At 37.6% G+C, this 135,479-nt stretch overlaps 2 protein-coding genes and 1 long non-coding RNA gene across 8 annotated transcripts; 2 read left to right on the plus strand and 1 right to left on the minus strand.

Annotated features, from left to right (window-relative positions):
- Window positions 1–12,544: 12,544 nt before the first annotated feature.
- LOC135407346 (uncharacterized) lies at window positions 12,545–60,617 on the minus strand. Of its 3 annotated transcripts, XR_010426831.1 has the most exons (6): window positions 60,525–60,617; window positions 52,132–52,286; window positions 51,252–51,431; window positions 42,072–42,294; window positions 20,479–20,563; window positions 12,545–12,664 (listed from the first exon to the last, which is right to left on the minus strand). It is a non-coding gene; the product is annotated as an uncharacterized LOC135407346 (long non-coding RNA). The 3 variants fall into 3 exon arrangements; XR_010426829.1 differs by lacking the exons at window positions 12,545–12,664; window positions 20,479–20,563 and having other exon boundaries at window positions 32,891–42,294; XR_010426830.1 differs by lacking the exons at window positions 12,545–12,664; window positions 20,479–20,563 and having other exon boundaries at window positions 32,891–42,294; window positions 51,252–51,434.
- On the plus strand, window positions 60,592–72,730 carry NUDT12 (nudix hydrolase 12). Of its 4 annotated transcripts, none has more exons than XM_064642310.1 (7): window positions 60,592–60,722; window positions 61,308–61,521; window positions 64,949–65,538; window positions 66,436–66,603; window positions 68,460–68,573; window positions 70,047–70,246; window positions 71,529–72,730. In XM_064642310.1, exons 2-7 carry the CDS (start codon window positions 61,316–61,318, stop codon window positions 71,637–71,639), a joined length of 1,389 nt encoding a protein of 462 aa, XP_064498380.1. In that variant the 5' UTR covers window positions 60,592–60,722; window positions 61,308–61,315; the 3' UTR covers window positions 71,640–72,730. The 4 variants fall into 4 exon arrangements, with proteins under 4 accessions (XP_064498380.1, XP_064498377.1, XP_064498378.1 ...); XM_064642307.1 differs by lacking the exon at window positions 60,592–60,722 and adding an exon at window positions 60,771–60,854; XM_064642308.1 differs by lacking the exon at window positions 60,592–60,722 and adding an exon at window positions 60,917–61,000.
- A 142-nt stretch (window positions 72,731–72,872) lies between these two features.
- LOC135407342 (uncharacterized) lies at window positions 72,873–113,896 on the plus strand. The gene is made up of 12 exons (XM_064642306.1): window positions 72,873–80,458; window positions 81,487–84,015; window positions 86,500–86,682; window positions 89,500–89,667; window positions 90,464–90,565; window positions 93,254–93,364; window positions 94,908–95,086; window positions 105,198–105,355; window positions 106,573–106,615; window positions 110,892–111,078; window positions 112,754–112,889; window positions 113,636–113,896. The coding sequence occupies exons 1-12, from the start codon at window positions 80,401–80,403 to the stop codon at window positions 113,733–113,735; spliced, it is 3,954 nt and encodes a 1,317-aa protein (XP_064498376.1). The 5' UTR covers window positions 72,873–80,400; the 3' UTR covers window positions 113,736–113,896.
- Window positions 113,897–135,479: the final 21,583 nt, after the last annotated feature.

Consider the following 135,479-nt stretch of genomic DNA (forward strand, 5'->3'; position numbering starts at 1 on the left):
AGAGACACCACCCCCTCGGGGGTTACCATTTTTTTAACTCCAGGGGAAAAAACACTTTTTTCCCCACCACAACTCTCCACGCCCTCGCTCATGCGAAATTAAACACACCACAACAATTTGAAAACTCTAATCAACATGCAATTTTCAATAAACTAAAATATAACTCTACTCTGAGTACTTACATCACTATATCTTTGCTTTCTCTACAATGGTACAGCCTGTGTTTTGTCTGGAAACTTCTCTGTTATCATAAGCATCATGGCTCTTCTCTCTTCTGGTGGCTGAAGACGACAGGTCCCTCTCGAAGATTGTTTTTGCTTGTATAGGCCAAAGCCTGCCTACTCCGACCTGCCATTATCTCCAGTCTCTCCAGGAGGCGTGGGGGAAGTTGGCTCCTGCCTTGCATAGCTCTGCTGTCCCGCTCAGGGAAGTATTTAATTCGTTTTTATATTTATTCACTAGCACTCTATTAACAGGTATATTTAGGAGATATTTGGTTTTAGGTTTCTTTTTATCCCTGTTTCCCCCCCCCCTTTTCCCTTTTTCTCCTTCGGGAGCTCCCTGTTGTGGATAATATATTCAAATTGTATATATATAATTGTAAATATATATATTTTTGATAGAATCCCATTTCGTTCAAACTTCTTTCAGTTTTTTTTCCTGTGGTTCATTTTTTTCCTCCCATCTGTGGGAAGCAAGGCTCTGTTGTCTAGTTTTGGAGACCTGGTGGGAAGCCAGCTCCAAACTTGCACAATTATCAAGCCCATGTGTCCATTTTTTAGCATGCCTCTTATTCTACACAGGTACTAAAAAAAATTAAAGACACTTTTGGAAATGTGTATGACAAACATACAAGCTTCCCAGGTAAAATAAATGCATTGTAGCAACCCTGCACAGGACTGTAACAGATCTGTCAAGCACAGAAAAGTAAACTTCATAGCGTATGATATGCAGTAAAGTTTTCTTAAAATCCTTAGGAAAGAGCATTACTAGTTGTACTCAAATTGGAGGGATTGGCCTGTTCTTTCAGGCTTATTTCTCTAGATTTGTGAAATCACTGCCTACAAGAACAGTCTCAGCGTCAGACTGAAGGCCAAAACTCAATATCACACATCTTGCCCAGAGTCTGCCCAAGGGCAGACCTGGGCTGAACTAGCCATGTATCAGAAGGGTGTTTCTCTGTGCCACAGAACTGCTCTGTGGACTATTTCCAGCATAATTCACTGAATAAATACTGTGTGTTTCCACTTACAGGCAGACTTTTTTAAGTGAGACACTTATCCGTGTTCTGTAAGATATGCGTGCTCACAACACAGTTACATCAGATATGTTCAGCCATACTGTTGATCTTACTTTGATTCAATACATTGATAGGTCAAAAAGATTTTGAATGCGCATTCTCTCAGTCTCTCAGGTACACACCCCACAACACAAAAAAAAGCAATTACAAAGCTGTTTTGATTCCACTTCAGGAACAGAAAGGAAAGCTACACTTGATACTTCTTCAAAAGTGACTTTAGAAAGGCATAATCTAATTACTGCAATTGGAGTCCAGCCAAGGACCATCAAATGAATAAACCTATTCTTGCAAAATGTGCATGAAATATTCAGTGGCAAAAAATTATCATGAACACAGTTTTATTACGCAGCTAAATGGCAGAAAGCACCCTGCAATTCTAAACAAGAGTACTTGACTAAGTATTAACTAACTGAGAAGTATATCATCCTTTGCATCACAAAACAACCAAGCTTTGCACCTTTTCTTTCATTGAGGGCCTCCCATACAGTACTAACATTTGAAATTTAAAAGTAGGAACCCAAAATGTTTAAAATGGCCTCAACTATTTTTAGAATTTCACTATAAAAGGGTAAGAGAAAGATACACCCTAAAACTATAAGACTATATGAGCGCAGACCACACTTCCATTTTTAACTTTCTCATAGTTTCCAAAAAGCACTCAAATTTGTAAGTTTACATACAAATTTGTATGTTTAAATACAAATATTCCGGAAAAAATAAATGTTAAATCTATAGAGTTACAAGACTGTTATTCTCTTTAGTTTCTGGTACACAGAAAAAGCAATTTTTTTAACAAATATTTTTAAATTTCAGGTTTTTAATTGTTAATTAGCCATATTAGAAAATTATAACTTCCATCTTTTATCAGGGTCATCATATAGAGGCAACAAAATCATAAACTCGTAAATTGTTTCACTCCTCAATACTGAAGATAGGTTATTATATATTTAAATAAATACACAGAGTAAAATGTACAGATATAGAAAATAATTTGACCAAGTAACAACATGTGCTCCACGGCTTTTAAAGACTGATAGCACCATTGTCATTAAACTGGAAGCCATATATTGTCCCTATTAGCTGTTTAATACTGTTTAAATTTTTCATAAGCCATGGTTGCAGAATGTGGTCAATAGAACCATTTATCATCAATATCAGACCACAAGACATTTCAGAAGAGATCGTTCCTTATATTAGTGAGTTACAGTTAATGTAGCATTTTACTGGAAATTCCAGCCTCTAAAAACAATTACAAAGAAGTTTTAAAAAACAATTACAAAGAAGTTCTCAATCAAAATATTCATTCTGTTGGGTGAAGCATTTCCTTACCAAGGCAGTATGTAACCTTGAAGCAATGAAATAAGAACCAAAATGACCAAGCATGTTCTGTTTGCTAGCTAGGCCTCCGCTGCTCAGTCCCTCTATACTGTACCACATGTATTTATGTGATCTGACTGCATCCAGTCCAGGACACACAAAAGTAATTAGCTTTACCTTGTCTTCAAATGCTGTAGAGAAGGAATCTGTCAAGAGACACTGGTCAGCTGGCCTTCATGCCAGAGGATCCTTAAGAAGAAGCACCAAGAATGCCACAATTATATGGTAAGAAATTTCTGCACTGCACAAGGAGCCATGGAAAAACTAGTATGTATTTATTTCCCCTTTATAATGTCAGACACAGTGTAGGGGCATGTGTCCTTATATAATAAGGAAAATACATGCTCCTCGTGAGGTGATGAAACAAAGAGATTTATTTCAAATTTGGTGCTGGTTTTATCCCTTAAAACCATGTGACTTCTTTGACCAATAAGGTTGTCTATGTCGGCGCATGCTCCCTCAGGCCCTCTTGCCCTGGTACATCCCCTGTACCTTAAACATGCCCCCTACATCACTCCCCTCTTAATTATCTAAGGAAGTCACGAAAACAGTGCAAAAACAACAGTGCAAACAATCAGAACAGTACATTGTAAACTACCAAAGCTTGCAATGACCCAGCACATCACTTGCTTTGGCCCCTTGTACTTCTACTGTAAACCTTTTAAAACTTTCTTATATTCCTATAGGGTAGTGCAACTTGGAGAAATAACTTTATTAACTTAGGGGCCTTAGCCCAACTGTGTATAAACTTATAACCTTTATTAATCTGAGGGGTTTTAAATAACTGGGGAGTTCAACTTTATTTAAAAAACAGGCTAAGCTTAGCAAAGCTAAATTCTCTTAAAGTGACCTCGTGGTGGAGGTAATGTTATTTTGTGAGGTGTTTTGTGTTTTAATATTTGTCCAGTCAAACAACTCTTTTATTCATTCACTCTTCTCATTCACTGACGGCCGTCATTCACTCACATTCACACACACACAGATACTTTGCAGACTGCTTGTTACCACATTGGTCGTTCCTTAATAAAAACCTGAAACATAAACATAACTCTTTTAAAACTTTTGCGTTACTCTGGTTCCTGCTGCTGTGATTGCGTACCTAAATAGGATTTTACACACCTGGAAGGAATCCACTTAAATTCTTTTCCTGTAGCCACACAGGCGTAACCTCTCCCCCAAGTCATAAGATCTAGGAGGTCTTGTCCATTTTCCCGAAATCAAATGCTTTACCATGACTAGTGGCTTGGGAGAGGCAAACGCCTGAGATTTGTGCTGCTTTTCGTACCTGCTTCTTTCAGCACTGTCACAATTTAAAAAATTGATAACATATGTGGCTTTCCACAGACGTTCTTGTGGACTATACAGATTCTCCCCCCTTTTTTGTTTAGCTAACATTTCTTTCAGTGTGTGGTGTGCCCTTTCTACAATTGCCTGTCCAGTAGGTGAGTGTGGGATTCCTGTGACGTGAAATTCCCCACTCTGATAGGAAATTTCTTACCTTTTCTGAGATGTATGCCGGTCCGTTATCGTTTTTTATTTGTTTTGGGGTACCAAGGGTAGCAAAACAACTGAGCCAGTGTCTCATTACATCCTTGGCTTTCTCACCTGTGCTGTAGCAGTTATGTATTGTGAATGTGTGTCTACAGTTACATGTACATATTTTCATGTGCCAAATTTGGAGATGTGTGTGATATCTGTTTGCCAGATCTCATTTGCCATTAACCCTCTGGGGTTAACACCTTCCTGAGGTGGCATGGGTGTGATTTTCTGACAACCTGGACATGTCATGATAATGTTTCGAGCCTGATTAGGACAATCTCTTTGAAAGTGGTCGGGGGCACCACAGATGTAACAACCACTTCTGGGTTTGGCTCCCTCCTGTGCTCTTAATTGGGCACTCAGAGCTACTGCTAATAAATCAGTCTGATGTGCCATTGAGCCAACCCCTTGACAGGCACGAACCAGTTCTACAATGCTACAGCTCTCCCTTTTAGGAAGGGTCTTTAGAACTCTTTTACAGTCAGGGTTCGCATTCTCAAAAGCCAGCTGCCTGCTAAGTATTTCTCTGGCTTCCTCATTTTCAATCTGCCTATCTAGGGCAGATTGCAGCCGATCTAAGAATTGGGTGTATGGTTCTGTTGGGCCCTGCATTATTTCTGTAAATGATAAATTGGTATCTCTGTCTGATGTAGGTAATGTCCTCATAGCTTGCATTGCATGTTTAGCTATTACCTCATATACTTCCCTATTGTACCCAGTTTGAGAGTCTATTGAATGGTAATTACCCTCCCCAGTGAGTTGATGTGCTGTTACACCTGCCTGTGGGTCATTGGCATAAGCAGAGCAATTCTCCCTAAAATCAGTCAGCCACACGTTGTACTGGCTGTTAGTAAGACTTATTTTTAATAGGGTCCTCCAATCATGTGGCATAAAAATGTAGGTGGAACTCAGTGTGTCTAAAAATGCAAGGGTATTAGGTGAGGACACGCCAGTTTCCCTTATTAGTTGTCTCAGTTCTTTTGTTAGTTCGTGTGGTAAAGGTTGGAATCAACGGTTCTGACGTGGGCCAATAACGACAGGGCATGCATTTATTACTTGCAAGTCCCCCACTCGTAATGCCTCCTCTCTACACAAACCCCATCTATCAACCAATCCTTCCCCGTTTGCTACCTCGCTCCCTCCCAACAGAACCATCCCAAATTCCTCCTCCTCAACCCCCCATTCCTCCCCCCCGTGGCCTCAGTAAACCCGGTTCCCTGTGGGGGGGTGGTGGTGGGTGATGGAGGCAGCGAGGGGGCCAGGTTACCCCCCCCCTTTGTGCCTATGGGTGGGGTGGGGCAGCGCTGGGGCTGGAAGAGACGGGTCAGTTTCTGGTCCATGTGGTGGCCAAGATGGTGGCACCCATCCCTGGGCACGTGGTCGGCGATCATCCACGGTGCGGGGTGGCAAATATGCTGGGTTACCCCCCCATCACTATTACGGAGCCCTCTGCACTGGTCCCATGGGCTGGGATCTCGCATCACAGGCCCCGTCCCCTCCCGCCAACCTGCGTCCCCTTGGCTCCCAGTTCCTGACCCGAAACTTAAGTCATGAACAGCTCCTCTCCCTCCCCCCGCCGGACTTTGTGCGTTTGAATTCCTACGCCTAAAAGTCGGGTCGTTGCCAGCAGTGTGATTGGGGGGGTGTGTGTTGGTGTTGGATGCATGTGTTGTCCATTCGTGTGCTTTGCTTAGTGCAGACATTATGACTTGCCAGGCTGGAAAAGCATTGTTAGCTTGGGGGTCTCCCCCCTGGGCTTTCAGTTTTATAAGGTTTCCTATTTTGTCCCATATATCTATGTGAAGGGCTTCAACTAATAGCAGTTCAGGGGATAGCTGCCTTAATAAAGCGTACAAGTTCTGTTAGTTCAGCCCTTGTGGCTTGTATGTGATATGGTTTCAGCAGGATAGCCAGTGCTTCTGTGTCCTGTGATATTTCAATGGGGAAAAAATTTCCCATCTTACCTTTAAGTCTCGGCGTTGTAGACGTGCGCTGCTGGAAAGTCTTTGTCTATTTGCTGGCTTCTCCCGGTTTTCGGTCAACTGGGGCTGCGTGGGTGGAGGAGGTGCTGTTTCTCAGCGGCTGAGGTGGGCTCGTCTGCAGTGGGCGGCGGCGGCGGCGGCTGCGGGTGTGGGTGGCAAGCGGCAGCAGGCAAGCAGTGGGCACTGGTGGCTCGGCGTGGAGCATGGGGTCCAGGGGCTCTCCGGTGGTTTGGGAGTGATGAAAATCGGCAGCGGTCAGCAGCATGCGATCCTAGCGCCAGTGCGGCGGCAAAAAGCGGTGAAAAGTGGCAGAGAGTTCCTTTGGGGTCTCCGCGGCTTCTGAGTAGTTTTTCCTCGGCTTGGAGGGTCTACGTTGTCGTCACAGACAAGCAGGAGTCGGCAGGAAGCGGCAGGCTGTGGCAGTGAGCTGCAGCACTTTCACTCCGGTTTGCTCTCTTCGACTGCCTCTATCTGTCGTTTTTTTCTTTTCTTCTTTCTTCTTTTCTTCTTGTTCCTGTGCACTTTTCCTAATATTTTTGGAGCTCACTAAACTAGGATTGCGTTTCTCAGACGCTCTGAGATAACAACTTAAAGACATCTGTGTTTTTTGTGGTAAAAGATTCCTGCATCGGATTAATTGACACGACAATCGGAATCTACCGCTGAATTTCCTGATTCAGGGTAAGCTAAACTGACTTAATATAAGTTCAAAGTCCCAAGTTCGGGTGCGCCATATGTATGGGCATGTGTCCTTATATAACAGGGAAAATACATGTTCCTCGTGAGGTGGTGAAACAAAGAGATTTATTTCAAATTCAGCGCTGGTTTTATCCCTTAAAACCATGTGACTTCTTTGACCAATAAGGTTGTCTATGTCGGCGCATGCTCCCTCAGGCCCTCTTGCCCGGGTACATCCTCTGTACCTTAAACACGCCCCCTACAACACAGAACTACATTTTCATGGAAATAAGACAGAAACAAGAAGGTAAATCTGGTGGGGCTTTTTTAATTGCAGGGTACATGAGATCCACACATTATAGAACAGACATGAGCCAACTGCACTAGTGAAATTATATACTGACAGAATTCTTAGAAACGTCATACTTTATCTGTAAGTTCATCTATTAGAACTGTACGACAACAATTTCAGGTTTATATTCATTTATTTTAAAATTGGATATTCTTCTACTTCTCAGGATTTCCAAGAAAGCTAATACATAACAAAAATTAAAGAATAACCAGAAAGAAAATATTATTTTTTAGGCTTATGATTTCTAAACCAATCACACTGCTTTGGGCACACAACTTCACTCATGATTTTTGGTAGTATTTGGAATAAGTATTTGTAATTCAATTCTTTAATAGCATTGGTAGCTTTTGACTGGTGTAAAGTACTGTTACTGAAACAGGAAGGAAAGAGAAGTCTAAAAAAATTAAATATATACACACTCATACATACAGTTAGGACATGCCAGAATTTGCTTTTAGTTTATTCAGGAATTGGCTCTCAATTGCTTCCAGCGCCTAATTTAACTAGAAAACTTATTTCGTAAACAGTACCACCTGTGCTTAGCTAAGCACTAACTAATTTCTTTGCTAACTCATTCCTGCTTCTTTGCTATATATGACTCAATGTTATTGAGATTGTGAAAAAAATTCACAAGACATATTATGTTGAGTGATTCTCTAAACAGAACATTTAAGACCACTAGAAATGCCTTACCTATTCAGATCAGTGGTTCACATCCTAAGACTCTGTCTCCAATAGCAGCAGTAGAAGTTGCTATTCAAGAAAAGCACAAGCATCTGGCTGTTACATGAAGTCTATTTCCCTCATACTCCCACAACATCTAAGGTCGTAATGTTATGGGTGTTAGAGAACTGTCCCTAACCTGTTTCTTCAGAATCTCTTTATGGAGCTTTTGTTCATTAATTTATCTTGTCCCTTTTTGTCCTAGATGACATCCATCTTTCTAGTCATTCTCCTCATAGTTTGAGCACTTGGTCCTGCTTAAAATATAATGTAATCTAGTGAATATAATCCACTTTATGCTCCACCTTGAAGACTTTATAAATCTTAATCATATACTTCTTAGTCTTCTCATATTCAAACTGAACTTCTAACATTTTTAGTCACTGCCCATAAAGCAGCTTCCCTCTCCCTTTTATCATTTCAGCTGCCTTTGCTTGCTCCTTCTCTCCTCATTCCTCCCTGAGATGAAGAAATCAGAACTTATTGAAGTATTGCAATAGTGGGTTTACCAAAGCTCAGTATGACACCACTGCTTATCAGATTTCTCATGTTAAAAAAAAAAAAAAAAAAAAAGTGCTGTTTAAAGCTTACTGAATATCCTGAAACCATGGGACAGATAAAAAGCCAGATTTCTTCAGCATGAACTCTCTTGGTTCTGTATATTTATACCACAACATTTTTTGTCCCTAAAGCACAGTGTAGTCAGGATTCAAACAAACTTAAGATTGATTAAGACTTACAGTATGGAAGACAAAAATCAAACATTTTGCCCTAAAAAAAGACCAGTGACTTCTAATTATGATTTCTTTCAGTGATCATAATATGCTAATGACAACTGAGCAGTACAAGCTAAGCTGTGTGAATTAATGAATTATTTGACAAGCAGCTGTATTTCACTTAACAGGAAGCATTCATTTCCCCTCAATGAAATCAACTCCTTTGCCCAACTTCAGCAACTAAAAGCAGAACCCTAAGGAAACAATTAACACTGCCTCCTTCTGGTACTTAAGAAGGTGGTTTTGTTTAAGTGTCCCCCCACTCTGCAAGACAGGACTCCATGCAATAATTATAAACAGTGAGAATGGAATATTGGTTTGGAATATTTGTTTTGCATTTAATTCCTTGGCACTTCAGGAAATTCAGTACTCTGAAAATTATACTCGGCTCAGAGATCACCATACAAAAGTTTTTTATTTTAATTTTATGAATCATACTTCAGTTTCATGCTCTCTCTGACTCATTGTTTAAATTCTACAACTGAAGAACTGTTGAATAACCGAAGAATAGTTATTGTCTATAAATTCCCCTAACATTTTTACGTCAGCTCCAGTCATCTGGTTTATTTTTTAATCTCTTCAAGAGCAGATTTAAACTCTTCTTTTTGTGTCAAGATAATAGAAGGAGATAAAAAAATATATGCTTTCATCCTCTGGTTTTTCACATTTCAGGAATAACAAAATACAATATTAATTCTTTTCTAAGTTTTATCACTAACAGATTCACATTATAATATTTCTTACAGCTTGCTGCAAAGGACTACATGTTATACAAGAAAACAGTAATTACAGTTTTTCTACAGATTATTCAGGTGGGTAATTTCCAACAAATATTGCACTGAGATACATTTAAATGGGTTTAAAATGGTTTTTTACTTCTGTCAAGTAGTGATTTACTAGTCGGCTGTCCATCAGATCCTGATGTAGTGACAACCAAATCTAACAGTAATTTCTCTGTACATTTTTAGGAGCAAATAAAAAGGAATACAACTACTAAATATATATATCATCATACATTTTTCAAATGCTAAGTATTTAACATACTTGCAATTAATATTGCTTTGTCTATTGGAATTTGCAAAGAATAGTACTGGTGAAGGGAGCACTTTGTTTATAGTTGTCATCAGCAAAACTTTTAAGAGCTGAATTCACTAGTCACCAGAATTCAATTCCTAGTCTGCATCAGTCCAATAGTACTAAATAGCTGGATTTCTGAAGCAATTTCTGTCCATGGCAGCTCTGTAGGCTACACGGTTCAAAATCAGTAAAAGGTGGTCTGTCCTCCCAGCAACTTCTGGACCTCTAACCGTCCTGACACTAGATATCCTCCTGGACATCAATATAAATCCTGGTGGTGATCTCCAGCCAAAATCTAGCAAAACATTTGCATACTGCAGAAAGATACCTGTCAAAAAACCCTGTTCCTATTAAAATTCAAGAATTCTCACCCTACATTCTGAATAGATATGTTTAGTAAATTTCCTAGAGTATTGATGCCTTAAGCCCCTAATGGTTTTTTATTTTTCTAATATTTGTAAGACTTATAAGTTTTATAAGTAAGTTTTAAAAGCAGCAACCTTCCCGCCCCCTTGTCCCTTGTTCCTTTCCCTTTCTCCAGTACCCTTGTTTATACATTCCTAATCCTCTTACCCCATTCTATGCTCCCCATATCAATCCTGCTTCTGAATACAGCAGGGTGTTTAGTCTTTTGTCAAGGCAAGGCCTAGACAGTTGACAGAACAGCATATCAGGGCCCAAACCACAGAATATGGTCAAAAATTAGGTAACTATGTACCCTTTGTGCTCTGAAGATGGTGAAGATGATGAAGGAAAAGACCCCAGACTCATTTTAAGGGGGTGGACCCGGAGCGGACCAGAGGAAAGGCCGCAGGGTGGGCACATCTGGGATTGGATGGATGGTATTATAAAATGTAACCTCTCAGGCACGGCCTGCACGCATCCTGTAACATCTTAGCCTAGGCAAATAAACCCTTTCTTATCTCACCCCTAATTAACTGCTCCTGGAGATTTTTTTCAGCACCAAAATACACCGGCAACAGTATACAATATTGAAGTTAAAAAGGCCTGACGTATTTTGCCTTCAAAAAACTTTCTAGAGCTATTGTTTTCTGGTCAAATAGTATGAAGAACAGATCTGTCCACATTATGAAAAGAGAGAGAAAAGATAAAATACCAAAAAGTTGCCTGAATATTTTTTTTAAATTCTGATTGAAATTACCTGTTAAAATTTGAGGAGATGCAGTTTTCATTTCCCTTTTACATCGAACCATTGTAACTTAAAAAGAGTTTTTAAACATCTTGTCTTGGAAGTTATGCTCAACCTAACTATACTTTGCATGTGGCTCTATGTCACTAGGCTGCTGCTTACCCATTATAGCCCTCATCTTCATGATGAATCACAATTTGCCAAAACAGTAATATAAATGCAATTTATGTTCTACCCTCCCTCTTTATGATTAATTCTACTAGTGGTACAAATTTGCATGAATGAATGTCAGTGTGTTTTCTGCCCTGAACATTTCCTGCTGGCTTCAATTCAGCCCTGCTGACATTTATTACAAATAATAGCTAAATATTCTTGATTTAATGGCTGTGGTGGCCCTACGTCTGAAGGTGATGTCTGTAATAAAAGCAGACAAGACAAGCTTATAAAAAATACTAATCAGATTGTGTTTGCACGTATAATGGAAAGGCCTCACAGACATACCAGCAAAATGGAATGACAGCTTTTAAAATGCAGCTGCTCAAAGTCAAGAGTTCAAGAACATATCACCTGCTTTATATTTTGTCCCTCTCCATTCTTTTACCACCTCTCTAAAACACATGTGACAAGATAGCCAAAAGGGTCAAAATTTCAGTTTTGACCCTCTTTATGCAAATAACAATGAATACCATAAATCACATTGTAGTCATACCTACTGTCATTGCTAATTCTTCTACCAGAAAAGCATGAGGAACTAGAGGGATTTGTCACCATCAAGTCAGACCCACATCTTCAGAGTCATGTTTATCCTAGGTTAATATAAACCTTGTTAAAAGGCTCGATTTCTACCCCCCATGTTCCCTGAATGCAAAAATGTTCTTGTCTTTAGACAGCAAAAAAAAATGTTGCCTGCCAGAAGTACAAAGCAGACGAGAAAACAATAGCTGAAGAAGTTTTGCAAGATGTACACATATTTATCATGGAAAGACTGAAGAAAACACAGAAATAAGGATACTACACAGGTTTACTGCTGAGAACACAGTCAAATACTTTTCCCTTTGACCTGTGAACGAACAGCTACAACACATCAGGGATGATAAAAATTAACAGGGTCACTTCAAGTTTTAATCAAGCAGCAATATCACCTTCTCCAGAATATTCTAGAAAGGATACTACAGCATCCAAATTAAAATCAGTAAGGCCACTGCTTGTAGGGCTCTGAAGGGGCTGGTGGTGTAGAAATAAATTATACCAATCATGCTTTTTAGGAGTGCCTCACAGCACTGTATCCTTTGCTTTCCCTCAGTATTATCACCATGCAAATCGTTTAAGGAGCAATTTTCTTCATCACTGTCCCAAGGACTGGAGGTGAGGCTGACTGGCCTGTAGTTTCTCAGATGCTCATTCCTACGCATCCTGAAGATGGGAGTAACACTTGCTGTCTCCTAGTCTTCAGGAACCTCTCCCTGATGCCATGATTTTTCAAAGATAATCGAGACTGGCCTTGCAATGACATCAGACATCTCCCTCAGTACTTCTGGATGCAAAAAATCAGACCTCGTAGACTTATATACATCAGATATACATCAGATATACACATCAGACCCCGTGGCTTGTTTTTATTAAGTACTCCTTAACCTGCTCCTCTTCCACTCTAGGCTCCAGTCTTTCCCTTTGGTCTCAGGGCCTGGGATTTCAGAAGGTTGATTTTACCTGTAAAGAAGGAGACAGAGAAGGCATTTAGTACCTCACCTTTTTTCTATGCTGTTTGTCATCAGTATCTCTGACCCACTCAAAGTGGGCCCTTGCAGCTCCCTTTGCTTGATTGCCTACCTGTCAGGAGGGAAACGTCTTGAGCTTGAAGAAGGTGATCCTTAATAATCAACCAGCTCTTCTGGACTCTTATCCTCTCCATAGACATATCCCATGGGATTCTTTCAGGAAGATCCCTGAAGAGGACACAGTCTGCTCTCCTGAAACACCATGCTGTGTCCTTGTAGGGTGGCGAACCCACAATCTTATGGTCACTGCAGACAAGGCTGTCTCTGACTTTCACATACGTGACCTTCCTTGCTTGTAAGCAGCAGGTCCAGCAGAGCACCCTGCTGTCTTGGTTCCTCAATTACTCATCAGCCACATGCTCTAGAGAGTCTCCAAGACTACTTGAACCCTTCTGTGTTATCCCTCCAACAGATATCAGAGTGGTTAAAGAGCCCCATAAGGACCAGGGCCTGGGATTGTGATGCTTATTCCAGTCATCTGAAGAAGGCCTCTGCTACCACTTCCTCCTGCTCAGGAGATCTATAGCAGACATCCACTGCAACAGCAATCATGTTGCTCCACCTCCTGATCTTCATTCACAAGCTCTCAGCTGGCTCCTTACCCAACCCCAGGCACAGTTCCATGCACTCCAGTTGCTCTCTCACATAAAGGGCAATGCAATCTCTTCTCCTTCCTATTCTTACTCCTAAGGAGTCTGTATCCAACCACTGCTCTTGAGCCAACAACCCTACTTGCTCCTTCTTCAGTGACACTTCTTAGCCTTCTTAATGAGGCTGCTTTCTCCTACTAATCACAGAAAACACATTTCTTGCAGATACCATTTTACAGAAACCAGATTATTGTCTTGTCATGGTTTGGTTATGAATAACAAAATATTTATCACCATTTATCAGTAACCAACAGGACCTACAAGAAAATGTAACTTTAAAACAAATTTACAAAAGGGCTAAAGGATTGTGTTTAAATGCTCCTTTTTTTTCCCTTTTTTTACTATAAGGACATTTTAGAAAGAGAGGGCCTTCATCTAATTCGATAAGCACAAAAAAACCAGGAATCTATGCATATTTTAAACATTTTTAAACAACTAACATGTCCATGTATCAGACATGTACAATATCTAATATTACCTAACAGTTATTTCTTATCTATAGTTCTGTGAAAATAGTGTAGTGTATCCTGTTTTTCTCTACCAACTTGAAAATTCACAGCAATGCTTACCATGTTCTTAATTCATTTACAGTCTGAACCAGGAAAGACTTGTGCACCACTAATTCCTCTTGTAGATAAGAACTCCTAGGAGCAAGGCTTATTTTATCTATATTTATCTCTTGTCTATGGCAACTCTGTTTTGTCCTTTCTGACAGGCACCAAATAAGGAATGTCCACATCAGAGATTTTAATTACTGAAATCCTTTTTTTATTGATCACAGGCAGCAAAACAGCTCTTGTGTTAACCTTTCAAAATGTCAACTTAATTTATGAGTACAGTGATTTTTTTTTAGCTCTATTGCTACACATTATACATATTGTGTTATATTACTGTTACAAAAAGTGTGTTTTAATTGTACACCAAAAACCTGCTTAAAACTTGCTGTAATTCATGAGAAGAGCTGCTTGACTCCTTATAGACAGTTTAAGCAGATCAGGACATAGGCTTATAGATTTTGTTGGGGCAATACATATTGTATTTGTTCAGACTTTTATGCCAGCCCCCCTCATTCAGATTCTGCACAGACTTTACATTTTTATGTAGCAAAGGCCTGAGCAAAAGACAGGGGCTGCATATAAAAACATTCCTGCAGAATGGCATTTAGACAGAATACAAGCACCTCACATGGCTAACACAAAGTTTAACAAAAATTCTCCCTCAGATCAGGAAGATACTAGCAGCGTTCCACACCTCTGCAAATTGTTTCACATCATTCCCACTTCATCAGAAAAGACTGACCTGTGCCTCACTGGGCACGTAGCCGTTTGACACTACATAATTGGATTACATAGCATACTAGAGCAGAAGCAGAGGTTTGAATTGTTATGTACCTGTTCTCAGAGTTTTTTATGGTTCATGGACAGTGACCACTAATAAGAAGCTTCACATCACACATTCCCTGACAAAAGGTGCACCAGCCTTTCTCTCGGGACTTGTGAAAAGGGGATTCTGATGAATTAACGATAACAACAATGTTCTGAAACATTTCTACAGAAAGGGGTGCCACTGATGGGCTCACTCAGAACAAAACAAAATGGCTGCCAGAGGAAAAAAGAAATTGGATACTTGATGTGCTGGGGTTTTTTATTGTTTAAGCAACATGTATTTTCCAGATTCTAAATCAAATTCAAATCAAATGAAAGACTACCTTCTTTGGGCTACCGGCCCAATGACCTATCCAGAACATTGTTTTTCCTCCTTTGAGTTTCATCAGCAAAAGCAGAAATTATTTGATTTATTCTCTATGGAATTTCCATACTAAATAATTAAACCTACAATAATTTGGATGACCAGGGATATTATTTATGTTCTTAAGGCTTTGTGGGATTATGGCTTAATTCCACAGCACTTCAAGGTTACATAAGGTCCTTAAATAATTTCATTAGCACTTTAGTGAAGGATTTCTTTTTTTTATTCTTTCTTTTCTTTTTTCCCTTATTTTTTGCAGAACATTTCTGCAACAATTCTGCACTTGAGATCTGAAAGAAATGCTTCAACAGAAGTCTCCATAAAGTCAAAGTCAAATAAAAAACACTGAATTCTTAAGTAAAATCCAAAGGGGAAGAAAAATCAAAACCAAAAAAATGCTACCATTTTCTTTAAACAAAAATATTGACATTGCTATTTAAGCTAAACACAAGTGCACATTAGAAACATTTTCTATTTGTTCTTGGACTGGAAATTAAATGTCTACATTCTTCCTCATAACACTGCCAAACGCAAATCTGTGACTAACAAACAAAACATTGTGACTTGTTCTTAAGTGGTTTGCCATTGCACCTATTGTTCCATTTGGTATAGCATAATGTCTGTGTGTTCATTAAGTCCATGTTTTACACTATGGCACATATGTCATTTCTCTCCAAAAGCCTGCGAGCCAAACGGGAAAAGTCAATAGCTTTGGTAACACTGACCATTCCTACCACAACACAGAATGCTTGCTTTGTGCTTTGCATTGTCTGCCTATTATGCAGAAAATCAAATTGCCGATACGTCCTTTTGCTTAAAGCTGCAAATACATAGAAGATCATAGTAAATAGTAGCTCCGCTGCACATGTAGCAGATGTCTACAGTTGTCTTCTTAAGATTCTTATATTGAAAGGCCCTTGAAATAAAAATACGTATGTATATAAATTGGCTTCATTGTTTTCCAAGGCCTGTAAATGTGTGCCACTCTTGAGGGAGAAAGACCTTTTCCTGTTGTTCTGGCTGTGTCTAGGAGCGCATCTCTGATATATTTCAGATCATTTACCTAAAAAATTATGAAAGTAGTGGGAAGGAGGGTACTTCTTCCAACTCATTTACTCGATTTAAGTATCAGGGTATATAAAATTTGCAACACAGAATACAGTTCGAAATTTCTGCAAATATCTCTCCCAGACCAACTCCAGAAGGACTGGTATCACTAAACTTACCTGAAACAACGATATGCAATACACCTGAAGGTGGCAAACTTGAGCATAAAGGAAAGTGTTGGAAATAACCTAACAAGTATAACTAGAGAGCCTCAGATGTCAAGAATTTGCTTACAAGAAAATATTTCCTAGTGGAATCCTGAAAGCCTAAACATGAGATAAGCTCTATGAGTTCTTCTTTTCAAAGCTCACCAGTCTACGTGTTTGAAAGTAATATCAGGCAAAGCTTTTTTTTTTGTTAAGAGTGACAATTTGAAAGGAAAAAATGTCACAGCAAGAATTGACTGTCCATCACACTCCTACTTCTGAAATCCACTACAGAGGAAGGTTATTTTAAAATCAGTGGATGGAGGCAAGAGATGAATTAGAGAGCTGGTATTTAAAATATATGTTCCAGAAGTAAAACTTGTGTTTTTGTTTCACTAAGGTGACATCAGATGTGCAGTGTGTTCAGATTTTACACAACATAAAACTTTGAGGGAGCAAAAACATATTATCAGATAAAAATGTATCATTCTTCAAAGTTTATTCTACTTCAAATGCATTTAACACAGAAACCACAGAAACCACACATGCACACCACAGTTACAGGTTCATCAGTACACTACTGGTCTCTGACAGAGTGAAAGCCATCATTCTCAGGACGGAGTACCTTCAGCCTTGATCTGCAATTGCTAACATCAGTAGTAACGAAATTCACTTAAATGTTTTTTATTTACTTTTAACTTTACTAGTACTGAGACTGGTATTTCTGTTTCATGTCAGCTCCGTGTTAGCCGTAGAGCTACAGCTATGCACCAGCTAACAGCTATGTAACACAATTTGCTCACCAGCAAAACTAGTGAAAATGTGAATGTTTAATAGCATAAATGGAATCCAGAAGATATAAATCACACACTTTCTATACTTTCCTATTAATAAAGAAATGGCTACCGCTTCACCATAAACCACACTGCAAATCATTCTAAATATCCTTGGACAAATCCTCTGATACTGCCAAAAGCTGCTGAAAGCCAATAAAAACAGCTATGAAATAAGAAGTAAGATTTCCAGAAATCCTGAATATGATACATTTATTATGTCTCTTAATTAGGGTCACTGCTGTCTTACAATACTGGAAAAAATCTTGATGCAAAACTGTGGTAACAGAAATTTTCCTGTAAAACTAGGTGGAGGTTCCCTCAGCTAAAACAATTCCATTCCATTTCTCTGGAGCTCCAACAGCCAAATAAGAAACATATTCACAGAAAACACAGCCAAGAAAAAATATCTACCCCTACCAATCGGCTGCTTTTTAGTTCACAGTTAGAATCTAATGCTTAACAAATGCAAAGTTCCCAGTTAAATGTTCAAAGATAGTTGTACAAGGTGAGGCTTCCTTTGAAATTGGTAGCAGAACACTTATTTCTACACAAAAAAACCCCAACTGTGTGTTTCCAAGATAATTAAAGAGAATATATGTAAACATGCAATCAAAGTGTTTATCTCCTCTGGGTCCAGAGAGGAATGTGCTATTAATAAATTATTTCCCCCAATGTCTTTCATAGTCCCACAATTCCTCAATCTACATGATGTGATACCCATTATATTCAGGAATGTGCTAAAGGATTGGTAGAGCCTCTTTGTTTTTTAAGCAGTTCTGACAGAAGATGTACTGTGCCTGGCTAAACTGCATAGACTGTTTCACAATAAGAAGTATGTCATGTCTTTAGGTGACCAGGCTTCTGCTTTAAAGCTAAGCAGCTCAGATAAGGTGAAAGCTGATAAGGACTCAAAGGATGAGGATGCTGGAGACTGAAAGGATAAGCCTTTTTTCTGCTTTTTTTCCCTTTACCATTTTCATATCTAACTATCTGGGACATTTTTCCTGAATGGGCGTGCAAACATACAGCATTTTGGAAAAATGGAGTAAATATAATACCTGTAACTGTTTTTTTTCACTTCTGTGGCACAGTAACTTAATGTTGAATCACTGCATATATTTAATGGTATTAGTGGCTCTGTGAAGATACTGTAATGACTAGTGAAAATACTATCCTTTTTTGACAGGATTATAGTAGGGCTAGTGGTTATCTAAAAACTGGATGAATTTTCACGTTTACAAGAAAAAAAAGAGGAAAAAGAACCTGTACATTCTGTATATTAAACTCCACTGGGAGGGTCTACATACTGGGGTTAATGTCCTGTACTTCCACTAATACAGCTATTTATTTCCACTGTAACTTTTCAGAAGTTACCTTCTCCTTTTAGCCCCTTCCTGTTTTTTTCTTATAGCATTTTGCCAGGAAGAAAAAAATCAGAAAATATTTATAATCTCTTTTATTTACAGTGTTAATAGGGATTAGTCCATTTTCCATGCTTTATGGGTTTATTGCATAGTTCAACAAATTTTTCAAGAAATAACATTCTTCAAAGACCACACATTGTACTCATGCACTAGTCATTCCATCTCCCACATTTGCTGCATTTGTGACTGGTTTATTTTGCATCAATTAGCTCAATTCAAGAAACATTCAGCAACAAGTTGATCATACCTTTAAATCAGTCAAAAGAACTTATTTGTTTTCCTTGCTTAGTGAGAAATCCAGTTACCGTTATTAGTTTACTTACAGTCACTGTTCAATATATATTGATAGTTTCTTGGCCTTATCAGCAGCACCCAATTAACATGGCAGCATACATTAGTACAGTTTTAAATCCCCAAATTACTATCAGCTAGATAAGTGGTGGCAAACATAGCTACTGTAGTATTTTGTGCCATTAGATAATAATTTTTTACAGAGGGCTGTGCATCTAATAAATTACCCATTCTGTGGGTATTTGTGATGCAACATATTATTAAGAATAATCACCCTTCTCTACAACACAGTTTCAGTTCACTTCAGCTGACGAAATTAAATTCCCATATGTCTAGGCTCCTTACTTAGCACAGGTACCACTGTTGAGTTTATCAATTAACTCCAGCAGCTAATATTTGCAGAAAACCAGCGATGATCCAGGTAATAGCAAGGTAATACCAAGACAGAGACAGCCCAAGTCCTTCAGTCAAGAATGAAGTAATGTTTACTGTTTCAGTCTCACACTCTCTCTCTCCTTCCCATCTACCACATCTGTAAACAAAGTGAGCCTTCATCACTTGTACATGTGACGATCATTCCATTGCTTCCAAACACTGACTGAGTGGTAACAATAACAACCCAGCTGTGATACAGTTGTCTTTCCATCTTGGAGCAGCACAGAGAGGCTAAATCCAGAATTCCCAGTCCAACCTTACTTACCACTCTATATCTTTGAAACTAAGTTTTTATTGGCTGTGGTATCATATATTCTTTTTCAAGATCCTTCTAAGTTTAATGTCTTTCTGAGTCATTCCTTAAAGAAATGCCACTCAAATACATCTCCACTGTGTATGGCCACAGAGTTAGGTCAATTTACCTCAGGTCAAACTCTGCACTATTTCTACACAGTTCAAATATATGTGCTTTATTGTAGTCCCTCTGGAGAAAAAAAAAAGAAAAGAAACAAAGCAGGTTTTAAAAATACTGCAAGTTGTTAGATAGTACTCAGTTTTCTTCACTCAGGGCATATAAAGAACAAGGTCTTCTGTCACAGAAATATTTTACGTTTCTTCTTCAGAGGTATATTTTCAGATATAATTACAGGAATGCAATTTACAGGACTACTGCAACCTACTAGTAGAAAAGAAGCCTTTTCTCTTCTTTTATAAGAGGGAAAAGGTATGGCATAAAACTCAGTAGTTAGACGGCCCCTGGACTCTGCATCACACCATTTTCCACCAAGAATGGAACACACAAAAAAGAAAATCTTGTGTCAGAGGCTTTGACTACTTTTATTTGAACTGATCAGAGAACGACCTGACCTAGACTGATGCAGTGCGCTATGTGTACAGTATGCTGAGGTTCAGTTGTGCTACACCATACAAGGGCATCAACATTCAGCTAACATATGGACATGTAGTGCTCTACTAACCTGGAGTTCTGGTACATTTGCTGCAGCTGTATGCCACTGAGGAAGGTTCCCACCATTGAAAGAATCTGGGCATAATGCAGCAGTGGTACATCTCAACACGGAGAATAGCATCCTACTGTTCACCCACGTACCTCTAGAAAGCAGTTTTCTTAGAAGCAGGTCAGAAAACCCTTGGGAGACTTGCACTCTCCGGAAGAACAGCTTGCACCTGGCCAGCTGCACAAATGAGAATAAGCAGAACAGTAAGGTGAAGATTCATTCTGGTCTGATAGGTGTGTTACTCTAAAATCCTGAGTTATATTCAATACTAAAGGCTGAAATTACTGTCATAAGGAAAAGTTCAACTTTCATTACATGCGTACAGCTACCCAGATACACAAACAAAACAGGTCATTAGTGACAGCATATATAAATATACTTGAATTTCTTGTTTGCCTGAATAGTTCACGTCCTTACCCCTTGGTGAGATCATAATTTCCAGAAATAACAGTACTCAAGTAAATACTGTGAGCTGGTAGCTGGATTTCTTTAAATGGTGAAAGCAGTTGCATCCTGTATTAGGTACAAACAACAAGGTTTTCATGCTGGTAGGGTATAGCTCTGTGAGAAGAGGCTGGGGCCACACTGTGCTGGACACAGCCAATTCCAACTGGCTCCAATGGACCCACCACAAAGCAAAGATGTGGCACCTCTGTGAAAGTGTATTTAAAACACGGAAAAAATGATAGGCAGAGGAGGAGAATTATGCACACTATTAAAAATCAAGGTATTAATAAGAATACATTTACAATATTAAGGATTGAGGGAATCAATCCAACACAGGTGGAGAATTACTGAGAGTTAAGAGAAGATTCTTCTGACATACTCAGGAGAAGCATTCTTTGAATTAGTTTCTTGCTGTAATGGCTTCCCTTTACCAACAGTAGCTGGCAATTTCTACATGCTTTTCAAACTACCTTCACAGCTAGAACAGTATCTTACCATGTTAGAGGTTACTTAAATCTCTCCAATTCCAAGTACACTGACACCCAAAATGTGTTGTTTCAGAAAGGTACATGACCAGGATACACTAACATGTCTAGGATTCAACGCAATATGAGAATTTTTGCATCGCAAATCAATTTATAAAACTTGTTAATGGTTCACTGGAATTTCAGGAATTTCTCTTTTCTTTTGTTTAATTCCCTGTTTGGACTGTTCCTGTGAAGTCCAAGATGTTCAGAGTAGGCATCCTGATGAATATTAGAAAGAACACCATCCTCTTCCCTGTGATATAAACATGGATGCTGAAGAGCCCAGAAGTGGGAAAAATCTCACTTGTGACAGGTAACAAAATGACTGTAGTAAAAAAACCAGCATGTCAAGTTGAGGTGAAAATTTTCACATACTGAACAAAAGGATATCCATTTTCATGATGGTGAGTTGCAAGTAACAGAAATTCAAGACATCTGGTGTTTTACCCTAGAGCAACCCACCCTCAGCACATTCAATAAACACAAGATGACAAGAAAACTAAATACATAGATGCATCATGCCAGACATTTTCAAAGCAATTAAACCACATTCTTATCTGAAATACTGAATTAACTTACCATTACCTTCCCTGCTACTTTAACAAAAACAAGTTCTAATTCCTAAAGCTCATCAAGGTCTGTAGAACTGTTTCAGGAATTAATGGCTCTGAAGCTTCACCATTTTTGAAACAGAAAAATTTTCACTGCCAAAACCAAGTACCTGTAGGTGACAATACAATTCTCAAAATTAGTTTGTCATTGTGTCTCTGGGCATGCTTTCAAGTATACCACATATAATTGATGATATCAGCTAAAAGGAATGTTTCCTTACACTTCATCTGCACAGCTTCTCACTGCACTACACATAAGAATTCCAAGTGAACCAACAATATAGCTGTCAGATAAGCTGTAAGAGGTATGAAGAATGCAAGTAGGACCAGATTTCACTACTCAGTGTTCACTTCTTCACGTACCATGATAGAGGAAAATAAATAATCTTCATTTGCATCAGAGACCACTTTGCTCAGAATCACAACATTAAGACTACTCCAATACAGCATATCCTATATCGTCATCATTGTGACATCTTTCTATCTGATCCTTACAGATTTATCTTTACAGATTTTTTATTGTTAGGAAAATAAATATTAATGTTTAGTTCTTTGATTAAAGTCTTCATTCTTGCTGTTCAGTCTTATGGAAAACAAGAACACAGTATTACACCTTGGTAGGAGCCTTTGCAGTATTTGACAATTTACATTCCAGTCTACTTATCTCTAAGCTAAACATCTTCAAGCTGTTGTCTGGCTAGCTGGTCATTAAGGCTTCCTTGAGATCCGTTGAGGGAAGAGCCATTCCCCCAGTTTGTTAAAATGGTTTTGAATTCCATCTGATATCCCAGTACACTTGTAGCCATTCCTAAATTAGTGAAATTGGGAAATTCACCACCTTTTAGAACAGTTTGCAGATTTATCTCCTAACCCCTGTGTTGGGATTCACTTCTGTTTGTGTAATCCTGAAATAAATAAGATCTCTTGTCTTTGAGAATGCAATTTGGGCTACAAAGATGAAAAAAGGAGAAATATTTGTGCGAAACAGCTAAGTAGCCTTGACTAGCCTCCTAGAAACTGTAATTTTACTTGGAATGAACACAGATGTTACCTAAACAATAAATAGGTGCCACAATAAACTCATCTGCTAGGTTTATAAATGTATATTCAGATGTTAAGCTTCCTGAATTGTCTTCTTGAGAAAAATATAAATCAATATTACCATCTATTAACTATTAAAAGAAATCTGCCCAGGATATTTAGTCCTTTCCCAGCTTTTAATAATTAAAAGTATCAGCGCTTAATCACATAATCATAGAATGGTTTGGAAGGGACCTTAAAGATCATCTAGTTCCAATCACTCAGCATCTAGAGCAAGATGCTCAAAGCTCCCCCCAACCTTGCCTGGAACACTTCTAGGAATGGGGCATCCACAGCTTCTTTGGGCAACTTGTTCCAGTGCCTTACCATCCTTAATCACCTTAACTTCAATGCTTCTATTCCATGTTAAACGTTATTACGTCTCTATTATTTAAATTAATTATATGGCTATTTGCTAGTCTAAGCACTCATTATCAATTGTTTTACCTATGAAATTAATGTATTTATCACTAAAGAAGTCTAGTAATACAGCTGCCTTAGTTCATCTATTATTTCATCTAACTATGGTCACAAGTTTAAAAATCACTGATTTATAGATTTATACAGTTTGGGTTGTTGATGGAAAAATTACTGTTTTCTTAGTTACTGGAGAACCAAAGAAAGCAGGTTACTACAAATATGCATGTGGAAAGTTTCACTAGACACTAGGTTTGATTACCTACTGAGAACAAAATTAAATTCACAGAGAAATGTAAAGCCCTGTGTAATCTCAGCTAGAATATCATTTAAATGTTAATAATTAATTTTATACTTCATATTTGATGATAAAATATCTTATAAATCAGGGCCCTCATTCAGGAAAAATGAAAACAAATCATTAAATGCATTCATGAGGCTATGTAACAAAGTCAACAGAACATAGAAATTTATGGATACTAAATTTTCAACAGGGTTTATGAAGGAAAATATTTCTAATGAGATTTTTTTAAAGAATCTCCACAGGTTGGTAGAAACACTGCCCAACTGACACTTGGTGTTCCCAAAAATGTCCAAAGGGTGGAGACAGACTATATATAATCTGTAGAATCCCTTAAAAACTTCTAAATGTTTTCCTGATAAGATTATTGGAATTGAGCTCAAATTATAGATGAGAAAACATGAAAACAACAGTATTAAGGAGACATGAAAGCAGTGCACAGAAATAGCCAAACCAGCTTTGAACAAAGTAATTTTAGAGATGAAAATCAAAAGCACTCTACCATTCCCAAGCTAATTAACCTGCTGAGAGGCAGAAATAGTATCATAATACTGCAGTACAGGGGCTAAACCAGTATATCAGCATGTTATTTTGCTGAGGAGTCTGCTTGGTGCTGAGCTAGGAATTTCTGTAATGATGCTGCATTGCAAGTTCTGGATATGTGGTAACGTTCTAAATCTATGGGAGTGTCTCAGTTTAAGGAGACTGAAGTGTTTTGCTAAGGAGGATGAGTTATGAAGTAGACCAAACTCCTCTCTCTCAGCAATTGTAAATCCGAAATTAAGAGGCTCCAATCAAGGAAGTATGGAAAAAGGAAGAAATAACAACCCCTTATTAAAGAATATATGTATATTGGCAAAAACACCAAAAGAACACAAAAAACAACTGAACAAAAGCCCCCTTCAAAACAGAAACAGTTCGATACTTCCCTGTCCTCTGGCGCGATCCTAATCAGGGTGGGCAGGAGCGCTGCTGGATCACGGGAGGAGCAGAGCCTGCAGTGCTCGGTGTCGGTCGGCAGGGGGCGCTGTTGGGCTCTGGTGGTTGCCGTGTGGGGTCCCCGGATCACGGGAGAAGCCGAAATGGAGATCACCCCCCACTGAGGAGAGGAAGGGGAAAAGGGGAAAGGAGGGTGGTTTATTTCCCATGAAACTCATGAGGTCTGCAGCTGGCTGTGGTCATGACTCCCCCCTTTCCTCGTCAAGCACAAACTCTGATGAAATCGGAGCAGGTCCAGCTGACGACAGAGCAGACCGTAGGCAAGACGAGGCCAGAGAACAGCCAGATGACCACATCGAGAGCAAATTGGCCTCAGAGCTTTTCCAGCACACACCGTGCCCCCATTAAGGCAAAAAGTGAAGTGTCACTTTCCAAGGAGAGGAGAGGAGAACAACTCCTCATTCCCACCCCCCTCCCCCAGCCTTAGAGAGGGCTATCAGCCTGGAATGTAGTTCTGCCAGCCAGCTCCTTTTTGTAGGTCAACTGTCCAACACAGAAAACTATCCTCCCCATTCAACATCCCTCCCCCACATTGCAGCAGGGGAAAGAAAATTCCCATTTAGTTTTTTTTAGAGCAAGTAAACCCATGACAGGGAGGACCAGCATCAAAATTAGTTAATAAGCTTTCTGTGTTTTTAAATATTAAATCATACATTATTTCTATTTTTCTACCGTTTAAAAGACAACTGACAACATGTCTATGTGGCCTTTGTTATATTCTATTTTTCCTCTGAATACAAGGTCAGAGAAAGATATTTTACTGCAAACAGAGAAACAAGTTTAATTGTATCATCTTTCTGTATTTAGTTCAAAAAATTATTATCACAGTGAAGAATTAACAATAGAAAAGATATGCACACTGCAGCTAGTACTGATGTTTATGTTTAGAGCTTAAATATTCAACTCATAAATATAAAACTCAAAACATAAATATTTTTAACATTACCTTATAACATTTCTTTAAACTTATAGAAACATAGAATATCCTGAGTTGAAAAGGACCCACAAGGATCATTGTGGCATTGTACAGGACACCACCAAGAATCCCACCATGTGCCTAGGAGTATTGCCCAACTGTTTCTTGAACTCTGTCAGGTTTCATGCTGTTGCTGCTTCCCTGGGGAGCCTGTTCCACTGCCCAAACACCTTCTGGGTGAAAAACCTTCTCCTGATATCTAACCTAAATCTCCCCTGACACAGCTTCGGGTCATTTCCTCAAGTCCTGTCACTCATCATCAGAGAGAAGAGATCAGTACCTGCCTCTCAACTTCCTCTCAGTGAAGAAGATGCGGGCTGCAATGAGGTCTCCCCTTGGTCTCCTCCAGGCTGAACAGACCAAGTGCTCTCAGCCACTCCTCATACAGCTTCTCCTCCAGTCCCTTCACCATCTACATTGCTCTCCTTTGGACACTCTCTAATAGATTAATGTCTTTTTATATTGTGGTGCCCAAAACTGCCACAATATTCAAGGTGAGGTCGCATCAGTGCAGAGCAGAGCAGAACAATCCCCTCCCTTGACTGGCTGGCAATGCTGTGCCTGATGCCCCCCAAGACATGGTTGGCCCTCCTGGCTGCCAGGGCACTGCTGACTCATGTTCAACTTGCCATCAACCAAGACCCTCAGGTCCCTTTCCACAGCACTGTTTCCTAGCATCTCATTCCCCAGTCTGTCCATACATCCAGGGTTGCACCATCCAAAGTGCAGAATTTGGAACTTGTCTTCATTGAACTTCATATGGTTGGTGATCTGCTATCTCTCTAATTTGTTAAGGTCTCTCTTCAGGGCCTCTCTGCCCTCCAGGATGTCAACAGCTCCTCCCAACTTAGTATCACCACCAAACTTCTTAGTATCCCTTAATGACATTAATATTAATATATTAGCATTTCATTTCCATTTTTGATATTCATTGACATTTTTGTAAATACGTACTGCTTAAAGACTCTGATCAACAATGCTGTTAAATTCTCTATATTACAATTTGTCCCAAGCAAGATAAAAGAAAACAACATTGATTTGATCTACTAAAAAGTTTTCATAGTCTTTTTTTTTATTTGAAGAAATCAAAGGAAGAGTGTGTATTTCTTTAAAAAGAAAAAAAGGCAGCTTGGCAATTTTTTTCTATTTTACTATGAATCAGAAAAATACTGCAGGCTGTTTGTCTCATGATCCAAGTCTACTCTGAAGACAACAAACAAGTATACGAGATGGAAGTCCTGCTTTTTCGTTGTAGAAACACTGAAACAGAATGCCTCATCGCTCTTTTGAGTTTATACTTCATTTCATCAGGAGTTTTCTTTAGTACAACAGTGAACTATGATTCTGTGCCTCACCATCACACACTCTTCAGCATACAATACACATCTGACTTTCCTGTCTCAAACATACTACTGTAACCCCTTCCAATAAACTGTTTAAAGAAACTACGTCAAATAAAGTTCTTAGTCTCTGCTCTAAAATCCTAGCAGCACATTTTTCCATGTTGCATTATTGGCAAACACTGGGCCTCAGTTCCTACCTCCTTGCCATCTCTACTCGCTACATGACATGGCAACATACAACCAATTTAAACTATTAAGATCCACAGAAGAACTTCAAGTGGAAGATACCAAGGGACAGACTTGACACTAGTATCCCACTGCCATTAAGGGCATCACATTCCGCTGCATCCTGCACAGCACACAGAGACCTTGCATGGGCTCTTCTATGCAGCAGCACAGAGACCTTTACAATGCAGTCCAGCAGAGTGCCTGTCTTCTAAGACAGAAGAAGAGCAAAGAACACAGGCTTTACAGATACAACTTAAACATAGCAAGGAATGGTTACTGGTCGCTAAGACCTACTCATCTACACTACTGAACTTTCTCTCTCTCAAAACAACACAGTTGGAAATGGACCTGCCGTAAACACACCTCAGTCTATTTACTCAGCCACGTATCTCTTTAGCATCACGTATGTGTCAAACTCCCCTCTACTTTTCATAAACGCCACTCATCAGTATACCCTATGTGCACTTAATAATGTACTCCATGCCAAGCCCTATCAAAGTTTGTCACCTCTGTTGGGTACAAAACATCAAATACCGCTTCTGTGCATGAAAAAACCTAACTTTCCCAATGCTTTGCTTGTCTCGATTTTGACTAGACAGCTTGTGTTCTCAAGCCCCGCTGGCTACCCTCTTCTTTAATAGCAAGAAAACCTCCACACCCAGCAGGAGAGGAGGCCCTACTGTGGATCATTTCTAGCAGAAATTCTCCTTAGCTGATGCTGTCAGCCATGCAAAAGTGCCCAAGGGAAACTTATTTGAGACTTCTTAATAGCCTCTCACTGTCATAAATCACAATTCATAGTGCTGGCTGTTCCAGACACTTAGATAGTGTCTCCATTGTTCAAATCCCAAAATACAACTCCTTATGAGTAAAGAATGTAATTTTCACTCAAGTTAAGTGAAAAGGCCAGACGGTCACCAGGATACATTACATTAATGACAGAAGCAGAAGAAAGGACAAGGACCTCTCTCAGGTTCTACATCCTGGCCCTGCATGGTTCTTAGGAGGAGGAAACATCTTAAAATCATACCCTATGGCCTAATCTTGGGAAGGTCTCCCAATTGAAGATTCTAAGCCTCTCATAAAGGTGCAGACACACGTAGCCTGCCTTACTTGGTGTGTGGAAGTATCTGATCATCAGTCTTGGGCAAAGGGGGCAAGTCAATCTTGGCATAGCTAGTGATGGATGAAGAGACATCTAGCCAGACCTTGACTTCATTTCTCACTCGGTTTCTTGCAGACTGTAAGAAGAATGGTCACCTCCAACCTCCTCAATGCCAAGACTCTGTTTCTTGCTTTCCAACTGTGGAAAATCAGCAAATTACATCACAGACCCTCATAAGAATGGTGTTTGCATAGTACAATGCCAAAAGTGCATCTGGCATGCCCTGGGGAATGGCAGAAGGCCTGCTGGGATGATTGTAGAGCCATGCCAGAAGGATCATGCCAAAGCAGCACAGCCTTATCTATTCCAGTAATTGTGAGAGCATTTTAACTGCCAAACCATATCCAGGGAGGGAGGTGGGCAGAGTTTTGGATGGCACAGGCCAAATTCATGCCAAGAAGCATTCTGATTGTGTATCAGTCCAGATGAATGTGAGCCAGTGCCAGAAAACATTAATGGCAGACTCAGAACCACTTGCACAGACACAATCATGACACACAAAAAATTTCCACCTAGACCCATCAGTCTTCTCTCGTATCCTCGTATAAACTCACAGTCCTCATGTTCCAAATTTCCTCTCCAGGTTCTTATTGCTTTGGTTCGTTTCACACAAAGATTCCAGAATTTTTACAGGTAACATTTATCTAATTTCATTACTTACCTAGGATTTCTCTTGTTCATGGCTTTTGTCCATTGATTTCTGCTGGTAGAGGTTCTGAGTTTGCAAGTCTTATTCTGATCTAATGATGTATTCTGATTTAAGAGATAAGATTTATATTTTTTCTCCCCATGTAGAAATGGGATTTTTAAAAAATTGAAGATGCAAATATATCTTTTTTCATTTTATTTGAAACAGAAGTCAAAGGTGCACATGGAAGGACTAGGTAATTAATCATCTCTGCAAATTAGAGTAATGGCCTACAATTTGTCCCTGCAATGCAAATTTACTTGCTTAGAAGTAAAAGAAAACCCAAGCAATGAAAATCAATGCTTTAAAATTCCAAACAACTGCATTATATATAATTCATAAGGTGCTTAGCTTTCACCAGAAAGCTGACTAGAGGTTTGCTTTCCCTATATTCCTCAGAATCTGAAGCCTTGTCAATCCTATCTCCAATGGTTATAAAAAGTTGTCTTAGGTAAATTTAATGGCGAGTTTATAATTTGCAGTCTTAGAAACACAATTCAAGGTTTAAATTAAGAAAAGTCAGTACTCCTTAATAACTTCTTGCTTATTATATTCCTCCTGAAAAAACTCCAAATGAACCAGCATAATCTGTTTCCACACTGATTATATAACACTAAAGTCAACAAAGTTGCAAAATCTGTTTATTTGAGGGAAGGATTTTGACCCTATTCCCATGAATGGTACCTGAATCCATACCAAGTCAGCATCTAAAACGAATCTAATTAAAGCATGGTTTAGTGATATTCTTGAACAAAACAAACTGAAAATCTTAGTGCCCCTATGTTAATTAACTTTATAGATTCATATAGCAACACAGAGGTTACCAAAAAGTTCAAAGTGAATAGTGACATAGCTCCAAAACTGTAACAGCTGGACTTTTGAGATTAGTGACTGTGGATAAATCAATGGTAAATTAAAATACTAAAGGTCTTATTCCAAGTGGCAGAAAATAATGTTTTGTATGCACTCATTCGATTTGAGACCTTTTTATTAGTAAAAAAGAGCCATTTCACTCACTTCTAAAAGTGCCCAAAATGCATGTATAGCTTATAGAGCATACATTTTACAGAGTAAATACATATTTTCAAAATAGGACCTAAATCCTTATTTACCCAGCTGACCGCAAATTTACAGATAAGTGTCATATCAGTTCAAGGTTTTTGCTCTGCCTTTTCCAGCTGACCATTAGTACAATGCTTCCCAAGTGAAAGAAAACTCAAAAGAAATCATGTCTAGAGTATGTAAGACAGGAAAAAACCCCGTTCTCTTATGTACAGGGTTTGCTTTTGGTTTTTTTCAGTTCTTAGGCTGAAGTGTGATGTAAGAATGTCACTCCTATATCATGTGTTTACTCTTTTTACTTTTTTTAACCCTTTCACATTCAGAATTACATACAAGATTCCAATGTTATGATTTATATAGCTATCAAAGCCACCTAGAATTTTTCCTGGTATTTGATGAAATTCTACTATCATCCTCAGATCTTCCTCTCATTTAACCTTTACACCACAAACACAGAGTCTGTATTTTTTCTTTCTCCTTTCTTATCCACAGTTCTATCTGTTATTTCCTTTAAACTGCATAAACTTCTTAATATATTTACACTCATAAAGATGGGGACCTATAGTGTTATCTTGGACTATACTGAGTTAGTGTAGGTAGCTTGCATTATCTAGTACCATGCTTTGCTCCTAATTGTTTGCAGACATAAATGGTACAGAAAGATAGGCAAACATTTAGAAAAATATGTCTTATGATATGTGGAAAAATATCTCCAGAGAAAAATCTACCAGTTGCAAGTTAAGTGTGAGAACCAAACTGATTATTCTTCTACTTACATACTCCGCGATCATGTGTTAAAAACCTCAGTTACTCATGTTTTTTCAGTAACTGCAGTCTTCCACTACAGTATTTTCTCCTTTTTTTTTTTTTTTTAACACAAACCAACTTGAAATGTCCCAGAATCATTCACAATGACATCATGAAAAACACAAGGAGTTGCAAAAAAATACAAGGATCTACAACATGTCCCTGTCTGTAAATTTCAGAAACTACTAGTAACAGTTCAAAGCAGTCTCAAGGTTCACAGAACTTCACACTTCATCTTGCACCTCTGAGTAATTCCTCAGCTTTTGCCCCACCATCTTCAGGTCCACCAGTCCACTTTCTGTAAGGGAACACTGAAGTAGCCCTTCCTTTTCCACAGATATTCCCATACAGAAATATTATGTTAATCATTCGACCATCTATATCTTCCTGTTTACCTGGACTGCTTTCTTAATCCCCTTGTTAATGATCGTCCCCTTCACATCAGTCTTTCCATAGCCTGTACAGCTACAGCCTCAATCTTCACTCCCTATTCCGCCTGGGCTGCAATAATTCATAACATTGGAATTTCTTTCTGAGGGAAAGGTTTGTTACACTGAGAAGCTAACAAAGTGTTGCAGTTTGAGACCCTCAAAAATCCAATTTCCAAGTCCAAGCCCCCCTCCCACAATTTGCTTCAGTGTGAGAGGGTTTTCAGACAAAACATAACTACTCAGCATTGGGGGAAGGCAAAAATACTTATAAGGTTTATTTACATGCATATATATATAGGTAACAACTTAACTATCTTTTCTACAATGAAATAATGTATTTACATTAGACTAATTTTAAATCATTTTTCTTCAACAAGAGTCCAGGAAGAAAAGAGAAAAGTCCTTTTGTCACTTTTCAGGTCACAGTTCCTTCAAATTAGCTTCTGTGGTTATTATTTAGTGTCTTTCATTTTTAAGGCAGCAGATTTGAGTATTGCAGTCAGAATCTTTCTGTTCCTACTTTGTGAAAATCCCAATCCCTCGAGCCCGAGCCTTTGGGGGACTTCCTTAGAGACTTTCACTCCTCCTCTCCGGTGCTGCTCTATTTCAGAACTCCCTTCAAATGGAAGTCCACCTCTCTTTCCAAAAGAGGGTCTCTAAAAGGGGTTTTGGGGAGATTTAATTCAGTCTTACCCCCAAAACAGTTTTCATTGAGTTTTCTCTGTTCTGTTGCCATCTCTCCCTCCTTGCAGGAATTCACTCTGCATCTTTGAGCCTGGCTCCACGCCATCTCTCTGCTGCTGGCTATCTTTCTGGCTTTCAGCCACTGCTGTTTCTGTTCAGCTCTGCACGCAGCCATCTTCTTTCCCCCTCACAGAAGAGGGGAAAGAAGGTGCAATCCAAGGGTCTCTCCAATTCTTTGGAGTCCCACTCGATCACCTCCTCCCCCCCCCCAGGGGGGGCTCCACTCAGCTACTGCGCTGATCCAGGCCCCCCAGCCACGGGCTGGAGGGGAGGGGCTGCTGGCCCTCCCTCTTCATGGCTTCACAACATGGCTACGACTTTTTCAACTACCTCAACTTCCTTCTCTTCCTGCCTGTGCCATATGTTGATTTTTACAGTAGTGAAATGTAGCTTCTGATTGGCCCTGGCACATCAGGAACACCACCCCCCAGGGTTAACCACTTTTCTAACTCCAGGGGAAAACACTTTTTATCCCAAGGACACAAGGCCCATCGTAAATGGTTTTCATAAATGCACAAGCCTCTCACAGGCCCAGCGTTTACAACTGTTACTTTCATACTACTATCACAAAGTAGCAATCTGAGAATGCACCTAAAAGTGGAAATTACATTCTTGGAGGTCTGGAATTAATATCAAGCCTCCTCTTCCCCACTAAGAGTAAAGAATTGATCATTCCAATTTAAACAAAGGTACGTATCTATAAATAATGAACGTAAACACTAATAAAAATATATCCCTTCTTTTTCTGTCTAGGAAATTGCAAGTTAACAAGAACTATATTCTCTTTAATCATCCGGGTTTGTAATTCCATAGGACTGGAATATTTTACATCGAGTTTTAGTCAGTTGTACTTACCTGTCAATAGCATTTCAAAATTAGTTATTGTACTAGTTTAGATGCGTGAGTGCAAAATTTTATATACATTGCAGTGTCTCTCTCAGAATAATTCTGTCTGGGCACATTCTACTCCATGTTCTCAGTTCTGCACTTGTTAGCATGTCTGTTACTTCTGTCTTCGCTTTGTCTAAAAGGAACAAAAATCCTCTAAGATGCAATACTGTCTTTAACTATGATGGAAGATAAATGCGTGTCCCCATTCATATGAACGTGAGAAGACATAACCCTTCATAAAGAAGCTAGCCAAAATGAACTTCGGTTTTAATAACTAACATATAAAAGCATAAAAGCATGAAAGTCATGTAAAATAAATTGTCTACTGCAATCTTCAATGTTCCTTTCATATTCTAGATATTGGTCACTGTTCAAAAAAAACAAAATAGAGCTCACAATGCTTCTGGTGCAGTTTACAAGGAGAGGGGAAAGAAAGACAGCGACACTTTTATCTTCATCTCTTTCTTTTCCAAAGTGTTTTCTAGCAACTAAGATGCATACAACACTGTAACAAAACTGTAGCTCTCCTTATCTGTGACTTCAATCTCTTTTCTAAATTTCTTAGTCCTTTACATAGTATTGTATAATCCTCTTGGAAATTTCATCTTTCAATGAATTTTAAAATAAGGACTACATTTGAAAAAAAAAAAGATCCTAAGAAACATATAACATATTAGACAAACTATCTAAAAATCTATTTGAAAGTGTTATTCCAGCAAATGCCAATGAAGATGCAAAACATATCTGCATTTTTTACACCTACACTCCTTATCTCACTTTTTAAATTAAACCCCACCCACTACTGGGAGGAAAAACTGCAACTACAACAGTTGTAGATAGCATGTTCAACCCATAGGTTTACTTTTGTTTACCTCCTTTCCCTAAGCATCTCTGCTTCTGTTCCTGAAATCTAGGTCGTTGACTTTGCTGTTGGATTTAAGTTTCTTTGATGGATTGACAGAGGTTTTCTGAGGCTTGAAGTGAATTTCTACTGTATTTGTTCAAGTAAGGGATTGACAGCCATGGTTAAAAATGCCCAACATGGTACTAGCAGATGCTACACAAACTTCCCTGCAGAGCTCTGTGAATGCATTTCAGTCCTGATCTATAACACCCCTGCTATTCTTTATCTGGACCTCTCCTGTGCAGGGTCTGACAGGAGTCATCTGGTATTATGGCTCTATGATTCGAGCAGATAGCCACTAAGGACTAAACAGATATCCCAAAGGTCATCTTCACTTGTTTGCTAAGCCAGTTTTATCATCAGATCTAGATTATGCAGAAGTTAATAGGCATTGTCATGAGTCAGTAAATACGAAATTGTTTTTCAGCATCTGGACAGAGCAAAGCAGTAAAAACAAGGTTACTCACAAAAACACAGAAAAAAAAAAAGAAACCTGAAATTAAGGCATACAAAAGCAGGGGTTTTTTTCCTACAACTATATGGTATCTATCAATTCTACATATAAAATTCCCAATGCAGACTTTCAGTTTGTGCTTACAACTGACTCATCCTGAGGAATAATTGGTGTACCAGTGCTCTTTACTCAACATGTGAATTATAAAATGTTTCCGATTATTTCTCAGTGATAGTTCATAAAAGAAGTGTGAAGTGCTAGAAGCTTAACATATATAATGGGTATTTAACAAGAAAGCATCACCAAAAAGGAATACTGCCAGGAGGCCTAGTCTGAAGTGAGATGGAAGGCTTAGTAGCTCCTCTCCATTGTCTGTGAGACAGGAAAAGCACAGCAAATACGTAAAAACAAACCAGCAGCATATCTTCACTACGATAAGCTTTCACAGACTTGCTGATGTCAGAGCTATGACAGTTTACACCTGCTGAGGATCTGTCCCTATAGTAGCAAGCAAACTACAGAGCAAGTCGGAAGAAAAGAATGAATCCCAGATGCTCATTTTGTAACTGCATGTTGATATTATTTCTTGAAATGCAAGTTAAGCATGTCTAGCCTTTTTTTATGTTATCTTCATAATATGGCAGAGTCTTGCATCTTGAGATATAAAATTTTAATAATGATTCAGCAGGTTTCAAAATCTTTAATGAACATGTTGCCCTTTTTCTTGGGAATAATATTCTATTGCAACATTCAAGATATGAATACTCAATTTCCTTAGATGCTATGTTAATGACTAACTTATAAACCTTTAAAAATAAAGTATTTGCCAGCAAAATAACAATATACTTACTGTTACATTAGTGTGAACAGTATCACTGAAACACAAACTATGACTTTAGGTCCACTGGCTTCAAAACAAAGCAGAGGGTATTAAAGAGGTATTAGAAGCCAATACTTGTATGATGAAATACTGGATGCCACCACGGGCAGTAGATGAGGTACCAAATCTCAGTCATCCCTTCCTCTAAAGTACAGCAGCAAAGTGAATCAGTACTGAGTGTTCGTGGTTAATCAATACCAATAGAGTAACTGCAGTGACCTGTAGCGAACAAGTGTGAGAAGGAAGAAGCAGCAGAGAGGACCTGTTGTGGGCTGACCACTACCCCTGTCCCTTGAGGAGCTGGAAATGAAGAAGTGAAGGAGTTTTCCTATTAGCATATTCTTGACAGGACACAGATAGACTTAAAACAGTTTTGAAAACTTTTCATATTTGCCATTATTACTGGTGAAGTGTCACAATCATAAGAATGAGAAAAAGGGGCTAAGGAAAAGTTCTTTTATCTTTCTGGTTTTGTTTCTCACAATTCAACTCTATCTAAAGCGGCAATAAAATATTTTCTCCTAAGTTGAGTCTGTTTTGTCCATGACGGTAAATGGTGAGTGATCTCCCTGTTCTTATCTTTAGTCATGATCTTTTCCATCTTAAGTTCTTCCAAAGGTCTGCTAAGAAGGAGGGCTGCAAGAGTGACTGGGTGTCACTGCCAGCCAAGGTCATCCCACCAAACCTTCCTTTATGGGCTTTACCAGTTTTAAATGACTGTCTGTACTTTAGTGGTCACGCATGGGCAGATATTGGAATCTATTATGAAGGGCTATGTCTCCAGATTTCAGAGATTTTTTTAATTAATGGTTTAATTATTGATATGCTTTTTATGACAAGAATATAATCAGAAAGGAGTGAGAATGCTACTAGGCTACCAGAATTTGTCAAGGCCCCAAAGTGGGAGAAATGAGATTAAGTGCAGATACACATTTATTCCCCTTAATTATTGTTGCCATGTTTTCTGTGAATATTGATTTTTGCAATGTAGAAGAGACTTATTCCATTATATGTATTGGATGGCAGCTCTATTAAAAAAGAAAACAGAGTAAATGTTTTTATATTAGGATGTGATATAGGAATTCAAATAGTTTTGAAAACTTCTCATATATGTCATTAAGTCTACTAAAATACTAGTTACAAAACTCCTACTTATACATTTGTTGACATATCAGTGAGAGGTTTTGATATTTCAAGATTATAAGACCAAGAAAAGAAGTAAAAAATGTGTTGCATACATTTGCTGGGAACTATAAGGCATTCAGCTGGACCTTGACATAGAGGTAAAAGTATGTCTTCAGTGTAAGGTTTGTGCCCTGTGGCGAGTCTGCTGAAGCTGGATGGAATAGGCCAGAATTTGCTCTGTAGGGCACATGAGAGACTCAGCTTCTCCTCACAGAGGCCACTCTGCAGCCCCACAGTGCCACTACCAAAACTTACACACATACATCCTAAACTGAAGTGAAAAAGCTAAGACAATAACATTTTCTTTGATCTCACTCTAAATAACAAAAGAAAATAAAAAGAAACAGAGTATTCAACCCCCTTTCTCACAACCCCTCTATCAACAAGCACACTGTCTGTATAATATTTCCACATGTAGTAAGGATTCAAAAGAAAAAAGGACTTTAAGCCTATTTGGAACTACCTCTTAGCCTAAACCCTGAAGTTTTTTACATTTTTCCCAGATTACTTTGCTTTCAGGTATTTATTCCACCTTAACTTTACTCCTTCCATATCTTCTACTCCATCTTTGCAATCCATAAAGCATGAGCACTGACTCATTTCTGGACAGATAACTCCAATGCTAAAAGTCGTGAAGAAAAATAGTTACAATTAGCCAAGTGTCTTGTCCATTAAGCTACAAAAGTGAATACTACTGCAGTTCAAGAAACATTAGTTGCATACACAGTTGTTGCTTCCCAGACAATCCTTAACCACACTTACTGTAGCAGTTTCCCTGGCCTCTAGGCAACAGTCTCAGAAGTGTATTCATTTCATCTCAGACACTTTATCAAAGAGGACTGGAACTGTAAAATCACCAGTTTCTCTCAATCCTGTGTTCTGAGGTATGTTACACACAGTAACAGCAATAAAGAGACTTGTTTCCATCAAAGCCATTAAAGAGACAAGAATCAGCAATTCTACAACAAGATATAAATATGAAATCAATAACAGGAATATATAACCTGTCGCCTGCATATAAATGAATTTTACTCCCAACATCTACAAATCCAAAAAAAGCACAAATGTAACACACAGGTGAACTCAACCTATTTTTCAGTCAGTTGGTAAACAAATTTATTACAAATATCTTCTTATTGATTATACAGTTTACATCACTCTTCAAAATTATACACATCCTTTATTATCTTTATATGGTATTTGCATTCTAAATATTTTAAAGCTAGAAACAGCACACTGCAATCATTACCTTTAGACCTGTAAGTGTTCTGTAAGACACATCTTTTGTTATCATTATTAATTTAGGATGTTCTGAACCATAATCTGAGCCATTTAGAATGGCTCAGCAATGAAGAATTAGAAAAGCAATGGTTAGATAACTCGAAAAAGAACATATTTCCCTGCCTAGCAGAAGCACTTATGCACATATTTAGTTTTAAATAGTTCATTTATTTCTGAACAATTCATCAGATTCATACTTATTTCCACTAATTTCCATTATTTATCTAGAAAGAAGTGTGCTATATTATCTGTGTACACATTAATTCAATCTGATACTGTTTCCCACTTCTCTAACAGCTAGGGTGATGTGATCTTTTCTTTCAAATTTCTTAACCTCAAAGAAAGAAACTACTGGTTCACAACAGCATATCTTCAACTGAAAAAAGATTTCCTAACAGCTTTGTGATACAGCGTCCTTGAAACTGGTTTATTTCTCCTTTTCTAATTTATTTTCAGATGTACAAGAAATGTCACTTGTATTTTGTCAGAAAAAGAAAGCAAAACTCATGGGAACATAACGCACACAGTTTATTAAAGTCACAATATTAGGAGAAGATACTGCTAGCTTGTCGGAGAAGTAAGTGCTTCTTTTCAAATCTGAACTTCAGCCTTTGTGAAATATGCTGTAGGAAGCCCTGGATATGAATCACCCAAACTGTCCAGATTATGCTGCTTGAGAAGCAGCAGTGAAAAATTTTCTATGTAACCAAATCTCTTCTAGACAGAGTGAGATCTTGTTATTTCAAGACTCGAGACTTTGATGAAAGTATATCAACATGAAGAAAACAACATGGTCGATAACCTCATGGAATACAGGCAATTAGGACTTTTTGATACAGGATGGTTACTCAACAATACATTGCTAATATTCACATAAAAAGTCAAATGTTTAAGTGAAAAAAAAAAAAAGAAAAAAACCCAAATACCTTCTTCCGTGAAAGCTGCTAGACCTGTCAGAATTTTGAGATGAAAGAACTGAAAAGCCAAATTAATTGACTACCCCATTGGAAGACGCACACATTAAAATAAATGGCAAAGCAAGAAACCTCTAAAGGCTTTCAGAGTAAAACAAAAAACTCACATCTCAGGATGCATGTAGGAAAACTCATAGATACCATATTGCAAGGCAGAACGGAAAATGTTTTAACATCTCTCACTTAAAATCTTCATGTCAAGTGTTCCCTGGACTTTGATGTGTGTTATTTGCTGGAATTCTTTAGCCAGTTTAACAGGCACTGTAAGAAAATGTTGATTTAATAATACCGAAAAACAGCCTCACCTGTAGGCACTAGTAGGTACAGTGGTTAAACCCCGGTGGACAACTAATTACCATGCAATCACTTGCCCATTTCCCTTCTCACCACCAACCAACTCTGGATAGCAAGGAGAATTAGAAAAAGGTAAAACTGGTGGACTGACATAAGAACAGATATAAAATAAAAATTGAAATAAAAGAAAAAATTAAGACCATAATATAATGATAATTAACAATAATAATAATAATAGTAATAATAATAATAATGGGATTAAAATCCAAGAAACCAAATTTATGCACAATACAACTGCTCACCACCTGTCAACTGATTCTCAGCCTGTCCCTGCGCAGCAATCAGGACTTCTACTTTATGTACTGAGCATGATGTTCTATGGAATGGCATACCACTTCAGCCAGTTCAGATCACCTGCCCTGGCCATGCTCCCTCCTGGCTTCTAGTGCAGCTTCTTACTGGCAGCATTGGAAACACATTATTTGATTACTTTATTATCTTATAATCATACATAACTACTTATAAGTTTATTAGACACTGCCAACTCATTATGAATCACTTTTGCCCCAAGACTGCTTCAAAATTAGAAATTCCCTATGGTAGAAATAGCAGTCAGCATAAATTTCTAGGAAGTACGAGGAAGATGTGCTCAAAAGATCTCTGCCTGTATTTTCAGTCAAATTTTGCACTGCTGGTGATTTACACAGAGAAAACAAAGCAACAGGCAAAGGTAAGTGGTTAAATTTATCTCAAAAGACAAATAGCAAACGCTGCATTGCTTATTCTACTTCAGTGAGAATCTGTCTTGAAAATATCCTTCTTTTTTTCCTTACTCAGGTTTCTGGTGTAGCTGGAAACTCAGATGAAAAATTAGCTAACCAATGGTCCCCGAGACACGTTTGTTCAAAACCTGCTTCATCTTCAGCGGACACCTGAGGAGAAACTAGTTAAAAGCTTGACAGATTCAACACATGGTAAAGCATCTTTTGTTGGCAGTGCTTTAAATTGCTATGAGGGAAGGTGTATCAGTGAACCAGAAGTCAGCAGAGGGAAAGAAAAAGCCACTGTTGCTTCCATCTTAGAAAAAGGTGTCATATACAGAATCCCAGAGGTTCAGAAAAACAGCAAATTTTCCAAATTAATTTTAAAAAATTCTTAAGCAAATCTTATTTATCTATCTGTGGGAAAATATATATTCTAAGAGTGATATTATGTTTAGCACTAGTTTCACATCAGGTAAAAGGACAGATTCTCCAGTTCATATCCTCTGACCTTCAGAAGAGTCAAATTTAGACCCTACAGATGCAGGAGAACAAATAAGTTTGTTTTTAAATTACAGTTGGATAAGCTGATGAACAGGATTTAAGATGAGCTCAACTGTAATAACAAAGGTCTGTGCTTGATGACAAGAGTTTTTTGAAGTTTCTTACATCCCAATGACATATATCAATGCAAAAAAATGTCCAGAACTATTCAAATACAAGTGGATTAGATTTAATGAAGTACGGATTAGACTCCAAACAAAAAGAATCGTATGTCTGAAAGGTATCTGAGAGTATAACAGAAAACAAAGTAAATCAAATTAAATAGGATTGCCTGAATGATTCTATTATAATGGTAATCACCCCTCCAACATCTGCTGCTTCTTCTTGATCTTAGTTCAAGCCATAAGCAAGTCTTCTCAAGCTGAACATCAAGTCAAGTGTTTTGCCTCCTCCAAGATCTTCACTCTATTTAAAACTATCAGTCATAACCTAGCTTTACTACAAATCAGAGATTACTTGCTTTGGGGTGGCCTTTACTAACACCCTCCGAATTGGCTTGGACTAAAGATGTGCTTAAATACTTGGCCAATACATAATAATAAAAAATAATAAAAAAGCGTAAGTGGGGTTTATGAAAGGACCGGTGAGTATGGGGCAACTGATTTCCTTTTCAATTTCCAGTTTTGTCTTCTAGAACTCTCTTCAGAAAGGGAGGAGACAAAGCTTACAGACATAAAATTCTCTGTAGATTTAATACTTAAAGTATCAGGTCAAATGCATTCTAGAATGTATAGAAAACGTTCTTGTACAGATCTTCTGAATCCCGCCTCTCCTCCCATGGGATACTGCCACATCACCCACCCTGCAAGATGGAATGGGTGTATATATAGAAGCAAATACACACCACTTCCTTCTCCTGGATAGAAAAAGGCCTCTATAGACAAAAATAAGCATAGGAAAGCCAGTATCAAGGAGCATAAGCCTGCTTCAAGGCCATCAGAAATGGGAAGGAACCAATGAGGTGTGTTTGGACCAGCTCATTTCTGTTACTCTGATAGGAAATTCAGATTGTTTTGTGTGCAGATTGCTTTGTATGCAGAACCCTCCTCTAGTTCTGGATTTAAAAGGTTCTTTTTATAGTTAAGGATGCTCAATGATTTCATTATTAGCCAGTTTCATTTCTTTGTATATATGAAGGAAAAATCCATACTGCTTGACAAAAAGGAATGCAAATGTAAGGAATTATTTATCCCTTTTGACTAATCAGATAATGAGTTCGCTAGGGGAGGGGGGGGAACATGACACAACAATTTTCATTACAATCTAATTAAAATTATTACTTGTCTCACTACGGCAATAAGTCAACAAACTTGCTTGCATTTCTTTGTACTCACAAATTACACCCATATATGCCTGACAACAATTCAGCACACTTTTTGTTCCGAAGAATAAAAAACTCCTAAAAAACAAAGTATGCTTTAAAGCCCTTTTCATGAGATTGACTTACTCTCTTTTTGAGTTCCACTTCCCGCTTGCGAAAGCTTTCCAACTTACCTGAATACTGATGTACAAGAATGCAATCTGCAAAATCTGCAGGAAAGGCATGTGGTTTTTCACAGCCACAAGACATATGTGTATATATGTGTACTCATATGATGGGTATGCCTTCAGGTTAGACAGGGCAACTGATGGACACAACTATCCTGCCAGCCTGGTGCCTTGGAAACATACCTTCAGTCAACCTTCTCTGAGCCTGGTTTTCTCTCTAAGACATACAGACCTGGCTGCCAGTGCAGTAACCTAGTACATTCTCTTCAGAGAGAGTTGAAAGCCAGAGACATATTATAGAGCTGTGCTGGGAATGTGTTCCAGTCAATCTCTGTGTCAGAGAATTAGGAGGTGAGGTGTAAAGAGTGTGCCACAGTCACAGCATGGGAACTTTACAGGTTTTCTTCTGGAAAGAGAAAAGATAAATGATTATAAGCACCTTTTCTTTCTGGAGGCATGTCTGAACAATAAAGCCTGTTCTCATAAGTCTAACTCCAATCTCACACTAGAGACGAGACTGTAACTAATATTTTCAGTGAGGCTATGAAGACTCTGCCTGCCATAGGCAGTCTCCCTCTGAAAAGCATGACAGAGTAGGCAGGAGGAAAGATTGGCTCTGTTACAGGTTCCATTTCTAACACAGTGCTCATTTAGCTTGTTTATAATAGTATTACATTAAATTGTCCTGTAACAAGTTGGCAATGGGTATTTTAATGCAAAATCAGGTTTAGTGAAGGCACCTACAAGTCAAAAATATTAATCTGCCTCTTCTCATTAATCATAAGGCAATTTACATGCTCTGGCCATATGCATTCTTAATAAAAATAATATCAGCAGTCATAGGAATGATCCAGTTTTAATAAATTTTGCAATATTCACATTTTCAAATAAGATGGATAACAGCTGTGTTCAACAAAAAAAAGGATACATTTTTTCTCCCCATGTAAACTTTTAAACTGTGTTGACATGTCAAGGACCTAAAATACTACATCTTCATAGTAATCTTAGGTTATTATGTTATTTTATACCTGTTGATTCCTCTATTTTAATCATGATTTTTATAGATTTTCTACATAATGATTCACCACAATCTTTTATTAATTTACCATGATCGAAATTTCTTGCAAGCATAAAGCATTTATTTCACTGCTACAGCATCTAACCTAAGGATCTCAAAAAGTTAAAAATTGTCAGCTAATTAATTCTAACAACATTGCAATAATTTGACAAAGGTTATATAGATTTCATTTCAGCCACCAGCAAAATACCTTATCCTCTGATGTGAAATGCAATAGCTGACTAAAAGGTCTCAATAAAATAATATTTTGGGTCTTTTTCTACCATGTGCTCTGCAGTTTCTATTATCTAGTTGTAGATTATCTGGGATCTTACAGAATCAGACATTAAATGACTTCAGAGAACACATACGTTTATGTAGAAGGGGTCAAGAAACACATGTGGTTCTCTGCAGAAGGCATAGACTAAAAAAAAATGAAAATTTGGAATTAATATAGACTGTGCCTGCTTGGCCAGATGTCCTTTTCATGTTAGCAAAATGATTTAGCCATAGCATTTGTTAGTATTACATTTTGGGACCCCTTAGTGTAATTATCGCACTAGTAATTTAACTGTTACACCATCAACTTGCAAATGTTCACTTAAATTGAAGCACATGGCAGTATCTCTATGCTTATAAAAGACATGATAAGCCACATCCTTCTAGCAAGCACTGCAAAAAAACAGGTTCATTAAGCATACATTTCACACAGCTAATTATAGAATCAACTACAGAAAATACAGGAGTGCAACAGATGACATTCTTGAAACATCCTGACCTGCATGAGGTAAAATCCCAACACATCTCAAGAAATATGATCAAAAAGCTATCCCGTTCAGGGAAAGAACTGCCTGTCAAACTACTAGCAATGTATCAAAAATATGACATTTCTTAGAAATCCAGAATCACAATTTATAATTCTCGGTCATCCTGCAAACACTTTGCAGCACCACTGTAGTTGCAAAGCAGGCATTAGTCATTTTAAATTACAGACTATCCTGAAGGATTCAAGCCTAGTTTAAAACTATTTTCAGTTTTGTTCCATGCCTAGACTGGACACAAACCTGAAACATTTAATCTTTTCTTACAAAGGGAGAGGGGGGGGAAGTACAGGTTATACATTTGGTACAAACTGAACCCTTTGGCTAAACTATGTGCTATGCTTCCTGAGAGGCAAAGCACACGGGAAAAAAGTGTATGACACCTTTACTCATGCTGCATTTTGAACTACTCTAACAAAGAACAGTGTTGATGGACAACAGGAAGCCACATGAACCCCTCCGTTCATTGTCTGCAGAGCTTTCTTTTCTTAACTCTCTGATTTGGAAGTGTACGGAGAAACTGCATAGAATAGATGGTACACATTTGTATGGCTTACCACATTTAATTTAGATATTGTAGTTACTGTGGCCTTTCAGGTTTTGAGAACTGTATGCCATTTAGATCTCACATTATTTAGGAATGCCAGACCATGGCTCCCTAGAAAGACAGTTGAGAGGTCACTGAAGCTTAATCAGTTCTATAATCACAGCACAGTTCATTCCCTGAAAAAAGGACTCTCCCCCGTAGCCTTTCAGCTCCAACAGCCACACAACACTATGATCAGAAGAGTGACCTCTCTAATTCTGATGTCTGACTCATTTCCAGGAACAGTCTTCCAAAGTGCTGTCAGTGTGTGAGCCACGTACTAAGATGCTGAAAAACAGCATGCAGGGTGATCATGAATCATCATGGCAGAACTAAGCAAAAGACAAACAGTGTGAAGCAGGTGCGCGCAGAAGAAAGATGGAATGGGGAAAAAATAAGCGTACATGTATATAGGCGAAAAGGGTATTACTGCATTTGCTTCCCCCTCTCCTTTCTCCTAAATGATATTTTTGGCAGCTTCTTCTCTATTTTCCTGCTACTTTGTGACTCCTAAAACACTTTAATACAAATCTTAACATTAGGAAAAAAAGGTAGAAAATCTGCAAAAGGACAACCTCTGCCTCTTTTCAGAAGGGAACAAGAAATACTTTCTCCCTCCATCCTCCAAACAGGATGGGAACCACAGCAGTGAAGAATTTTCTTGAATCTTCTTCAATCATTTTTTTCTAACGTGCTGAAAATGTGTCTCCTGCTTTCATCTTCCCTGTCTCTATTCCTTCCCTTTGCTTTATTCTCATGATAAAATGGTGCGTATCATTAACAGTCTTTAATGGACTTAATATTGTCTTGATTTTTTTTTCTTCCAGAGATGTGGTTGGTACCTGCAGCTGCTTATAAAGTATTTCAAACAACCTAAAACAAGTGGCCTGAATGATTCAAGATTATTGGTAACGGCAAACAGAGCCTTTCAACTTCATAAGACAAATTAAAATGCATCATAAGATGACAGTGATGAAAGCCAGATGCAATTATGTCCTAAAGTTTTATATGAAACAAATGTGGTGTGCTCAGAGATCTATTCCATATCAAGAAACCTGCTACATGTGGCATTGGTTAACAGGAGCTGGCAGTCTCCAAAGAATGGTTGCAGAACCAGTGCTTTATGAAAATTAATTGCTCTTTTAGCCCTGGAAGAGGTGCTTTAGCTCAGAATTTACACACTGCATAAAGATGTGTTAGGTACAGTAAGCCTTTAAGCAAAGTGGTAAGGATGTGGACCAATTCCATGACCACTTAACTCTTCTCTGCTGCTCAGGGATCTCTGTGAAGTTTAACAGTAGAGATATTCATAGTACCAGATGGTCTGGAATTTGACTACATAGAAGATGGAGTGGGAAGGAAAGGAATAACCTTTACCTTTACTGAAATAATCAAACTGTATAACACAGTTTAGTCAGAGTACTCTTTTTTTTACTTTTGTTTTAATTGTGCTTCCTTCTTTTTATAAAAGGCACTACCATAAGGCAGCCCTGATAGCTGGCTCCAGGAAAACAAAGGTGCCAAGACACAGGGAGAAAGTAGACCTGTCCTTGGACCGAGACAGCAAAGCGGAAGATACAAACATAACTTGTGTGTGCACAACCCATCTGACCACAGTTCCCTCACAACTATCCTTCCTGACAACACTGAAGAACAGTGCATAGAGACTATCTCAGTCCCCAGCTAGTTATTGCTACCAGCCCTGATACTATTGTTATGATGTAGGAGATACTCTACAGCTGACGTCCCCAGACCAAAGATATTGGTCTCTGAAGAATACCAGAAGAAAATGAGCACTCCATATAGCCATACATTTCACATATCTTCCAGCTGGTTCTTGGCATATCTCTTGCTGCCACCAGAGACTCTTTAATTAGTTGAAAAGTGGAAAATCAAGTATTAAAGGGTGCCTGAACTGCCTTACATCAACCAGTATAAAGACAAAAAAAAAATTTGTTAATATTTTAGATGACTTTGGTCCTAATGTCTTATTTAATGTGTTTCTAGAACCCAAATTAAATTCAGAAAAGAAACACCACCGAAAGAGCAAAACCACAGGACATGTACTTCGACACAATACGGGACTCAGGATCAAACCCAAGAGATCAAAACAACTACATTCAAGAATTCAAATTACTCAGTAATTAAAAAAAAAAGAAAAGAGCATTTTATGGTCCATAAACCAATGTATCAGCTGCTATTGCACTTAAATTTTTCATTCTACCAATGCTCCCTACAGATATGCAACACCTGAGCTCCAATAAGTAGGTAAAAGTGAGATTCTTATAGAAGCTTTACAGGTAAACTCCATTCAGGGATTAGTTGTATTTCATGTAAGTAGAGTTCAGAGCACAAAAGGTGATAATACTTAAAACTATAATAGTAAATTAAATTCTTCTTTTCTTCTGGTGCTCTTAAAGAAAAGTTTTAAGCATATCTTAAAACTCTTCAGCACTGTTTTACAAAAATAAACAGTGATGATTTGTTTTTTAGATGAGTTGGGTAAAGAAAGATATCATTAAATCCGTCCTGAGCACAGACACCTGCAGAGTCAGACACTCATGAGAAAAGGTTTGGGAACTTCTGAATGCTTCCTGAAATTCTAAACACAGAAGGTTCCTCAGACATGTTTTTCTGGGCTCTGGCGCAAGTAGCAAAGGATTTTGCTCAGCTTTTTCCTATTCCTGTGCATTGTGCACCCTCTAGTGGCAAAAAACACAAAACAAACAAACAAAAAAAAACACCAAACAAAAAACCAAACAAAAAACCAAACAAACAAAAAATCCAAACAAACAAACAAAAACCCCACAAACAAAAACAAACAAACAAACAAAAAACCAAACCAAACCAACAAACAAAAACATATTTTTCACTATTTAAACCCTTTCTTGGCTTTACTGTCAATGCAAGACAAATCTTTTATTAAATGCATTCTACCCTATTTTCTCAGGGATTTCATCTATCTTTTATTTCATGCTACACAGCAGCTCAACACATTGATATGAATTTTAAATAGATTGTCACAAGGCTATTATTGTGCAGGTAGTATGTGGTTTCAGGAGAATTCTGCTGTAATCAAGGTCACTCGTGCCATCTCTAAATTAAAAAGATACCCATAATCAATAAACACCTCTCTTAGACACCTGGAATCTCGAAGCTCTATCCATCTTCTGCACTTACACTGCAATATCCCTTAGCCTAGCACAATTTTAACATAGTTTGCACAATACTGAACATGATTTTCTCTGGATTTCCTGATGTAACCAGAATACAAAATAATGACAATGAGGAAGTCTGGAAATTACAAAAGTGAAGCAAAAAAGGATCAAAACTTACCAGCCAAGGACTACTCTTAACCATATGAAGGAGAAAAACAAACAAAACAAACCAACATAAAAACCAAACAAAAATTCAAAATCAAAAACAAACAAAACCCCCCCAAAACCAAGAAAACCATGAGTATACCTTAAAAAGGATTTGTAAGCAAATTCAAGATTCTGGATGAGATAAAAGCAATGAAAACAAAATTCAAATTAATGATCCTAATTAGATGAAAGTATTCAGAGCAAACACATCCTTACCCTAAGACACAGAGACTGGTAGATGTCTTACAGAAGGTTAAGGGATACCTACACGGGATATATACGGAAAAGCTTGCAGCTGCTCTGCACTGTGCCTGTGTCAGACTGATATTCTCTGAGATGGTAGAGCTGTTGTAATTTCTGTAAACCATCACACCAACCAAAGAGAAGTTAGTATCTGACTAACCCCTACTAAAACTGTAAGTGGCCATGTTATGCTTTTAAATTATATTAACAGGATATAAAGGCCTCGTTTTAGAGGTCTGTGTACTTAAAATCAGTTGACAGATAGATGTACACGTGGCACTTCTCCAGTAAAAAAAGATTTTGCTGACTTTGACAAAACCAAGATGTCTTCTTTATGCTATTACCAGTTTGTCAGACAGAATTGCATGCAGTTGTTTCTATGAATGTATTTCATTCGGCAGCATGCAGCACTTGAACTGTTTCCAAAAATAGAATGAACTCCATTCTTTGTTTTTAATAAATCTGTTTTCCCATAATAATTGATTACAACATTGTCTTTATAGTTCAAATGGATAACTAGTAAAACTAATGTATACTGACTCAAGCAGCATAGAGTTTACTGAAAGGGGCCTGATCCTGGGCTTCTACAAGTAACATTTTTTCTTACAGGTCCTTGCTAATTTACAGATAGGTCACTGTTAAACAGATATGCTACACTGACTACTGTTAAATAAAAATGAGCAAGATTTTGGTAACAAGGACAGAATTAACTGGCCTCATAGCATAAGGTTCAAAAAATGTTTTAGCAAACATCACATGTACTAATACTATTACAGCTATTGTTTCAATATTACAGCATAATCACTTTATGCTCCTGAAAATTATCATTTTCAATTGCACATATTATGGTCCTAAAGATAAACTACAGTATCTCCTCTCTTATGGGTGCTATATCATTTCTAAACTTAGAAAAATTTAGTATAAAAGCTCTTAGGCTGATGAGCAAAATTTTTATCCTTTCATATCTAGCTTTCTAGTTCCAATGACTATTATCCATCTAAGCGCCTTCTCTGCTGTAAAATAAACATGTTTTGTAAACATTTAATAATGAATGTTTATGGTGGGTTTTGGGGGGTTGTTTGGTTTTGGTTTTTTTTACCAAACACCTCACCTCCTTTGGAACTTCTTTCACAGTTTTCTTGTAATCAATGCAAATACCTAACTTAAATATCTTCATGGGTTTTAAGCCTAACGTGAGATTATGTGAATAATCACAGGGTACTTTAACTTGGATTCATCCTGACAATTTTCTTCTCCATCTTTTGGCTCTCCATAGTATTGAAAAGGAAGAGCTGTCCCTGGCAAGTGCTGTTTTGTGTCAAATTTCAATTAAACAAATCATCTGAACTAATATTTCAAAAACAATATAATTTTGTATTTCCAAAAGAAGATCACACTCAAGATCAGGTACTGCACAGATTCTGTACATGTTCGAGACAGTGATTTTAAAATTCAGATGACAAATTTAGAACTATTTAAAACTAATACATGTACCCAGAGCAAATGCATATCATACATACGTGTATATAGAGAGGCAAAAAACAAACAAATTGCTTTGCTCTCTTTCAGCATATTTTGCTTGCTTTGTAGCATGAGAAAAGCACTAGATTTTCTGTATTGTGCATACACAAATGCTCTTGGTGTCACTACCTTACACATAAATAAAACCAGACAAATACACACTTCCTAGCTTCTGTATTGCAAACAATCATGTTGTGCCATAAAATTGAACTAGCACATACAGTGAAAAGTTTATTTGTTTAAACACAAAATCCTTTTCTGTGGGAGATGGTATTTTTGTTTGCATTAAGCTTTTCAGAAATCTGAGTGATCTCCTGGCTTGTACTCTCTCGTGTCTCATGAGAACCATCTAGTGACTGAGGCTCTCAGTCCGTGCTGCTGGTTTGCAATGGTGAACAATTACTCATGTTTGTAACACCTCCCCTGACTTGTCTTATTCATGCTTGTAACACCTCCCCTAATTTGTCTGCACTCAGACAAAATCACATGATTAACCTTTTTTTTTTTTCATCAGTGATTCATATATACTATTTGTTGCTTGGATTCCTTTGACATAAATAAGTACTAACATTCAAATCTTTCACAGATCCCAAACATCACTTCAAATGCACTGTGCAACACAAATAGCATAGTGGTATCTCACTGGTAGGTTACACTGCCAATTCTACATAAACTAGTTCAGGTACCAGCAGTCTAACTGGAGCCATGCTTATAAACAGGCAGTTTAATCTAGCTCTCAAATTGGTTTTGATGCTGCAATTAAAAGTTTACTAAAGAGACAGCTATTTTAAAAGCTCGAGGATACCGAGCAGGCCATACAGGCACACTATTTGCCTGGTCAAAAACACCATTAAAGAAATAGGTAAAAGCAAGTTTAGTATTTCTGTGGAAACTCTGAAATTCCTTAAAGCCAAAATAATTTAACTAAAATTTTAATTTTAGTTAAAACAACTGAAATAGCCTGAATCAAAACACAGCATCCCCTGCTTTCTCACTTGCTATGTGTGAAAAGAGTATCTCTATCTCTTAAAAAAAAAAAAAGTAACAGATTTGTATACTTTTAACTTGTATTTCTGCCTTTTAAACTCAGTTTCAACTCAGTGAGGCAGCTAACAAATATAGATTTAATTATATGCAAAAGATGTTCTACATGCAATGCAAATTCAAAACAAAAAATCCAAAGAAAGCAGCCCTGCTTTAAATGAACACAAATAATTCCTTACACTTATTTGAAAAGAACTGTGCTTTAAGACATAGATTACTAAAGGTCAGAGTTGATAAAGTCCTCGATTTCTGTGGGTAAAGTTTTAGTGAAAACCTGACCATCTGTAAGACACTTCATTAACATCTTTTAATTCTTTTCTAAATTATGCAACCATTATAGCCCCTTAAACTTCTAGTTAACCATATTAATCTGGCATCTACTGAAAAGTTTGACAATATGAATTGAAAGCAGAATATTAAGGATCAGCTGACACCTTATGATAACGTTGGAAGACCACTTTTAGACATGATGCTCTTGTATTACATCTTTCTTCTGAAATTCTTCAACCCTCTTCATCTTACTAGATAAGGTGTAATTAAGGCAGACAGTGGTCCACAGAGCTGAGAGTGTTGGGAAGTCATGATTAGACATACCAGAAACAACATGGCTTAATTCTCCTTACAATACTACACTCAAAAAGGCTTGTTAACATACACAGACTCCACCGGTGCCACAAAATGTCCTGTGACTTCTGAAGATAACATTTTAAGCTCCTTTCATCTTACCTTTGATTTTTTTTACCAATTTCACTAATTTTCTCTTCTAAGAAGCACAGTGGGTGAACTTCACCAACATACAGCAGGCTTCTACTTGAACCTCACAACAATGCTTGAGGTGTTCCAGGGGTCAATCATCAGTGGGAGCTGGTCTTGTCCTCTCTGCACACAGGATCCTGGCACTCTCTACTGCTGGAATGATTTTTAGGCTTAAAACCTTTTCTTAACCAACAGAATAAACACAAGCACACTGATCCTCAGCAATGTCATCTCTACATTATCTCCTTACAAGATGCTAAAACCTTGGCAGAAGTTTAAGCTGTCATAAATAGCAGTAAATTGCACTAAGGTCAATTAAGAAAAAAATTAATATGCTTAGCAATTTGTTCTGTAATGAAATGTATAAATGTAATTTAGCACAACAATATGAGAAGATGCCAAAACATGGTCTTTAACATAAACTGCTTCAGTAATGCTTTTTTAAATGCTCTCTAAAACATCAACAGATTCATGATCTTTGACAAAGAGCTTTGCATTAGCAAAGATATAACAAATCTGTGATAATAGTACCAGAACTACCATGGACTGTGATGTCTGAAATTTTATAATCATGCTTACTTTATCGGTTTTTACTTTTGTTCTTTTTCTGTATTTATTCTTATACAAACTTTTTACAATCATTTACAATTCCATCTAAAATGAAGCACAGAATAAGCTTGCTATCTTATATAACAAAATACAACCCTCCTTATGAAAATAACTTCACAAAACCTTCTACTTCACATTTTCAGCAGGAGAAACCTCTTGAAACAAGAGGTCTCTTTCAATTTGGCCAATATCTCATTATTATTCACCCCACAATTACAAGCCATCGCTGATTTTAACTCACCTTTTGCGGAAGAGCTGAAACTACACAAACCACCAGCCGACAACTCACATCAGAACCACTGCTCTTGCTAGCACTGCCACCTGCTGTTGATGTTAATTTTGTTTCTTGCTCAATAGCTTTAAAACACCAATTTTGTACAGCTAATTTCACTTAGCCTATAAGAAAGAGATATAATCAACATCGATTTTTTTAACTATTTTAAACACACTCGCTGCTTCAGTTTCTGCTGGTAGTAGATGTATAATTGTCTTATTCTCATGCTTTTCTAAACACACAGAATAACAACAATAAAGAATCAAGATTTTCTGTCTGCTGTTTTGGAAGTGTTTGCTTAAGATCCTGTATGTGTTTCTTAAGAGGTTTTCACAGAATAAAAATTAAAGAGTAAATCAACTAATCACAAATTTATTAAAATCATGGTTATTTTTTAAGCCAACACAATTAGCATGGAAATTCATGACATATTAAAGAAATAGGTTCTACTAATCTTTAGAAAGTAGATCTAGTAAAATGTCGTGGGATTTTATTATTTAAGGAAGGTCTGCAGCTCTACAGTAGCAACAGAATGCTACGAATTTAATCTGAGAGGACTATTATCCAATGAAACAGAGATTATTATGTTTCCTTTGCAACTGTGTTTGGTACTAGCCTAGGCTTCTATATAGACAAAAATGCAGACAAATTGAAGAATAATTTTATTTCTGAAATTCAAACTCGGTACATGTATGTATTTTAGTTTTGTAAGTTTATATATATATACATATGTGTTGGGGGGGTTAATTTATTTAATTATATGCTTATATATTTAAACGTATAATATGGCCCTAAATCTACTACTAAATTTCAGGAGTAGGAGGCAAGCCATGCCATCCCCATGGTTGGCTTATACTGCTCCTCAGAATACTGAGTTGGAAGGAAAATCTTCCTTTCCAGTGACTGGTCTTAAAAGCTGAATTCCACGAAAAAGCTCATCACTAAAATTTTTGAAACGAAAAAAGATGTTACAAAAAGGACAGTGGGATAAAAAGCACTGATAAACTTTTGCAGCAGATTTCAAGAATCAAATTGAGGACTTGTTTCTGCTCTATTTGATTTCCATGGCAAGGTTCTAGTAGTGGCAGGGGCTACAGGTGCAGCTTCTGTGAGAAGCTGCCAGAAACTATCCAAGAGAGGCAGTGCCAGCCGGCTCCAGGACAGACCCACCACCAGCCAAGGCCAAGGCCTTCAGCAATGATAGTGGTGCCTCTGGGACAACAGATTCAGGAAGGTAAAAAAGTTACTGCACAACAGCAATTGCAGCCAGAGAGAGGAGTATGTGAGAGAAGCAGTTCTGTAGACATCAAGGTCAGTGAAGAAGGAGGGAGAGGAGGTGCTCCAGGTTCCGGAGCAGAGATTCCCCTGCAGCTCCTAGTGAGGCAACTGTGCCCCTGCAGCCCATGGAGGTCCATGGTGGAGCAGAGATCCACCTGCAGCCCATGGAGGATCCTACAGCTAAGCAGGTGGATGCCTGAAGGAAACTGTGACCTTGTGGGAAGCCTGTGCTGGCGCAGGCTCCTGTCAGGACCTGTGGCCCCACGAAGACAGAAGCCCACACTGGAGCAGGTTTGTTGGCAGCACTTTGACCCCTTGGGGGACCCAGGCAGAAGCAGTGCATATTCCTGAAGGACTGTAGCCCATGGAAGGGACCCATGTTGGAGCAGTTCGTGAAGAACTGCAGCCTGCGGGAAAGACCTATATTGGAGAAGTACGAGGAGGTCTCCCATGGGAGAGACCCCAAACTAAAGCATGGGAAGGAGTCCCTCCCCTGAGGAAGATGCATCAGCAGAGACCATAACCCCCGTTCCTGTCCTACTGCACTGCTAGGAAGAGGAGGTAAAAAATCAGGAATAAAGTTAAGCCCAGGAAGAAGGTGGGGGAGTTATTTTTAAGATTTTGCTTTACCTCATTATCCTACTCTGGTTTGATTGGTAATGAATGAAACCAATTTCCCCAAGTCAAGTCTGTTTTACTCATGACAGTAACTGGAGAGTGATCTGTCCCTATCTTTATCTCACCCCACAAGCATTTCATTATATTTTCTCTCCCCTGTCCAGTTGAGAAGGGGAGGGACAGAGTGACTTTGGTGGGCACCTGGTGTCCAGCCAAAGCCAACCTACCATATACTTTTTAGGGAAGTTCTTTCTTCTAGCCACTATTCTAGGGACTGGGCTGACAGAACAAGGACATGGGCAATGTTAAAACAGTATGGGTACATAAATTACATCTATTAAGAAAAGAGCAGAATCAGCAGTCATACAATGATGGCACCACCTAGGTTCAACCGCTTCTTTTGGAGAAAAGACAGAGGAGAATGTGACAGAGTTGTACCATGAATGACATGAAACAGATAAATGAGAAATGAATGTTCGTGCTCTTCCAATATGGTAAGAAACAGAATAGAATACTAGGTGGCAGGTCCAAAGCAAAAACACCACCACAAAAAAAAAGTGCTTTTTTCCAAACTATTTGAAGTTAAGCTGTGGAGGTCCTTGCTAGAGAATGCTGCAAATGCTATAAGTAAATAATGTTGAAAGAAAAAAATGTATTTTTTCTTAAACTCTTTGTTAGAAAAAGTCACTGACTGTTAATAACTACCAATGCCGCCACTGACATATTCTGCACATTATTGAAAGCAGGTCTGAAGAAGAGTTCTTGCATTCATTAACACCATGAGATATGTTTTAATCACCACCAAAGAAGTGATAAACATCTTGGATTAAACAAACTGAGCAAGTACCAGCCTGAAAACAAGCCAAACTATCTGAGAAAAATAAAAGAACAGAAAATGATAACTGGATGTCAACAGGCAGGATGTAGCAATTTAAGTAACTACATTGAAGGCTTAACAGTGATTGGGTGGGACAAAATTATGGAAGAAGCTGGGTAAGATGAACAATAGTGAGAAAGAGGAAAGCAGTATAATGAGCAAGAAATTTGTGGTGGGAATCAACACTGCAGACATAAGCAGTTCCAAGAGATGGACAAAGAGTTTAAGTTGGCAGATACAAAATGATCCATGATGGCTACAGTAAAGGTATGTGGAAATGAATGTCAGTATTTTTAAGGGTATTTGGTAAAGGACCATTTTCTGTGAGGTAAACCATACACAGGAACATACAGGGCCACAAACCTGACCACCAAATGATAAGGGAGGTGGTGATGAGAACCAAACCTGATCAGCCACACTAATTTATGCGGGCATGTGAAAGTGCAGGAATGTTTATTCCAGCAAGACTATCTTGATTTGGAACTTGACTGGTAAACCAAGGGAACAGTGGTAAGCTAGGAAGCAAAATATACTAAGACACACACCTGACAAAGCAAACATGGAGACAGCGACAAGAAACAAACCCTGCCAGTCACAACAGCAGCTGGGCTATCAAGCATCTACAGCCACCACTCTGAGGAAAACTCACCAGCAGTTTGCAAGTGGTCAGTCTGCAAACTCAGGGGCCCTGAATTGTGTGGAGTGAGGGAATCTAAAAAGCTGTGGAGGGACAAGCACGGAAAGGCAGAGCAGGAAGGAACAGACACAAAGCAGATAGAAAGGGTAAAAAGGGGTCCAGTTGCCTGTAAAATCAGGTAGGCCAGTACACTCGTCTGGCTGAGCCCTGCTCCTGATGGCCACAGTCTGTCTTACCTTCTTACATCTTCTTATTAAAACTTCTCTCACCTTCTGCTCTGCACAATCTTACTGTCTTGTGCGTGTGTGTGCTGCAAGGACTCAGTGCCAGGTACTGGGGAGGTCTTGCATGTGTGTGTGTGTACGGAATGCAGTGCCAGCCACGGGAGTCAGACTGAGGATGTGGGTGCTCCTGGGCTGTGGTGCCAGAGAACTGGAGTGACTGGGGGGATCCCAGCATAAACTACTGGAGCAGAAGGGGCCCCTCCAGTCACAGTCCTTATTCCCAAATCCAGCTGCTGTTACAGACTGCTCTCCCAAAAATGAACCAATCTACTCCCCTGTCTACAGGGAGCACTCAGTGACAACACCGTGTTTCTTTTCTTTCTGGTATCACTCCATTCAAGGATCAGCTCCACCTACATCACTAGCAGAGTCAGCAAAAATCCTTCTGGTGGCTCTTTCTACCGCTGAAAATGCAAACTTCTTTTCTACTCCTCCAAAGAAAGATTAAGCTGAACTTGAAAAGTTTCACAAATAGACACAAAAATCCAAACGAAAAGAAACCAAAACCTCATAAACAGATCTTGAATGTTGCAAAGTAAAACACTAAAATTAGAAAGTGTCATAATTAATGCCATTTTAACCCATATAGATTATAGCAGGTGTCCCATGACATCATCACATACTATTTTCTCACAACAGTATTTTTGTTACAGTGCAGGTAGATCCTCTGTGTTCTGGAAACAAAATGAGGTCTTTTTTTTAAAGTTAAAAAAATTTGCATGTTTCCTGCCTCATGTATTACATAAACAGACAGTGGATATTATCAAGGCAAAGAATTAACCCAGAGAAGGAACACTCTTATGAAACCTGCTTTGGAAATTTCAATTTTTATCCCTGTATTGGATCTACCACTTCCCATGGATACATAAAAAGTTCTTTTTTTCCAAAAGCAGTAAAACCAGCTTCCTAGTTTTAAACTTTCCTTTAATTTAAGGGAAATCATCCTTTGAATTCAAAACAAGCTGCAGGAAGGTAATTATAATTTTAAAAGAAAATCATTAGCAGGTATCAGCTAATTTCTGTTTAAAAAAAAATTTATTATTAGATGTTTTTAATATTAATTCTGGGCCTCAGCTAGCAGTCTGCAGAATAGGGAGAGTAAGAGCTATTTCAACTCAAATTTGCTGCAAATATGATTTCATTGATCATGAGGAAGTATTTGTAGGCCAAACACCGACAAATTATTAAAACCACTTTTATTAATCAAACCTTATTAAACAATTCAAACACCAATTCAGCCCTCACCTGAGAAACTTGAGAAACTACATTAACCTGTCTAGAACTTAGGGAGCCATGCTGTTACATTCATAAGCAATCAGTTAAATACAAGTGCTTAAAAAACGGAACCAAATTATAATATGGAGAAAACTGAAAACACAAGAATAATTTGGAGAAAACTAGAAAAATCTCCATCAGCCACAAAGCACATATCATAATATTACCCCTACCCAAACACTCATCCCTGCTCTTCTTATCTGTGTAGCCTTAATATAGTCTATCAGGCTGGGGGGACTCCAGCAGATTACTACACCGTAAATGTTGGCTCTTTGGGTTATGCTTTGGGCTAAATCCTTGAACAGTTAAATTTTTATTGCCTTCATCCTTCTCCAGTGAATCAAGATTAAGCAAGTTAAGCAAGATGAAGGAGAGGAAAATAGGGCACTGGTCAAGCATTCAATCTCACAGAGGAAGCACCTGGGACCTTCCAGAGCAGCGATCCCTTCTCATAAGCCACTTGCTGAAAAGCTGACACCTCCCGACCTGAGTCCTGATGATCCTGCTTCTGCCTTCCACTTCTCCATAATGCGCATACTATCCTTGCAAAATTAACTCATGCACATTTATTAAGTTTCTGCACTCATCACCTCCCACCCTCACATTAACTGTTTGGAGAAAATACACTTCACTAACCAACCTTCATATCACAAACCATCCACTTTTCAGGAAGTGGATGAGCAGACTGATGTTGCTACATTCCTTTTTTCTTATCAGGCACAGCATATACTGCAGTACAATCCACAGCTGAAAGAGATTTCCTGTTCAGCCTTTTGAGTTGAAAGAACTCTTATTTTCCCTCTTTTCTAGATGGACAGCTGAGGTCCAGAATTACTATTAAAACCATTTAATAGTATTTTGGAGGTTTTAACTGAAATTAACTGATACCTGCAAATGGATTTATTTTTTTCATAATAATTACTATCATATAACTTCACTACAGCTCTTTCCAAACAAGAAAGTCAAAACTCCCAATAGTTCCACTTCTTCAGTACCAAGAGACTCATATTTATACCAATGGACCATAGATCAGGCCCTTTAGCATTTGCCCAGTCATTTCTCCAGGGGAACTGCTTGGAAATTAACTGCTTGGAACTGCTTGGGAAAAATACAAGTTAAATTGTCCCAAAGTCCTGGTTGAAAACTCCAAAGGATATTATTATAGAATGCTGCAGTGCCGATTCAAGAAACCTTGTTAGATAATATTGATTTCTGCTTGCCCTATTAACAGCTTTGGCTACCTAAGACAAGCCATATATGCTTTTTTTTTTTTTTTAAGCTAAGATGTGTGAAAAGCCTAATCTAGTATAATGCATCGTACATGAACTATTTGACAACACATTCCTTTCACATATCCAGTGTCTTGCTTCATTTCCTTTCCCATGAGTGACTTAAATCAGAGCTGCCTTTTAAACTTCACCCAGCATGTCAGTTCTTTGAAAAACAGAGCCTTCAAAAACCTGGTAAAATTAAGAGGTAAGAATTAAGTACAAGCCCAAATGAAGAACTAGCAAACCTTCTATGATATTGTTACTGTTTACTGAATCTAAAAAGCATTAAAATAGATAACTCTTGTGTGTAATCTAAACCCAACACTAAAATGAGATCAATCCAGATTTTCTAACAAATCTATATAATTAAACATAAAATAATTAATTTTACATTATTTTTAATAAATCTATTAACCTAAGTAACTGAGAGTTACCGAGATCTTTTTCATATAGCTCCCTCAGCACAGTTTATTAACTCAAATAAAAAGATTTAAAAGGTACCTCGAATCAGACAGGAGCACTGTTGTATCACTTTTTGCAGGCACTCCAACTCTTGTTATGTCCACACACTGCAGTGCTCCCAATGGCACTTAGGTACATTCTTTACAGCACATGCAATTTTTTTCTAAAGGCTCCAGCACAAAATGAATAGGGCATCAGGGCATTCAGATATTACTCCCTGACTGTCGTCTGCAGTAATCAGCAAGCATTTTGAAAAGTCTGTCATTAGTCACTATCAATATGGAGCCACCAGAGCCTCTTTCAGGATCAGAGTAAATTAGTGGAGCATCTTCCATTTCCATTCTCACACTGGTAACCTCACTGAGACTCCTGAAGCCTTACAAATACAACTTTCAACCATGTTTCCCACTACTAAAGAGCTAACACAGTCAAGTCAAATAAATACTGGCTAGTAACAGGCTTTATTTACTACAAAATTCAAGAACTATGGCACAGCCAAGTTCAGCACCACTCAGACTTTCTGAGTAAGGTTTACTTAGATCTTGAATACACCAAAGGAAAAAACCAGCTTTTAAAGCAAGTTACAATTGCCTATTTTAATTCTAAAGAAACATTAAATTGCTCTTAGAAAATTCAGCTCAGTGATTAAATAGAGTCCCATATACTCACAAGAATTTCTAACACTTTATGCAGCAAAATAACTAATAAAATAATAACATTTTCAAACTCACTAGTTGGTATGTTACAATCATTTAAAATTCCCATTCAATTTATTATAGTTGCTGATATTTAAAACAAGGAGTACTAAGTTGTTTTTGCAAGGATGCACTGGGAGATAGCACAAATTCCACCAAAGGTACTTAAATTCATGCAAGTTGGGAACTGCTAACATGATGTCAGGACACAGAGAATGTACCCTCCTATAAGCAAGAACAGAAATGCTTTATTATATATTCCTGATTCTGCATTACTAGGCTTCTGCAATACTCCTCATGATTCAAAAATGACACTGCTGTTGGGTAATAAGTTATATAGGTATTATATATAGATACATATTTTTTAAATATATGTATGTATATATATATATCAAGCTACAGCTCCAAACTTGATGGACTCAACCCTCTTGAGAGCTGCATTTAAAAACAAGGTATTGAGTAATCATGTCATTATTTGAAAACAATAGTGAATATTTTTTAAATAAAACATTAAACAACGATTTTTATGAGTTAGTTATTCATGTCTAATACAAACTCAAGTGGCAAACCTGAGAATGTAATACTGATGGAAGAACTGGATTTACCTTAACCTTTGTATTCTAGCCTTAACTGACTGGAATAACTTCAAGTTGTTTTGCAGGATTTTGCTGTTCAGTGTGACAGTTTGACTTTTCAAAAACTACCCTTTGGTTGGTTGGTTTTGTTTTTTTTAAGTACTCTCCAGATGCAAACGCACTGGAACAACAGTCCCATGTTCATTTTTACAGGACTGGTATAGCCTTGGTTTTCCCATGCTTTTCTAAGGCTGACAGGACACACTGATCATGAAACTGCCTCCTGGCTCATTACATCATTTCGATTTCCCTGCTAACTCCTCTCCCCTGCCATATCTCATTCGCTCCACTGCTCTCACAAGGACTTGCGCAACCTACTGCCACCTACATTCTCCTTCTGCTACGAAGCAATGCCAGAAAATCAGCCCGACCGCTCCCCTACGACATCCCTGTCCAGCAGACAAAATGGCTGTTTGTCCTTGAACCCCGAGGGAGCGGCTGGCGATTCCCCCGCGGGAACACGGCGCCAGCCAAGCCCTGCGGCCGCCGCAAAACCCAGGCGCTGCAGCCTCGGGCTCTGTCCCAGGTTAGGCCCAGCTCAGCCCCAGGCTCAGCCCTCGTACAGGGCGGTGCTTCCCCCGCAGTGCCGCCGGGCTCGGCGGGGCGGGGCGGGCCCCAGGACGGTGGAGGCGCGGTTGGAGCCCGCGGAGGCCTCACGGTAACGGGCCCCGCTGTGGGGCCGGGGGGTCGCGGGGTCGCTGAGGGTCGGGTGGCGGAGGCGGTGGCAGGTCCGTTTCCTTGGGAACGGCGTGGAGCGGGCGCTGAGCAAATGGAAACTGTCGCTGCTTGTCGCAGCAGCAGTGGGTGCGTGTGTTTATGTGTGTATTTGTGCGTGTTCGGTCGAGAAACAACATGTTTTTCACTTTCAGAGCAGCTTCATTTTCGTGGAGAAATTTTCCTGTCCTTTAAGCCTCTTTAGAACTGATTTTGATTGTTGAGGTAAATTTCACTGTATTCGGAGATTTGTTTTGGAATAACACTGTTTACAGTAATGACAAGAATTTGACTGTTGTGTCAGTATTTTTTGTGATAATATGGGTGGTCTGTACAGCATTAATTCTTTTACTTAAATCCTTTTAATAACAGTGAGTATATTCTCCGGCATTTTTAGTTGACACAATGACAGACTTTGAGAAGAACCTCAGCCAGGACATGATTTCTCAGCTGCACAACTTTGCTGCCGTGGGAGATGCAGCCAGACTGAAAGCACTGCTCAGTCGTTCCCCGTCACTTGTCAACGCAGCTGCAGGGAATGGCTGGACAGCCCTGATGTTCGGTGCCAGGAATGGACACCTCGAGGTTGTGCGGGTTCTTCTTGAACAAGGGTAAGGTAAAATAGACCCCATTCAAGAGCTCTAATTTTCATCCCTTTTTGCTCATTTCAATTTTATTTCAGAAAAGTAAGTTTACTGATGGATAGTGGCAGAATTTTCATGGTTAAAACTCAGGAAAGTGTGTCAGTCTGTAACTGGATTCTTTCCATATTTGCTAAGAAACTCTAAAAGTTATGAGCATCTCTAAAAGTATTCTTTTGATCTTCTAGGATATCACTCCTCTCAGAGGCCAACAGAATAGAACAAACTTTGCATCCCATTCCAACCACTATACTGAATATAAATTTGGTGTGTTTGATTGTTCCATTTCGACTTTTTCTCTAAACTTTATTTGTAATCCACTTACATTTATGTTATAGTGCAGAATTTTTGTTGACATACTGGCTCTTAAGTCAAACGTGACAGACACACCTTTACAAAGTTACCAGTTGATAAATTTTAGTTGTATCTTAGCATTTGGACAATACACATTCTCCTTCTTGCTTAACATGTCATTTTTACTTTCTTAAGTTGGTATGACACCAAGCATTTTCATTGCTTGTCAAAAACTTGCTATTTTGTAGTCATCTGTTGTAGTTCTTGTGTTTCAAGACACCCAAAGATGCAAAGAGTGCTTCAGTGTTCTTCTTGAGACTCCAAAGAAAATTCATCTCAAAATGAAGGGTTAGAGTCAGATGTGATTCAGCTGAGCTCTGCATTAATCAAGCCTGTTTGATTAATGTGGTTCCTTTCTGTACTCCTAATTACACAACCAAGCAAGGTTTAGTTCATTCTGTAGTTATGAGTACCTTCAGGCATAGCATTCCACAGCCTCCAGTCATCATGCCACCCTTTTTTCTTATTTTTTTCAGTCTTACCCAAATCCTGTGGCTTCTGGGGAAGCTCAGTATGAAGCATTAGATGAACCAGTAGTTTATACTGGAATCAGTACATTCCACTGTGTGGAGAAATATCTTGGTGACAGATTTTGTGTTTTGAGGAATATTCTGGGATTTGGGGGAATTTACCACGTGGTAAATAGGATAACAATTTTTTAAGTTATGCTTACTGTAAAAAAAGTGAATGTCACTTTTAAATGCTCTTCTCAGGGTTGTTCTCTTAGGCAATTGAGTATAGTTCCTGAGATGGTGCTGTGGCCTCATTGGTCTTGTTTCAGTTAACACTTAGTCATAATAATTATTTTAACAAATAAAATTGCTGGTTATATGAGCATGAATGTCTATGAAAGTAATATTTCATAACATTACAGAGAATAACCCTGGAAAGCCCATCATAGAATTTTATCATAGAATTGTAGAATCACAGAATGTGCTGTGTTGGAAGGAACCCACAAGGATCATCAAAGTCCAACTCCTGGCTCTTCATAGGACAACCCAGGAATCACACCATGTGCCTGAGAACATTGTCCAAACGCTTCTTGAACTCTGTCAGGCTTAGGCACTTCCCTGGGGAGCCTTTTTCAGAGTCCAGCTACCCTCTGGGTGAAGAATCTTTACCTGGTATCCAACCTAAACCTTTCCTGACACAACTTGAGCCCATTCCCTCGGGTCTTGTCACTGATCACCAGAGACAAGAGATCACTGCCTGCCCTTCCCCTCGTGAGGAAGCTGCAGACCAAGGTGAGGTCTTGCCTCGATCTCCTCTTTTCTAGATTGAATAAGCTTCCCCTCTAGACCCTTCATCAACTTCATGGCCCTAGTTTGAACACACTCTAATAAGCGTTAGATCCTTCTTATGTTGTGGTGCCCAAAACTGCACGCAGTACTTCATGTGAGGCCGCACCAGCAAAGAGTAAAGAAGCACAATCACCTCCATTGAGCTGCCTGATGCACCTGTGTTTGTCCATGTTTGAGGAAAGCTACAGGAAATGTTTGCAGACTGGAAAAAAAGATCTTGGTAGTCTAAAGAGTTCAGGTCACTGTTGTGGACACTGAAGAACAGCCTGATCACGATCTGCACATACCTGAGCAGATAGAAGGGGGAAGACAAATCAGAACAAAATACAGTTGACTGAGAGATAGGAAATTAAGTAGGAAAATATGCATTATTTTACCTAAAGGAAACCATGTCTTTAAGGATGGATAAGCAGTAGTAGTTTCTTTAGCACAAAAAACTTTGTAAATTAAATTTTGAATCCTTTTCTGAACTATACCAAATTCCCTCAAAGCCTACTGAAGTTAAACTAAAATCTCAAAATGGTCTTGCCTGTGGGACAGTTACTTGTGTATCAGCAACATTATTATACTGGCATTTTGTGTTTTTAAAAAATGATGAATTTGGCCCTGATCTACTGCATAATTTTGACATTTCTGTTTTATTTACGCATTTGAGTTAAGATTGGTAAAAAAGTGTGTTATTTTGATTTCCCAATCAAACCCAATCTATTTCAGGTTTGGGTTTCTTTTGGGATTTAATATTCAAATATATATCACAAGGCAGTGTTTCCTCATCTGTGTCATTTTACAGACTTTTAGGTAACAGAAAGATCCTTACAGGGATCAGCACCGCTGTTCTAATGGTGCTACTTTTGTCATTAAGTAGGGGCTGCTGTGTTCTTGGTTATAATTTTACGGTAAATCATGGAAGCATACAATATCCTAAGTTGAAAGGGACCCACAAGGATCAACTCCTGGCCCTGCATAGGACACCTCAAGAACCTCACCATATGCCTGAGAGTGTTGTCCAAACACATTTTGAACTCAGATAGGCTTGGTGCTGTGACGACTTCCCTGGTGACTCTGTTCAGTGTCCAGCCACCCTCTGAGTTTCCTAACATCTAACTTAAACCCCCATGACTCAGCTTCATACCATTTTCTCAGGTCCTGTTCACCAGAGAGAACAAATCAGTGCCTGCCCCTCCACTTCCCCTCATGAGGAAGTTGTAGGCTCCAATGAGATCTCCCCTCAGTCTCCTCCAGCTGAACAGACAAAGTGACCTCAATAAAATATTTTATTGTAAATGTTTAATGCTAATTTGAGTAGCTCCTAGAAAGTAATGCTTGTTAAACTTTTATAAATGTTTTATCTTTCATTTTTGTTACTGGTTGTGAGGAACAGACCCATAGCCTGACTTTCAAAGTTCTATCTTGACCTTTTTTTTTCCTCATGTGTGGGATTTTAATTAATCCATTGCTTTTGTAGTACTGCACGAAGCTCAGTGAATAATAATCTGGAGTGGATCAACAAAAATGAGAAATCTGGCCTTAGCAAAAGAAAATGAAGTACAATTACTTTTCATTACCATAATGCTAAATATTTAGCATTATGTGCTAAAATAAAGAGTGCCCCAGTACAGACAGTGTCTAGAAGTTCTTGCACCTTAATAGTATCAGATATGGTGTAAGTAAGAATAACACACACCAAGACTCTTCCTGAACATATTTACCCTGGTAACCACAGTTCTTTTCTGGTTTTTTAGGTGTGACAGATCCATCATTAATAAATCAAGGCAGACAGCTCTGGACATCGCAAAATTTTGGGGGTACAAACACATAGCTAATTTGTTGGCTAATGTCAAGGGTGATCAGAAGCCTAGTTTTTTGTCAAATGATGTGAAAGAATATGAAAATTATTTTGGCATGACACTTCTGGACAGAAGGAGTGATAAAAGAACAGATTCCAAGTGGCTGAGTAAAAAACAAAGCCATCCAACTACAGTATACATCCTCTTCTCAAATCTAAGTCCCCTAGTTACTTTGGGTGGGGGAATAGATAGTTCCCAGCAGCCAGAAGTAAAGCTTTGCAGGCTGTACCACAAGGATGTGGAGCAGTGCCTGAACAAAACTGAAGAGTGTACCTTGATTTTTCTTGGAGTTGAACTTCTTCAGAACCTGGCAGCTGCTTGCAATGGGAGGGTTCTGCAAGAAGATGAAGAGGACGGGTTAGTTGCTTGGTTTGCTCTTAGCATAGATTCTGCTTCTGCCGAGAAATTTAAACAGAAGCATGAGGACTGTTACTTTCTTCACCCACCAATGCCAGCACTGCTGCAGCTACCTGAAAAAGAAGCTGGTAAGATGCATGAAATGCAGCATGTACCAAATGTGTGATTTGAAGATTTAGGTTTCAGTGAGGTACAATGCAAGGACAAACCACTGCAAAGGAATTGGGTATTTTCAGTGGCTTTAGAAATATTTTGATTTTAAAAGCCAGTTAGTGATTTTGTTAAGAGTTTTATATGTAAAAACATGCACTGTTGCAAAGGGCTAACTTCTGCAGTGGCAGTATTAGTCTGTAAAGCCTATTGATCATCTTTGTTTTTAAACAGTACTATTTAAATGTTCATGCATGCACATTAATGTTCTAAAAAGAAGGAAAAAATCTGTAATTACTGAATTTTCATTATAAGAAATGAGATTTACATCTTTAATAAGAGTGTGTTGAATACTCATCTGAGAAGGAAGTGTTGAAAAGTGAGGATACCAAAGTGAATGAGTGTTATTATGGACATGCAGCTAACAACTGCTGTTGTAGCAGTTTTGCTACAGGACAAGCTTGACTTGCACCTCAAGTTTAAATGGAACAATCCATTATTATGTCAATACCTATAGTAGCCCTAAAATGTCCTCTGGAAAAGGTGTGATACATAATTCTGACACTTTGCCCAGACTGAGTAACTTTTGTGACAGGTAGAGTATATTGATCCAGATGAATTTGTTTCTGAATGTATAGATTGTTTGTAGCTGTAGGGTATTGTGTTCAATTGCATGAGCTCTGCTGCAAAGAAAAAGATCTGCATAACTCATATTGCTCAACTTTTCTTGTAGCAGATTGTGATTCAAGCCACAGTCTTTCTTTGATTTTTATGTTAAAACGTTTACTATTTGCTTCTTCCATACTGTTAAAAGCTCACATGAATTACTTGAATTAGTATTTGATTTTTTGAATTTTCAATGTATCTTTTTAAAGGAGTAGTAGCCCAGGCTAGGTCTGTTCTAGCATGGCATGACCGTTACCAATTCTGCCCAACATGTGGGAGTACAACCAAGACTGAAGAAGGGGGTTACAAGAAAACTTGCTTAAAAGAAGATTGTCCCAGTCTCCAAGGAGTTCACAACACATCATATCCAAGAGTTGGTGAGAATATTTTAGAATAATTGCTCATAAGTGGCTTGTTTGTATTATTATATACCTGTATATCAATTTATTTCTAATTATTTCAGCTGCTCGCTTCTGTCCCAGGTCTTGCATACTGGTTTCTCCCCAGAGTATGTATGTCTCAGCTCCATTTAGGATTAAGTAGTTCAGACTTCTCTTTGGTGCAGTAGTCTGTAACACAGAATTGCTGGGAAAATATCAGTCATTATTGCAAAAAGTAATATAAATTAGGAATTCCAACAACATAAATGAGATATTAACAGTACAAAGGGTCACATTTTACTTTTTTTTTCCCCACCTGCATATTTTTTTCTCACCTTCTGCAAGCCCTCTGAGCTTGAAGTAGCTCTGTATCAAATTTGGCCCTGTATCAGAGTTCTGACATAGTGCTCATTTTTCTGTAGTGCCACTTGGATGCTATTAGCCGTCATCACTGGCTTACACTATTCATTGTCAGTCACAAATTGCCAGGCCTATTTCTACTAAGAATATAAGCTTTTATAGACAGTCTTCCTGTCTCTGTTATTCCATTCTACGTCATATCTTCTTTTGTTCATGTGTTGCAAAGGACGTGTATTATGTTATTGATGGGGAAACAGGAGGGAAAAAAACTTACTTTTTTTTTTTATGGATTATTTGGTGACACTTTGGTCACCTTTCATTCCTCTACCTTGTCCTCTCTTCTGCAGTTGTAGTTCTGGATATTGTGCATATGTTGTACTTCTGAATTCCATATCCTCTTACATGCCCTAGATGTATCTTTTTAGCAGTCAATTCTGTCATATTCTTCTGTCTTGTAGACTGTAGTGAAGCTTGCTAAAATATTTAGTGGCTGTTTCTTTACAGTCTCTAGCACAACAAACTTAGAGAAAGAATGAGATTATATTGCAAAGGCTGGTTAACCTGCATCTGCTAATGAGGCCTTTCTCTCAAGGTAGTATTCAGACAGCAACACTTCATATTCTGTATTGTGCCATGTGGCAGATAACTTTGAGCAGGACAACAATCTTTAAAATTATTGTGCTGAAGCAAGCCTTTTCATACAGAGAAAATATTAGTGTTTTGGGCAAAAAAAAAAAACTACATGAAAAACAACAGCAAGAGAAAAAATATAGAGAGGTAGATTAAAAAAAAAAAAAAAAAAAAAACAACCAAAACACTGAAATACTTAAAAGCTAGATAACAATAAAAAGGGGGAAAATATCACAAATCAACAGGGTCCATAATACCAATGGGAGAAAATACTAAGCTAGAAAGAAAAAGATAGATACAATGACCAGAAGTGAGAAAGTAGGTAAAAGTGCAACATCACAGAAGAGGGTGATAGCAAAGAGTAAACAAAGTCAAAGGTGGAAAGCTTAGTCAGTGTTTGCATTGTTGCTAGAGTATCTGGTTCTTCTTTAGTATTCGGTCAAAAGTACATTCTTCAGACCTCTGTGGGTGTAGAGGAGGTGACAATAAATGGGTTTGTGCAGAAACTATTGCTGTGTGCTCTGTGCTTAGCTAGGTTAGTATTGCTTGATACTCTTAACAGATTGTTTGTAACCAAACAGGCTTTGGTTTCAGGTAATTTCTGTTCTGCATTTCAAACATTGGTTAGTAAACTGCTTTTACTAAGCATGTATGTTGCAAAACAAAGTAAACAGATATCTTGCAGGGAGAAAAATTCCAAAGTTAAATAAAATAACAGCTTGCTCTGGGCATGTGCACAATTATGATTTCAACCGTTTAAGGATATGTTATGTATCTTTACATTAGTATTGAATAGGATGAAATTTATTCCTGCTTTTAAGTCCCTCAAATGTTGAAATATATTCCTTTCATGTCCCTTACAGATCCTGTTGTGATAATGCAAGTCATCCATCCGGATGGGAACCACTGCCTTTTAGGTAGGCAAAAGAGGTTTCCTCCCGGTATGTTCACCTGCCTTGCTGGATTTGTAGAACCTGGTAAGTAATTTCCCTTACCAGTTATTTTTTGTCACGTAACAGTATTGTATGTTTACAATTACACAGAAATATATTTCATGTTATGTTAAATTAATGTTTTTGTTTCCTGTTAGGTGAGTGGTTATAATAAATATGCTTATTCTGTACTTTGCAGCATCTGATTTATAAGGCAACAAGCAACATGAGTAAATAAAAACTTCAAATTCTTTTCTTATCATGCAGTCTTAAATCACATATTCAAGTGGAAAAAAAATTAAAAACACTTATATGGCCCTTTGTTTGGTGATACTTTGCAAAGGATTTTAGCATAGAAAAAATAAGAGTTAAAGTGTAAATTAAGGTTAACATAAAGTTAAGGATATGCTTACATGTTTAGGCCCTGATTTATTATATGGAAGATAAGTAGAAATTACATAATTTTAAAAGAAAAGTAAAGAAATATTTTACTTGAGTGTTAAGCATGATAGTTGGAATTAGTTACAATTATTAGTATCTACAGAGCAATTTGTAAAACATTCTTATATTGGGTAGTGAATAACTGTATTTGGTAAATGTGTACAGGTTGACATACTGTGACAGCATGAATAAGTTGATTCAGGTATCATTGGAAAAAAGATAAGATATTTATTTCTTCACTCCTTTCCTTCCTCTACTGGCCTGATTATTTTCTGATACTGAATTCAAGTCTATATAAAGTGAAATTTAAGAGTAGCCAATGATAAAATCAGCTACTCTAATCAGCTGAACATAACTAAACTAAGACCTCTGTCTCTGATGCGTGGACTGTCTCCTTTAATGAACCTGTAATCAGTGGTTACAACACAGTACCTATGTGCGTATGATGTGACCATCAACATTCCACATACACATCTAGCAGTTTTCTGTGAATATGGAAGCAAAGCTTTCCACTGAAGTTTTAACTTTGCAGTATTGTCCATGCATTAAGACAGTGAAGAATGAATCAGGCAAAGTGAAGCATACAATGCAGAAATGAGAGCAAGTCTTCTAAGTCAGTACTTTCTTACTAATCATTACAACTAGTTGATGTTTCAACTTGCAGTACATGCTGTCACAACCATAATGAAAATCCAAAAACTTACAGAACACTATTTATAAATTAACAGATCAGCATTTCAAGAGTAATTAAAGGAATAATGTACTTCCTACTCAATTTTTGACATTTTAGTTGTGGTAATAATTGTTTGTGTGTAGGATAAATTATCAATTCAGGAAACAAATAATATGATGTGGAAATTAATTACAGTTTATTTTCAAAGTTCCATTTTGATTTGGCGTCTGGTTTTGCCTTACTAGACTTCTGTATCTTGTGCTTGAGATCTGTGCCCTGAACTAGATCTTTATAGATAATTGCCTTGGGCAGTTTCAAATCCTTGGAGTCAGTTCAAAGCACAGGATGTGATTGTTGCGTGGAGTATTTTCATCAGCTGCTTGTTCTTTGCCCTTTCTGATTAGGTGAAACAATAGAAGATGCCGTTCGGAGAGAAGTGGAAGAGGAGGCTGGAGTCAAAGTTGGCCACGTTCAGTACGTCTCTTGTCAGCCATGGCCAATGCCCTCATCCCTAATGATTGGCTGCTTGGCTGTGGCAGTGTCCACAGAAATTAAAGTTGACAAGAACGAAATAGAGGATGCCCGCTGGTTCACTAGAGAACAGGTAAAGTTCAATTTAATTTCCTTCTTCTATTGATTAGTCTGTGACTGTATTGGTTCTGGCATACAACAGATACTTCCTTTTTTCCAGCAAGTTGAATGAGCATATCTACTATCCGTTTTATCATACTACAGCATTATATTGTGGTTGTAGATTACATACAACCAGAGAAAGGCAAATATTCACAGGAATATCTGACTCACTAGCAAGCCCATTTTATGAAATTTTTGCCAGTTAGCTGTTCACTTTTCCCTTTTGGGAGATAGCCAAGTTACTCTTATTTTAACCCACTTCCTTAGCAAGCCTGTGCTTTTTGTTTTGGCAGAAGGAGCATTTAATAGCATTCATCATGAGAGTTTATCCAAATGAGCATGCTAGCAGATTTGCTGGGAGGGGGGAGGTTAAGGTGAGAACTCTGAGAATTAGTTTGAACATCTTTTTCCACGCAGTACTATTTTAATACTCTGCTATTGAATGCAGTTTACTATGCATTAATACGAAGTGCTACACTTATCTTCCCTGAGTAGTTAAAATACAGTCAAATAAAAGAGAGGCAAAAAGGACCTTCACAGAAAGATTTCAGTTCATGAGTAGAAAAAGGAAAGATTGCTTACACAACATAGTCTTCACAGGTTTTCCCACAGGCAAATTTGGAGCTAAACCTCTAATAGCTATGGACTTCTGCCTAGCATTTCCAAGGTTTTGATTGTAAGTCAACTTCAAGGCAGAGTTTGTCTTCTACAATCTCAGCGTATTTCTGTCAACACTGGGAGCATTATTTTAATTGAATATCAGTTCTGAATGCAGCTAGTCGCAGGCAGGTAGAGCTGGAAATAAATGTACTTCAGAAATGAACTGTAGTAAAATGAACTGTAGTAATCCCATGTTGCTTGTAACTGCTTGAGAAAACCAAGAAAACACATCTCCTTTGGTACTACATGTAAAGTAATAAAAAAAAAAAGTATTTATGTTACAGTATAGAGCACCATCTTGTGGTCCTTACCATAAAAAAACCTCACAAAACCCTTAAATAGTATAATAGCAGTCAGTCTCCTCAGTTCTGTTAGGAAGGTATCCTTTGGGGCTCAAAAATGACAGAATTGACACAATGTGTATTTTTCTCTGCATCTGTCTTGCGGAATCTGTTAGTGCCTCTTAAATAGCTATAGTGATGGTAGACTGATGAATCATCACAGGAAAGCAATTTCTGCATTAATACAGTGTTAGATTCTATATGGTTTATAATATTCTCTTCTAAAGATAAAAAAATCTGGTTTTATTGCAGGTCGTGGAAGTTCTCATCAAAGGAAACCAGCGTTCATTCTTTGTACCACCGAGTCGAGCTATTGCACACCAGTTGATAAAACACTGGATTGGAATGAATGCTAATCTTTAGTTCAAATAATATAATCAAATAATCAAATAATTGATATAAGTTACTTCTCCTGTTGAATACTAAATTAGGAATAAACTAGAATTGTTTATCTAGTAAATGTGCAACCATATGATTTTTGAGCCCTTCCTTAGGTTCCTGAGCTAAAGGATCATTTGTAGGTGTTTTCAGAGCTGAATTGGAAATGGACAACAATTATCCCAAACAAGCAAGCAACAAATCGTTAGAACTGGTACCTTGTTGTTCACAGGTTGGTTTTTTGTCCTAGAATCAAATTATTATGCTTCTTGCTGTTATACTTTTAATGTTTGATTTGGTCCTTCCTCCACTGGAAAGAGTCACAGCATTACAAAGAGGGATGTCTGACTTTGCCTGCTGTTTGAATTTTGTGTTTACATCCTCCTATTTTATCTTAATTGCTTCTTTCTCATTTTTGCCTTTCTACATTCTTTAAATTCCACCTGTCACAAAAATCAGCATTCAGTGCTGGAAGTGTCACCAGCAATGGTTATTTTTAAGCTAATAACATATGTAAATAGTGAATATGTGGTACTAGGTATCTTTTACATTAATAACTTAATTTACGTTAATGCTCTAAACAGAGCATTTATTCATCCCTTCTGATTTGGTCTGCACTTACCCAATTGCATGTCAGCCTGAATTTAAAGGTATAACACAATGCTCTGGTTTCACAAAGGTTTTGGAGAGCCATCTCCAAAAGCCTAAATATTAGTATTTTATAAGATAATAATGTACTTAACTGCCCCTAGGCAGTAAGACATGTCCTTCTCTGATGATTAAAAATGGAACTGTAGAGTAATGGAGGAGGAAAAACAAGACATATCATCTCAAAATATGCACAAAATTCTTTATGAAAGTGGAGATGCTAAGATAGTTACTGCTATTAAGAAATTTACACTTGAAATAAGTATATTAACTGCAGGTATAAGATTGGGAAAGCGTTACATGAATTAAAGTATTTACTTATATGTACTTAATGCTATAGTTCAGACTTGTGCCTTAATTTATCAAGGTTTTGAAAAGAATGTTAACTTAATAATTTCAAAATAAAAGTATATTATTTTTATTACTAATGGCATTATGTAATGGTTTGTAGTCTGTCATTCTGCAGTCATCACACTGATATAAAAAGAAATGCAAATGATCCAAAGGAAGTACAGTGATAAATACAAACTTACTATTATATGGTGATTTGTTTACTCAGGGTAGTTTGCATTTTTTTAACAGCGAATGATGTCATATTTGTTTCAGAATTCCTGCCACACGGGAATCCGGAAAGCTGTTCTAAAAATCCTATCTGTTCTCTTTTTCCTATCCAGTGCCACACTATACTCAGCAGTTTTGGGGATTTTTTTTGGTAAGGCAGTACATATCAAACTTAAAAGCAAGAAGCATTTCTTACAGACTTGGAACATTTGACATATTACACTGCTTCATTTGCTCCCTTCTTTCAGCTCTATGTACAAATGAAGACAACCAGGTTGAGTGGTCTGAAAAGGAGAAGGAAGCAATGCACTGCTTCCCTTAAAAATTGGTTTTACAGAGAAGGGGAATTGTGAAAAGCTGTCATGGGTTACAGTTACCAGCAGGACTGCATGTTATCAGTGGCATTGATCTTTTTTAAAAAATTGTTGGACAGAAGGAAGCCTGGTTGCAGGTTGGTCATACAAATAAAGGAGAACATTGGAAAATGGCGGAAGCTAAGCAATGAGAGGAAATTCTGGCTGGTACTATGGTGATTGCACATTAACAAAGGTGAACAAGAAAGGAATGAGAAGCAGATGGAAAAGGGAGGATAAAGCAGAGAGCAAATATAGGTAGTGTAAAAATAAACAGTTTATCACTTAGAGGCAACTAAATGTACATGTCCAAGACCCATCTGCATATTAGTTTTTCATGCAGGAAATTATGGTGAGTTGCTATCAGGATGAGCTTGTAACTGTGAAACTCCAAACAAAGTAGCCATAATCAATACTTATATTAATAAACGGAGAGTTTAGTGGTCCTAACTGAAATCTGGTAAGATCTCTGTAGCTTGCCTTATCCAAAGGACAGCAGCAGATTTGCAAGCAGGCTGCTTCTTGCCCCTAAGTTAATGCAGTGAATGTAAATAGTAACAATAAAGTAGAAAAAGATAAATTAGGTGTTTAAACACAAAAAAAATTTGTTACTTCTAGTGAAGCTGTAGTCTCATGCAATGTAATGACATTGTATGTAACTGGTGATTTTTTTACAAACTTTGCATTGGTCCCTATAAAAATACCTTTTTTATACTGGATTTGTGTAAACATGTGAAGAATAAAATCATTCCAGTGTTGATAGTGTAGCGTGAACATTATGTTTTGTGTAGTGATATTGTCAAGTTTGTAAATGATTACCTTGCATTCTACATGTGAAGGAAAAAGGGGTGAATGTCAACAGGCTGATTAAAGGTAGACCAGTCATGACGCTTCCATGGAATTAAATATACTAATCAGATTCTGAGCTTAGGAGACAAAAATAGAAAAAGAAGTGGATCAAGACATTGCTTCCTCTTTTATTTTTAATTTTCATTGACAAAGCTGACATTTTGTAATGCCTGGGTAAGTTTGGTTGTTATTATCTACTTTAGCTGTAAAGAGTTAAATAACGAGTAGTCCTTTGTTGCCCGAGTGATTTGAGGGATATGTGTATATAGCATAACATTGCTGGCTGTGGTTGACAATACAGAAGTGGGTAAGTCCAAGGCAAAAAAAAATTTGAACTTGTTATCCTATTAAGCCTTAGCAAGACAGACAGCCCATCCTTCATGAGCTTAGAAAAGCAAACTATTCACAAAGCATCCATGGTAGCAAGCAACTGTCTGAGGAACATGAATATTGGCTCATAGTAATGGTAAGTATAAATGTCTTTTTTTTTTTAAATTAGACCCTACTAGGTTGTATTCTGTAGATATTAATTGTTATAACTAATCATAACCATTATAAAATAGGAGCATTCTTCAGATTTTTTCACAGTGAGAAAATAAGAATGTTTTCTTAAATTATAGATTTTTAAGATGGATATTTACTTCCTGAGACTGTATCTTGTCATTTTAGCATGTAGGAACTTCTTAAAAGATATTTTGAGAGCATTTGATGAAGAAAAAATTATTTTATGCAGTATAAAAAAGATACAATGCACAATAAACTATGTTCTTTATTTACAAATATGTTTTTACTTATGTGATAATAAATACATGAACATTGATTGCAATGAACTGATACTACTGGAAAAATCTGATCAGTAAGTTGAAATATTCATTATATAGTACTTGTGTTAAAATCATCACAGAATCCGGTATGGACAACACAGAGGCTACCTACTAGTTTGCTGCAGTGTAAAGCAGGACATATTTTTAAATGAAGGGAAGAATGAGAAATGTTGATGCAGAAATTAAATATCTCCAAAATCTGAAATAAATACGTGTCCTTATTAGTGCATTATTTTGTCTTTTTTGTTGCAAAAGCTCAAAATAATTAACTAAATGCAAGATTACTTAGTAAGTAGGCAGAAGCGTTATAAGAAATTAGTTTAACATACCATTTTGCAGAACTTAGGAGCCAAAACCTATGACTTGACTTCTCCCTAAAAAGACAGAAATACTTGTGTATATACAGCCCATGATGGCTGAACTGTTTTTCACTACGACTTTACTGGGACTTGCATTCTCAATATGCATTTAAAATAATCTTGAAGATATTTGACTGACTGCTACTGAGCGCACCCTGCCTCAGGGAGACAGCTTTAACATAATGGCAAGAATAGTATACCTAGTATTTCTTTTCAAAAGATTGGTCAAAATCTATTTAACACTTTGTCTGGTGTCCCTTGCTGCTTATAGACAAGTCAAAGATAATGCAAAATCTGATTACATGGGATTTGGATTTCCTAAATATGCTAGTTTATGGCTTGTGTGATGTGTTCTTAGTTGCTTAGACAGTAACATTCCTTGACAATCAGAACTGCAGAAATTTTGACTGGCGTTTGATATCTCCATGATCTGAAAAAGGAAGATCCTGATTCAGTGTGCTCATTAAAGGTCCTGCAGCACATTTCATGAAATAGTACAGTACCTGTTGCAGATTGATCTCACTGCCCCATGCTCTTCTAAGTGTTCCGTTTGGATGCTCCATCCTCAGGGCGAAATGGATACTGCCAAATATCTACTGAGGTCCATTTGAATGGAAGCTGATTCTTAACAGTCATATAATTCACATTTTTATTAATTTTGTAAAATGCTTTAGGGTACTGTTACACACCCTATAAGTGGCTGCCTGCTTCTTTCTTTATAGAAATTTTGTAGACAACTTTTTTAAAGACCTGTATTTTCAGACATTTTTGATAACACATCTTGTATGTGTTTGACATAAAATACATTTTTTGGCAACAGTACTGCAAAAATGAGTGTTCAGAAGTTTTTTAAATAATGTACTAGTGGAAACAATAAAAAGGAAAACCAGAAGGTACTTCAGTAGGAGATACTTCAGTGAGGCAAGTAAGGAATAGAAGAATACTGAGAAATACAGATATGCAGTGGAAGTAAATTAGTAAATTCAGTATTGTTAAGATCATCTGGGCAATGGGGACAACAAGTAGGATTCTATATCCAGAGGAAGGAAACAGAAGGGTTTGATTTGGTTACAAAACAGAAGGAAAGAGCAGTAAAAGGTTCTCGTTTCAAAAAGGCTTGTTTTGGGATGCAGTGACATCATTCTTCTACAGTACAGGATTCAGTGGGGAGGTATTCAGTGAGCTGCCACTGAATATAATTATAGCCATGCCTTCTATAACATAGGATACTGAAATTGTAGGAAGGGAAATTGAGAACTTCAAATATTTTGCAAAAGTATTGTGTCATCACACCATTCCTATTCAACATTAGTAAATACATTCACCATGTTTTCCTTTGTTTTTTTACTTTGTCTTTTCTGCCTGTCTCATCAGTACTGTATAAGTTCACTGAACATGCTTGTTTAGAAAACTTAAGAACACGTTTTCACATTAAATGTCCATTATATAAATACATAAACATAAAATAACTTCCGTATTTTCAATTTTACCTTACCAGAATTTTTTAAGGCAACTCTTCTGCCTAGAAAGATGAACTTAAAGGCATATGTTAGAGAAGTATTTTTTTGCCTTATTATCACAGAATTTGTTGTCACTTGCATTATCCTGAAAGAAATAGTATTACAGATGTCATTCACAGTGCAAATTAATGCATTCTAGGCAGAGCTTTAACTGTATTTATAGTGTGATATAAATACAGCCTTATTTATAATGTGATTGTTTACTCAAAATTAGATGATGTTATTCTGAGCTCACCCAAGCACTGCTGTTTGTAGTAAGAATAACCTGTCACATAGAGAACCATGTCGCTGGACATTGGCTTCCATCCAGTGAGCAGCTGAGTGCCTCTATTCCCAGCTAAGCTGATTGGACTCGTATTCCTCTCACATCCAGCAGTGGGCAAAATAGTCCCTAATGCAGGGTCTGACCCTGCAGTCCTGATGCACACAACTAATTCTTACTCAGGTCAAGAGGTCTACTCGTGACTGGGATTGAAGGTGATGAAATTCCTAATTCTGTCAGCACAGCTCAGCTGCAGGACCAATAAAGTAAGAATAGACAAAGGCAATGCATGGATAAAATGAATGAAAAGCAAAGAACTGGTGCCTCTTCTGATGTGGTAGACTTTAGAGGAGAAAGGATAAAGTAACATATGGAAATGAAGTATAGACAGGAAAAGTTATCTTTTCAATGTTCACTTGAAATTTAAGATACCAGCACTTTTAACACACTAAAGGTAGAATAAAAATTAATAAGATATAAATAATAGAATTAGCACCTGAGCACCTAATCACAAATGAACAGTGCAATCAATCATTATAATTTTGATCTATTTACTACCAATTACAGAAATTACTAATGAAAAATAAATCAAAAAATAACCTAATCATCCTGTTAACCTATACCTTAAGTCTCACCTTTGGCAACATGGCAAAATCTATAATCCTACCTCTATAAACAGCTCTGACCTTTGGCTATTTCTACTGATGGTTTCATGGCAGCTTGCTCAGACTTTTAAATTTTAGAAGGTACTAGATCACCTCCTAAAATCCTGTCATGCAGAGCCAACACTATCTACCTTCAGAACTTCCAGAGTATCCCATGCCACGAAATGCTGTTTGAGTAGCAGTGAAACTACTGATCATCTCAGACCTAGAATTTCTTCTGCAAAGTCATGTGATGTTTTACCATTACGAAACTTGACAAAACATAAATTTCATCTATGAGAAGAAACTGAAATGAATATGATTTTTATTATAACTGATCCATAGCGCTTTCTATCTCCTTAATGTTCAAGTATCTGTCTTGCAGTGTTTCCTTTTTCCGCATTTTAGGTACTTTTTTACTCTTCCATCTGTCTTGAACCATGCTAACCTTATCCCCAAAGCCATCATAATTCAAATCCATTGCTAACTGTTTACAGACATGCCTACTATTCTTCCCTAAAAATTAGGCCTTAAACACTTCATGTACTAAATATATCCCTGGCCTCGTGTTGCATTCAACATTCAGTAAAATTCAGAATTTGTTTAAAGAATAATCTGTGGTGCATACAGCTGTACAATTAACCATCAAATGTAAAGAGAGACTAAAGTACAACAGGCAGCTGTTGCTGATCTGCAAACAATTTTTAACAGTAACAATTACAAATCACATTTCCTATATTGAGATTAACCATTTCATGATCCTAGAATAGGGGGGGGGAAAACATGCAAATGGAATTCCTGGGGAACGACAAAAAGTAGTATAACAAATGAAAGTAGTTTGGAAACACAACCATGAAGGTCAAAAAGGGAAAGGAGAAAGGGGAGGGGAAGGAATTGAGTTGTGTAGCATGTTCCTTAAGTTGCACTGAGAGAATTCCTAGAAGTAAAAATATTTTCCCAGTTGCAACTTAATGAGTTATAACTGAAACCTCAACTATCACAATCACATTATGGTTCTGTGTTAGGCTGTTGTTCCTAATGTCATCAATCTGCAGATCTTACATATGGCACCTCTAAATATGAGGTTGATACTCCTGGCATACTTGCATATGTAACTCTTTAAGAAAATAGTAATTTTTTTTCTGGAACTGATAGGCACTGCCTCATATCCAAAACTACAGATAAGTATCAGTCCCAGCTCTTGCCTCTGTGTCCTTTAAAGCTTTGTATTTGACTTTAAACGCATTTTTCCTGGTGAGAACAGAGCTCAATTGGCAGGTTTGGCTGTCTGCCAAGCTTTGACTGAAGACTCCTGGAAAAAATAGAGGTATAGCTTCATCCTGAAAACTGACAATGTAAACATTCTGAAGTGTCTGCTGTGAAATAAGTACAAGACTGCCTCAGTCTTCCTATAGTGTCTTCCAAAAAGACAGAGGAGAAGGAATAAGAACACTGGCATATTCAGTCATTTGGCCTCACAAAAAATTAAAATTTTTCAGAAGTAGAAGTCAATGACTGTGTCTTGAAAGTATTACTTCCCAGCTGTTTGGCTAGCTATGTATCACCGCATACAGTGACATGTAACATGAGTCTTATAATGTCAACATAATTATTTAAAGTGCTTTATCCTAATGCTCATAACAAAATTTAGACATCCTCATTATACTAGGTAGGTTTGTAGCCTAAAAAATTCATTCATGCTCTTTCCACAATGATGTGGTTTATGTTCTGATAAACATCTAAAGACGCTTATGACTAATAACACTTGCAACAAGTTGATTTTTTCCCAACATAACTCTACTGATTTTCAAGACCATGCCAATGATGTATTAGCAGTTCAAATACTTCCTGTTTCAAAGAACATGAATTATGTTTTTCAAGATAATTTTGAATAGAATACAAAATATTTGTAATAAATAAACAGAAGCAAATTCTAACACGTTGACTTAATTTTGAAAGTGAACCATTTTCATTATATTTCAACACTGTAAAAAAAAAAAATAAAGCCCTACAGTTGTAAATTCAAGCTATTCTGCTTGAATTCAATATAAATTTAACGTCTCCCCTGAGTGAGAGATAATCTTAAATGATCAGCTGCAAGAAAATGACTGACATGAATGCAAAGCTCAGCTTCTGGGTGACAGTTTGGGTTCAAGGGGCAACCCAAACTGTGAGGCTAAGGTTCGTCTTGGTTTGCTCTACGTGCAGCTCAATGATGCAATTAGTCCTAGGAGAGGCCATTTATTCTCTTATATTAAGTCTGACATTCTCTGAAGAGAAGAAAACAATTATTAATAAGTATTTCATTATGTGTATAAATGAAATTGAATTTGAAATGAATGCATAAAACAATGTATTAATCTCTAAAAATCAGAATCAGATAAAATCATAGACTGTAAAAGGTCAGCCACTGCTCAAATCTTCCACAGACTTTAAAGAGTATTGGTTCAGGCCCCAGAGCTGAGACCATTAGTTATTGATTTTAAGCTATTATTTGAAACCTTCAGAATTTGTTTCTAAATAACCAAGAGAAGAAATAGACACATTAGTTCCTACACTAGAACTCTTCTATTTTTTATTATAACCAGTCCTTACACAGGAAACAAGACAATTTAGAAAGCCGGAGAGAGTTAGAGAGCAAAATTATTCCAGAGAAGCTTTCTCTTTATCCAGTGTTTTCCCTCCCACACAGAAAAGTGGAACACAGATGCCCTCGGTTCTTAGAAATGAGTAGAAAAAGAAGAAAAAGCTGCAAGGGCAGAAAGAGCTCTGATTCCAGAGAATGTAAGTTTACAAAAATATTTAATTTGAAGTAAAATCATCAGAATCATCTATGGCTATTCTTCATTTACTCATCAAGACAGAAACACATGTTTGTGCCTAAAGCTGGTTGTCAAATGGAAATAATTTACACTCCAGTGTGGCTACATACAGGTAGGGTTTTGGTGGGGCTTATTGTTTTGTTTTAGTTAAGCTGCTAGCCTAGCTATTTCTGGCAAAGGCTTTCCAAATATATTGTTATTGTTTAATTGCCTCAAAATTTCATCATTCTTGGCGTAAACTTCTCCATGTTGTCTTAGTTTAATAGCTTGTTCTAATCCTATTTAGGTAGATGTCACTGTAAACAGTTACCCTCTAATGCACATGACCTATTCTAAAAAAAGCCCAAGCAAGACAGAATTTTATGTCATTGTATGAATGCCATGAAATTTTGCCTAGTACAGCCAGAAAACATAACTTTCTTCTGCTTTTCTGTGAACTGTGGCTCACATCTCCTGCAATGTGCCACTGATCTGCAGTGTGATTGTGATAATATTAATTAATCCCTTTGTTTGTTCACGTGTAGAAGGATTATAAAAGTCACGTTCCATAGAATTTACCCCAAACTGCAAGCAGGCAGTAGGATATTGATTCTCCCAGTGTGTTCACACGAACTAAGTAAATAATGGGAGGAGTAATAAAATTCAAAAGTGTAGCTCTTAATACATGCAAATAGTATATCTTATCCCCTAACAAATGCAAAACTTCATTTTTAAAAAAATTGCTAATATATTGATTTTCTCAAATCAGATTTAATTAACATGGCCCAATCTGATTTCACACTACTTATCAAATAATAAGATAATAAGATAATAATAAGATAAAACAAGTTAATATTGAAATTTTAAATTAATGTTGTGTAAAATACACTACATCTTAGAAATAAAATAGGTATTTTCTATGAAAAGTAACTCAAAGTTAATCACACATTTATGATACTGCTGACCAAATCATGGAAAAATTGTTTTTTCTTCTCTTTTGCTTTAAATTAGATGAACAGTTATCATCCATTTGTAAATGCCAGCAAAGTGTAGGAAGCCTTGAAAATAAAGCAGATGAGGCTCTGGCTCACTTTGCAGAGCCACCGGATATAAAGAGTACTGGCGAAGATGGCAAAGATCATGAAAACAAGAATCAGAGTAGCTCGGAAGCTTCTGAAGATAGAGATCTTGATAACATATCAGACAGTGAAAAAGAAGGAAAGAAGAAAAAGAACTGCCCTCCTAAAATGTTTTCTCCTCAGCAAGATGAAATCCTAGCTACGGTAACTTTTGGTGAATCAGAGGGCTCATCCAAAGGAAAAATTACGCTGTGGGGCAAGCCAGACTCTTCAGAGTCCATTACCTTGACCACTGGAAAAATTTCTGCAGAAGTAAAATATGGCTCTTTTAACTTGAAGGTAGAAATTAAGAATGTTTCTTTATCTGATTCTGGAACAAACATTGTGGCTGAAAAAAAGAAAAGTTCTAAGAACAAAAAACGTTGTCATGAAAGACAATACCAGAAAAGTCAAGGTTCAAAATGTTCAAAGTACCAGTGTCCTTCAACTTACCATTCAGCAGAAGACAATGGGAAATACAGGGGATCCTCTAAACATAGAATTCAAACTGCCATCAACGGAAGTGCCTCCTTGGAAATGAACATTGAAGCAAAAGAAATTCAAGTACAATATACCAGTGGAAAGAAAAATCTGAAGGTTAACATCAAAGCTGGTGAGCAGGCACAGAGCAAAGCATTCAACAAGGAACATGAAGATACGTATTGGAGTGAAACAGATTATTCTGTAACAGAGGCACCATGTAATACAGATTGTGAGTCGTCTTTTAGCTTTCATGAAAAAGTAGATTATACATTTCCAGATGGATGTACACTTCTCCCTCCACCTAAAGAATTTGCTGACTGTGACAAAATGCATCTGGATACAATTGCAGAGGGGGTGTCTTTGTACCCTGTTAATAGCAGAAAGGACTCTGACAGCCTCTCTACAGCCTTGAGTATTTGGGGGAAAGAAAATTTTTTCTGTAAACTTAACAAAGAGGACTATGAAGACCACACCAATGAAAAGGAAGATTTTTCAAAAGACAAAATAATTTTGTCAAAAATAAATAATACAAATTGTCTTGTAGCTATTAATGTTTTGCATAACCCAAACAATGGGAAGGAGTGTATCAGTAAGAACAATGCATTAGGTCAAGGAAGAAATAACTGTGACAAACGAAGAGACACAGGACAAAAACCAGCAAGAAGTAAGTCTTTCCCAGATACTACTCTCAACGTACCATCACCAATTGACCCTAGAAGGGATTCTGGCTTTTATTCATTGCCATCCTTAAAAGTATTGCATAAGGAGGCCAAAGCAGGGGATGTCTATAACAGGAACTCACATATTCATACAAAATATACAGAACTTTCTAAATGTCCTGACTTGACCTCCTCACTAACAGAGCTTTGCAAGTGCCCTGACTTGACTTCTCCACTGAAAAATTTGAGAAGTCTTAAGTCTTCATATCAGTATGCTTTCACATCATTTGATCATAATGTTACCATTTATCCATCTGAGCCTGAAGAAAGTTTAGACGGCACTTATTTGCTGAATGACTATGCAGACTGTGCAGGGCAAGGTGAAGAAACAGAAGAAACATTATTGGAGAGTGTTCATTCCAGTGGTACTATAAATGACAAAAAGGAAAATGGGTGTGAAGAGCCTCTTAGAAATCTGGCCATGTGGAAGGAAGACTCTGAGTCCACTGAAGAAGTTTTAGATAAAGGGACAACAGAGTACAACTATATAGAAAAGCATTTGGAATGGCAAAACAAAGCTCAACTGGTACAGGTCACTCCACATTCTAGAAGCCCTGCAGGTGAATTCATTAATGACAAGGAGAGTGCTAATTATGCATCTACAGAAAACATCCCAAAACAACTTTCAGCCTTAGAGCTAAATGTTCACCCACCCTCTGCAGAGTCTGAGGTAACAAATAAACGGAGAGGATCAGTACCAAATGACTCTCCAGTGATAAATGGAAAACTAGATGGAAGATTGATCCAAGATGATACTACATTGACATCTGAATGTTTTGGCTCTGCAGTAAGAAAAGAGTCTAACTTATTCTGCAGTACAACAGAAAAATCTTTGCTGTCATCCTTGTGGTTAGATCCCAAGGAGCAAGACATAAATAAAGAATCAGAAAACTTTTCTGAGATACAAGACCTATGTGGGTATACCCTTGTTGAATCTGATTGCCATGATTCAGCAGACGCTTCTGTATTATCTACATCTTCTGCATGTACAGAAAAGAAAGAGAATATCACAGAACATTCAAATGTTAAGGAAAGGTCAGAGAACTTTTGCAGTAAACAGTCAACTGATGATACCTTAAGGAGAGAGCCTGGAGCACATCAACAACCTCACTTACCCAAATCCAACTCTGAAGAAATTGAGAAAGGTTTTGAAATTAAAGAAAATTATTATGACAATGCAGATATCACCCTATCATCAGTAAAACAGATTAGTCAGAAAGGTAGGTATTATGAGACTTTTGAAGTTAATATTATTTACACACCTTTTGCCTAAGAGCTTTTGTGACATCTGTGGTTTTTTGGAAAATATGTGTCTATTTGAAGTTTACAATGATATCATTATGGTATGATATGCTTGGCCATGTGGTTGTAATATGCAGTTAATGTGTTAAGGATCCTAGAAGCCATCTTGTAGAGCTAAGTACCCTAAATAAAAAAAAAAAAAATAAAAAGTTTAATGCAGCTTTGATCAAGGAGCAGGTTTCCTACATCAAACATTCCACTCATCCTATACATGTATTGAGAGAAGCAAACACCACTACAGGAATAGTAAAAGCAGTTGCCATGTGGTATGAATGCAAAGCTCTAGTCAGTGTTTAAAATCACATAAATCTGTTTTTTCAATACATGTGATCTAAACAGATATTGAGTTCTAAGTACATCTCATTCTTCACTCTGGATAAACCTTTAAATGCTTTGAAATGACCAGAGGGGATCCTTTAACCCTCTTTTCTCCTCTCTTTGTATACTTAAAAAATCTGCCTACAAAAAAGACTTATTTTCAATAGCTAATATTTTACAAAATTTCTTGTCTTCCCTTCTATAACCCATCTACCCATATCCATAACTGGTCATTTAAAGTTAGTGTTTTGGATCATAAAACTGTTAAGCCATACAGGGACCTTGCACACTACAGTAGGGGCTTTTTACATTATGAATATGTACAAGAAATATATGCGTATCTCTTTTTGAAATATCACTCCAACCACTTTAGTTTTAACCTTTAATATTAATCAGGTTATATGCAAATATACCTCAGGTTGTCCTGTCCAGAAGAGAATGTTTCCAGCAGATTTGGAGGTTAAGAGGTTTATATTGTTGAAAAATATGTATATTCTCATTATGGGAAAATGTCTTAAAGAACCTTAGTTAAAAGCATCAGAAGCTTTTTAAAAATCTTTTTAGTTCACAATATCTGCAAAAAATACTGGTATGACCTCCGTGGTTGTCTTGTTTGGCATTGATAACAGAAATTTAAAAAATATCTGAAGTCTATATAAACTATATAGATACAGTATGTAGGTAGATATTGCTATATAGATCAATATCTCAGTATCAATATATAAAATAAATAATTTATTAAATGGAAATCTCTATAGAACAAAGTACAGAATGAAGATACCAAAGGAAATATACATGTCAAAAACCTTGACATTATACATTAGACCTAAACAGTTGAACACATAGCACAGAAGTGAGGTGTAGCTATTTCTTGCATTTTTATTTTATTCTCTCCTCTTTCGCTTTTGACCCTTACTAAGAATTATCTACTTGTACCTGGTCTGTAACTTTGGCCCTCTTTTGGTCTAGGGTTGTATTTTAATTTTCCTTCTGTGTTATTCCTAGCAATGCTGTGGAGGTCTTACGTCAAATAAATAAACGTGTACATCCTGTAGGCAGTATAAGCATTTAAAGTTTTAAAACTCTTTAATAGGAATCAAAATCCACTTCTAGTTTAGGATTACCAGCCTACTTTGTCAAGACAAGGGGAACAAAGGGCAATGTGGGACTTCCTGAGTTTAGTAATCTAGTGACACAGGAAAGGAAATGTGGTGTTTTCCATCAAAGAGTGATATCTAGTACAGAGGAGAAAAACAGATGCAACTGTGGTAAACAGAATGGAGGAGAGGAGCCCTGGCAATCTTGAAGTCTGCTGGTGTTGTGAGGACTTCACTGTTATCGGAGGGGATAACATGCCCCTCATGCAAAGGGCACTACAAGAGATAGGCTTCCTGACTTTCAGCAATGGTCTGGAAATAGTGCCCTGGAATGCCCTGGCTCTGTTCTTGGATCTCTGAGGGAGATCTAGTGAAGCCAGACAGAGGCTATAGAGACGTGAGAGCACGGACACAATCCTTCAGGGAGCCTGTTAAGGCTGGGCTCGCTTTCTCCCTGTCTGCCCTTGCCCGTGGCTACAGTTGCATTTTCAGAAGAGAATATAACACAAAGTCTGTTTTCCAAATACTTTTTTAGGTGAAATAGTAATACAAAAATAAATTTATTCTGTTTTACCTAGAAAGAAACCTAAAATAGAAAGGTATATCCTCCTCTTATCTTCATGTTTGTCTTTCAAGATTATTAGTGTTCAAATGGGAGTATATATATCTCTACATACTGACCATTTAAAAATGCATGAGCACTTTAAATAAAATCCATGGGCAGTTTACACATTTTTGTGTTAAAATGGTGACACACAAATGGCTTTGTAGGTATTTAACTGCAGATGACTTTACTTTTCTCTGCATGAAGGTCTCAGTTAGTCTAAAATACATACTTTATGAATATTTTCAGTATTTTTTGACATTTTCATTTGTATGTTTGGTTAGATTAATCTTGGATTTAGAATGTGGAAATATTAAACACTATAATTACTTGTAGAAGTTGTCTCACATATTCCTCACAAACTATATCTGGTTATAATTTAGACTTAAAATCAGAAATGAATAAAACCAGAAAGCTACCTTTGAAGAAGGACACCAGAGCAAGTGACAGTTCCCAGGAGGATGCAATAGACCAGTGGGCCAGAAGACGGAAACAGTTCAAAGACAGCAAAAAATGCAGTTCAACTGGAGGAAGCTCCATAAACAGCACAATCACTGAGGGATCAAGTGAGTACTCCAGTCTTACAATTGTGATCTTTCCCCTTTGTGTGATTGGCACTCTGACTGGGTTTTCTGCTGAGGAAATTAATCTTCAGTTCACAACCTGAGTGTCTATCTTAGTCATAATCATGACCAAGCATATTTTATTAAATTGAACTATTCCTTATAGGTAGTTAGTATCCTTTCTCCTTGGATAAGCAAACAATATAACTGAAAAAAAGTTGATTAAACCATACATGTTCATATAGAATTAAGACAAACTCTAGGCACACACAGGTGGCAGCAGGTTTGAGGTTATAGCAAAAATCATAATCCTTCTGCCTACTTATGTCAAAGCAATGCTGAGGTGGGTGTGTGCTCTCCTCCCTAAGGAAACCACTTGCTTCAGCTTTTATCTTGGGCTTGTTGCCTTCAGTGTGCCTCTACTGACTGAAACAGTTAGACCCATAACTATCTCATTAAGAAATCTGTCACCGCACCACAGACTTGGATGGCAAGCAAGATACCCTGAGGCATCTAATGTGGTACCTGTGTTTGAGTAACTGAGCCAATCCCTAAGTTTTTAGTGCCTGTTAACGAAGTAGCAGAAATGACTGACATTTCACATGGAAATAAAAAAAAACTCTTTATTGGTAGCAGTTTTCATTCTTTGCCCCTAAAAGAGATTAAAAACCATGGTAATGAGTTTAGAAAGTTTCTATGTCAAACCACCTGAGCTCAAGAAACCAAGATACTCATACCAAGATAAACTGTTCATTGATTTCAACAGTAATGTCTCTTGAATATAAAGCTGAACCATAGATTTTACTAGCTCAAGTACGTATTGGTTTTATAGAAAAAGTATATATATAGAAAAGAACAAGTTGCAAGAGCTAGAATTGCTTTCCTTGAGATAAAGCTTTCGGTAGGACATGGTGTGAACCCAAAATCATCTCCAGAACAGACAATTCCTCCACAAATTCTTATATCTAATCATTTTGGATGGTATGCTACAGGGCTGACACTTCTGTCCCTTTTGCTTTGGTAGTTAGGCTGTTCCCTTATGTTTGCAGAGTTCAGACAACCGTGACTGATATTTAGAAGCAGCAGGTTCTTTCATGCTTGTTTCCAGCAGCTGGGAAGAATTGTTCTTGTTTGTGACACTCAGATTGATATCTGTTCTGAAAACTCAAGGAGAGGAGAGAAGAAATGTCTTGGCATAACTCCATGCTGCCAGTGTGGCAGTATGTGTTTCTGTAGTTTTGCATATTTGTCACATTTTAAGCTTTACTACAATTAAAAAAATCAGATTAAACTGGCAAAATAGTGTGCTATACTGAATTGCTTGGTGCTAGTCTAGGTTTTATTAATTTATGCATTCAGGCTAGCAAGCTAAAATGTGCTTCAAACATATCAGCATAGTGATGTTTATTTATTTGTTTTTGGGGGTTTTTTTATTTGCTAGAAGCTTTTTATACAGTTAATCATGCCATCTCAGGAATAATAAGGGAAAAAACAGTGGGTGTGAGGTATTTGTCTACATAGATATAGTTGAGCAAACTGTCTGTTACAAGGCCGCTTAGATATATTCAGGAAGTAACTTCCCAAACAAAACAAAATAGAGGTTAATTTTTATCTTTTCTGGTTTGAAACTGGAAATCATTCTACATAATTGTGACTTCTAATAAAGGTAAACAAAGCAAGCAAATCTTATCTCCAGCTACATTAAATCTAGCTGCAATTTACCAGGCATTTAGTACTGAAAGGAACATTATGGTTTTTTTCCTCTTAGACAATTTATATTTTCAATCTATCTGTTAGCATAGTGTCTGATGATGTATACTTTTACGTGACTTTCAACATCCAGTTTTAGCTTTGAAGTTCCAGCTTCCGGTCTGCTTGGGATGTTGTCATGCACAGCCTTTCCCTTCGTAGTCAAACTGCTGTTTATAACCTCTCACACAGACAGCTGCCTGCCGTCCTCTTGCCTTTTGAGCCTGAACATTTCTGGTTCTACTCTCAGCAGAGAACTAGAGCTCCATCTCCATGGGGACTCAGTGCAAGACATTTTGAATGTAAATTAATATAAAATATGAACCTGAAAATCCTTGAGATAACACATCATGCCCTGAGATCAGTTCAGTTGTTTAGAGCATGGTGCTAATAACTCCAGGGTTGTGGGGTCGATCCCTGTATTAGCCATTCCCTTAAGAGTTGGATTTGACGATCCTTGTGAGTCCCTTCCAACTTAGAATATTCTGTGAAATGCTGTGAAATATCCAACAGTCTAGGACAAGCCAAAATTTCTATGTTAAAAGAAAAAAAAAAACACCAACAACTATCATTTCCTCACCCCACTTCTAACAAAACTACACATCTGGAAGAGCTAAGATTAAGAAAACAGAAAATATGGTCATAGCTACCCAAGTCATGTCAGATACTTTTCTACTTGTCTTTTGTCTTTCCATATGCACTGAATTTATACTAAATTTCTAGACTTGTTTGGTTTCCTGATCAAATGGGCCACATAGGAAAGCTTAAGAATCAGCTAAAGCCAGACTTCTCTTAAAGAGGTGTAGCTCCTGTTTTGACCATTTACATTAAGACTTCTTATTCAAGTTCAATATGCAATAGTATCCAGTGTTGTGGTCTTATATTTGGAAATCTTCGCACACTGTCCCTTTAACACTAAAAAAAATTGAGGAACTCCATACAGACATTACAAACAGTTCATTAAAATCTTGTGGCACTTCTTCCATGCTGACTGGCTAAGAATAACTGTCTGTTACTCTTTATGCATTTTCTCTACTGACGTAACTTTTACTTGTTTTATCATCACGGCAGTAAATTCAGAGGATGCTCGATCAGTAGATCTGGGACTATATGCCGAAAATGAAGACAGAGGTTTTTATACAGAAAACTTTCATTCTGCTTCCTGGGTTTTCAGAGGAGATGATGTCTCTCCAGATAACAGTCCTAGATGTCTCAGCAAAAGACCTAGACCAGTGGCAAGTAAGTTGACTAGAGCAACAGATAATAAATGTCATAGAAATTTATTTATTTTCGGCACTCTAAGGTTTTCTGGGGATCAACATGTGACAGAAGATGCTGGATGCTTATGCTGAAGACAGGAAAAAGATGAATGCAAAACTCTAAAAGATTATTGAAGTAAATAACTAGTTCTTATTTACCTAACATCTTGCAAAATGTAATAATTACTTGACAAAATTGAAACTGGTAAAAGGTTATAATTAAGCCTCAAGAGATAATGGTAAAGACAGGGTAATTTCATAACTTCTTCAAGCCTGGCAAAATCATAGAGAGATACTGATGGTCATAAATTATTATAATGACCATAAAATCTCTTTCACATCAAAATTTTAAACACAGTAGATCCAGAAAGGAAAGAATCATTTGCTATGAAGGTTATTCTGTTTGTAGCTTAGACCCTGTTGTGCAAAAAGATATTGTGAAAACTCTTTAAGGGAGATCAGAGCTTTTCTTTGACTTTTCAGATGTTAAGTTACTGAAAAGTAACACAGCTCAAAGATCTAAGACAAACTGAACACTCATGTAGCTTTCCAGGAGATTGTTCTTTGTTGGAATTCATAAATCATTCAGAATATTTGATCAGTCACAGTGCGAGGGGTGGCACTGTCCGAGGACCAGCACTAAACAGCTAGGTACTGAAAGCAACCCAGCAATTTGTAGAAACAGTAACTGCCTACAAAAAGTTTTGAGAACAGCCTGCTGCTTGTTAAATTCAACTGGTAGAGAAAAAGGATATCTCTTTTTTCCAATTTTGCAGTTCGAGAAAGAACAGTGAAGATTGCTAAAGGAACTGGTAATTATCCTTGGGGTTTCAGGATCCAGTTCTCAAAGCCTATCCTTGTGACTGAAGTTGACACAAGTAAGTTGTGTTTGTATTGGTTAGTTTGTCTTGTGTTTGTACCGGTTAATTTCTCCTATGACAATGTATAAAAATAAATACATAATATTTAGTATATTATATATACTGATACAATCATATATCTACATAATATGATCTACATAGTATAGAGCATCTGTTTTGTATTAATATCTAATATAGATGTACATGAATAATTTCCATAATTAGTGGGTGCAAGGTGTTTAATAGCATACTCTTGAACTGTTCGGGAGAAACTGCTTCAGAATCCTAGTATCCCTGGGGATAAAACAGACTCCACTGCTCTGTCTCCTTCCATGTCAATTGATACATTGTGCAAGTGCCTGTATTCAGCCTCCATCCAGATGTAGAGTCTAAAACTGTTGTGGACTGACATCCATGAATGACAACATGATTTTAAGAATTAAATGGGGTATGCAGGGATCCTTCTAACATTTTCAAAAGTCTTACTGACTGGGGACACTTCTGCTTGGACGGGTTTCCATTGAGCCATCTGTAAGCCATAACAGGTGTGGTGTTAACTTCTTCAGGGTAGTATGATGATTGTGAGAAACCCCAAAAGAAACTCCAAAACCCAACTGAGTAAACAAAAAAGTGTCAACAAAGAGTGTACAAAAAGTACAAGATGATGCCTCTAGAGAGCAATGATGGCATATCTTCATAATGGTGTTGCCAGTTTCACTCAGGAATTAGACCATGGGAGTCATCACTGAAAGGTCTCTGAAATCATTGGCTCTGTGTATACTGTCAGCTTAGAAATCTGGCTAAAAGCTTACTGTATCAGTAAGAGCAGTGAGAATGAGACACAAGCAGTCAGAGTCATTTTACTGCTATCATCTAAAAGCTTGGTTCACTCATATCTAGAGTAGTTTTTGCTCTCTGCATCTCAGGATGAGTACAGTAGAATTAGAGAAGGAGCAGAAAGTACAGGAGACTGTGATAGATTCTTATTACAGAAAGCAGATATAGTGCTAAATCTCATCCCACAGGAAGAATGCTTGCCTTCTAGCAAGGCATCTAAGAATAGATTTATCACTATTACCAACCTTATGTATTACATTGTCCATCTTCCTGACAATATCAGGAAACCCTGTGAATTCAGAGGCCTGTGAACTCATTAGTTCCTTACCTAAATACAAATAAAATCACAGGTGATGAATACAGCAATAGCCTTGAAACTTAGCAATTTATCCCTGCTAATCTACTAATGAAAATTAAGTCTAGCTACTCACATTATTTATTTATATGTTGTTTTCAAGTGTAGTTGCTTTAAACCTGTGGGGGGAAAAAAAAAAGGTTGGGGTTTTTTTTCAGACAAACATCTAGAAAAAATGTGTTTTCTCAACATATGACTCATTTCATTTAAACAGAATAGATATTAGAAAGAAATTCTTTACTGTGAGGATGGTGAGGCACAGGAACAGGTTGCCTAGAGCAGCTGTGGATTCCCCATCCCTGCACAGGTTCAAGGTCAAGCTAGTTGGGGCTTTGAGCCACCTGGCCGAGCAAAATGTTCCTCTGCCCGTGGTAGGGGGATGTAACCAAATGACCTCTATGGTCCATTCCAGCTCAAACCATCCTATGATTCTATAATAATTATTTTAATAATATTTTAAAGACCACTTATGATCATAAAATCTGGTATGGGATCCTTAAAGCCAGCACAAACCAAAATGTGCTGACATTTGAGAATTTGCAAATGATTTGTAATACCTTTGAGTGTGGACCATGGCTTTATTGGGCCTGTTTATTATTAAGCTTTTACTAATCTCTTCCCTACAATGTCTAAGCATCCTCAGAAATACACTGAAGCATCCCATGTACTGCATCATAGGGTACAAAATCTCTAAAAAAATGCATTAAATAGTGAGAACGTGGAATAATATTTTCCAGAAACATTTTGTCACAGTACATTAGGAATGCTTCATTGTAAATTAGAAAACAAAAACTGTGTCTGATAAATTTGTAACTGAGATTTAAGTAACTATGTGTTGGTGAATGGAGCATATTTATCACTTCCCTAATTTGCTTCCATTCCTGACTGGCATGTGTCTGAGCACTGTTTTGGAGTGCATGTGATTTGCAATGGTTAAGAAATAAATGAAAGGTCATGCATTAATAATCTGATTCAGTCCCTCCTTCACGGACACTTTTTTAACTTACTATGTTATTTCCTCCTAAAGACAAAGCCCCTCAAAATTCTCTGGCCAAATTCAGTTAACCAGCAAAGACAAACATCAGCAGAGAAAGTATTCTTTTGGAGTTACATCCAAAGCTCATCAGAATAATAGATTTTTTTTTTTCTACTGGCTTTATTGAGCATTGCACCAAATCTTTGTTTGCACTTTAGGCCAAAACCGTCAGATACTGAAATTATTATTTGCATCTTTAAATCCTAATGGCATTTTTAATTAAATTTCTCAACTGCCAGTGATTATCTAGTGTTGCCCCACAATCCAAATCCTGAATATTCATTTACAGATGACTAACGTTGCTCAGTAAAACTTGTTTGACCTTGAAGTTGAAATCATGAAGGCCCTAAAGCATAATCTGGTTGAACAGATACACGTTTTGCTAGAAAAGCTTCTCTGCACAGCCATGCTTGATATCCCAACTCTAAATAAAATGGAGTTTTTGATAGGGTTTTTTGTTTTTTTCTTTTAATTCCAGATAGTGCAGCTGAAGAAGCTGGGCTTCAGGTTGGGGATATTCTAATAGCAGTCAATGGAACTGATGTCACCAGCATGCCACATTCAGAAGCTGCCAATCTGGCAAGGAAGGGTAATTTTGAGATCACAATAAATTACTTGACTGGGTCAGGTTTCCTGTTCAATGCTCCAAATACAACCAGAAAAACTGGGTGATGTATGCAACAGAAATATTAATTACCAGTTTAATGCATTCATATTTAATACAATAGTATTGCCTAAGTCACCTTTTTATCTAGATCTTTTCTTCTAGACATGTAAAATTATTTCCCAAAGAGCACATGTGACTGCAGAGACACAAATACCTTATTTATGCCTTATAGTTCCTCAGGGAGAGACTTCATATCTTCCTTCAGTGCACCCAGTAGTTATTTCTGTGTCACCAAGACCTGAATTCTAGTCAGGAAAGCAGAGAGGTCATTTCACAAGGCATCCTTTTACACCGCCACAGAAACAGTCAGCAATATTAATCAAGTATATTCTTCCTAGAATTGTGATGATTAAAACCCAAAGATACCCATGTTTGTATGCTGAAAGTTAATCTGCCATTCCCTTATTTATCCCAGATAAGGTTTTGACAAAGGCTCACAGGAAATTAAATAAAGTGCTTTTACAAGACAGTGACAAATTTAACTTGACACGTTCCATATTCTTTAATTATAGAGGTGCCATTCACACTACTGTATTTAAGAGTATGTTGAGTCTTTTAGCAGATAAATCTCTGATTACTTGGTACTTTAACTCCTCAGAGAACAGCGTCTGGACTAAATCTTGGCACACAGACAGCATTCCCAAAGTCACATGACCCGAAAAAAGAGATCCAGCAAACACTTTGCAGATAAAAATATGTCATAGTCACATTTCTCAATTCTCCTTCAGACATTGCTACCTGCTCTGAAGTAGTGTCGATATAGTCAGAATCTCAGGTCTTCAGGTCAAAATCATAGATCTATTGATAGCTTCACCAAATATTACGATTTTGTATCTCACTGGTGGTAACATATTTTTTGAAAACCTTGCAACCTATCATATCTTCTGTATGTTTACCTTTTGCAATTGGTAAGAGGAAGCTTTAGAACAGATTAGCCTCCAACAGCCAGCCCCCTTGATGAGGGGCACAGGAAAGGTTAGAAAACTCCAAGGCGTGGAAAATAAAGAATTCTAAAGAGCATATGTAAGACGGCAGAGCCTGAAAGTCCCCCTAAGAGCATTCTCAGCAATTTTTGCATAAACCTCAATTTATGTGCACCCATTGGAGCAATGAGATTCAATCCCTTCTCTTAACTGATAAAATACACAAGCACCCAAAATGCTGCTTGCAAAGGGAGGTCACAAAATTTTTTTTAAGAGGAGTCTTCAGATAGCTGGCTCCATTAGTAGCCCTCAACACAAAATTAGTTTCATTCCTGAATTCATGTTAAAAGAAGGCCAAATATTGCTTGATTTGATTTGTTTTCTAGGCTACTCTGCTCTTTGCTGCTTCCAGAAGCTACATTGGGAGGACAAGGGCATGGGGTAGAATACTGCCTTCCTGCTCCATATACTACATGGATGTTAAAAGATATTGACAGACTGTTTTTGGCCTATGCTTTTGCACTCTTCATGTAATATTTTAGGTCCTGATATCCTGACTATGATTGTGGGATCAGACATCAGCCGTTACCCCAACACCCCCAGACCTACCTGCCGAGGATATCTGCATAAACGAACACAGTCAGCGATTCTGAAGGGCTGGAGAAAGAGGTGGTTTGTGCTGAAACACAATGGTTACCTGCACTATTACAAACACAAGAAGGTAAGGAGAGTGGCTAGTGAGGAATCAGGCTGTGTCTTGAACTATGAAGTGCAGAAGCTTTGTACTCAAGCATCATCTTGACTTGTGCTATTTAAAAGATAATGTCATCACTACAGGGCTTTGTATGAGGTGTATAAAGGAGGCTTGTTGGGTAGTTATGCTTTCATAAGCCTAGTCACAGACATAGGCACTGTCTGGCTTTTATGGATTCTACATTTAATCTCTTTGTTCTGATCTTCAAAAAGCCTGTAGAGGGCCTGGGATGAGATGAAGTAGCTTCAGATGTGTAAGAGCTCTATGTTCCATCTAGCATTGTATGTATTTTCTTAAACAGGTGTGACTATGTGATTTCTTTGTGTCAATGAATAAGTTATGGACCTGCACGCTGGGAAGGCTTAGCTTCTTCAGAGAAGCAATGCTCAGTATTTCATTCTGTCATGGGAGCGGGGACCTGTATAGTGCTTAATAATTCTATGTAAGACTTTAACTTAATCTAACAGTAAGACATCCAAAAAATGAATATGACAGGTGCTTCATGAAGGGAAATATTTCACTTGGCTTTATCCTGAGGCTCCATTTCGACACAGCATAATTTATAACCCTCTAGTTGTATAATGAGTCTTTATGCCCCTAAATCAGTGACTTCTTGGTTGTCTCACCTACAGATATTTGAGTATTCTATAAAGTTATTTGCCTCTAAATAAATGAATAAATAAAGACATTTCACTAAAAAAAAAATAGAGCTTTCTCTTGACGCAGTTAGCTCCAGGAGTGGGGGATGTAGGCACTGGGCTCACAGTGAATTTGCCTGCCCTACAGTAGCATTTTACTGTAGTCTGTGAGATGGCTCAACAGGTGCTGCATGTAGTTACAAGTTAATCCCCTCCCCTGTGTGTTTTCACGATGAAGTTATTCACCAAGAAAGTTACTCCTATAAAATCAAACAGATTGATTTCAAAGACTGTCATCTGTTCAGAGCTTTTTGTGGTAGAACATTTTACAGCTTGCAAAAAAGATTCAAGGTCATCCACCTAGCATTCATTTTAACCTGATTTCAAGAAGAGTTAGTGAAGCTGAGAAAAATTGCCTGTGAGGGATTTATTACTGGATGAAGCACATGTAGCTTTCAGGGAATCTCCTAGCTATAATGGAAGTAGCATCAGTGGAAATATCAGCTGGTTAGAAATGGTTTTGTCTCCAACATACAGTTTGAAAACATACTAGTAAAATAAAGCCATGTCCATAATCATAAACTACATGAGAATATGAGCATAACACATGAGCATAACACCAGTCCTTGGCCTGTAACTAGTCTTTATCTTTGCTAACATGGTCACAATACCTTTGATCAACTCAGCATATAAACATGTAGGAACATTCTTTTGGAGAGAATATTTGATTTTATCCTAGTCAGGTCCATCATCAGACTCCTGAAATGTAAAAAAAGATATCTAGTTATGCCTTTTAAACACTCTTCAATTAAGTCTATTTGAAGACAGAGTGTTAGATAAATTGAATTGAGAATTAGAAGGTACCCCATAATCTTACATTCACTAATATTTAATTAAATTTTTATTTATTTATTTTCACTAGTGGTGTTCTTTTAATTAATTTATTCCTCAACTAGCTTATTTACTGCACTGAGAAAATAAATATTTAAATCATGCTAACTTTGTGTTTTGATAAGATGACTCTTTAGCCACTGAAAGCATGCGTTTGCTTTTTCTTAAAAGAGTAAATAAATTTAAAGCAGTGCATAAATATTTCATAGTAATAACTAACTATTGCTTATTTTCTTGCATTATCCAAGCCTAGTGCCATTCAACCACTTTTTAAATTATTTCATTCCATTTTTTTGCCAGCTGCTCTCTCTCTGTTCCTGGTCTCCAAATAATACACTGAAATATTGTGTTACTATTTTAGCAACAAAAAACACAAGGACTTTCTTCCCTGCCTCATGTGCTTACAGGGTACTCTGTAGAATCCTTTAGTAAGAGAGACAGAAAGATACTTAAATACAAATACAGTTATTTACTATTGTGAGATCCAATGCCCAAATGAAGTAAGAGGAAGCTCAACTGGACTCTTTGACACTTTTTTCTTTTGGTATGATTTCTATCAGGGTATGAAAAGAAGACTTCTCATCCCACTTCTTCTTCTAAGGGAATTACAAATAATGTTTGTAGTTTAACACAGCCTTTATGTAGCATGCTGATTTAACTGCATGATTAATTTGGAAGCGTTGTGTTACAGGCCTTGACTCACTCAGGAGAAAAGATTTGTCCACTTATCTGATCTAAAATATTCTTTGAAACAGTTAATTGAAGTCAAGAGTAATTCAGGGAGACAAAAAAGTTCAGGATAAGGTGCCTATCAGTACAAGAAAAATAACTTCTATTAGTGTATTTCCAGTGATGCCAGCAAGGTCACTGGTCAAAGATTTCCACTTGTGTAAGAAGACAACTAGGCCTTTTATATATGCCTGAAATGTTATGTATAATGTTTTGTAGTTAAGAAAGGAAAGGATGTTTCATCTCTGCTCTAGTCCCTATCAACAAACACAGAGAGTTAGATTTCCTCATCATTGCTATTTGTAACTATAAATTATCAACCTTGAATTTTGCTTTTCCCACCTACATTAAAAAGGATATTGTTTCTAGAGCTTTTTACATTTGACTCACCCATGTATTTGCTGCAGTTTCAGAATCATCTCTAGCCAGCCACACACTGGTGAAGTGATAGCTGTTGCAAGACATTCAGTCATTTCACGTGTGGTCATTTTGGTTTCCCTCAAGCAGATGCTTCCACTGTCCTTGACTCCACAATCCATATAAGTAATCTTTTTCACTTCAGTAGATGTGGCTATGTTTCCACCTCAGAGCAGAGATATTTGACACATTGGGTTAGAACTTTGTTTTCTGTAAATTACTGAGATCAGCAGAGATATAATGCTTTATGTTATTTTTGCCTACACTTAGCAACTGTGGAGTTCCAGTATCTACTCTACAGTTCTGATCTCCTATTGTCCAGATCACTGGATCTACTCAAACATATTATTTCCTTCTTTGTCAACATACCCAGCTTTTCTTCTAAAGGAAAGATATCTTGAAATTATGAGGAAACAGACAAGGAATGTACACTTAAATCTTACTCTAAGGCAATCAAGCTTCTTGTGCTTCAGCTTAACACATTTTTTCAGGGAAAGCTGAAAGCACATCAGCATGGCCTTTCTTTGCAGATAACATCATCTACTCCTCTTAAAGTACCATTCGCTGCTCAGCACAGTAAAGGGGCTGCAAAGTCACCAGAAAATGCCTGTGGGAAGTCTTCAGTATAGGACAGAGAAACCTTAATCAGTTTTACATGAGACCAGTAATATAGCAAAAGCAATTTGCCCACAGCAGCAGAGCATCATTTCAGTATGTTAATTCTCTGAGCTGTCAGCAGCAAGTCTCTTTTAGAACATGACAGCTAACTTGAAAATCCTAAAATATGCTTCAGTCTTCAGGATAAAAAATGATGGTCTTGAAGATTCATTAATGAAAAGGAATATAATTTCTGGGGCTTGGGAATAAATGGGCCATTGATGGGTTTAAAGACAGTGGAGCATGCACTCCTCTGTCGTGAGGACATACCTGCTAGAGAGCTGATATTGTTCTAGGCTCAGTAGGAAAACACAAGGATAAAGAAAACAGCATTATAGTCAAAAACGTTTCCCAAAATTCCTCATTATAAATATCCATCATGTAAGGAGTTCAACTAATTAAATAGCAGAATTTACAAAAATGCTAAAAGTACCAGCGAAAGCCAAAATATCCTAGTTTCAATTAATCATTGCTTTCTTACCATGTAAGACTGGATATATAAAAAAATACATATAAAAAGTGATTTTGTGGGTCAAAAAAGGGACAAAAAAGGTGGAGTTGATAAAATTAAAAGAATTAATGAAATATCATTTTTGTAACAATGCCCTAGCTCGTCTCTCATTCTTGTATTGCTGTGTGTCTAGGAAAGATTTCCAGTCCCTTTGACATAAGAGGACCCTGATAGAGAGGATAGTAAGACAGATAATCAATCTAGCACCTGAAAAGGAAATGAAGAAATAAATATCATTATGGTTATGATCTAGGAGAAACTCCAAAGAGGCCTATCTATCTCAAAGCAGGAAACTGTTGTCAGTGTCCCTTGGAGACTTCCTTTCCAGAAGTCAGAGGCTGATGAATTCTAGTCGAACCAGCTCTATCAGGTCCTTATATTACATTTGTCATTTAGTTCATTTCACCCTCCAATTCCATGAGCTAAGAATGATGTGGAACAATAGTAATTAAGAATAAATGTCTAAAGAGTATGAGTTTGCTGACAGCATTTTTATGGACTTCAAACAGGAAAGTCAAAAGAAGATGTAATAGGAAGGAAGTAGGAGCAGTTAAGTTGGAAGGAACAGTTAAGTTGAAAACGGTTGTCTGGATGGTAGAAAAGAGCATGCTTTAGAGGTTCAGCTTTAGTGAGAGACTGAAGTATGAATACAGAGCAAATGCACTTTCGCATGTAGCTCCAAGTCTCAGAGAAATAGCCTTCATGATAGTTCATGTTGTAAGAAAACTGCGACACATACTCCTGAGAAGCACTCTCACTGTGGCAGCAGTGAAGGACGGTCTTCATTGTGATTTTATATAATAATGTCAGTTTTAAAAAGAATTATGATTTGCATTTCTTAGACTCATAAGTTTAATGCATCTAGGAAGCCCTTGGGCATCATGTGAGTGACTAAGTATCTCAAAGCTGAAAGGGCAGTGAGAACAAAAATATGCATTTCTTAACAACCAAAAGCGGTTAGACCCCAAACTGGTAAACAGCTGTTAGCTGATGATCACCTAAATGATCAGATGTTAGGTCATATTATTGTTTCTGTTATGAACCCAGTCCATTTCAGCAGTTCAGCATAATTCTGCCTTCTCTGTTGCTTTAACATAGACAACAAACTGGCAGTTAAGTATTAGCACAGATGCTAATTATACAGTGTTATTTGCATTCAAAGAAGTCCATAACCTTCACTTTGTCTCAGCAGCAGAATGCTTTCCTCATTGAACTTTCTTTAATTAGTGCTGTCCCTGTGAAATTGGTGTTCCTTAGATGCCTCTAGTAGGATATGTTTCTATTAGGAAGCATATTCAGAACACCTGAATACTACATTACAATTTACTTGTTCTTTATATTGCAAATAAGATGAGGTTTAGGTTGGATATTAGGGGAAAATTTTTTACAGACAAAGTGATCAGACAGAGGAATGGGCTGCCCAGGAGGTCATGGATTTTCCGTCCCTGGAGGTTTTTAAGATGAAACTGGATGTGGCACGTAGTGCCATGGTCTAGTAACCACATCAGTGTTGGATCAAGGGGCGGATTTGATGATCTTGGAGGTCTTTTCCAACCCCATTGATTCTATGATTCTATGATCATCGTCATTTACACGTCTCATGTAAACAGCTGGATACTAGTCTTCCATTTCTTTTTACTCACATCAAAACAGATCACTTTTCATCAGGCCTCTCAGAAGAAGAGAAAGTTTTCCCTAATGCAGAGATAAATTTAAATGCAGAATGAAATATTTCCTTTTATTTCTACAATTGTCTTCTCTGGACATGGGAGTAGAGCATACTACAGCGAGTGTATTTACAAAAATTTTATGACTCAGACACTACAGTATGTGCTTCTGGTTGACTGTGTGCACCCTTAAGACCATTCCCAGTGGAATAGAAGAGAGAGAGAAAAAATGCTTTTAAATTACTTTCATTTCTGTCATATATAGAGAGTCCAATTATTACACCAAGAAAGAAATCCTCTGCCACATGCAGACCCTGCACAACATTTCAATCTATGACAAACATTCAGTCCTTTGTTTTCTTGAACAAGCTTTCTTGCTAAGCCTAATCACTTTATATAAAAGGCTTAGTTATAAATAGATTTACATCTGAGCATTGCTCATAAATATACCATTTCTATTTGTTCTTCATTCTTGCTTAGAGCTTTAATATAGTCTGGGAGCTGCCACATTATTTAGAGCATGTGTACAATCTGATTTCTTCTCTACATTTTCCATGACTCCCATGGCTCCGGAATATATTTTTCAATTTATATTTAAGAACTTTCTGAATCCACTGTCTCCAATACATTCACTATGTTATTTCTATTGATAAATGAGAAATAACACTGTCTGATAGGATATGTATGTTAATTTTGGCCTACTAACAGATTGCATACCCCAACCTAGAGAAAGAGTCATACTCTGATACATTATTTGATCTGATTCAAGTTGTTCCAAACCTTAACCTAATCAATAATTCTTCCTGTGAGCCTTGGTCCTGCAAACTGTTTATTATCTTTTGTGAAATTAACTGCAGCAAATTATTCAACCTCAACAAAAGAACTAGAGTGTGAAGATTAAATATGCCCCAAGACCATTTGGTTGTACTTCACCTGGTAGCCAGTACTATTGGGTGTAGGATGATTATGTTATTCAAATCAGAGGAGCTTTTACATCTTTTTCCCCTATTGTTTTGCCTTCAGTAAGTTTCTACTCTCTGTAGTTTAGATGCAAATTGTTTAAAACAAAATGAACAACTAAATAAATTTCTCTCTCTCTACTGGCAAAAAATCCCATGTGAACAGTTCTAGAGTCTAGAGCTCCATATTTGCTGACATATGCAAGCCCTTTCTTCAAGGGAAAAGGAAATAGATGTAAGGGAAAAAGACATAAAAAGCCTTAGTCTCTTCTTTGCACCAATGTGCCCAGCTTAAAGAAGGAATAAATGCAAACAGGCTCTAGCTATAATTTCCTAATTAACCAAACAATGAGCCTATCACAAAGTACAGTTATTAAAAAAAGACATAGGGAGGGGAAGAGTTTAGTGATATTGGTAAGCAAGCAGCACGAGACCTCAGGGAGAAGCTGGTCAGAGAAAACCAAAAGATGGTGAAAATGCTGCAAGCCTGAGTGCCATGGAGGGTTGTGGCTACATCAGCTGCAATGGAGCTGGGCAAATGAGAAATAATAAGCAAAAGGAAAAAAACAGTTCAGTTTCCTGTCTTGTTTAAGAGATGCCTATTTTAAGAACACTGGGGCACAGCCAGGAAGACAGTTTTGAAAGACAGTCAAAAATTTGGTCATGCCACTACTGACCTGAAACCAATCTGACCCAGTGACCTGGGGGCAACTGTCTTACACTGCCCACTGCCAGTCTCCCAACCGAGCCAGACTTCAATTCCTGCTTTCTAGCACTACTCAGTTTTCACATTATGGTTAGATTTCTTCTAGGATTTTATCTTTTTTTCTGTAGTTACTTTTTTTCCATTTTCCTAGTACTTGCAGACTCTTTTGTAGCTTAATTTTAATTTCTTTTCATAGTTGTTCCTGTTGTTACTTTTTATTTCTTTCAGTGCAAATAGCATGAAATTTTCATATATCTATTCAGATTCTCCTTTCTAATAGATGAAGGAGCTTAACTGCCATAGCAAATATAACTCTGCTCAAACAAAATCCTTTGAATACAGTGAATCACTCAGGACCTATGAATGCCATTCAGTTTCTGGAATTACTTACATCAAATTAAGTAGGGCTGCATGCACTGCTTAATGAGCATTTAATACAATAAAGAAAGGAAATGCTTAATTTTCTATTTTTATTTCTCCCTTTTGTCTGTTTCTAATCATTATACATTGTTTAATATTTTAAAATTTTTTTTGCAGAAACATTTGTCCTAAAATTCACATCATCTTAGGAAAACTAGCAGCATGGGAAGGGTTACTTCAGATGTTTCTACTGTTCTTAGAATAGCTTTACCAAAGCAGCACCTGTTTTTTGCCTTCTACCTGGAGAAATTTCTACATGTTTGATACTGGAGACTGCCAAGAATCCATAAAGTAGATGATCACAACCTTGAAGGAAAAAAGAAATATTTTTTTTAGTTTAGCGCAGAATGGAACAGTAGTAGCTGTTCCAAGTAGTAGAAATTTGAGTTAGTTCATTTAAAATCTGCATGACACATAACATCAGCTCAAGTAACATCACATAGTTATATCAGGTTCCATAAAGGCAGTATCATCAGCAGGTTACACTTTAGTCACAAGTGTAAGAAATTACTTTTATAATTATTTTTTCCAGAAATATACCTTAGTCACTTTTTGTAGCGAAGATATATTTGCTAAGGGAATCATCTCAATGTGTTATTCATGAAAGCCACACAAGTGAAAAGAAATACCCCTTACAAACATGCAGATGTGGCAGATGGCCCATAGTTTAGTAGAGAACATGGTAGTGTGGGTGGACATTTTGACATGATAATCATGAGGGTCTTTTCCAACCTTAACAATTCTATGATTCTCTGATCTGACTTATCAGAATTAGGGGAGGATGGCTGTCTATTAGTCATTGAGGAACATTTGGTCTCATTTTAAATGCCTCAAATCTATCTTACTCCTTTCCTAGATGTATTTATTTGAAATACAGTGGACATATATAATTCTTGATGCCACAGAACCTCTGTCTGCATGCAGTCTAGACAGCACAGAAAGTGTTTACAAAATAACTTTATAAGGGTATAATAATAGTCATCTGTGATATCAGTATCTCTAGTGACCTTTGCCTTCAAGTCAGGGCAGTGAGGAGAATTCAGATCATGGACAGGATCTTGCACTTGCTATGCTTTGCAGTACGAATGAGATTTGGACCCTGAATATGTATTTTGGTTATGCTGTTCACAATGTAGTTTTGTGTCTGAAGGCATAATAAATAAAGTAGGTCACACAGCACTGACAACTTTCAGGACTGCCTTTATCTTCTTTAGTTTTACATTAAAAAACTTTAGCATTAAAAAAATGGAATGAGAAGAATGACTAAAAATGTAGGAATGTACTTATAAATGTTTATTTATACATTTGTCAGTATTAGGGGTTATTTTGTTACTATAGGAAAATCATGTATGACAAAGGGATAATTACATGTGCTAGTGAGCATGCAATTAAGTATTTAACTATCTAATTCCCACAGGTGCATTTTTTTCATGGAAGGTTATGTACGTTTACTTTTAGGCTAAGGGAAAATTACATGGGGTATTTACAATCCATCTCCTACTGACAAAATTTAATTAATCAACTAATTTTATTCTATGAGACTCCACCATCTGTGTATTTTGCAAACAGCACTAATGCTTTCCCTATGTCTCAGCATTAACTCATGTTTCCCATTTTATTGCTACCAAATTTGATGCAATTGTTAGAGTTCCAGTCACAGATCTTCAAAGCAAACAATATTGGTTAAAACACAGCTACAGTTCACTGTCCGGATGTGTGCACCTTTGTTTTGAATTAAGATGTGTATGTGGGGGGAGCTGGGCTGGGAAATAAGAAGGTGGATAAACTGTTTCACCTACCTATGTGTATTAAGGAGCTTAATGGCTCTTTATGACTCACACAGGGAAAGACATTGGCAATGCCCTTCAGTCTCAAAGAGCATTAACACAATCAGGAACAAGCAAAAAGGTTCTGAAGTGCTTTCCATTGAAAGTTGTTTGAATTGTATGGGAAGGGTTATGAACAGAACTATATTTACCACAACTTTGCAAAGGAGCTGAAATTCGGCCTTTTAAATTATGCTCACTATTCTCCAGTTTAAGCCCTTGTTGCCTGTATCTACACATATAAGGTGAGGTTTTCAGCATAAACGCAGACTGTAAACAGCACTGATTAGTAAAGAGATCTGTGACTCTCAATTCTTCAGTGCACTTTGAAAATTCCCGCACCACTCAGCTGAACCCTCAATAGCTGGACATCTACATGCCTACACATACCTAAAAAGGTGGTTTTGCTACAGATATGGCTTCTGTTGAACCAAAAACAATTAAGAGAGCAAAATCACAGATGCAAATTTAGAGGGTGTTTGCCTAGCTTGTCTTCTGTGATTACACTGTAATTGCTGGGACTGCTGATCATTAAACCATATGATGGTTCAAAAGTGTAAGAGCTTTATAACTTTGAATATTCCTTGAGTTTATCCCCATCTCACAGGGATCAGTTTCATAATAGTTCTGAACTTTGGGCACTCTTTCTAATTGCAGGATGAAGGGAAGTGCAGACCCCTGGAAGTAACGAAGCTGGAAGGAGCAGAAATTGGTGTTGACACCAGTCTGGGGAAACCATTTGTTTTTAAATGTATACCTCAAACTGGAAACAGGATTTTCTACTTCTGTGCAACTTCCAACCAAGAAATGAAGAGGTAAGTGATCTTTCATTTTAACAGCGTCAGTTTTGTTAATCCAGCTTGGAGTCTGAATTTTTGGAGGATGTTCACAATAGCTGCCTTGATCAGTAGAGGGAAAAATTAAAAATCTGTCAGCTACTTATTGAGATAATATTTCTAATTTTCAGTTGTAGAAGCTTCAAAAATTATTTTTCAGTTTCACAGGTTTTTTAATTGTTTTTAATAAAATCTTTAACATTCATGTTTTCCTATCCCCCTGAATTCTTGATTTACCAGGAGAAAAAAATTGAATCCATGTTCTCATGCCTTCTGTCCCACTGTTATATCAAACAGAAGTGTAAATCTTCCCATGGATGTAAACTTTCTTATTAGTAATTTCATATAAATGATCTCTCTTCTGCCAAACAAGGACAGTGCTAGTAATAAATACACTCCCATCTTCCATTTTCTTTTCTGTCATTCTGTCACATTTTCATTTTAATATTTTAAAATGCAAACATACCCCAAAAGCATATTGGTTCTGGGACAGTGACTTTGGGTTTGATGCAGAGTTAGACTTTAAAAATACTCTTTTGCATTTCACAAAGACAACAGCTGACAAAACAAAGAGCCTAAATTCACCCAAAAGTCCTCCCTTTCCAAACGTACTGAAATCTAAACTTATTGTAGTCTTTGTTTTATTGTGAATTGTCAAAAATATAAAGCTATGAAGTAAATTGATATTTGATATTCATCCACCCATTTTGTATATCATCTTACTGCTTAACATAATCCACCATTGTAATATCATTTTCCATTTCCAAATTTTATACCATACATAGTGCAATAGAATAACTTTGCCAACAAAGTTATTGCTTTATTCTGTAGTTTCTAATTCCAGGATTCTTTGTGTCTCCTACGAATTCCTTATCTGCATTATGACAAAGACAAGAAGAGTGATCATTTAGCCTGACATGTTAAACTATATTCAAAATCTGTAGATTCCCTTGTCTGCACTATTGCCTTTATTTATTATAATGTGTTCTTACACAGAAAGCTTTGAGACTTTTTTTTTTAGAGTTAGTAATGTTTATTTAGATTTAATCCACTGCTTTTCTATCTTAAAGCCTTGTGTGTCCTGAAAATTTAGATGCTTTAGATGCTGCATATGTCAGCAAGAATTAAAAGACCCAGCAAAGCATGTTTTTCTGCTCTACCAATCTAAGCTACTCTCACTTTTTGTCATGTTATAGGTGGCTGGAGGCTATGGATAAAGCAGTGCATCCTGTCCATCAGGTAATGCTTTATTTAGATGAGAACCATTTGTATAGCAGATTGTGCAGAAGGCTGAGAGACAGGAGCTGTACATGGTCAGGTGCAGATAGCAACATGGAAGTTCCATACTTTTGTTCTGGGCTGTTGGGTTGTGACTCATCTGCAATCTAAAAGCCATGTAGAGAATTAAGACTCAGCTTACGTGTTTTGCTGCCATATGGTAGAACGAATCAAAATGCTCCCTCTCCGGATATCAGCAGCTTTAAGCTGATTCAGAAACATAACCCAAAATTAGTGTATCAGGCATAAAGAAAGGGTAGAGGTGACTCACAATCATGTATTATGCCTGAGGTAATACAAATTGGAGTAGAAGGAGAGAAGGGTCATATCTTCATAAGTATTTCCCACAAGACTCCCTTGGTTGCAGGCAATCTGCTTTTTCCAAGAGAATATTGGGTGGGGGGAGGCATGATTGCTGAGTTTTTATTTTCTGTGTTTCTAGGGATGAAGAAAGACAGGTGAGCAATAAACTTTGTTTTACCTATCCCTTTACACAGTTGTGCACTCTGCTGGCCCCTGTGGCTGGAAAAAATACAGCCATAATTGATCTTGAGCTGCTACTGAGAGACCTTGCTCAGCCCAACATAACTCAGTATCAATAGTCCCTGGCTGACCCCTGAACTGGGAATCGCAAATCTAATTTTAGTATTTCCAGAACTGGAAGTATAGGGGTCAAAGACATTTTAGTCTGCCCTTTCCTGGCCTAATGATACTTATTATTTCCTTCTATAGACGACCACTTGTGTGAAAATAGGCATTTGATTTGTAAAGTTTTTTGAAGAGCTTTAGCTACGGAGCCACCTTGTTTTTAACAGGAAGAATGTGAGGTTCAAATGCAGAATAAGTATCAAGGTCTACCTTTTTTGCAAATGAAATAAAATCATCAATTAAAAAATATGACAATTGCAAGGTACAAACTATAACCTGCATTCATGAAGTGTAAAACAACAAGGGGGTGTAAGTTATTTCTTCAGCAGTGTTTAATGATGGTTTCCAAACAGTGAAAGGTATTTATTTCCTTTAATTCCTTTTCCACTGAAGTAAAATTGATCAAATATATATTTCTTTTGCCTTTAGCTTTCAGGTAGGTTGTAATTGCAAAACCAAACTTGCTTCCAAGTATATTTTACCTGTCAGTGTTTCTCAAAAGAATATGAAGTAATAAATGTATTTGAAAGAGCAAAAATAAATAAAACAATTTAAAGTGTGTACCCTAACCAAATAATTTGAAAAGTTGTGCTGGTTTTGGCTGGAATAGGGTTAATAGTAGGTAGGTAGTTTTGGTTTTGTGCTGAAAACAGTGTTGATAGCACAGGATGTTTTCTTTATTGCTGAGCAGGGCTTACACAGAGCCAAGGCCTTTTCTACCCCTCACCCCACTAGTGGCAGACAAACTTGGCCTGAGCCAAAAAGGGTAGTAGAGGTTTACATACATAAAAGACATCAAAGGGTCATTCTTTAGAGTAGCATGCATATATAAATTGTTGTATAAAAAGTTCCAACATTATATTTAAAGAAGGATCACTCATGCATTCATCCATTAGCAGCACATTAAGTTAGCTTCTTTCTGTGCCACTACATTTCTGACCACTGTACTGATGGAAGCCTATTCAACCTAAGGCGACTGAAGGCCCACACTAAGACCTTAAACCATCTTGTCCAGGAGCTGCTCTATGCTGATGACGCCGCCCTTGTTGCCCACACAGAAGCAGCTCTGCAGCGTTTAACATCCTGCTTTGCAGAGGCTGCTGAGCTCTTTGGGCTGGAAGTCAGCTTAAAGAAGACAGGACTTCTCTTTCAACCTGCACCTCAGGAAGTCCTCCATCATCCCCACATCACCATTGGTCAGTCAGAGCTCAAATCAGTCCAGCAGTTTAATTACCTAGGTAGCCTCATCTCCTCGGATGGTAAGATTGACAGGGAGATAGACATCAGATTAGCAAAGGCATATAGTGCCTTTGGAAAGCTTCATAAAAGAGTTTGGCGAAATAAACACCTGAAGAAAAGTACCAAGATCAGTGTTTACAGAGCCATAGTGCTGTCTACTCTGTTATACAGATCTGAATCATGGGTCATCTACTGCCACCACCTGCGACTCCTAGAACGCTTCCATCAACACTGTCTCCGCACAATCCTAAACATCCACTGGTCAGATTATGTGACCAATACATCTGTTCTAGAACAAGCAGCTGTCACAAGTATTGAGGCCATGTTGCTGAGAACACAGCTGCGCTGGGCTGGGCACATCTCCAGGATGAAGGACCACCACCTCCCTAAGATCTTGCTTTATAGTGAATTTACCACCGGCTGCCGCAAGAGAGGAGCCCCAAAGAGAAGATACAAGGACTCCCTGAAGCAACATCTCAGCCTTGGCCTTATTGATCATCATCACTGGTCTACTCCGGCCTCCACTCAGGAGGCCTGGAGACACACCATCTATAACACTGCTGCTTCTTTTGAGAACGCACACAGGATCACTCTTGAGGAGAAAAGACAATGCAGAAAGAATCGTGTCTTGCAGAATATACCACCTAAGGAGTCTTTGTGCTGTGCCTTTTGCAACTGGACTTGTCTATCTCATATTGGCCTTTTTAGCCACCAGTGCGCTTGTAGCAAACATGGGTAGACCCCTCCCCAAATCTTCGTCTGTAAAGCCTAGCCATGAAACATTTCTGACCGCACTATCTTTTTTTGGGTTTTGTCTTTGAGTGAACAATATCCTTTTTTGAAATAAATGTTTGATTTAATATCTCACTTTCATTTCCTAACCTTCCTTCTAACTAGACTTTCCATTAAGTTGAATAATTGCTTTAATAATATACCTAGTGTTACTGAAATCCTCTTATGCACTTTGCTGCAGTAAGTCTCAGCAGGTTTCCCATTTGTTACAAAGAATACAGTCAGCTGTATTGTGCTAGGTCTTTTTTCAGTCTTTGCCTTGTCAAGGATACTGAAAAAATATCATAAATAAATGCAAAAGAAAGTCCCTATGGAAACAAACAGGAAGATATTGGTATTGCACACATTGTCCCCATGGATTTCAAATGACAATGACACTGGTATATGTAGAATTCTAAATATGTATTCCAGATGGCAAAACACACTAGGAGAGGCTGAGATTCTAACGCCTCCCTGATTTACAGGAGAAGAAGAAATGCTTTCATCTCACATTAAACAACTTGATCTAATAACACAAGAGATTATTTTTCCTGATTTTTTTTTATTATTTTATCATACAAATAGCCTATACATTGGCAGTGTTTCATGCATTGAGCTTTTTCTTCACTTGTAAATGACAAGTAATTTTGGTAATGGAAAAGGACCTGCTTTCCATAAAGGGATGGGAAGGTATCTGTAAACATTTTGTGCGTGGTAGTGCTTCCATCCAAGCCAGATTACACACAGTAAAGACTACTGAAGTCCAGCAATCAACAACACAATTTAAAAAAAAACCTTCTTCATAAAACTTTGAAATAATCCTGCTTGTACCAGCAACACAGGTAGTACTGAAAATAAAACAGATGTAGAAAATATAAGTTATTATTGTAAGAAGAAAGTAGAAGTTGGACAGTGTTTGCCATCCTGTATAGGATTTTCTAATTCCATTTTCAGCATTGACTTCTGTTGTGGCTTAACCCCAGAAGGCAGCTCAGCGAGACAACTTGTGGATTGAGATAAAAATATTTTAATATGTAACACAAAACAAGGGATTCATTCACTATATGCTGTGAGCAGGCAGATGTTCAGCCATCTCCAGGAGAGCAGGGCTCCCTCACATGTAATGGTGACTTGGAAAGACAAACACCATTCCTCCAATTGTCCCCCCATCTTTCATCTTCTCTGAGCTTTGTGTGCTGAGCATGACACCCTATGGTCTGGGATATCCCTTTGGTCACCTGTCCTGGCTGTGTCCCCTCCCAACTCCTTCTGCACCTCCAGTCTGCCACTGGTGGGGTGAGGGGCAGAAAAGGCCTTGGCTCTGTGTAAGCCCTGCTCAGCAATAAAGAAAACATCCTGTGCTATCAACACTGTTTTCAGCACAAAACCAAAACACAGCCCTGTACTACCTACTGTGAAGAACATTAACCCTATTCCAGCCAAAACCAGCACAACTTTTCAAATTGTTTTCACAACAAAAGCTAATTTCCTAGCAAAGGACTAGAGCTTGTGTCCTTTCATGCTAGCAGTTCCTCCTTAAGTTTTTACTAGAACTTTTCATTACGTGCTTTCTTTGCAGAACCATGTGTGGGTAGATGTCACACTACATAACACTACACTCCCACCCTTGGCTATCAAAAATCCCGAGTGCCTGGGTCTTCTCCACCAGCTGGACAGGAGCAAAGATGTCTGGATTCAGCACTACTGCATTCTGAAGGATGGCTGTTTGTACTTTTATGCCACTCTCCGGTCTACACCTGCCCAAGGTAGGGATGGCTGCTAAATTTTCATTGATCATTGAAGTAAAAATGTTTCACTGCAGTTTCCATCCAAATAGAACCTTTACCATTAATGAGAGTTTCTTATCAGTAAGTTGATGGTTTTCCATGTAGGTGAGTGAAGACCAGACTCAGTCTCTTTTTCATTTCATTTCAGTCTCTCTCATTCCCCACCTCAGTCTTCTTTTTCTCCCACAGTCTGAATTTTTGTTTCTGAAATGGAGCTAGTCAGGATATGTGCATATTACCTCGGGAGAAGTATCAGAAACAAGATCCACTCTTCCAAAGCACTTTATGGTGGCTGGAGGCAGTTCGACTCATGGCAGTCTCCTGAAAGCTGTCAAATTTTGCATGGCAGCAGCATGAGGCTACTAGGGTCAATTGCAAGCAGAGCTCACTTCAGACACTAAAAGCCTACAAGAGCAGCTCTGTGAAAGTCAGTATTTAAAAAAAAAAAAAAAAAAAGTTGCCCCAGCGATGGCTCAGGACCTGTAAATGCTTCCTCCCTGTGCTAAGGAAGCCTGCAGTCAGAAATACTATTGTATTTTTTGCTTGGCAGTCAGTTTTCAGATCAAAAGGGAAAAACTTTTCTTAGCATTTATGCTGTTTGCCACATGATCAGGCAAGAAGTGCTCCACTTATACCACTTGCATAGCACTTTTCTTCATCTGCCAAAGGCCATACTTATGAAGTGACCAGGGATTTCCTCTCCACGTGAAACTGAAGACTTGCCCAGAGAAAAGCACTGAATTAGCAGAAAGGCAAAAATTAAGTATTATCCATTTATGACACTGAAGCCTATGCTCCTACTGCCAAATATTTTCTTTTGGTGTTTAAATATCCTACTACATACAAATTCTTGTACATGGTAGTGTTTTCTGTCTTGTTATTTCATTTTTTTCCAATTTCAGTATAGATTCTTATTCTCTCATATCATTCTCAATGCTAGAGCATTAATTTGATGCTGTGGTGACTACATGTGAGATGCCAAAAAAATATAGACCCTGAAGACAGTAACAGGAACATTCAGCTGCCATTAATCAGTTCTGCAGGTCTTTTTGACTATTTGCCGTGTATATATAAAGTGGACATACACCTTGTTGCACTGAGATAAAATCTGGGGGGAAAAAATTTAAAAAAAAAAACAGGTAAAATTAAAATGTCCGGAAGGCAAAATTGTGTCTAATGCCTCTCCTTCACAGCTGGCTAGTTGTGGCTTCACAATGATGTATCAGTTACTAATGGCAGCAAGATGAACCAATGCTGACCTAGCATATTTTTTTCATGTGGAAATCCATATCCCTTTAATTTTTAGAGGAAAGAAAAAGAAATTATCAGCAACAAGATCCACCATTCCAAAGAACTTTACAGGGCTTGAGGCAGCCTTATGGATACAAGTCAAAAACTACGAAAAATATTTTGCTAAATAAAACTCTGTTGCTGATCATTTGCTAGACAGGAAGACTGTTTTACACTACTTTGAAATCAATTTTCAGAAGAAAAAACCAAACTCAACTTTCACATTTTTAAATGTAAATTCTGTAAAAGTCTGTCCATACACCCAACACAAGGCATCTGAAAATCCAGTTCTCCAGATTTGTTGGTATGCTTGTAATTGGTAGTAATTCTATATACATCATGCATGCTATTTTATTCTGTCCAGGTGGCCTTTACCTACAAGGGTATATTGTGAGTGAACAGTCTCTGGGGTCCAAGAGATCTGTAATTGAACTCAAACCTCCATCTGAAGAATTTAAAACCTTTTACTTATGTGCAGAGAATGTAAATGAAAACAAAAGGTAAACCAAACTGTTTTTTATCCAATTTTATTTGCCAAGCTTCAGGAAAAGAAGGAGCTCTGTAGTTCCTGGGAAGATCTAATGACAACATTTCAGTCTGTTTTCCCTTATTCCCCCAGATTTCCCTTTAGCAGTAGCTTTAGTCAAACTGCAGTACAGCATTTACTTGCACATGTGAGTCACCAGTTCTGTTCTTGTCCATGCTGGAACCACAGCAAGGCTGGCTGGCAGAGGTTCGGAAAAAACCTGAATAAGGTGCCTTTCACAGTTATGTTTGGGGATTATACAAAACATAAAAGCTATGACAACCTCTCATTAGAGAGAATGGAATTTGTGTGCTCCTCATTCCCAAGAATTATTTACTTCCATCAATGACCATTAGAATTTAATTAATTTAAGAAAATTGGCCAATGAAATCACACTCTGAAGGTAAATTCCCTCATCATAATCCAGTCAAATTCCACATCTGTCAGCAGGAGTTCTTGCCTAAAGCCTACTAATTACATTATTTGGGTTTTAATTTAATGAACAATGACAGAGCTTTTCAGTATGTTGGAAAATTGGTGTTGATATGTTGTTGTTAATAGCCAACTCCTCCATCTTCTGTATCTCTCCAATGCCCTGACTATTAGCACATAGTAACACAGCTATACAAACACCATTTATTAAAATTTTGTTTCAAAGAACATAGAAATGCATGCATAAGACTTGATCAGGGACAATTGTTGGTCTTTCATTTCTTCTAGGTGGATTACAGCCTTGAAAGCTTCAATTAATAAATGGTTACCCCTGCACCAGGCAATCCAAGATTTCATGAACAGACCACTGGAGGAGACAAGGATGTGAGAAGGTGGCTCAGTTTTTCCCCAGTTATGTTTTGCATTTTAAATTTCATGCTATGTCTTCTGATTCATCTCAAAAGATGCTGTAGCAGCAGCTAATCTTTAGCATTGGTATACATTCATAACTTTTGTAAGCATTAGTAAATAAACGGAAAGCAAGGTTGCCTTCTTTGTTACTGTCTTTTTTTTGTGTTTCAGTACTATACAGTCTATGTTTACTTATTTGAGATCTTTATAGTGGAAAGTTTTAAGGCCAAATAAATAAAGAACATGCCTTCCTTGACAAGATAGGGTAAAGCCACAAGCAGAATTGCCACATTGTTCTCTTCCTGGGTAACTGCATGTCGTGGTTTGGACCTTGTTTTCCCCAGAGGCTGAGAAAAGTGGTAGACCCCAAGGGGTGGAAACCCTTAGAAGTTTTGAAATTCTGCCCAATGGGCGCTCCTGCAGAAATGTCAACATATCACAACCAGACCGGAAGAGAAGAGTTGTAGTTTGGTTGTTGTAGGAGAGGTGGCCATGTTGTAGGGCCACGAGGAAGGGGCTCTAAGCCCCTCGGGCCCTCTGGGGCCTCCCAGCCTCTGGCTGGGGGCTGCAGGGACCTGGAACAGCATAAAGCTGGGCTAGGTGCCTGTAGTTATGCCGGGAGATGTTTTTCTCCATGGGTACAGACAGCAGCCGGGACTGACCAGAGAAACGGTGGCAGAGAGCCAGAGAGATAAGACCTGAACTGAAGAAGCAGCAGAAACAACATGCAGCACTGCAGAGAAGACTCCTGGAAAGGGAGGAGAAGAAGAGAGCAGCAGAGAGACAGAGTTTGGGGTAAGAGACTGTACCAGATCCCCCAAAACTCCCTTGGAGATCCTCTTGGAGAAGAGGGACATGGACTCCTATTTTAGAGGAGCCTTGGAGTATGCAGCACCAGAGAGAGAGAGGAGCTGAGAAGCTCAGAGCATCCCGGAGCTGGACCGGGACGGCCAGATGGAATGCAAGGGGAGTTGACCTTGGCTCCCCCCCCCGCCCTTGCACTGCTGCCACGGTGGCAGCCTGAGAGGCAGTGGCACAGACGCCCTGCAAGAAGGAGCTTGAGTCTCCTGCAAGAGATACCAGACCTTCACGAAGACCCCCCTGTGCCTTCGTGATATGACGTGGTGAAACGACCTTGTCTGGGGTTACGAAGCCCACGGAAGACCCCTCGGTTGAGGCGATGGGGCCGAGGGAGGTTAGATATCTCCCTCGTTGAGTGCTGGCAGAAAGCCAGCTATCAGCTGCTGCACGTGGAGAAGACAGACAGACTGCTGCCTCAGAAGATGCTGCTGCTTAAGAACTGGAAGGGATCTGTCCTTCTTTCCCTCCTGGACTTTTATTTGGAGGGGAGAGGAAACCTGATCCACTGTAAATACTATATGTTATGGTAGAGATAGTTTGTGATCGTGTGTATAATGTGATATGGTATTTATTTGTACAGTCATTGTAATATATTCCCTTTCCCCCACTTTGAGTCTGGTGTGTTTTGTCTGGAAAAACCCATCTCACATTAGGTTGAGATGTGGGAGGGGGGATGGAATTAGGGAATTGGATTTCGGGACTATCTCACTGCACCATAGCAAAAAGCACACTAGAATGCCAGCATCTTACCAAAAGACTACTTTTCCTCTAGTTTTCATAACATAATGCGCGCAGTCTGAGGGCATGTGGAGTCTGCAGCATACTCAAAATCCAATCCCACCAGTCAAATAGATCGTCTCATTCTTTTCTCTGTTTAAACATATGATTACAAATTAGGATCATGCCTGTGGTGCTTAGCACTTTAAAGTCTCATATCTGCAACAACAGTGTACATCCTGTAGATTACATTTGTGACTTTGAGCCATAAAGCAAGAGCCTTCCTGTTAAACTAGGCTAGAGCACAATTAATTGTGAGTTGAAACAAAAAGTAAAAATTTGTGGGTTAAAAATGGGTTAGAAATAGGTTGGATGCAAACTAATGAAACAATTTTCTTAATATTATTTTGTTTGTAGTTTATAAAAGGTATTTTAAGCAAATCTCATGTTTAGTAATTTTTCAGTGTCAAAGTTCTCAGTTTTCTCATATATATGACAGTTATCCTGTAATAAATCTTATAGCATTCCATAACACTAAAAGCATAAAGAAAAGTTCTTGGCTGTTTAAAAAACAACAACAACAACAACAAAAAACCTGAAACACTTCTGGTAATACCCAGAGCACAAACAGAAAACATGTGAACTTGTGAACTTAAAAAGCATCAATATTAAGTTTGTTAAACAAAAATGTCCAAGGACATACTGGCCTTGCATCTAAATGTCATAGTTTATTGTTTATGCATCCTCTGCCTAGTTGCAGCAATAAATGGCAAAAACTGCTTAGCTTTTTTTTACTCCCAAGTGCTTGTTGCTGTCCTCACTTGAGGGACAGACACATACTAAAATTACACATTTTATGAGCCATAAGAACTGTGAAATAATTCCTCATTTTCTCTAATGTAAAGTCAGTTGGCAGAATTTAAATGCCTATTGACAGCTTTACCTTTAAACAAAAAATGTTGGAGAACAGTGAGAAAAATATGATTACAGTGAAAACTCTACCTCCTTCCCAGAAACAGAAGTCTTTCCTGGCCTTCCCATTGGACTGAAAAAGAAATACACTTTTGTTTGAAAGAACATGAAGTAGAACACTACTTTTTCCAGTCTTCAAGTTATTTCAGTAGCGTTAACAGATTGCTATTGTCTTTATACTTACATTGCTTCCAATGGAAACTCAAGAGTTGAAGTATCTTTGAGGTCTTGAAAAGAAAGCCCCCAGAAATCAGACACATATTAGATAATGTAACTTAAGAAACAAAAGAAAAGCAACAGAAAAACCCAATCCAAACCAAACAAAAATAACCCACATTAAAACCCCACCAGAGGTATATATTTTGCTGTGAAACAGTACTCAACAGAATGTTGTTAGCCACCAATAGTCAGTCCAAATCCAGATTTCTCCAAAGGTTGAGGGGGTTTAGATTTAAAACTTTACTTAAAGTTTCCCTTTGGAATCTAAGTAATATTAGCTTTTGTTGCAATTCCTTCAAAAGAAAACATGGAAGGTGAAACTGGGACAAGCTACGTCATTACTGTCTCATGGCAGCAAGGGATCAGCAGAGCTGTGCAATCACTGTATTATCAGCATCCCACCATGGCTCATTTGTTTGCAAAGAAGAATTTATAATTATTGCTAAATACATCTGCTTTCAAGGTTTTTCTTTCACTGCCAGGGAAAAGATAACTGTGCTGAAACCAGAACACTTTCATTAGGAAAGTATGACATTGCACTGAGAAATTGGGTCATGTACTTGAAGCATGATTTATTCAGGTGGCTTTCTGCCCTCCAAATTGAGCTCGTTTTCTGCCTTGATCAGCAGAAAATATGTACAAGGTTCTTCAGTGGGAAAGCCACAGAAGGTCACCATGGCATTTTCTTCAAAGGGCTGAAAAGAGTTTGAGGCTACAAAAACAATTTTGTGAAGTGCATAACTCCCTTTTTTTTAGCAGGTTTCTGAAGGATAAAGGTGTTGGGGGTTAGGTGTTTTACATTCTTTGTCCCAGACCCTGGAATCTGATTAACAGAAGCTGAAAGTCATCTTAGTGGAAAATAATTTTAAATTTTTTCACAGTTGATCCATCTATCAAATACAGCAATGATGAGATATACACTAGCAAAAGCCGAAACACTGCAACACTCTGGGACAGAAATCTGACTGCCTAGTACCCAGACTTTGCTGACTCACAAACACATCCCATCCCCTCCATTGGAATTGTGACCATTCATAAGATAACATGCTATTTTTGTCTGAGTGAAGGGGAATGATTCCAGCAGTAGACAGAATTTGACATATGTTATTCAAGATGATCTTCTCAAGAGCAATTTATGCCAACCAAACCAGATTCTTATTAACAAAAAAAAAAATCTCATGCTGACAGAGACAGGAAATACATGCATTTTTCTGGGAAAATAACTATACTTTTCACCTAAAGGCTTCATCTTTTAGGAGAAAGTCTTCTGTTAATGAAAACACACAAGAAAAAAAGACTTAAAGAGAGTTCTTAATACTCCAGAACAGCTGAAGGTTTTTTGATAATTATATTTGATGGGGTTTTCATCTGCATATTATATGTTATGTTAGGTTTGTCATGTTACGTTATATCAGTTGTAGCAATGAATAATATCATACCTATATTTATAATTTATAACTTAGTACTTTCTTAACTTTAGATTGCTGAGAGCAGCTGTCATTTATCATCAGATGAAAAGCATTTTTTTCATCACAACAAACTGCAGCCACTGTGATTAGGAAGAATATTTGAAAAACTGAATTAGGAGAAGATATAGTTCATTTAAAAATAAATGGTAGTAGTTTTCACACTTAGAAATAATAAAATATTTAAATACAAATTAATTTCTACATTTCTAAGTGAAAAAATTTGGAAAAAACCACATTCTGCAAGCAATTTCAAACATACTTGCTCTTGTCCCATCTGGAAATGAAAAAAATAATTAAAATGTGACCGCTGAAAAGTAAATTTCTGAGCTGGATTCAGTGATACTTGTGGGTCCCTTTCAACTGAAAATATTCTGTGAATATTTTGTGATTTCCGTGAATATTATTAAAATAGAGTCATTACTAAAGGATATATATATATATACAATATATATATCTCCTTTAAATAATATACAATCAGTTGCTGTTTTTTTTAATCTTCCGTTGGATTTAGGCTTGGATTTTTCTGTAAATTGTTCCACATTCTCAAATAGGAAGACATGCATCTTTTTATTAGCAGCACTATGAAGTCTTTAGCTAAATATTCTTTCTTTAAAAGCTAACTTCAAAGTGAAAAACATGATAAACCATTGTAATTCACAGTAATTTTAATGCTGAACTTGTAGCTGCCCTCAGGACTTTAGCAGGGTGTACTATGCAGATTTAATAAATTCAATTCACTATTTTGATCTTCATTTTCACAAATAAAAAAATATGTTTTCCTGACACAAGACACAACTGTTCACTGATCTCCAGTTGCCACAGCAGTGGGTATTCTAAAATAATATGGTAACAGATGATTGTATTCAGACCCACTCTTAACCACTTATTTTACTACTTTACATGCTATGGGGTTGTTCTTACAATTAAAATGATTTCTCCACATGGGGAGAAACAAGAAAATTAGCTATTGGAAAGAAATACAGTTTCTCAGGGCAGGCATTAAAGATCCCACAGGCAACTGCTTCCACCTGGTTCCACCTCCCTGTGAGTGTAGAAGGATTCCCCTTTCCACAGACCTTTTGGCATCGTCTTCCTCAAACTCCTCACCAGGCTAGAAAGTCAGGTGAGTCAACACTCCATATAATAGGGAAAACAGCTTGCTCAACTTGCTCTGGACTATCCACTGCTGGGAAACAAAATAATTCCTTTCAGTGGGAGCAAATTATAACCACTGAGGCTCTGGGCATTTTGGTTTAGGACACATACCAAGCCAGGTCCTTGGTGCTTTTATACAGCCACATTTTACACTGAAAGTTTATTTGCCTCAACCAGCAAGTACAGCTAATTATTTTTCTATAAGGAAATTCAGCATCATGCATATGTTGGTCAAAACACTCAGAGTGAAAAGACCACTTTCTGGTGGCCCACTGAACTGAGCTAAAAAAAAGTTCATAAAACAGCTAAACCTGAATTGAGTAAATGTCCAGAAAATGCTTCTCCAAATAAGCAATTGCCATTATTATTGCAAAAATAGTTTTGAAACACAAAGGGGAACCACTAATTGGAGATGACATACTATGTTCATGAAGCGAAAAGTAGGGATCTGAAAGGGTATGCCTGTAAGTGAATACCTCTAGGACACAAGGGAGCAGGCAACTGAACTGGCAATGGCTCACTGCTGAAAGTAGCAACACAGCCATTGCAAGGTTTTTTGAGTACTGGAACAAGGTCCAGTGTGCCCTCGAACAGCACCATGTGAAAGACCCAGCACACCAGCTCATACTTTGTGTTTCTGTGTAAGATAGAGAGACCACAAGTTATGATTCACAAACAAGTGTGAAAAAAGCCTAGATTTTTAGCAATGAAACAGACCTCTGTCTAGAAAAAATAATAAAGTAATCTGATGCAGGAAAAGATTGAAGCAGTAAGAGACACCAGAAGACAAATTTTCAAGCTCAGCCTGGAAGTACCCAAGAAGCCGCTGCAGCCAAAACTACATTCATTATAATCTGCTGTCAAGGAGACAGCATGAAAGCTAGAATGAAAAAAACTCTGGTTAAAAGCTGCAGTGCAAAGGTAGAAGAAAAAAATTAACATAGGTAGTCACCAGTAACTAAATAAAGAGCAGCAGTGTACACAGTGACTGATGCACAAACATCCAATGAAAAAGGAGGATTCTCACTGGGAATCGCAGTGGATACAACAGGGACAGGGAAATCTAATCCTAATTTCATATATTACCAGACATAAGACAAGCTAGCACTGGTTGGAAAACAGAACAAATACATATAATCCCTGTAAAACTGAATTCTAGCCTGCTATGCCTTCATGATTGTAATATTGATTTTGTGCTAGCAAAACAAAAGTTTACATATGTATGCAACAGTCAGCCTGTGCCATGCATTCAGGGTGTATTCACTGCTGCAAAGGCTGCTCATTTGCAATTACTCTGTTCAATCAATAGGTTATTGCCAATTTTATCTGAATTGCAAGACAAGTACAGCATAATCCAAACAGTACCAATAGGTAGTAACAACAGAGTGGAGAAATATGGCCAGATGCTTTTAAAATCCTTCTAGAGGTCACCTGTGGGAAGAAATGTAGGCTGTAACAGGACAGTGAAGAAACACTGTTGCTTTGAGCTGATGGCAATGAGTGGATTTGTAGGAGTTCTGCCCACAGCATGACAGTGCAAGCAAGGTAACAGAATAAATTCCATGCAAAAGAAGAGTAAGAACAGTCATCTCTCTCTCTGTCAAGCAGGAAAATCTGTCAGATCAAGGATTTTGATTTGAATCAAGGATCCTCACCGAGTGGACAGAGAGGAATCAGCAAGAGACTCTCCTCTTCACACAGAAACACAAACAAATATACAGGACCACCAGAGGGGTCACTGCGGGAAGAAACCTTACAGAGAGCTCCAAGCGCTGATTTGCTGAGGTGATAACCGGTTGCTGGGATCAATGAGAAGAAAAGTCTACTCTGGAAGATTTTTTAAAGCCTATTCAGACATTCAGGTAACAGCATTGTACAGATGAATAGCGGCTGTATATCCTTTGTAAATAGGATGCTGTGCAAATTTCATACTTTGACGTCAGGTTTGAACATGAAATTTCAGCACTTGTTATCAGCGACTGGGACGTGCCAGGAGCACAGCTCCAGCTTCAGAGGCTTCAGATCAAAGGTAAAGGATAAAAAATAGAATTAAAAAAGTCATGCTTCCTCTTTTTTAGCCTTTCTCTTCAGTTCTTGTTTTTCAAGAACCATTCAGTTGGTAGAATGGTTAGAAGCCCATATTCTATTGTAGAAAGAGTTTTTTCCAGAACAATGTTATTTTCAGGTTCACATAGCAATTACATAAAATATTTTTCTATTTTTATCTGCCGTAGTCTTGAGTTGTGAAAGGGTTTTTTTCATTACATACAATTTTATATATCATACTACTAACCACAATATGCAAATTCTTTACCAGCAGTACAATAGCCTATAATTGCTACACAGAGTTGCCTCCAAAGATATAAACTGACTGTGATCCATGAAGAGTAGCCAGGTAACAGCTCCGAAGAGTGCGTGATTTCTCAGTTCAAGTGGTAAAATCCATCTAAATACACAACAGAACCTGTAGTTCCACACTACACTGCCATGCTGACTCCTGAGGCTGCTCCAGACAAGCTGGCTCAGATACCCAGGGCAGCATACCCAGGTTTGTGCAGTGGTGTGGTTGGGCTACTGGTGACAAGCTCGCTCAGGTGTATCTCAACGGTGGTGTGTTGCACATGCAGTTTTTTGTACCAAGCCTGCTGAGCCTTAATGGTCTGGATCATTCAAGACCATTGACATAAAATGAAAGTTTGCAAACTGTATTTTCCCGGTATTTTCACCATAAACAGATGCTAAACATATTTACTGTTGACAGAAAGAACAGTGGTTTCCTTTAAAACAAGTTTGCGAAGCTGCATCTAGAAATTAAAAAAAAAAAAAATTCAGAAGAAAAATTAAACACAGCACAATTAGTAAACCTGCTGTAGAGCATTGCAGCATCAACAGACAATAAAAATAAAACTTGTTAGGAAAAACAACTTGCTCAGCAGTCAAGGTACATTGGCACAAGACCAGTGAGAAAAAGTAAGAAGAAGATTTGCTTGAGCTGTAGATGTTAATATAGTGTAGGCATAATTGTCCCATTATTTGGCTTCTCAGGAGGGAGTAAGAGCAACAGGAAGTAAGTGTAAGTAAATGTAGACTTTATATACAAAGTTATCCTGTCACATTCATTGTGACAATGGTATGGAGCATCTAAAGACAAGGAAGGAACATGTGAAAAGAGTAAATGGTTTCAAATCTTGGAAGGACTGATAAAGACATAGCCTGATGTATTTGTGCCCCAATTTATCTATATTTGCAGATAAAAGGAAACTCTTATCAAAAACATCCTTTATTTCAGAATGTCTTGTAAGTTGTTTTGATTGAGATGGGACCAAGGTTGTATAAAATATTCATAGTCAACATTATACATGCACATGTGCACAGGCACTCTGGAAGGATTGTACTGCTGCCACTACCTTTAGTTTTAATCTTATTCAGGTCACACTGGACCCCATGGGACTGCACTGTTGTTTACTGTCTAGTAGCTAAGACACAGTCATCCCTGGAGATAGCTGCCTAGAAAGAATGGACAGAATGGAAACTCTTTACCAAGAAACCCTTGAGGGAAGAGTTTAATGATCTCCATACTAGCTGCTTAGAGGATAAAAAAATTAGAATAATACAACACTAGACCTCTCAATTGAAAGCATGAAATTTTTTTGTTTCAGTTTACCTTCTCATTCATTTGCTTAGAGTGCCAAACAGCATTTTTACGAAAGTAGTGAACCCTAGAAATTTTGGTTCAGAGAGGTTAGCTGGATAGAGGGAAGAGAAGTTTTTCTTCTCTCATCCCTTTGCAGCTTCAGTCTAGTTGCTGTATCAGTTGAAGAACAAAGACTCAGCAGAAACATCCATACATATCCACTGCTTGGCCTCAACATCTTGTAAATGACACTGAGATGAAAAGTAAAGTTCTCACATTGTAGGAGGTAAAATAAGGGGGCATCAAGGTTGGTCACTGAGGGAGTACTCAGTGATGTAGTGTAATTAATGAAGATCAAAGGAAGAGAAATTTTAAAGCATTTCACATCATGATCTGTTGGAGGTGCTGCAACTTTTTCATATATGCTAGTGCTCACCTCACCAAATTTTAAAAGGTGTCCTAAAACTTTAAAGGGGCTCTCAAACTGCACTTACAGGCTAAATAGGAGGAGCAGTTTCTTTCCTAAACTGATTTACTGATGCTATTCTTGATCAACAGAATTTTAATAATTTAGTCATTTATTTAAGATTTTAATGCTTTCAAAAGTCTTTCATGCTAAGGAAATGTAGAGTGGGAGAACATGGTGTGATTTTGCTTATCAGTTGTGAAACAATCTTACTAAAATCCCATGCCTACAGGGTATTTTTTCTGAGGGTCAATATTCATGATAGTGGTCAGACAGTATCTGATCCCATGATATTCACCAAACTCACACTTCCTGTCTACACTACTATCTGGGATAGTTTTTTTTTGTTTTAACTGTGCAGAGACCCTCAATTTTTGCTGATTTTTTCCGCTCCACATGACTTTTCTTTCTATTGCTTTTTCTTCTATAAGAGAAAACTAGAAAGCATTATGCACTAAATCACACTGTAAATTCATTTATTCCTATACGAATAAAAGCATTCATAATAATCTCTATGGGATTTTTTCCCCCAGAAGTTCTAAGCAGCAGCCAATTAGCATTCTTCCCTTAAGCATTCAGGAAAAGGATTTACGTCAGAGATGAAGAAGCTTTCAAGTCAAATGTGGTGCATGTAAAATGGAGCAAGCCATTCATGGAAATGCTTATGTGTTACTAATGTAAATGCATTCAGACTGTAAGACAGGAACAAATAACTTCATACAGCAGAAGCAACTAAACTCAGTTAAAACAAAGAGCATCATGGTATTCTCAAATGAAACATTTCTAGGATGCCAGAATCTCAAGGGGATTATGTACTGTTTGTACACATACTGTGTGCATAGAATCTCACACTCAGCTTTGAGAGTGAAACCTAAACATAGGCTTTTATCACCATTAAGGCAAACGGTCTGTCAGCTTCAAAGAGCACAAAGGAAGGGGTTATGTAAAGAAGCAGTGATATCTTTCAGATGCAGTAAGCTGTCTTTCAGCAAGTCAGCTTCAAATTCTCAGCCTTCTGACCCCAGCAGCATCTCCCTCCACCATCTCCTTAATGTCTCAGTGTGGGAACAACAAACCGGTCTTGCCCTGAAAGAGCAAGCAAGAAAGAGTGAGGAGGAAGCAATCATTGGTGGGCTTTATGTAACAACTTCATTAGAACCAGGCTTAGACCACCATGTTCCTCCCTGAGCACTTTTTAATCAAATAGCCACGGGTGACAATGAAAGGAGTGCTGCAAATATTTATGTGACTGTGTTGTCCCACTGATGGAACTGTCAAAATTGAAAGCATGAAATAAGGACTGGAGCCTTAATAGCTTTGTATTCTTGTTAGATCAAGGATAGAAAAGGCACTGTAACACTGCTCTGGCCTTCAGTAACTGCATATGATTCACAAACCCAGATTAATGTGTTCTCTGTGCCTCGTGTTGCCCCAGCATACAAAACCAAGTAGAAAAGGAGGAGGACAGACACTCAGACAAACCAAGGAAGTGAGACTACAGGTAAACCAGACCACCTCCTTGAAGAAAATTAATTTTCAGGGTTTCAGTGATTAGGATGTGGCAGATACAGGGCAAAAGGATTGCATCAGAAAAAGTACCAGCCAGAGACTATAAGGATACAAAGATGAGAGATAAAATGGAATGAGCATCAGGAGCAGAAACAGACCAGGGAAGAGAAGCAAAACAGAAGGGTATTTTAGGAGTACAGCAAAACATAGTACTCGTGAAGTACAATGCCAGTAGAGATATACAAGAAGGTAGTGGTATAGGTTAAGCTGCAGTATCTCAGTTCTTTAGCAAAGCTGCTACTTCACGTGGACTGAGGGACCAAGGCCGACAGAAATGCAAAGTGAGCAAATTTACATTATAACTACTGTATACAGAGCAAAGACGTCTTTAAATGTTTTGGGCAGTGATGGGGGAGGGAAACACTGTGTTTTGACAGACTCTTCTTGCTTGAGACATACTGTCATCTTTGTGTAACAATGGATACCACTAAAACCGAAAAAACTGGTAACCTAGGCGGTCTCTTCAAATCTTCCTCTGTACAGCAAGTCTGGAAAGATAGCCTTTAAAATTGTAACCTATTTAGCCTAAATAGGTCAGCTTGTTTAAATAGTGCCTCACACAATAAATGTTTGAATTCTTGTTTCATCTTCCATATGACCTGGAGTGTCAGTGTGAACACATGAAGATGACAGCAGGGTATATACTACAGAGGGAACCATTTGTTGCAACAAGCTGTTGTCAATAAGCCTGGTAAAATCATATGACCTGCTCTGCAGAGCAGATTATTCCCAGTCATTCATATGTTTAAATCATGTCTGCGTACACTCAATACATTTACCTTCATCACCCACAGTGATCATCAGCAAATCCTTCACTGTGATATCTCAGATCTACAGATTATCTGTGGTGCTTCTCATTCCCCTGAGGTCCCTCTCACACCAGTTTGTATTATGTTTTCCTGTTGTGTGTCTCTCTCCTTGAGGGTTAAACGTAAGATTAATCCCCTTTAACGAAGTAAAGAGAAAGGTGTGTGAAAAGGGTTTCAATATCTGTCACGTCAACAACAGAAAGCTTTTCTTGCTCTACATAGAATTTTACACCACATGCATTTCACAGAAGAGCCAATGCAGTTGCTGTATCTATTCATCTACCTATACAGCTTTATAGATATCTGTGTAGGTAGACACCTATTCTTAAAGGCAGCAGAAAACAGCAGATCTGAACTTCACCTTGGAGACAAAACCCAAGCAGACTTTGACAAGAAAGCCATGCTATGCACTCTGGTGATAGGCAAGATGTCACTTTCCACCTTGCAGACATTAAAACTAGATTGGAATGAGGGAACAGTCCTAAGTCAACCTTCTTCAAAACAAATCAGTACTAAAATCCCAAATGTCAAAGCACAGAGACTTTGTTGGTGTCCTGCAGGAGAAACATCAGGGTCAGGAGAGGGGAAAGTAAAACTAGGCCAACACCACTGATCATCTGTGCACAGTTCAAAATGCACACAGTATTTCCTAGCTACTGAAAGTTTCTTGAGATTTGTGATCCATCCAATTGACCTCTTACACTTTCCAGAGGAAAAGCTTGAGTGCCGACTTCACTTACCATTTTGGCAGTCACAGAAGTGAATGACAGGAAACATGGGAAAAACCCACTCTGTAATCACAGCCCAAATGTGCAAAACAATGAGCCTCTTCCACAGTGTATTGAAATCATGCCTGTTGTACATGTCCTGTTCAAATGTCACCCTCTTTACCTGCAAATATAATGAGTTATGCCTAGCTTAGCTGAAATGTCTCACCATAGATTTGGATTTGTAGCCATTAGTATAGACTAGAAGTTTTCCCCTGTCAATATTCTGATACAAAATAAAAAATTTCCTTTCCTTTATGTTATTGATAACATAATCTAGTTCAAGGCAATATACTTTGTATACATCACCCAGAAATATGTGATAGATTTTTTGTTCTTCAAATCAGATAAAATATATACTTACATTGACATACTTTTAATACATTCTGATTAAAAGTTTCAGACAGTATTCCTTTTGAACTTTGCCTTCCTTGCAATGCACACATAATTTAAATGAGCTTACCTTATTTTTTTTTTTTAAATGCATGAGGCAAGCAGGATGGAAATAAACAAAATTGAGACTGGGAGACATTAAAAACCTCCTGTTTAAAAAAAATTTTTGGTTTACATAGCCTCTTATCACACCAAAACACATTTGTGCAACAGCATCATCAGTGATAAGAGCAGAGGTTTGGAAGGACTCGTGTTTGTTCATTAACATTTCCTGCAGAATCATAGGAGGAAAATACATAACAGATTGTTTGCTTCTGGAATCTACTGAGCTGATGACCATATTCATATTTTTGCCAAATAAGCAATGGCTTTTTTCAAGGTGTCTGTGGCAAACACTTAAGAGTCAGGTTAACAGGAGTGCTGAATATCCACCCCAGCAGGAATCAACAGGATCTGAAGGCACTCAGCCTCTCTTAAAATCAGACCTATAAACTTCAGTAATTTTCTCACAGTAGTACCCTAACAAGTTAAAATAGGTCACAATTTCTACCTACATTGTCAGTGACATTTTGTTACTGTGTGTTATTTTCTGTTTTGGCATGACATATTTGTTTTCCAAGAAGCTGAAGTTGCTGGAGGTAATATAGAGAACATATATGCACAAAGTATGTCTGTATATATATTTAATACATACACAAAATAATGGAAAAGGACCACAAACATTAGCAACCCTTGCTGGAGTATAAATAGGCCTCATGAAAAGCTTAATAATTATGTACTCAGAGCTTTATTTACTCTCAGGAAATATAGGAAACTGATAGAATTTAAACATAGATCCTGACCAAAGCTAAACTAGCTCTATTCAAAGTACAGTGCTTATCCCTGTAAGTTTGAATTCTGAATAGTGACTTGAGATGTGCTACTGTTAGTCAATATATCCTGTTTTACAGAGCACTTACAATTGTGAAATATTGCTTTGTGTGGAGAGATATCAGTAAAAATGTCATGAACAAATGCATCCAAGTGCTGACTCACGCATGACTGAGGAATCAGAAATATTAAAATACAATGTGACCTTCTCATTGCACAAGATGAGTATCAGCTGCTTCTACAAAAAATAAGGAGCACCACTGAAGCCAAGATTCAGAAGGTGGAACAAGATTTTAAATTCAGTGGTTAATACTACTTCTACTTTTGACCAACAGGGAAAAGATTTCAGTTACGAAGACAACCATACACCCAGTAGCCCTGACATTTACCTATCTGTCAGGTACTATGAGACCAGAGTTGTGTACTGTAGGCTGGATAAAGCCTTCCATTCCTCTCTGCAGAACTTTTATTTTCTCCTTCTTTTTCTCTTTATTGTAATGATTAAGGGAGAAAAAAAATCCTGATATGTGCAAGAGGATATGTTTGCATAAAATCTATTTTATTAATTGCTTGAATAGCTGTAGGCAGGGTCAATGAGCACTTGCAGAATAGAGAGGAATTGAACTAGGGGTGAAGGGATTATGTTCTGAGGAAATCAATGTTTCATATAGATATATCCTTCAGCTTTGTAGCTCTTATTTTTGGAATGCATTTAAAATATATCATTCACAGTGTTTTCACATTTAATTCCCAAATACTTAATGAAAATATTCAACTCTGGAAAGGTTGTAAGTGTCCTTTCCAGGCAGGCTACTGTTGGGTATTAGACCCAGACAAACAGTGACCTTTGCCATGGGCAAGGACACCTCCCACTAGACTAAATTGCTCAAGGCCTTATCCAACTCAGCTTTGAACACTGCCAGGGTTGAGGCACGCACAGCCTCCCTGGGCAGTCTCTCCCAGTGTCTCACACACTCACAGTGAAGAATTTCTTCCTAATATGTAACCTAAATTTTGCCTATTTCAACTTGATCCCATTATTTCTTGTTCTGTTACTATAGTTCCTGATGAAGATTCCCTCTCTGGGTTCCCTGTAGGTCCCTTTTCATTACATTTTCTCTCTCCTGTCAAGTTCAGGAGGGGAGTGACTGTGGCTTTGGTGGGCACCTGGTGCCAAGCCAAGATCAAACCACCACCAGTGTACACAAAGAAGAGAACTTCAGTAGAGCCAAATCTAGGACAAACCAGAAGGGTGACAATGACACCACCATCACAGTGGGAAAAAAACTGCAGACACTCTCACGTGCAAAACTGAGAGAAAAAAAAAAGAAGAAAAAGAAAATTTGGGTAGTACACTGTTGGATAGTACACAGTAAGAAACACAAAGTCTTTTCCCTTTTTATTGTGCTCTGTTGAGACCATCAACAAAGCAATGCATTCAATCCTTGCCTTGTTCCACTTCTTAAGATGAAATACCACAAACTGAAGAGCTGCAAAAATTGAGATGGTACTTGGAAAAGTGACCTGATTGCAATATAGTCCACTTCAACAAAAAAATAGATTATGAAAACTGATTGAAGAATTATTTCCTTTTAAATAGTTTTCCTGGAGACTGACGTGAACAGCAGGAGGACCCCAGTCTGTGGGAATACAGTCTGTGGATGATACTGAATTCTCTTAGTAAAATGCCATGCTAATGGCAACAGGGTCCAGAAGAAATTTAACAGATGAGTGAGCGAAAAGGGGACAGGAGAGCTTCAGCAAAGACAAATTTAAGATAATGTCAATAGGGAAAAATAATCTAGATCTTGCTGCAAAATGCTGGACTCAGTTTTGGTTACAATTCAGGAACAAGACCTTGGAGTCATCCCTGTAGGGTCTCTGAAAGCTTTGCCTCTATATCCAGTGGTAGTAAAGAAACCCAAGAAAATGTTGACCATCATTACAAAGAGCACTGAGCAAAGAGACACTTCATTCTACCCATCTGGCTCCTATCCAAAAACTTGTCACAGTCACATTTTGAGTTGGCCTCTGCAAATTAATAAGGTTGTAGAAGAGTCAGATAGAAGGTGCTGAGAATGGTTACTAAAGACATCAAATAAATGAAGCAAATGCTCCCTCCAGGAGCAGTTGCTTTCTCAGGCAAGAAAGTGGGGGAGGGTTATGATCAACATTTCCAAAATCATAAAGGCAGCAGATAAGGTGAGTGCAAAACTGTAATCAAATCTCCCAAACCCCAAATAGGGGACACCAGTGAAACTGGAAGAACAGTTTAAAACACATGTAAGAAAGTAGATTTTTTTTTTTTTAAGCAGGGTGTGATTACTTGGAACTTCCAGATGGTCAGGGGGGTGGACAGTGTCAGCCAGCTCAAAGAGGGACAAGGCGAGTTTTTGGGCCACAGGTCCATTAAAGTGGAAGAGAAAGAAATGTATGTCCTAATATCCTTAATATGGTAATTATGAATGTTGGAAAAACACAAGGTGCATGGACTGCAGACAGTGATCAGGCCTGCACTCACTCACTCTAAAACACATCCTAACATCTCCAGAAATGGAGTGCTGGTCCAGATGGACCCAGTAAGACTTACTCATCTTTTCTTTGACAACTTTGTTCAGCAAGGTTTATTTTAACTTTTTATAACCTCAAAAATGCCATACAATAACCAGTAATAAAAATTCAGTCTGCTATCAGATTTTTTTCTTCATAGTATAGAATTACAAAAGAATCACTCTGCTGCATGACCTGAATCAGTAACATATTTTCTAAGAGTGAAATGAATGCAACAGCCTTAGAGTCAGATGTTCTGTGGTTTGCAACAGTGGCAAGCTATGCCCTATAGAGTAGCACTGGAAAAAGAGATCAGAAGAGCACTGCCTCCAAGTAAATTTCAACATTTTATACTTTGTAAAGGTAAAACAATTGTCCTGACATTTTAAACATTTACTTATTATAATTAGCAGAGATACTGGCCAGCAAAATCACAAACAACATACAGAATAGGTATATATGGACATTCATAAACACTGGAAGATTACCATTCCAGACCCACTGATGAAATTTTATAATGGTATTTAATATTTTTATATATACAAATACAATATAGAAGGGCTAATGTCTTTTTATCCCCTTACTGTCTGTACTCTTTCACCTAATAGTGAAATTAATAAAAAATTACTTAGAAGCACCAACTAGCAAACTGCTAACAACAAGGTAGCACACCTCAGCTAAAAAGCAGAAATCAACTGCCAGGCACTGGCTCATTAAGTCTTACTTCAGTTGAAAATTAAATAAAGACAAATATTATTTAAAAAATAATTTTAAAAGCATTATCAAGACAAGTCTTACAAATATAGAGACACCATTTTAAAATTACATGTATCCTATTTGTTTTGTCAGTTCAATACCATTAAATTTCTACATCAAAAAAATACTTTCATGAACATTCATATCAATATATGCAACATGTAAAGCAGTTTATTTGTCTGACAGAGAAATCTAGGAGCAACATGACTTATTTCTTACTTATGTTCTTATCTCAATGCTGATTAAAAACCTTATCTAAACCAATTTAATATCAAACCAAAACTATGTATTTCAATATAATGAGGGAGATGTACTTTTGAGTGGTCCTACAACCAATAGATTCCCAGGATGATTTACAAACAATTTTTTTTCTGTCACATATCCTTGCAAAAGTCTTCATTCTTGCAAAATATGAACAGTATCTTTATTTATTAATATAGTATTTGTTCAGTTTTATAAGATGCTCCTGTGTGAATTTAAATTACAGAAAACCACCTCTTTTTATCATGATGCTAGTCTTTCTCAGATAAGATGCTTTGAAGCATTTTGTCCTTTTGAGCACTTTAATCCTTTACATTTACTCTCTTAACCTTAAATATATTATTTCTAGGGTGATTATGTTTACACATACTGAGGACACTAGCCAGACATTTCTCCATATTGTCTCAAAACAGATACAGCCTCAGTAGTGCAGATCTCCTACATATAGTTTAAGCCTCAACAATATGCAGAAGAGCTTTATTCTCCCAGAACCAATTAAATCTTTATCTCTATTTTGGGTCTTTCCATGCTATGCTTTATACTAACTGTTCATGTCTTTTTCCTGATAATATTACCTAATAATAATCACACGGTTCAGTGGCAGACTTGGCAGAGTTAGTTTAGAGGTTGGACTCAATGTTCTTAAGGGTCTTCCCCAACCTAAACAATTCTGTTATTCCATGATTCTAAATGCTGGGCATGAGACAACAGCCCTAAAGTGGTGGGGAAAAAAAGGTGTTTTTCCCCTGGAGTTAAAAAAAATGGTAAACCCCCGAGGCGGTGGTGTCCCTTGGGTTTGATCCAATCAGCGCTCATGCAAAATTTAAACATATCACAACCAGGCCAGAAAAGAAGTATGATGTAGTTGTTGTTGGAGGAGAGTCTTCAAACACACTGTGTGTGCATAAAAGCAGTAACAAGATGGATACAAGCATCTGTGGGCTCCACAATCTTCTAGCCTCCTCATATAGATATACTGCAATCATTTCAACCATGGTTGAGAGGGTTTAAGTACACACCTGCATCAACAGGAAAAGCAAACATATTTAGTTGACTATTAGGGCTTTTCATTATTTTTTATCTATTTTTCATGCATATAACGGAAAGAACACAGGAAACAGCAATAAGCTGAACACCGAAAGATATATGGCATGACCAGAGGTCAGTTTATTAACAGATTAGAGAATTCTACTGTATAGGATTTTTTGCAGCTGATCTGCTGAAAGATTTTTCAACCAATCTATGAAATGTTTATGTTTTATTCTCTTTTAGTATTTAGAAATATTGTTCTATTTTTGCTTTGGATTCCTGTGAAATTAGACTGAATTACAATAAGAAACAAGATGACAGAGCTCAACATTTCCCAGCTAATTTTATTCTGCTTAAAGCATTTGTGCTGTCAGCAGGAGCAAAATTTACTGCCACAGAAAAGCTTAGAAAAGTCAAATATGTGTTTCTAAAATTCCACATATCTTGCATAGAGAAATGAGGCTAAATCTGTGAAATCCCCTCTCTGTTTGTTAAAGTGTGGGTCAAACACCCATCCTGTGTTGCTCCAAATGGATGCCACTTACCATCTCTTTGTTAGCCAAGAAAAAGAGAGAATAAAGAGAGGAAGAATGAAGGAAAAAGCCCCCGATAAAGAGTTCTTATACTCAGCAGTCACAAATAATGGTAGTTACCCTAGCAACTGCCACATCACATGGGATTCAGTTTTCCCCCAGGCTCTACTGCGTATTACAGAAACTTACTGGCTTTTGATCTTGAGGAATAGTTTATGTTCACACAACACAGACACACTTGCACTCCAGAGGATTAGTACTCAAGCAAGGAATGCATTTATATTTCTGAGTAATGCCTCATATGCTTTCTAATTTTACTACTTTGTTTTGAAATCCCATTTGAGAGCTGATTGCATAATTTCTTTTTTTTTTTACTCTGAATTTGAGATGAAGTTAGCTTTGTGTTGGTACAGAGAAAAATAGCACCAACTGAGACCATTAGGATAGCAGAAAAGTAGGAATTCAAAATAAACTATGGGAATAATATTAACAGGGTTATTGCAGAGCACAAGTACATGAGTGTGCCACTTGTTCCAAAAGAATTTATTTATTTTGTGTCATTCTAGCAAGCATAGAGGGTGAAGCATTGTGACAGCTGACACAAAGCGAGGAGTGGGAATATAATGGAACAGGCAGTGAGTTAGAATCTTAATTCAGGAGGCATACTAAGCCAAAATAAACAGCAAAACTCTCAATTTTCATGGTTTTGGCAGCATAGAACATCATGACTTTTACATTCTAACAACTTTATAATTTTTTTAAAGCAGATGTATGTTTAGACAAAAATGACCTTTTAGAATTATTACAAATTAAATGCTGGTCTTCATCTATAGTTATTCAGTCCAAATTTAAATTAGTACAGAACAGCCTAGGAAACAATATTTCACACAAGAAATGTTCTTTAAAATATAGCTGGGAAAATGTGACCCTGGAAGTAATTATTATATGAGAATTAGCCAGAACTACGTCTTCCATGCTGTAGCAGTACTTTTCATATAATAGGAACAGGGAATATTTGAATGTGTGGGATACAAAAACCTGCTTCCAGCCATTCAGTATGCAGACTGCAGTACCCCGTAGCAAACTCTTGGCTATGTTCTGCTCTATGTAAACATCAACACAATGACTCAAAGAAAACTTTTTAAGTAAGCCAGACCATGTGCAGTCCCCTGTTCAGACTATGGCTGCAGCTTAGGACTTGGAAAAGATAGGAAGCTTTTAATGCAGGCCAATGTCTTGCTCAGGAAAATCTGAACTCTAAATACTCTGCACTGATGTCGAGGGAAGGCCTGGCAACTGTGATTTTTAATTTCTTTATTATAGAAAGCAAAATCCTATTTTAAGTGAAAACAGAGTTTTCAATTGGAAACAAAAAGCATTTCAAAATCTGTGTTTTAATATGCCTAGTGACAGTAAAATGAAATAAGAGAAGGCACAATGGCACAATATCTAAAGATGTAGTTCAGTTGAATATGTAGTTCAATCAGAAATTATGGATCTCACACAGATATACTGGATGTTAGATTAAGATCAGGCTGGACACTATGATGGTGTCTCACAGTCTAAACTCTTTCAGCCTGAAACTCTTTTTAGTGTCATTCAACAGATTTATAGGTTTTAGTTATTCATTACATATGGGGATAATCCAAAAAGCACACAATACTGAAGTCCCAACAATCCATGCTTACCTGTGTGTTCAGGTCCCTCAGGTGAAAGCCACCCTGACCAGGCAGCTTATTTGTACTGTATTTCCATGTGGGTCAACACCATTCATTCCCTTCAAATCAAGCTGGCTCCTCTGCTCCTTTGTCCTCTCTTAGCAGGAAGATGCTGGACAAGACCTTGTCAAGTGACAGTCAGAACATGGTGTATAATATAGACTTAACTTTCAAGTGTGTTGGCTGCAGACAGGTATTTCTGCACCGTCCAGATGTGTTTTAACAGCTGTTCCTCCATCTGCAGACTTCTTAAATATGTTCCTAACGAAGAAGTCAAAGGAACAATGCAAGACAACCTATCCTGGCATCACCTCAGCTTTGATGGTCAGCAAACCATGTACCCCTGCTCTGAGCACAGTAACTTGTGTGTGGCTGGACCTCATTATTTTCAGAAGGGATTTTACCCTTATCTGAAAATGGGACAACTCCCTTAATAATCTCATTTTGACACCAACTGATTAATTTAGTGATTTAATAAAATAAAATAAATCAAATTTCCTTGGGCTGAGCTTTATGCAGTTTTTTTCCTCCCATTTTTAAATTGAAGAGCCTTTGAAATACCTTCTATTTTCAATTAATTATAAATAAATCATTCTTCATTGTTTTGATAATCTGTTTTCTGAATCCCTCTCGTATGAATAATTTATTGTGTGCATGAGACTTTCCCCAACACCATCAGCAATAAAAAATTACAGAAGGAATTCACTGAGTCTCTCTGTCACAGTCTCATCACTCAAGCATCTCTTCAACACCTTCTTCTGTCATCTCCTCACTGGTTCCCTTGATGTCTTTCTGCTTTCCACGCATTTAGAGAACTTTCCACTGCCACTTTTTGTTTTCTTAGAAAAGTGAATTTTCAAACCACTTTACATTCTTGTTTTAATTGACCCATCCATCATATATTGTCTGCCTTGTCCTGTGCATTTAAGCAGGCTTTTAAGTTCTTAACCTCAGCCTGTGATAGCTTCACAAA

Source organism: Pseudopipra pipra, chromosome Z (assembly GCF_036250125.1).
Source record: "Pseudopipra pipra isolate bDixPip1 chromosome Z, bDixPip1.hap1, whole genome shotgun sequence".
NCBI classification, from domain to species: Eukaryota; Metazoa; Chordata; class Aves; order Passeriformes; family Pipridae; genus Pseudopipra; species Pseudopipra pipra.

What these genes read in the sequence shown, in the direction of transcription:
- LOC135407342 (XM_064642306.1), top strand. Translation starts at nt 80,401, where the DNA reads ATGAGTAGAAAAAGAAGAAAAAGCTGCAAGGGCAGAAAGAGCTCTGAT. An exon ending in AAAACAGATTAGTCAGAAAG is followed by an intron (nt 84,016 to 86,499) that starts GTAGGTATTATG and finishes GTTATAATTTAG; the next exon opens with ACTTAAAATCAGAAATGAAT. An exon ending in TGTGACTGAAGTTGACACAA is followed by an intron (nt 90,566 to 93,253) that starts GTAAGTTGTGTT and finishes TTTTAATTCCAG; the next exon opens with ATAGTGCAGCTGAAGAAGCT.
- NUDT12 (XM_064642310.1), top strand. Translation starts at nt 61,316, where the DNA reads ATGACAGACTTTGAGAAGAACCTCAGCCAGGACATGATTTCTCAGCTG. An exon ending in TGCTGGATTTGTAGAACCTG is followed by an intron (nt 68,574 to 70,046) that starts GTAAGTAATTTC and finishes CTTTCTGATTAG; the next exon opens with GTGAAACAATAGAAGATGCC. An exon ending in GCTGGTTCACTAGAGAACAG is followed by an intron (nt 70,247 to 71,528) that starts GTAAAGTTCAAT and finishes GTTTTATTGCAG; the next exon opens with GTCGTGGAAGTTCTCATCAA.